At 42.1% G+C, this 130,169-nt stretch overlaps 1 protein-coding gene across 1 annotated transcript; it reads left to right on the forward strand.

Moving 5' to 3' along the window:
* The first annotated feature begins 12,751 nt into the window (after positions 1-12,751).
* LOC144693480 (homer protein homolog 1-like) lies at positions 12,752-99,745 on the forward strand. Its single transcript, XM_078563339.1, has 9 exons — positions 12,752-13,325; positions 48,375-48,531; positions 56,690-56,821; positions 59,370-59,462; positions 62,847-62,989; positions 66,948-67,104; positions 71,532-71,642; positions 76,730-76,810; positions 96,065-99,745. The coding sequence occupies exons 1-9, from the start codon at positions 13,321-13,323 to the stop codon at positions 96,251-96,253; spliced, it is 1,068 nt and encodes a 355-aa protein (XP_078419465.1). The 5' UTR covers positions 12,752-13,320; the 3' UTR covers positions 96,254-99,745.
* The last annotated feature ends 30,424 nt before the right edge of the window (positions 99,746-130,169 follow it).

The following is a 130,169-nucleotide window of genomic DNA, read 5'->3' on the forward strand; positions in this document are numbered from 1 at the left end:
CTGGTATGTCTGAGATGCTCTTTGTACAAATTCCAGTGACCCATGTGGCCATCACATTGTTTGAAACTTTTCCTTCATCCTTGATCAATTCAACCTGTACCCAAATATGGTCTACCGCTGGCACCACCCCTCCCCACCCACACCCCAGCATGGATGCCCATACTTGAGGACCACAGATTAGTGCTCCTCTCATTCAGACCTCCATGTACGTGGATGTGTGCTGCCTGGACTGAGGCCATGAAAGTCAGGTCCATGCAGACACTACTCAGCTGCCCTCCAAAACCCTCAAGACACATTCATCATAGATATAACGTCCACCCACTTATCTGCCATTATTATCCATCTGGATAACTCGAGGCTCCAACCTGACACATTAGGTCCAGTCCCCACCCAGGCCCCCTGGAGCTCCATTTCACTCGCCCACTTCAGCCATCCCTACCTCAGTCAAGAGGAGATGGCTTTCAACTCAAGCTTCCCTGCTGCTCCAGACCTTGCTGGAATGATGCTGCAATGAAACTGAAGAGCTATAGAGGAATGCTGCTGTCCCAGATGTTTGAACCAATGATGAGAATGCACCTGAGGACGGTTCTCCATCCAGTTGACTAATGATTATTAGGGTGCCCCTTTAGTGGGCCCACTAAGCACACCAGTAACTCCATCCATCGCTGAAGACCCTCCTCCCACTTTGAGTCCTGGCTCTCACTGTGGGACTGCATTGCGACATTGCAAGCAAAACAATGGTGCGCATCTCGCATCGGTGAAATGCCAACACCTTAAGTCCTACCCCTGCCGCCCAGTAAGATCCCCCCATCTTCCTTCACCAACACCACATTATCCTTCATCTCCTCACTGTTCTCCTTGCACTTCCCTACGTTACTCTTGACCCGACAGTACTTTATGGGCAGAGTTTTCCTCCTGTTGGGCGGGCGGAGTGGGAGCGCGCACGGGTGGGCGCGGACCCGATCGCCACCTGCAATCGAGTCTGCACCGCCATTTTACGCTGGGCAGGTCAATTAAGGCCTGCCCAGCGTGAATCGCGGCTTCCGAGGACAGCAGGAGTGGGTGGGTGGCAGTGGGTCTGCAATGACTGCCGGGTCCAATGGTGACCCGGGGGCCTGTTTTAAAAAGCTGCTGCAGCCTTTCAAAGGCTGTGAATCATGGCCAGTGGAAGGGGTTCCCAGAGCGTTGCTGCTGGTGAACAGGCCAGGCAGGAGGGTAGGGCAGGGGGGCACTGTGCCCCTCGTTTTTCCAATGATTGCCTTGCTGCCCTCCTCGAGGAGGTGGCAGCACGACGGGAGGTCCTGGTACCCCAGGATGGGAGGAGGAGGCCCCCCCACATGACCAAATGTGCCTGGGAGGAGGTGGCGGAGGTGGTGAGCTCCCACGACATGGTGCAACGCACCTGGATCCAGTGCCACAAGCGCTTCAATGACCTCTTGCGCTCAGGAAGGGTGAGTACTGTGTTGGCATTGGTCACTTAACCCAGCAGGTAGGCTTTCCCCCCTGGTGCCCCCCTGAGCACTGAGTGTAGTGACTGCATTGAATCACTGACAGCATGTGTCCTTCGCTGGGTGGGCCAGCAGATATTGTCCATGCCGAGGTCACCCTGAGAGGGTGGTGACGAGATGGGTTCTGTACCCACAGCGTGTGGTACTCTGAGACCCGCATTACTGTTTTGGGGGCAACCTGGAGGAGCTGCACCTAGGCGCAGTGCTGGAACTCCAGAACATGTCAAACTCAGGGTGATGAGATGCTGGGAGGGGAGCTTCAAGGTGGCGTGACACCGATTGATCTGCTGCCCTCTGCGCTCCACGTGCTTGCGCCTCCTTGTTAGACCATGTGGTGCCACGTGATGTAGGCAGAATTTGGCCGAGGGTGGGGGGGGGATAGGCTTGGTATCTTTGTGTGAGTGTGCGTCAGCTGCGGGGTGAGGAGGCATTGGAGCCTTGCAATGTCCCACTCTAGTTGGAGTGGGCCGTCCACGATGAGTCCAGGTACAATAGCACTAATCAATGCTCTTCTCTCCTTTTCAGGAGAAGAATGCACATAATGCCGCCGAGTGGGTGAGGACTGGCGGAGGGCCGGCCCAGGTGGCGATGCTTACCTGGTTCAAGCAGAAGGCCCGAGATCTGGAGAGACGCCATGCGCCAAGGTCCACTGGTGTCGGTGAGGCTGGGGTGCCACGGGCAGGTATGTTTGCCCGGCAGTGAGGTCACTATTGTTCTCCCAGCAGCCATGGCAGTGCTGAATGTTCAGTGATTGAAGTTTGGAACATGGTTTGACCATTGCTTATGGAAGGATGAGCACATAATGATCCGGGGGACAGGGATGCACATTGACATTATCTCCACGTTAACTAATCAAATGTCCTTGTTCTTCCTTTCAGCATCAGTGGAGCAGGGCCGGGAGGAGGCCTCTCACACCTGAGAGCCCTGAAATCTCCGACTCACCAGTGTCACACCATCTCTAGCACTAGCGCAGATACTAGCATCTCGGTGGGAATTAGATCATCGGCTAGTGTCCCGGGGCACAGCAGTGAGGGTACTTCACAGTAGCTGGAGGAGCTAGCAAAGATAGTGAGTGCCCATGACGCCAGCAGTTGGAGGACTGCAGGGGACCAGGCACATGCTCAGTGGCTTATGATGTGCATCTGGAGTCGTCTGCGACGCAGCAAATGCAGGAAATGCAGCCGGGTGTGCGGGAGCATCTGGGGGAGATACATGAAGCTATATGCTTGGCTTGGTGTCCATGGTAGAGGAGTCTACGCAGACCATCACCAATGCAATGAGCCTCATGGCCGAGCGCCATGCGTCCTCCATGGAGAGAGTGGCGATTCTCATGAAGAGGCTCCTCCAGGAGACCAATCAAGGCTCGGACCAGCAAGCCCTCACATCGGCATTGACCTCAGCTGGTCAGTGCCTGTGTGGGAGATGGTCTGGGCACCAAGTTTCCCAGCTCGGTGCCATCCATCCATGGTGAGCAGGGAGGTCTGAACGACCTCACGTCGGGGCAGCAGCTGCCTGTTGTCTCTGCTGCTCCTCTCAGGGCGCTCCAGATGAGGGTGGCAGCTCCTCTGCCCCTCTCCCATTGACCATTGTATCCGATGAGGGTGTGACGACTGGGGAGCTGCCAGCTGTGGAACTGGCAGCTCCCTCCCAGGCGGGGCCAGCACAGGCTCCACGGGCCAGAGGAAAGCCACCAAGGTCATCGAGGCCAACAGGACAGCAGAGTCAGCAGGCTGTCTCAGATACCACTCCCAGCAAGGGAGCAGCACCAAGATGTAGCACCCGAAAGCGTAAACATAAGGCACCTTAGGCACACCACATGTTTATCACTGGTACTTTTGTGTTGGCCCGCAATGAGGTCTTTATGAGTTGGTGTGATGTTTAACACCTTTGTCATTTGTTTTCTTAAGTTCCTTTTAAAACTTTAAAATTCAGACATGTTCCATTAAACTCAGACATGTCACCATGGCTGAGGGTGCCTCTTTTCTTCTGCGGGTGGATGGTTACCAATAATGTTACGAGAGATTTGTGTGACATTCAGCTTTATTGACAAGGCCCTTAGTTAATGTTCCTATCCAGATAGATTTAGCACTCAGAAATCGAGTATGGAGCCTGCAGCCCAGGCTTGTCCTGGAGGTCCATCTGTGGTGTGCTAGCTGAAGGTTCGTTGCATTAAAGCCTCCCAGGTGTCCCTGTCTCCCTGGAGTATGTCCGGGTCAGTGCCTACCCTCTCAGCGTTCTCCTGTGCGTGCTCATCCTCGGACTCACTGCTGGACTCATCGTGTGCAGCCACAGCCACTGCGTCTACATCTTCTTCGCCCACAGCGTCACCCCTTTCCAGCGCAAGGTTTTGGAGAGCACAGCATGCAACTATCAGCGATACACGATCTGGGGGATACTGGAGGGCACCCCCTGAACGGTCCAGGCATCGGAAGTGCATTTTGAGAAGACTAATGGTTCTCTCCATCACAGCCCTTGTGGAGGTGTGGCTCCTATTGTACCGCTGCTCAGCTTCTGTTCTTGGATGATGGAGAGGCGTCATGAACCACCTTCTGAGGGGATAGCCCTTGTCACCGAGCAGCCATCCATCCAGCCAGGCTGGAGCACTGAAGAGCCCCGGCACCTGGGCGTGTCTGAGGATGTAGGCATCATGGAAGTTGCCTGGGTACCTTGCACAGACTTGGAATCTGCATCCTGTGGTCACATACTATCTGCACCTTCATGGAGTGGAAGCCCTTCCTGTTGATGAAGGCACCAGTCTCACCTGCTGGCGCCTTGATAGCCACATGTGTACAGTCTATAGCACCCTGGATGCAGGGGAAGCCAGCAATCGCCGCGAAGCCTCTGGCTCACTGTGTCTGGCTTGCCTGGTCCCAACGGTAGTGGATGAAGGTTAATGCGCACCTGAACAGAGCGTCTGTAACCTGCTTGACATAAGTGTGGACAGCTGATTGGGAGACACCGCAAAGATCACCCACCGACGCCTGGAACGAGCCAGAGGCATAGAAGTTGAGGGCTTGGACTACCTCTTGGCCCTGCACCTCTTGTGCCTGCGCCTGACCTCCCAAAGGTGGCTCCCCTGGAGGCTGTATGTGCACTCCTGGCCTCTTCCCCCTTCTAGCCCTCCCTTCCTCCTCAGAGGAGGTGCCTCCAGTGGAGAGTTCAACTCCCATTCCCAGGCTAAGAGAAGGCTTCCTGAAATCTGCAGGTCCCAGAACGATTCTTCACTGCAGAGTGCTGACCTGAAGGTTGTGAGTCCAGTCCATGCAGCTGGTATGTGTTTTGAAGTATTTCAGCTCAAACAGGCAAGTATCAGTTACTTTCCAAATTAAATATTTGACAGAGCACACTCACGACCCCAATGAGCCCGCTTATCCCGCCCATGGATGAGGTTTATACAAATGTCTCCTACCCACCTGCCCATTGTGCCCGTGCAACAGCCCGAGATTGCACGGGCTGCAAAAAATCGCCATCAATTGGTGTCTCAAAGGCCTTAAGTGGCCCATTAATTAATGGCAGGCACACATCGGAGATCATTGCACGCCCGTCCACCGAAATATCGCAATGGTGCGCGGTGACACCGGGACGCTCGTCCGACGTCACCGCGCGTCATTTTATGCACGGCGTCTGGGTCCCGCCCCTGCACACCAACAGGAAAATTCTGCCCTATGCTTTTATCTCTGGTCTCCCCCTTGAGCCCTTAACCATCCAAGTGCACATGCTCATTCTGACCCTGACCCCTCCCGTCCTAGAGGCCACCGTTAACCTGACTTTTTACAACTGCCTCCATGAAGTCCTCTGGTGCCTGACCATGATCCTGCCCTTCCATCCTAACAGATGCAACACCCCCACATCATCGTCACCTCCAGTACCCTAATGTTAAACCTGAGGACCCGAACCTCAACATCCACCCTTTAGACACATTCCTCTGCAACCATTACTACCCAGACAGCCCCTCCCCCAACCAAAAGCATGACCAGGGGAAGTGCCAGTAAGTGGGGCTAACTGAGTTTCTCTTGCAGGCTGAATGGCTTCCTTCAGTGCTGTAACAATTCCATGGGCGGAATCATCCCAGATTTGCACTAAGTGCGGTAGCGGGTGTGAAAAAAGTCGTTTTACCCACCGGCCACAATGGTGGGTTTTTTGCGCCGTATTGTCCCATTCCCGGCGCATCCCACCTCTTGATAATGCATGCGCGAGAAACACTTTGGATCGCTGGCGAGGTGGCCTCTGATTTGCCCGCCTTGCAGTCACCTCAGGCCTTTAATGATCCGGACGCCATATTTAAAGGGTGCCCCTGCACAGAGCCAGCACTCTCTAAGGGATCAAAAGATGCTGCAAAATCATGGCTGCCAAAGGGAGGAAACATGCTACCCCCAAATTTAGCGATGCCTCTCTTGGGTGCATACTGGACACAGTGGAGGCCCGCCGTGAGGTCCTCTACCCCTGATCTGGGCGAACACCAGCAAACAAGGTCACCAAGCCAACATGGGAGATGGTGGCAGCGGTAGTCAGCACCAACGCCCTGCAAAAGAGGACAGCCACCCAGTGTGGAAGGAGGATGAATGATCTCCTCCGTTCCGCCAGGGTAAGTCACTCTTCTCATCACCCTCAACTCACACACTCACAAACCCATCACACATCCACAGGGATCTCACTGCCAGTTCAAGGGTCATCACCATTCACTGTCTCACACACACCTTCATCTGCCCTGCAGATTACGTCCTCATCCCATCCATGACATCACTCACCGCCTACACATGCCAAGCATCCTTCTCATCTGTCCTAGCAGGCGTCCTGCTTACACTCCACCTGTCTTCATACAGGACTAGCCGGCACACAACAAGGAGAGTTCGCAGACCGGTGGAGGAATACCCGAAATCAAGGTCCTCACGGACTTTGAAAATCGAATCATCCAACTGGCTGGTGATGATCTGGACCATTCCTGTGCTGACGGTGAGGTCAGTGATGCTCAACCAAGTGAGGACCCAGCAGTGCAACATCCATCAGACAACCATCCTGAGTGTCAGTCCCCCTGTTCCACAATTCCCTGCCATGCACTAATTATCTCTCCTTGCTTCTGCAGGCACATCTGGGAAGCAGCCAAGGGAGTCCATGAGCCAGGTCCTCATCTCAAGCCCTGAAGACACCTCGGAAGAAGAATCTGATGACACCCTAATTAAAGACCCATCACAGCGCTCACCCACATCTTCCACCAGTGCAGAGACACACATCTTGGTGGGGCCTGGTTCTGGTGAGTACATCGCACTGTCTGATCCACAGCAGGCGGCAGCAGGGTCTTCCCAGGTTTCTGGTGCTTGGAGAACTGCTGGAGGCCAGAAATCTGCTGAGTCCGAGTCAGATGAGGAGCCTCTGGACTCGGTCATACCTCACTTGCTGGAGCTGCAAAGGCAAGCTCAAGAACATCAGGAAGGGATATCCGCTGCACTCCTCAGATTGCAAAGCAATGGAGGAGTCCGTCTGTCTTCAGTCTGAGGTGATAGTGCCGGCATACCAACGCACCAAGGTTAACACTGGTACGATGGCAGCTGCCATGGAGACCTTGGTCCAGCACATCGGTCCTGCACTGCTGTGTGGGCTGAACTCCATCGCTGAAGCCATAGTTGGCCTCCAACAGTGTCAACGCGAGAGGGGCGCGGGGCAACTTGATCTTACTCCAGTTTCCCCTTCTCCTCAAGGAGACAGCCAGGGTCCGTTGGGGACCCATGGGGAGGAGGACCATCAACTTGACACTCTGGGGTTATCCACTCAGGTGACTTCTGGAATGTCCGGCCGATCCAAATCCCCTCTTCCTGTGACCCCCGCAGTCCAGCTCCACAGGCCGAGGAGGGTGCGGCTGGCCCACAGCAGGACCCCAAAACCAGGCCGGGGCCCTTCAGGTGTTGGCCCCCTAGTTGCACAGTCTGGGCAAGGGTGTTAATCACTTGTACATAATGTTCACTATTGTAAATAAACTCCCAAGAATGTCTCCTTGCCTATGGCTCCTTGTTCTGATGAGCAGTGTTCGTGTCACTCAGATGTGAAACCTTGGTTCCTGCACAAGATAAAGGAAGGTGTCTCAGTCCAGGGCCTCTTCCCTGTGCAGTGCGTAACCTTCAGACCAAACTGATAGTCCGGCTTCATACTCACTGGACACATTACTGATGCCTGCACATCAATGGTGCTTGTCAATGCCGCCAGAATGTCGTGGGCAGGCATCACAGAGTTCCATCATTCTCTCTGTGTGCTCTCAGCACCTTTCAGGTGGGGTTGGCCCCCCATCTCTTCAGCATCTGAATGGGTCAGGTGCTGAAGGCGGACAAAGGATCAAGTGCATTTAAAGTTTCATGCCTGCGTCTCCGTGATATGACCTTGGTCACAGAGTCCATGTGAGCTGCCCTCAGCCAGACAGGAGTCAGACATTCTCAGAGGCAATATGAAGATCTATGGAGTGTCCTCACTACATGTCACCATCATCCTCCTGGGATCTAGCGACTACTAGGGCCTCCACTGTGTCTCCATCACGTAAGCCTAATCACTGAGGGTATGTGCGCTGCTATCAGACAGACAGAAGTCAAACGTTCACAGAAGCAAGGTGAGGATGTCAGGACTGCATCTTGTCATCATCCTCCATGAATCTTGCGATAATGAGGGCCTCCCAAGCGCGCCTAGTGCGATGGCCTCACGCTGGCATCCTCGCCTTTGAGGACCTCATCATCGCCATTCCCTCGGACATGCACTTCCTCCATCTCCTCATCAGCCAGGTCCTCCCCCCATTGCAGCGCCAGGTTGTGGAGTGTGCAGTAAGCAACAATGATGCGCAACACCCTCGGTGGACTGTATTGCAATGCTCCACCCGACCTGTCGAGGCACCGGAACCTCATTTTCAAAATGCCTATTGTTTGCTCCACCAAAGTCTGGGTCGCAGCATGAGCCTCTTTGTACTGTCTCTCTGCTGCAGTCTGAGGCTGCCACACAGGTGTCATCAGCCACATCCTCTTGTCCCCGAGGAGCTAACCCTGCAGCCTCTCTGGACCCTGGTAGATGTCAGGCATCTGAGACCTACTAAGAAATTAGGATTCTTGGATGCTCCCTGGGAATCGTGTACAGACCTTTAGGATGTGTTTGTGGTGGTCACACACCAGCTGAACATTCAGCGAGTGGAAGTCGTTACGGTTGATGTAGTTGACTGCTTGTTGCCACGGGGATCTAAGCTCCACGTGAGTACAGTTGACGGCACCCTGCACCTGTGGAAAACCTGAGATCTGCACAAATCCCAGCGCTCTTGCTTCCTGGCTTTCCTGATCCCGAGCGAAATACACAAAGTTCTGTGCCTTCACGAAGATGGCATCCATGACCTCCTGGATACATTTGTGTGTGGAGGCTTGTGAGATCCCTCACAGGTCACCTGTGGAGTCCTGGAAGGAGTCACTGGCATAAAAATCGAGCACCACAGTCACTTTCACAGCCACTGGCAGTGGATGCTCTCCATGTCCCTGTGGTGCCAAATCCTGCAGCAGGTGGCATATGTGACCGACCAGTTCCCTCAACATGCGCAGTCTTCGGTGCCACTAGTTCTCAGTTATCTGCAGGAAAGACAAGCGTCATCGAGACCTTAGGTCTTGTGAGGTGCCTACGAGTGACAGCTCGCTGTGGGTCTTCAGCTGTGTGCGCAACAGGCCCTGCCACCCCTTCATCTTGAGGGAGATGCTCCTCCCTTTGCCGAGCCAGGGTCCTCCGCCGCTCTCTTTTTCTTCTTCTCTGCTCCCTGTAAGCCATGAGCCATGCCACTAAATCACCAGGTTCCATTATTCTGATGTTCTCCTCCTGCAGGATCAAAGAGAGAGACACATGGGTTAGCATAGATCACCTAAGAACCTCTCTTGATTAAGTCTGAAGGCCCCTTCCTGCATGCAGGAGAGTGCTGGCCACCACTTGGATGGCCATTGTGTAGTGCGCTCATTGGCTGTCCGAAATCCCACCCCACTCCACTTGACCGATTGGTAGCAGCTTCAGCCATTGGACTGCATGCTGTGCTCTCATCTCAGACGCAGGCATTCTCCTAACCCACTGCAAGGTTGCACTGTTAGCTTGAACCATGGTGGATACTGGTCCAAACTTTATTAAAGACATTGCAAGGGGCTGTGAGTGCCTCCAACAGTGATTGCGCCATGGGCACCTTTCACGAGGGGAATCTACAACTTGCCAATGTGAACTCATAATCCACATGGGGGATGATTCTGGTGAGCAGGGCTTATAATGAGATACTAAAGTATTGAAATTGGTTTCTGATGTGCAGTGGTGGGAAACACGGCCTGTCATTGATGGGTGGAGTGGACAATTGCAAACTGGTTTCACAATAGCATGAAACTGATTTTTGGCCTTCTAGCCATATTGCCTCACCCCCGCCCCGCACGCACCCCACCTCCCCCACCCACCAGACACCCAATGCCATCGAGGCTGGAAAATTCCAGCCAAAGATTTTATTCTCTGAGAAATTCAGTTGGAGATGGTGGTGTAGTGATAACATCACAGAACTAATAACCCAGAGAAAAACAGAATTACCTGGAAAAACTCAGCAGGTCTGGCAGCATCAGTGGAGAAGAAATCAGTTAACATTTCGAGCCTTCATGGCCCTTCGGCAGAACTGAAGCATAGTTAGGAGAGGGGTGAAATATAAGCTGGTTTAAGGTGGGGGGGGGTGGGGGCGGGGGGGGAAGAGAGAAGTTGAGGGTGTGGTGATTGTGGAGATAAGCAAGCAGTGATAGGAGCAGATAATCAAAAGATGTCACAGACAAAAGGATCAAAGAGGTGTTGAAGGTGGTGATATTTGTCTAAGAAAAGTGCTAATTAAGACTGGAAGACAGGACACTCAAAGTACAGCTCTAGTGGGGATGGGGTGGAAAAGACTAACAAGGTTTTAGTTTTAGATTTAAAAATAATGGAAATAGGTGGGGAAAGAAGAATCTATATAAATTGACAGAGACCCAGGCTAATGTCCTGGAGACATGGGTTCAAATCCCACCATGGCAGCTGGTGGAATTTAAGTTCAATTTTTAAAAATCTGGAATTGAAAGCTATTCTCAGTGATGGTGACCATGAAACTATCATCAATTGTTGTAAAAACCCATCTGGTTCACTAATGCCCTTTAGGGAAGGAAATCTGCCATCCTTACCTGGTCTGGCCTACATGTGAGTCCAGGCCCACAGTAATGTGGTTGACACATAACTGCCCTCTGAAATGGTGTGGCAAGCTCTTCAGTTCAAGGGCAATCAGGGATGGGCAACAAATGCTGGCCTTGCCAGCAATGCCCGCATCTCATGAAAGAATAAGGAAAAATAATACTGTGGGCTGGATTTTTGCAGAGTCGAAAGAAAGGCTCTGTGGGCCTTTAAAAATGTCCTGCTCCCATTTCTGACAGATCTATTTTTTGCCAGTAGGGGAAAGGGGGAGAGCGTAATTCACGCAAGAAGGAAACCTGAACTCAGCAGGGCCATTTGAACTTAGTGCTGAGTTGAAACAGATTCCATTTTTGCTGTTGGAAGGACCTTAACACACAGTGTGTGAAACATGAATTGATGGAGTGGACATAAATGCTTCTGAAGGGTGAATAAAGTCTGTATAACTGTCATGATCTGAAGTAACTTAAAAGGAACAGGCTGCAGCTGTTAGTGAGAATTTTAGAAATCCTCTGCTTGGCTGTTTTGTTTGACAGACTATCTGGTGCATTTTAGAAAAAATCATTAGCATCTGTTAGTGCAGTTTCAATTGAGTGTTTTGTTGACATTTCCCCAAAGGCTATTATTATGCCATTATGAATGCTTGGCTGAGTTTCTAAAGCTACAATTATCTCAGCAGAGGTTCTGAGTTCACCATTTCATTGACAGTTTACAGAGACTATTAAAGGATTAGTTGTCTTTCATGGAGTCTGAATAGAAGTGTGTTTGTTTTTATAAGAGATTAACCACTTGAGGAGATTTAAAAGCTTGGATGGATTTTATGAACGGGAGTTTTTTTCACTATTAAGTGTATGAGTGAGAGTTGTACCACATTATTAGAAGTTAATGTTTATCATCTCCACATGGCTCCTGAGATCTGCCCATGGTGGTTACTGTGTTATGGAGGTGACATGGGAGTATGAGGGGAATAGGGGCTGGGTGGGGTACATGCTTTAGCACTGAGATAGCAGGGGGCCATGGGGCTTGCATGGTGGGTGACGGAATGTGAGGGGTGAGGACTAGAGGGCCTAATATCTTCTGAAAGAACTGGGACAAAGTCCCAGAGAACTGAAGCAGGCCTTCTAACCTGACTGCCTCAGCACTCACCCACCCCCTTGGCCGCCTACGTTCTGCTTCGGGTTCAACAGGCCCAACTCCACCCCACACCTGTCCCCCCCCCCCCCCCCACCCAGAATGAAAATTGCATGTATTGGGGCACTTTTTAACCGATTTGAGCTATCTGCCACAGTTGCCAACATCTGGTCCTTGTGTTCAATTATTTGGAAGTTACAAGTTTTTGGACTTGTAAATGTCCGGAAAAGGTGAAGTTGATAAGTCAAGAACCAGTCAGAGAAGAACGTGCTGGATGACGTGATAGAATAGGTAGGTGTAATATCAGGGGGGGGGGAGTTGGTCCATTCAATGTGTGCGGAGATGACAGCATGCAGAGAGAAGGCGCTCTGAATGAGAGAAATAAGAACATTGATCCACAAGATACAACAGCCAGAGTGTGCGTCTGATTGGTTCTGTAGAGGTTAGCAGTAAATTGTTACCAAAGGCGCTGGAGATACATACATTGGAACCAGTATTTTCCGTAATGTTTAAGGGAATTAAAGCTGTACATGCAATCTCTATGAGAGGACAATATAATCGAGCCACCCATTGCATTTCCTAACGCTCTCTATTCACAAATTGCAATCCTGAGCAGATAATTAAAAAAAAAGCGCTTGGCTTATATTTGAAGCTTCATTACCCTTGCCAACGTCCTAACTTCCTGTTGTGCCCGCCTGGGCCACTCAGGCTGCAGTGGTGGGTGGTTCTTCATCCAAACTAGGGCATGTGAAATTACAGGATGCTGTGTGTGTGTGTGTGTGTGTGTGTATAATTAGCAGAAAGTGTGGGGAGCTGTCCTGACGTCATCGTATAATTGCTGTGCTTTGACGTCAGGCCGAACCGGAACGAGGCGGGCGAGTCAGAGGTGGGTGACGGCGCGACGCCGTGACGCGCTGACGTTTATTTAAAGGTCCGGCGCACGGAGGATGGACGGACATAAGTGCTGGAGTGTGTGAGCGAGAGAGAGACAGAGACAGAGAGAGAGAGTGTGTGAACGGAACTGGAGCCGGAGCGTTGCCGACAAAGGGATGGAACGTAGCGGCTGGAACGCCGTGTCTTTGGAATCTTGACCCGGCTTGCTCCGGCACCCTCGCGCTGTCACTCCCTCCCTCCCGCTTCGCTTCTGCAGCCGCTGGGGCCGCGATCGGTGACCGCCCCCCAACCACCCCCCTCCCTCCCACCCCCACCCCTCTCCTCCCCACCTCCCCATTCCCTCCTCCTCCACCACCACCACCTCCAGGCACTCGGACTGCAAAGGGGTCTAGAGGACTTTACGAGGTTAGCCGTGGTGCTCGCAAGCTCTCGCCCCCCTCCCCTTCTCTTTCTCGTCTGGGGCACGAAATTATCCACTCCGATGTCTTTCTGAGCTGGGGCTTCAGAGAGCCTGGGTCTCCTCGGCACCATCTCCATCATTAACGCAATAAAACGAGAAGCGTTCCCAGCAGGCGGAGAATCGGCGTGTCTTCAGCAGGAGGAAAAAAAAATGGGGTGAGACATTCCGCTCCCTACTGCTGTTTAATGTATTGGAGAAGGGGGGGGGGGGGGGGGGTGGTAAAAAGGCACACTTGACACCCACGGTGGGTCGAGTCAGTCCAGGTTCTCCCCTCGTTGAGTTTCAATATCTAATGTTGCTTTCAGGTTGATAGCGGGTCGCTGACGCGGGTATTTCGGGCGACTCTACTGTTGCAATGGACGAGAATCAGTTAGAGAACCCACTCAAAGTGATAGCTGCATTCCCCTGGTTTAGATTCGTACACTTGTAAATATATATTTGGTCATACAGCTTGCTACGAAGTCAGAGGAGGCAACGGCGTGTGTTTAGCGGAGTCAATCCTGCGAAGTCATAGTGTACGTTTAAGATGTGACATTAAAATAATCTGAAGTTTGAAAATTAGCTTGGGTTTGACTTGAAAAACTTTGAAAACACCATTCCGGTAATTTGATAACGCCAGAATTTCAGCCTTAAATTGTGACCATATACAGCAGCCCCTGCATGATGTAAAGATACGGAGCTCTTTAAAACTTGTATGTTCTAAGTCTCGATTCAGTGCGATGAACAGTATATTGAGAATGTTAACGGTTTCTTTAAAATAACGGATAAAGACTTAAAGTTAAAATAGTGTTTAAACCAAACTTAAATATTTCATTAAAATAATTAAATCCCAAATCCTCTTACTTGAGAACCATGTATTCCAGAGCTCTGTGACCCTACATGGCAAAAATCAACTAGACCCCTGTCTTCATAATGCAGTAGCAGCCTGTCAAGCAGATTATGAATGATAGCTATTCAGTACATTGATTTTTTTTCCTTTCTTATATCTCAGAAATTTCAAAAGGAAACATTTTCCAAAAACTTTTTTTTATAATTTTCAGTGAAGTTCGTCTAACATCTGACAGTTCAATGATATTTGGATTTAGTGTGTTGATTCCTTAATCCTTGATAAAACTTTATTGAAAAAAAAGGAACTTGTCACTTGGTATCTGTGGATTCAATTTTAATGTAGGTGAATTATTTCTTGTCATAAAACTAAATTGGACTACTTATTATTTGGTCATAATTTGTGTACGTTAACATTTTTTTGCCTGTTTAGAGCTCAAATTCGGCATTAGTTGTAGGTTGGTAGCTCTGGATTAGGTTTTCTGATTAATTTCTGAAGCTTGAAAGCCAAAATAGAGGAAACATTCGAGATAGGGTGCATGATTTGTGAAATTAAGTGTGCACATGTTTGTATTTCAGATGTTTTAACCTCTGCATTTAAAATTCACATGGTTATTCTGTGGTGTCACTGCACCAGTTAATAACTGCTATTTGTCATAACAAATCACTCTGGCTTAGTAATGTGAAGTGATTTATTTTTCTTAACACTACATGGTTATGACTACTATTAAAAGTTTTTTTGCATGACTTCTACATTAATGATGTGTGGTTTACTGAAGTGAGCAATTGCAACTTATGAAGCTCTTTTCCATTTTGCCATTGAATGGTCTGTCCAAATTATATTTGTACTAGGAATATATGCAGACAGTTTTTAAGTTCTGAGTGGACCTTTACCTGTTTCAAGAAGTTTGTGGCACCACCTTAAGCTTTCTTATTGAGCACTCTACATTTTTAAGCTCACCATCAAAATGGAATATTCTTCAATGTTGATTTTAAGATTTCAGATCTGATGAAGAAATGTTTCACGTCAGTTTTTTTTTGTATCACAATTTATTTTCCTTTCGCTATTTTGTAAAAGAGGTGATCTTTCTAATTTTTTCTGTGGAGCTAAACCAAACATATTTAAGCAGTGAAGGAATGCATTTTGTTGGATTACTGGTCTAATTTTCCCTCTACTTGCTTGATAATTAACCCAACAAGGCTTGTGGCACTACCTACGCAAAGACATGTGGTCACAGCAGGTTAAATGGGTTTAGCTTCACAAATCTTAGCCAGCACATTTATGGATTTACTAAATGGTTGTACGTAACGATGTTACACCCAAAAATGTAACTAGATGTGGAAGTAAGAGACAGTCGTTCAATGTAGATGTGGTGTACTTGGACTTTCAAAAGGCATTCGATAAGATGCCACATCAAAGGTTGCAACACAACATAAGAGCTCATGGCATAAGGGATAACATATTAGCATGGATAGAGGATTGGTTAGTTAACAAGAAGTAGAGCAGGGACAAATGTCATTTTTGGGCTGGAAGGCTATAACTTGTGGAGTGCCACAGGGATTAGTGCTGGGGCCTCAACTATTTACATAATATATTAAAATGAATGAAGGGACCGAATCGATGGTTGCTAAATTTTCTGATGACACCAAGGTGAGTACGAAAGTAAGTTGTTGCAAGGGCGTAGTGTCAATAAAGGGATCTGGATATGTTAAGCGAGTGGACAAAATTTGGCAGATGGAAAATGTGAACTTGTCCACATTGGCAGGAAGGACAGGAAAGCAGTATATGAATTGAATGGAGAGAGACTGCAGAACTCTATGGACAGAGGGATCTGTATGTCCTGGTACATGAATCAGAAAAAGTTGGAATGCAGTTACAGCAAGTCATTAGGAAGGCAAATTCAATGTTGGTGTTTATTGCAAGGAAGATCAAATATAAAAGTAGGGAAATGTTGCTGCAGCTGTACAGCTGTTAGACTGCATCTGGTGTAGTGTGCACAGTTTTGGTCTCCTGATTTAAAGGAGGATATAATTGCATTAGAAGCAATTCAGAGAAGGTTCACTTGACTGATTCCTCAGGTGAGAGGGTGCAGAGGGTTATCTTATGAGGAAATGTTGGACAGGTTGGGTGTCTGGGTTAGAAGAATGAGAAGTGATCTTATTGGAACATATAAGATCCTGAGAGGACTTGACAGGGTGGATGCTGAGAAGATGTTTCCCCTTGTGGGAGAGTCTAGAGCTAGGGGATACAATTTAAAAATTGGGGGTCTCCCATTTAAGACTGAGATATGGAGATTTTTTTTTTCTTCAGATGTTAAGTTTGTGGAATTCTCTTTCCAAGAGAGCAATGCAGGCTGGGTCATTGAATACAATCAAGATTGAGTTAAAGGTTTTTGATCAATAAAGGAGCCAAGGATTGTGGGAAACGGACAGCAAAGTAGACTTGAGGCCACAGTCAGATCAACCATGATTTTATTGAATGGCTGTGCAGGCTCGATGGGTCGAATAGCCTACTTCTCTTCATTCTCGTGTCCTGTGTTCAATATTCACAGTCCCTTAAACTTTAAGGATATAACTGCTGTGTTACTCTGATATGTTTCAAGCAGAGATGCTGCAATTAGTTATTCTTTCTCTCTCATGCCTTCAGTGCTGTGTTACATCTTCTGATCGTCTAAATTGATGTGCATTTTGTTTGTTATCTATGTTGTCCTCTTGGATGCTAACATCTATAAAACCACTACTTTCTGTCAAAATCAATCTGCTCCTCCTGCTGAGGGCTCAATAGCTAAGAACTCCTAGAGAAATATAAAAAATGGCAAATGTAAGTCTGAAATATAAATCGAAAATGCTGGAAATGCATGGCAGGTTTGTCAGCTTAAGAAGAAAGTTAAACACGTTAGGTCTCGCTCCTCACTAAGTGCTGTAAGTTATGTAAGCTTTTTATAGATTTCCTTTTTGTTCAGCTTTTTTAAACTCAATTACTGATCTTGCCGTTTCAGGTCTGAAGTATTAACTTATATTTTCTCTTCAGACACTGGCAGGTGTATTTCCAAGTTTTTCTGTTTTTATTTGTAATGAGATCTCATTTGTAGTCCCACAGTATGCTGTCTAGCTATTAAGTACAAAGGAGTTACAAAACTGCAGTCAAATGAAGTCTAGGTTAATAATCCTAATGGAATAGATATGTACGGAGGCAGCTGCAAGTTTTCTCGTGGAAGGTACAAGATCCAAAGTGCTTGTTGTAATACTTCCTTTTATTTTTTAACAAAAATATCCTTTGTGTAAACTTGTGTCCATAAAATTGGTTAATAAGTCTGCAAGTGTTGACTCCAGAAGTCTGGCTTTTACTAGGAACATAGGAGTTGGGAGCAGAAGTAGGCCATTCGGCCCTTCGAGCTTGCTCTGCCATTGAGCAAGATCATGGCTAAGCTGTGGTTACGACTCCACATTTCTGTCTGCCCCCGATAACCCTGTACTGTCTTGCCTATCAAAAATCTATCCAACTCAGCCTTGAGTAAATTCAATGACCCAGCCTCCACTGCCTCCTGGGGAAGAGAATTCCCCATACTAATAACCCTCTAAGAGAAAAAAAGTTCTCCTCATCTCTGTCTTATATGGTAGACCTCTTACACTCAAACTGTCCCCCTAGTTCTAGTCTTTCCCACAAATGGAAAGATCCTCCCAGTATCTACCCCATCAAGTTCCCTCATGATCCTATGTTTCAATGAGATCACCTCTCGTTCTCAAACTCCAATGGGTAAATGCTATTATAATAATAATATATGAATATACCCTAAAGATGTAATGAACAATGTACATGCTTTACAGTTGAGTTATTTTGCTTGCTGCAGCAGAATTGTTTTTGTCTCATTGCAATAAAGTTATGTAGTGCCTAACTGAAGAATTCATCTCGAGTACATCAACTTGTCTGTTTCTGATCTGTAGAAACTAATCCTTGCCAAACTACTGTCCTTGTGTTTCTGTAGCTTTTTATTTTGTAAATGTTTATTGCTTTAAAGGAAGTTGTTTAAAGCTTTTAAAACTAAAACTTCTTCAAATGTGTTACTTGGATTGATCATAGAATCAACTGTTTTTAGTTGTATTATTATTTATATTATATTGAGGTTTTAAGTAGCATGATAGATGAGGGGGAACCAGTGGATGTGGTGCATTTGGATTTGCAAACAGCCTTCTATAAGGTACCAGACAAGAGGTTTTTGCACCAAATTAGAGCTCATGCGATTTGGGGGAAATATATTGACATGGATAGAAAACAGAGTAGGAATAAATAGGCCATTTGGGTTGACAGACTAACTAGCGGAGTACCACAATGATTAGTTCTTGGGTCTCAGCTATTTACTATCTATATCAAAGACTTGGAGAAGGAGGAGTAAAATGACATAAAAGCAAAATTCTGTAGATGCTGGACTGAAATAAAAACAGAAAATGCTGTAAATACTCAGTAGATCAGGCAAATTAAGGGAGACCAAACACAGATTGGGTGACTGCTTTGCAGAAAACCTCCATCCAGCCCTCAGGCATGACTTTGGGCTTCCAGTCAGTTGTCATTTTAATTCCCCACTTGGTTTCACACTGACCTCTAGGTCCAATGAAGCTCAATGTAGACTTGATGTACCTCAACGTCTGATTAGGCACATTTTTTTTTATTCATTCACGGGATGTGGGCTTCACTGGCTGGGTCAGCATTTATTGCCCATCCTTACTTGCCCTTGAGAAGATGGTGGTGAGCTGCCTCCTTGAACCGCTGCAGTCCATATGGCGTAGCTACACCCAGTGCCGTTAGGAAGGGAGTTCCGGGATTTTGACCCAGCCTCCTGGACTCAACATTTGAGTTCAACAAATTTCAGACCATAATCTCTGCCCCCACTTTGTTTCCTTTTTCTTTGTAGGTTTTGGTTTGCTTTTCCTTTGTTTTTGCATTTGAATGGCAACTGTTCATCATTCTGCCATTCACACATCCTCTGGGCATAACTTTTGTTTCTTTACTTGTCCAATTTAAACACTGTCATTTAATCTCTCCTGTCTCCCACCCTATCATAGTCCTTTTGCTTTTGTTGTTGTTCCCACATTCTCCCCACCCCCATTTCACTTGCTTGAAACCCATGACACTTCTAAGCTTTCCCAGTTCTGATAAAAGGTCATTGACCTGCAACATTCATTCTGTTTCTCTCTCAACAGATGCTCCCTGACTTGCTGAGCGTGCCAGCATTTTCTGTTTTTTACTTGGATGAGGAGGCTGAGTGTAATATGTCCAAGTTTGCTGATACAACATTAGGTGGATAAAGTAAGCTGTGATGAGGCTGCAATGAGGCTTCAAAGAGATATAGACAGGTTTAGTGAGTGGGCAAGAACATTGCGGATGGAATATTATGTGGGGTGGTGTGATGTTTTCTGCTTTGGAAACACAATAGAAAAGCAGAATTCTTTTTAATGGCGAGAAACTGGGAAATATTGGTATTCTAAGAGACCTGGGTGCCTTTGTACATGAATCACAGAAAAGCAACATGCAGATACGGCAAGCAATTAGGAAAGCAAATTGTGCATTCTAAGCCCTTTGTAATAAAGGCTAAAAGTGAAGAAGTCTTAATGGCAATTGTATATGGAGCCCTTCGTGAGTACATACCTGGAGTACTCTTTACACTTTTTATCTCCTTACCTAAAGAAGGATATGGTTACTTTGGAAGGGGTGCAAAAATGTTTATTAGACAGGTCCTGAATAAGGAGATTGCACTCTGAAGAGAGATTTAATAGACTTGGACTATATTCTCTGGAATTCAGAAGGATGAAGGTGATCTCATTGAAATAAACTTCTTAAAGGTCTTGATAAAAGAGATGTTGAAAGGATATTTCCCTCGCCTGGCAAGTCTGGAACTAGGGGGTCATAGGCTCAGAATGAGGGGCCAGCCATTTTGGACTAAGATGAGGAGAAATTTTCTACTGCAGAAGTCTGTGGATACTCTGTTGTTTAACATGTTCAAGACAGGAGGTTCCTTTCAGTCATTTCCTTCATTGCACAGTGCACTGCAACCAACAGTAGGCTTCTTATAAGGGTGCAGTTATTTTCTTTATATCATTTGTATAGCAAATCATTATGATAAAACTTTTTTTAATCAAATATTTAATTTAATACACTTAATGCAGTGCTAGATTGAACATCCCTAACTAAACATCCTTGTAATTGTAATCTAAATGCAACCTTAATCTTCATTTTTTTTCTTAAAACTGCTCTTTCCTTTTTATAATTCCTCACAGCCTTGCTATCTTTAACATAATCTTTATCTAGGACTACTTACTGTATTTTCTAATTTGTTTTATTTTATTGTATAATGTGGGCAGAAAGTATATTTCTTGTCTCACATCTTTTTAATGTGTGCATCTGTCATTACTTAATTCAGAGGGCTTGGTTGGTGCCTGCGTTACTGTAGTGATACTACTGTGGGAATATGAGAAGAAGCTTAAACTTGAAAACTTATCAACATTGTAGCCACCTGAATTGCTGCCCTGCAGCTGAAATTGCACCCACTCACTCTTGCAGTCGAGTCAATAAAATAAATATATTGTAGTGCTTTGGAATGCTGCAACACAGAATAGCTTGACTCCCTTCCTCTTCTCCATCTTTTTATCCCCCCTATGGTTATTTACTTATTTCTATTTCAATATTTTTTTTGGCTTTGCAATTCATGGTGCAGTGGTCTATTTTACTACAACCTGCATTTGGGTAGTTCCTTTAGCATAGTAAAAGTGTCGAAGCAGTTCGCAAGTGCTATTGTCAATGAGTGATTACGAACCACGGAATTGTTTGGATAGCTGTGAGGTGTTTTCAAGGGGTGTCTTAATAGAAGAGGCAGAGGGGTTTAAGGAGGAAACTCTAACCTATATGAGATCTCTGAAGGTGGGGTGGTGAAAAAGGCTTATGGGACACTTGCCTTTATCAATCGAGGCATAGATTACAAAAGTAGGGAGGTTATGTTGGAGTTGTATTGAACCTTGGTGAGGTCACAGCTGGAGTACTGTGTGCAGTTCTGGTCGCCACATTATAGGAAGGATGTGATTGCACTGGAGGGGGTGCAGAGGAGATTCACCAAGATGTTGGCTGGGATGAAACATTTAAGTTATGAAGAGAGGTTGGATAGACTTGGAAGCCCAACGCAAACTGGAGGAACAGCACCTCATCTTCTGACTAGGCACTTTACAGCCTTCCGGGCTGAATATTGAATTCAACAACTTTAGATCTTAAACTCCCCCTCCCCCCATCCCCACCCCGTCTCTCCCCCCTCCCTTTTTTTTCAATAATTTATATAGATTCTTCTTTTCTCACCTATTTCCATTATTTTTAAATCTAAAACTAAAACTTTGTTAGTCTTTCCACCCCACCCCCACTAGAGCTGTACCTTGAGTGTCCTGTCTTCCATTCTTAATTAGCACTTTTCTTAGACAATATCACCACCTTCAACACCTCTTTGATCCTTTTGTCTGTGACATCTTTTGATTATCTGCTCCTATCACTGCTTGCTTATCTCCACAATCACCACACCCTCCACTTCTCTCTCCCCCCCGCCCCCCCCACCTTAAACCAGCTTATATTTCACCTTTCTCCTAACTATGCTTCAGTTCTGCCGAAGGGTCGTGACGACTCGAAATGTTAACTGATTTCTTCTCCCCCGGTGCTGCCAGACCTGCTGAGTTTTTCCAGGTAATTCTGTTTTTGTTTTGGATAGACTTGGGTTGTTTTCGTTGGAGCAGAGAAGACTGAGGGGCGACCTGATCGAGGTGTACAAGATTATGAGGGGCATGGACAGGATGGATCGGGAGCAGCTGTTCCCCTTAGTTGAAGGGTCAGTCACAAGGGGACATAAGTTCAAGGTGAGGGGCAGGAGGTTTAGGGGGGATGTGAGGAAAAACTTTTTTACCCAGAGGGTGGTGATGGTCTGGAATGCGCTGCCTGGGAGGGTGTTGGAGGCAGGTTGCCTCACATCCTTTAAAAAGCACCTGGATGAGCACTTGGCACATTATAATTTTCAAGGCTATGGGCCAAGTGCTGGTAAATGGGATTAGGTAGGTAGGTCAGGTTTTTCACGTGTCGGTGCAGACTCGATGGGCTGAAGGGCCTCTTCTGCACTGTGAGATTCTGTGATTCTGAAATTTTGAACATTTATCTGGATGAAAGCAGTTCATTGTTATCCCGATAAATGAATAACTTATCTGCCACATTTAATTCACTTATTGGGCACTCGTGACTGGTTATATTTGTGGGCAATGTCAAACTACATCACTGCCACCATGCCCCCAACAATCCTCCTCCCCCTGCCCAACTAATAAACTCAAAATAATTTTATCTTGTTTTCCTGTTTAATGCCACCCTCCCCCCTCCACCTCAGTTTGTCCTGTGTTGAGTGGGAGATAAACAGAAATGGTGAGGGTGACCTCACCTGAAAGCACAATGCTATATTCCACATGTATGCAGACAGCACCCAACTCTGTGACCATATCCTCTCTCGACTCCTCCACTACTGTTGATTTATCACACTGTTTTTCTGACATCCAGTATTGGATGAGCAGAAATTTCCTACAAATAAATATTAGGATGATGAAGCCATTGTCTTTGATCTCTGCCACAAGCTGTGTTCTCCAGCTGCTATCTCTACCCTACTTCGTGGCCTTTGTCTGAGACTGAACTGGACTGTTCGCAATCTTGGTTTGATCCTGAGCTGAGTTTCTGGCCCACGTGTGCTGTCTTAAGACCAACTATTTCCACCTCTGTAATATTGCCCATATCCGTCCCTGTTCAAGCTCATTTGTTGAAATCCTCATCCAGGCCTTTATCTCCAGACTCGACTGTTCTGACGCCCTCCTGGCCAACCTCCCACCTTTCACCCTCCATAAACTGGAGCTCATCTGAAACTGTGTAGCCTGTATCCTAACTTGCCTGTATCCTGTCTGCTCATGACCCCTGTATTTATCTCTGCTAAATTTGCCCTCAGTTCGGCAATGCGACAGTTTTAAAATTCTCATTATTGTCTTCAAATCTCTCCATGGTGTCGTCATGCTCTGACTCTGCCTCTTCCAGCTCTATAATCTCCATTGGGAAGTTAAGTAACTGCTGTGGTAGGTTATGCAATGCATAGAATTAGGAGTGAAGAAAGCTTTCAGAAAATGGCTTCCCTCTTTAATGGTCGTTTCTCTGTACATTTAATCAAAAGTGAAAAGAATTTGTTTATTAATATACCTTACAATATAAGTCATTACAGTATCAAAACGTACTCATGCAGATTGTTAACTCATTGCTATAAACTATTTGCTTCCTGGACTTTGTCATTTGGCATATTCTTCATGACCTCTACAAAATTTGAATTAATAACTGTTCTGTGCAAGTTGGTTAGAACAATGCTGATATGTACTCTGCTTTCTAGCTGCTGCATCAGTGTTGTTTCTAGGAAATGCAAGACTTAAGGAAAAACCCAATTAATAACCTTTTTAAAAAATTGATAGTGTGCTAAGTATCTTCATTCATGTTCAACATGACTCACCAGGGCTAGTCGGTTCATTATGGAAAGCCTAAATGAAATTGTTTTGATTTGTTGCATCATGTAAACGGTTCCCACTGCTTGGCAATGTGTGTCTAATTGCATGATGAGTATCTTGAGAGGAGAATGTAGCGGAACTTGATCAAATTTTAATTTTAGAAGCAAGTTGACTAGGGTTACAAAGCTAGAGTGTGGTACCTATCGGGTGGGGATTAACTGTTGAGATCTGATCCCATTGGAAGAACTTGCATTTCTACAGCAGCTTTCATAACCTCTGATCATTCCAAATAGCTTTATAGCCAATTAAATACTTCTGAAGTGTAGTCATTGTTGTAATGTAAGGTAGCACAGCATCCAATTTGTGTACAGCAAGGAGCAAACTGCAAAGCCATAAATAGTCATAATCTATTTTAATGATGTTTACAGTGATAAGTGTTGGTCAGAACCCTGGGAGAACTTCACTGCTCTTCTTCAAAAAGTGCAAAGAGATCTCCTGACGTGGCTGACAGGATCTTAGTTTGACGTCGGAAAGATTTCAACTCCAACAGCATGGCATTCCCCTTAGTACTAGACTGAACTATCAACCTGGTTTGTGTGCACAAGACTTTAGGGTGGGGCTTGAACTTGATTCTTCTGACTTTGCTGCAAGTACGAGCACTGAGCCAGGATTGACACCTTGAGCAGTTTACTTTGTTGAAGATTGTGAGAGAGAACTGGAGTTGAAATTTTCAATGTCCAATATGTGAATTTGCATGAAGCATTTGGTATATTAAGATCTGCAATCAATATGACCCTTGAAAGACGCATTCAACTCATATAAAAGATGTCAAAAGCAGTTTACATCTCTATACACCTCTACATGGGAGCCTTTCCTTGCTGATAGTGAGTGCTTACTCTCTGAGATGCTTTGACAATGTAGTGGAGAGAAAGTAAAGGGGAGATTTAATTTCAGAAGCCGACCTCGTGGTGACTGGTCAAGTTAATCCTGTAAGCTACTGGTTATTTCTGTTTATCTCCCACTCAACACGGGACAAACTGAGTTGTGGGGGGTAGGGGTGGCATTAAACAGGAAAACAAGATAAAATTATTTTGAGTTTATTGGTTGGGCAGGGGGAGGAGGATTGTTGGGGGCACAGTGGCAGAAGGTGTTACAGGTGATGTTTCCAGTGCAATGCTATAATTCTGAAATTTCTCAAGATTTGGTTATGGAAACCTTTTTGGCTGTTAATCTAATATATAGCAGCCCTGATTTAGACTTCACAGCAAGCTGATTTACTGTGTTTCTTTGCTTACTGTTTTTTGGTTTTAAATTCAAATGACTGCCTTCCATCTAGTCTTTCTACCAGTGCAATGAATGCTAAAATTCCACAGTATATCAGTTGATTTGCATTAGTATAGTTTCATTGTCAATCATATTCTTGTAGTACTGAAGTATGCCATTCTGCCATCATGCATGTGCTAGCTCCTTGAAAGAGTTAGCCATTAGTCCCGCTTTCCTGCTTTTTCCCTGAGAGCCCTGCAAATGTTTCTTTTGCTCTTAAATATCCAATTCCATTTTGAAAGTTACTACTGTACTGAATCTGTGTCCACCATCCTTTCAGACAATGCATTTCACAGTTTTTAGACCAGGAAATTATAATTATCTCACCTCTGGTTCTTTTGTTAATTGTCTTAAATCTTATGTCCCGGTTACCAATCCACCTGCGTAAGAATCTTGGAAAATCCCTACATCGTATTTTCTTGTAATTAACAAAAACTAATTTATAAACAATGGCTGTACTTTTCTTTAATTTAATTAATCTTATATTGAACTATTTAGGCCTTCATTGACTTAATGGTGAAAGAGTAAACTTCGGCAGAAAATCTAGCAGAGCATTAAAAACGGGCAGCTTGCTATGCGGGAACTAGGAGGTAAACACTTTAGCAACATCTCAATAGCTCAGATGTGTGTTTGAGCCAAGGCAAAATAACTGGGTGCCTAGGCCACCACATTTCCCTTGGTTTGGCCAGGCACCAGCATTAGAATGTTCACAAGCTGATAGATCTCGGAGTGTGGGAAGCCCAGAGATCTTGAGAATTTGACCTGGCTTGAGCAGCCATATGATCCAATGACCAATTTTGTAATTGGGCTGTTCAAATAATAGTGAGGTAATGATTTGGTTAAATCCCTCCCCATAGGCTTCATTGTGTAAAGAAAGCATAAGAAGAAATCCCCGAGCACAGAGATTGTGGAGGTTTTACAAGCTGCCTTGACTGATGTGACGGTACCTGAGGCATGGCCAGAGAGTAGTTACATGGAGATCATGCTTCCATTCGGGTTGTAGTTTTAATACGATTGCACTTTGATTCTACTGTTCAGACATTGGCAAATGTTAAGTCTTTCTTATAGTGAATAGAATATAACCACAGTCACCAATAAGGGTTATCACTTCAAATCATTTCAGAACTTGTGAATAAAGGGTTAAAAGGTTAATTGATTCAACCTCTCATAAATTTGAATACTTCCTAATTAAATTTTCCCTTAACCTTCTCTGTTCTAATGAGAAATCCCAGTTTCTCTAATCTCCCAGCCTTTCAATGTATGTCTTTTTAGTTCTAAATATACACAACTACACTACCGCCAAGTGATAACTTCACAGAATTGTCACAGAAGTTTTCTGCCATAAACAAACACAATCGTTTTTGTGCAGTTTGTCTAAGATGAATAAAGTGTTCAACAGCTCTTATGAAATATAACTAGAATGAGGCTTAAATTATTCATTGCTTTTTGGTTCACATGTCAGAGTTCCACTATGTGCATTAAAGGTGTCAATACTGTGTCTTCAATATTAAGAAGCATGCTGAAGTTTGAACCACAGTTTATCACAGAATTTTATCAGTGCAGAAAGAGGCCATTCAGCCCATCGTGTCTGCACCAGCTCTCCGAATGAGCATTTCACCAAGTGCCATTCTCCTGCCTTCTCCCTGTAACCCTGTGCATTGTTTCTTTTCAAATAATTATCTGATTTCCTCTTGAATGCCTCAACTGAACCTGCCTCCACCACACTCTCAGCTAGTGCATTCCACGCTCTCACCACGTGATGTGTAAAATATCGCTTTTGCTGCTTTTCCCTGCTTTTCCCAATTATTTTAAATCTGTGCCCCCTCATTCTCGATCCTTTCATGAGTGGGAACAGTTTCCTCCTGTCTATTCTGTCCAGACCCCTCATGATTTTGAATATTTCTTCTATCGAAGCTCCTCTTAGCCTTTTCTCCAAGGAAAAGAGACCCAAATCCTGCAGTCTATCTTCATAACTGATGTTTCTCATCCTTGGAGTCATTCTCGTAAACCTCTTCTGCCATCTCTCCAATGTCCTCACATCCTTCCTAAAATGTGGTGCCCAGAACTGTAGGCAGTACTCCAGCTGAGGTCTAACTAGTGTCTTACACAAGTTCAGCATAACCTTGCTCTTGTACTCTATGTCCCTATTTATAAAACCTAAGATACTATATGCTTTAACTGCTCTCCCAACATGTCCTGCCAACCTTAATGACTTATACACATACACTCGGGGCCCTCTGTTCCTGCACCTCGTTTAGAGTAGCACCCTTTATTTTATACTGTCTCTCCATGTTCTTCCTACAAAAATGTATCACCTCATTTCTCCGCATTGCACTTCACCTGCCACCTATCTGCCCATTCCACCAACTTGTCTATATCTTTTTGAAGTTCTACACTGTCGTCCTCACAGTTTACAATGCTTCCAAATTTTGTATCAACTGCAAATTTTGAAGTTTTCCTAGATTTGCTTCAGTTCCAATCATTTGTAGTTGAGTTCCAATTCCCTAAATCTTTGAGGGGGTCAGTCCTTGCCTTGAAATATTAATAGTTTGGTAATGTCTGGAAAACCTAACAGTTAACCCTATTTTGTAATTCATTATGCATGGGACTATTTTGTACCTCTTGGTTTACAGGTGACATAGCATAATAGTGGATGCTGTTTCTAAAGTTTAAAATATGAAATAAATTTATTACGTTAATGAATAATTGAATAATCTAGTGATATAATTAAATATTTGCAATCGACAGTCTTTTATCTAACTCAAGTAGGCAAAATAAAATTGCAGCTTTACAATGTATGTTTGATGTCTGTGCAAAGCTGAAATCAGTTGACAATGAATTCTTAGTTTGGAGTCCTTTTAGTTCAATCTCTTGTGGGTGCAAGTTCCTGACATACAATAGACAATTTGCAATGAGATTGCAACTCGGATGGTGCAAGTTGGTTGGTTTGGAAGTCTCAGAAATGTGTAATGTTGAAAAGAAAAGGGATTTCATTCCTCTGGAGGTGATATTGAAGCTCAGTGGATCTCGTGAGAATTTATACAAGGTCATTTCATTAAATCAGATCTAACTTTCAGTACTGAATGCAGGAAAAATTCTCAATTTAAAAAAAAAAAAATGTTATGCCTGTAAAGTTTAAAAACAATAAGTAATAACTTGCAGAATCTTTTTAGGTGGTTTTTGGATCAACGAAACTACACTTCAGAGTTCAAATATGTTACGGTTTGTATTCACTTCAGAAGAAGGCTACGAAAGGCTTGCAATTATATAATACCTTGCCATTATTGCTAAGAAGTGCCTAAAACATTTCAAGGATTAGTTACTACTTGGAGAGCAGTGTCTACTGTTATATAGGTCAATACTGCAGCCATTTTGGGCAGAGTAAGAGTTCACAAACGGCAGTAAGATAAATTGGTTGATCTAGCTTTAGAGTTTTCTTACATTACTACAATGACTGCACTTCAAAAAGTGCTTAATTGACTGTAAAGTGCTTTTGAGGTGTTTGGTGGTTGTGAAAAGTGCTATATAAATGCAAGTCCTTTTTATATATTTTTGTTCGTGGTAGTTGAGGAAGAAATATTAGCCAAGACACCAAAAGAGTCTTCTGCAACAGGTGCTATTTCATCTTTAACATCCATTAGGAACTACCAGAACAAGCAAATTGGCCTGAATTAAATATCTCAGTTGAAGATGAGCACTTCCAACAGTGCAGCACTGTTGCACTGGATTATCAGCCTAGATATATCCAATTACTGTCGATTTGCAACCCTTTGGCCACGTGATTCAGAAGTCAAGATGTTACCAACTGTGTCAACGGAACACCAGTTTTCATAAATCGTTTTATAATTGAGTAAAAATCTTGTTGAAATACTTCAGTTTTATAAGGTTTTGAAACACACTGTCTCCCATAGAAAATAGTAGAATTTTTTTTCTTCTGATGCAGAATATTCTTCCCCTTTCTTCCAGAAGGTGCACTTAATAGTTGCTAGTGCAAATCTTAATGCATTACTGCATGCCTGGTCTAAAGCCAAAGCGTCACATTTCAGATTGTTTGATTAATTATATTACAACATTTCCAATGAAAGCAGCTTATTTTGTGGGGACTGAACAGTGACATGTCTGACACATACATGGATTGGAAGCTTCAGTGTATACACTAATAAAACAAACTTTTGAATCTAGAATATTGCAGCACAGGTGGAAATGATCTAAAACAGTGTGAACAATTGTTGGTTGTTTATTTTAATGCTCTACCTAGCGATGTAGTTTGAACTACACTATATTTCCTGCAGAGTTGACTTTGAACAGTAGTAACACATTAAACACAAACTTTTAGGTCACATGAAACATTTTGCACTTAATGCAAATAATTCAGCTTTATCTGATGGTAAATTTATAAAGTTGCACCAATTTAGCTTTGCTGTTGAGCCTCAGTATTTGAGACAGCCAGCAGCATTTTTTTTTGAAGAATAGCTTAACGAAATATTAGTCATGAAAACAGCTTTCACATGTAAATGTTGTAAAATGTCAGAACTGCTGATCTCCTATTGAGCGCCTGCTTTAGAAATGTCAGTCTGGATTTTAGACACAAGCGCATTCTGTTGGAGGAAATGGGGGTTTGCTGTTGTGTGGTTGGTTTGGGCGAGAAGGCCTCGGTCCTGTGAAGCAGGCTTCAAGAGCAGGTATGTGTATTAGGGGAGTAAGAGATCGTGGTGGCGGGGGGTGGGGGAGGATCCTAGTTGCAGTAAGATGGTCAGAGTAGGGGAAGGGGGGGAAGAAGCAGACAAATTCCTGTGGCATTGGAGGTGGGTGGTTTACTGGGTAGCTTGGCCCTTGGAAGAAGCACTTTTTGTTTTTTTTTTCCCCTCCTGACCCACAAGCAATGCTGCAGAGGCATTTACCTCATTGATTGAAACCTCCTTGCCTCCATTTAAGCTGCTGAGTTTCCCAAGGCCTGGGAAACCTGGCTGCCTGTGGTTAAAATGGAATGGCTGTCAAAATGAAGGCACCCAGCCTCATTATGATAGTTAAATTATATAATATCCCCATCCCACCACCTTTTTAAAACTGGCAATAGATGAGTTCAGTTCCGATTCTAGGGCTTTTAATTAAAATTTTAATCTTTGATATGATCCCAACCTACCTATTTTTTGGAGTAGAGATTTAGCACTTGTTGAGGGGAGGACACTAGTAGTAAATAGTTTTCATTGAAAAGAGATACGTTACCGAAGCTTTTCACCTTTTACTCACCAGGACAGACACACAAATGTCAAATTTCAAACGTTCACAACAATTTATACTACAGGAGAAGAGTGCTGATTGCTTGGCAAGTCAACTCTGGCCAAGATGTTGCCATGGAGAAAGCAATGGAACAGCATGCTCCTTCAGTTGTTCACAATAAGCACTTGCAAAACCGAAAACCAAACGTCCACTTTTAAATGTGATTCTGAGATTGGGAGGCACTTGCTGAATAATCCTGAGTGCGCTAACAGTTACACCAAAAAAACAATTTAAGATAATCAGTCAAGCTCATAACGTGACTAATTTATGTTTGCTAGAAGTGACATACATTCACATGCAGGGACCCATTCTCTTCAAGCAAAAGGAATATGTTAACACTTTGCACTGTTTGTGAATTATCCCAGAGCTTGGGGAGCCTATATTTTCTCATTGTTTTCCCTATGGCAATGCCTCGGCCAATCAGAGTCAATTTGCCAACAATCAGCACCTCTGCCTCCTTTAGTATAAGTTGTTGTGATTGTCCCTGGTCCCAGCTTCAATCCTTGGTCTAAGCTGATCTAGCTGAGGTCAGCTTACTGGAAGTGGAGTCTACTGTTGACAGGTAGAGATGGGGAAAAATCAACAAAGGTAACTAGTCCTGATTACTTTCAAACTTATATTCTGAAAATTGGTTACACTAAATGTTAGTGCAAAAATGCAATTATTGCAGTACAGCAAGTTTACAGATGCTCATGTGTTTTTGGAAAAGTAGCATTAAGATAATTTGCAATGGAAAGGAGTATTCTATTAGAGATAGTGAGATGAAAGATCACCTAGATATTGAAAAAATCATTATGAAATGGTTAGTTTAATCTGGAGCAACAGTGTAGTATAATATTGACTTCCATAATGATGGAAGCAAACTAGTACTTTGAATAGAAACTGCTGACATAATTGAAGCTCCAGGATGATAAGTCCATCACTAGTTCTTCTTTGTAGATTCTCTGCACAATTGGTGTTGGTAGACTAGAATATCTAGGAGGCTGCTGGGATACGAGCTTCCCTGTGTGGGGTTTCTGGCAGGTCGAAGACAGGTACCTGTTGTCAAATCAATGAGGAAACCAAAATTTGGAGGGTTGTAGGAAAGTGTTACCTGAAAGCAATGTATGAGCTATAGACTTTTATATGCACTGAGATGGAGTTAGAGACAAATTGCTGCTGCTGTTAAAGCTCTGTTCCTCCAATGACTGACTGTACCTCCAATGAGTAAAATCTGCTTTCTGTGGGATATAATACATCGATGCCCTGATGAGTTGTGCTGCTCAGCAATTGCCTGAGAGATGCTGGTACCTTTTTATATTTATTCATGGGATGTGGGTGTTGCTGGCTAGGCCAGCATTTGTTGCCCATCCCTAATTGCCCTTGAGAAGGTGGTGGTAAGCTGCCTTTCATATCAGCATAGGAAATAGGAGCAGACGTAGGCCATTCGGCCTGTTGAGCTTGTTCAGCCATTCATTAAGATCATAGCTGATCTATTTGTTTCAAATTCCACATTCTTATCTACCACTGATAACTTTGATTCCTTTGCCTAACAAGAATCTAATCTACTTCCGCCTTAAAAAAATATTCAATGACTCTGGCTCCGCCTCCACAGCCTTCGGAGGCAGAGTTCCAAAGTCGCACAACCCTCAGAAATAATTTCTCCTCCTCCTCTGTTCTAAAACGTCAACCCTTAATTTTAAAATGGTGTCCCCTAGTTCTGGACTCACTAACAAGAGAAAACGTCCTTTGCACATCCACCTTGTCAATACCATTCAGGATCTTGTACTTAGCTAAGTCACCCCTCACTCTTCTAAACTCCAGTGGAAACAAGGCCAGTCTGTCTAATCTTTCTTCATAAGGCAACCTGCTCATTCCAGGTATCAATCTAGTAAATCTGCTCCAAGCCACCTCCAATGCATTTACGTTCTTCCTTAAATAAGAGATCAAAACTGCATTCAGTATTTGAGATGCGGCCTTGCCAATGTCCTGTATAAATGAAGCATAACATCCTTACTTTTATGTTCAATTCCTCTCCTAATAAAGGATAGTATTCCATTAGCCTTTTTAATTACTTGCTGTACCTGCATACTAACTTTTTGTGACTCCTGCATGAGAACACCTAGATCCCTCTGTAGCTCAAGTTCTGCAGCTGTTCTCCATTTTTTTTTATTCATTCCAGGGATGTGGGCTTCGCTGGCTGTGCCAGAATTTATTGCCCATCCCTAATTGCCCTTGAGAAGGTGTTGGTGAGCTGCTGCCTTGAACCGCTGAAGTCCATGTGGTGTAGGTACACCCACAGTGCTGTTAGGAAGGGAGTTCCAGGATTTTGACCCAGTGACAGTGAAGGAACGGTGGAGATATATTTCCAAGTCAGGATGGTGAATTACTTGGAGGGGAACTTCCAGGTGGTGGTGTTCCCATTTATCTGCTGCCCTTGTCTTTCTAGGTGGTTGTGGGTTTGGAAGGTGCTGCCTAAGGAGCCTTGGTGAATTCCTGCAGTGCATTTTGTAGATGGTACACAATGCTGCCACTGTGCGTCGGTGGTGGAGGGAGTGAATGTTTGTGGATGTGGTGCCAATCAAGTGGGTTGCTTTGTCCTGGATGGTTTCCAGCTTCGAGTGTTGTTGGAACTGCACTCGTCCAGGCAACTGGAGAGTATTCCATCACACTCGTGACTTGGACAGGCTTTGGGGAATCAGGAGGTGAGTTACTCGCCACAGGATTCCTAACCTCTGACCTGCTCTTGTAGCCACAATATTTATATGGCTAGTCCAGTTCAGTTTCTGGTCAATGGTAACCCCAGGTTGTCAATAGTGGGGGATTCAGTGATGGTAATGCCATTGAATGACAAGGAGTGATGGCTAGATCCTCTCTTGAGGAGATGGTCATTGCCTGACACTTGTGTGGCGCGAATGTTACTTGCAACTTGTCAGCCCAAGCCTTGATATTGTCCAGGCCTTTCTGCATTTGGGCATGGACTGCTTCCGTATCTGAGGAGTTGCGAACGGTACTGAACATTGTGCAATCATCAGCAAATATCTCCACTTCTGACCTTATGATAGAAGGAAGGTCATTGATGAAGCAGCTGAAGATAGTTGGGCTAAGGATATTACTCTGAGGAACTCCTGCAGTGATGTCCTGGAACTAAGCTGATTGACCTCCAAGAACCACAACCATCTTCCTTTGTGCTAGGTATGACTCCAACCAGTGAACAGTTTTCCCACTGAATCCCATTGACTCCAGTTTGGCTCCTTGATGCCAAATCAGTCAAATACTGCCTTGATGTCAAGGGCAGTCACTCTCACTCTTGCCTCTGGAGTTCAGCTCTTTTGTCCATGTTTGAACCAAGGCTGTAATATGGTCAGGAGCTGACTGGCCCTGTTGGGACACAAACTGGGTGTTAGTGAGCAGCTTATTGCTAAGCAAGTGCTGTTTGATAGCACTCTTGATGCACGCGAACTAGGAGCAGCAGTGGGTCACTCGACCCTTCAAGCCTGCTCCGCCATTTAATATGATTGTGACTGATCTGATTGTAATATCCAGCCTACCCCCGATAACTTTTCACCCCTTGTTAATCAAGAATCTATCTACCTCTGCTTTTAAAAATATTCACCCCTTGTTAATCAAGAATCTATCTACCTCTGCCTTTAAAAATATTCACCCCTTGTTAATCAAGAATCTATCTACCTCTGCCTTTAAAAATATTCACCCCTTGTTAATCAAGAATCTATCTACCTCTGCCTTTAAAAATATTCAAAGATCCTGCTTCCATGGCCTTTTGAGGAATAAAGTTCCAAGGACTCATGACCCCCCAGAGAAAAAAATTTCTCCTCATCATTGTCTTAAATGAGCAACCCCTTATTTTTAAACCATGATCCCTAGTTCTAGATTCTCCCATAAGAGGAAACATCCTCTCCACATCTACTCTTAAGATCCCCAGGATCTTAAAGGTTTTGATCAAGTCACCTCTTACTCTTCTAAAATCCAGTGGATACTAACCCCTTCCATCACTTTATGATGATTGAGACTTGACTGATGGGTAGTAATTGGCTGGATTGGATTTGTCCTGCTTTGTGTACGGGATGTACTTGGGCAATTTTCCACATAACCGGGTAGCTGCCAGTGTTGTAGTTGTACTGGAGCAGCTTAGTTTGAGACCTGGCAAGTTCTGGAGCACAGGTCTTTGGTACTATTGCTGGAATATTGCCAGGGCCCATAGCCTTTGCAGAATCCAGTGCCTTCAGCCGTTTCTTGATACCACGTGGAGTGAATCTAATTGGCCGAGGATTGACATCTGTGATGCTGGGGACCTCCGGAGGAGGCCGAGATGGATCATCCACTCAGCACTTCTGGCTGAAGATTGTTGCAAATGCTTCAGCCTTAATTTATGCACTTAAATGACCCCATTCTGAAATGGTCACATGTGGAGCCGCCTCCTCCAGCGAGTTGTTTAATTGTCCACCACCATTCACGACTGAATGTGGCAAGACTGCAGAGCTTGGGTCTGATCCACTGGATGTGGAATCTCTTTTCTGTCTATCGCTTGCAGCTTATGCTGTTTGGCACGTAAGTAGTCCTGTGTTGTAGCTTCACCAGGTTTTCCCCTCATTTTTAGGTATGCCTGGTGCTGCCCCTGGCATGCCCTCCTGCACTCTTCTTTGAACCAGGGTTGATCCCCTGGCTTGGTAGTATTGGTAGAGAGGGATATACCGGCATGAGGTTACAAATTGTGGTTGAGTATAATGCTGCTGCCGATGGCCCACAGCACCTCATGGATGCCCAGCCTTCAGTTGCTAGATCTGTTCGACGCAGGGTATCCTCCAAGTATATGGAGGGTATCCTCGAAGTGATATTCAACATGGAGGAGTACTGATTCATGAGCTGGGGGTGTGTGGTGCTGGTATGTAATAATCAGCAGGAGGTTTCCTTGCCCATGTTTGACCTGATTCCATGAGACTTCATAGGGTCCAGAGTCAACGGGACAACTCCCTCCCTCCTGTATACCACTGTGCCACCACCTCTACTGGGTCTGCCCTGCTGGTGGGACATGGTGATGGTAGTGTCTGTAAGGGTTGATTCAGCGAGTATGACTGTTAGGCTGTTGTTTGACTTGTCTGTGGGACAGCTCTTGCAATTTTGGCACAAGCCCCCAGATATTAGTAAGGAGGACTTTGCAGGATCGACGGGGCTGAGTTTGCTGTTGTCGGTTCTGGTCTCTAGGTCGATGCCAGGTGGTCTACCGCTTTTTGTTCCTTTTAGACTTTCTAGCCAATTGATACAACGGAGTCAACCACATTGCTGTGGGTTTGGAGTCGCATGCAGGCCAGACCAGGTAAGAACAGCAGATTTTGTTCCCTAGAGGGCATTAGTGAACTAGATGGGTCTTTACAACATTCAACAATTATTTCATGGTCATCATTAGACTTTTAATTCTACATTTTTTTTAATTCAAATTCCACCATCTGCCATGGTGGGATTCAAACCCAGGCCCCCAGAGCATTACCCTGGGTGTCTGGATTACTAGTCTAGTCTAGATAATACCACTACGCCACTGCCTCCCTGTTGCCCACCTAATGAGGGCTCTTGTTGATTTGTCCAATAACAAACTAGAACCTGCCTCTTTTGAGAAGGCTGGTGATAGTTTAGCAGTCTTTTTTTCTGAGTCAAAGTGGCACTAAGACCATGTAATGATGGAAATTCAGTAACAAATGAATTTCGATTTTTTTTGTAACTTTTTGACCCATGGAAAATTTCATTAAAAAAAAAAGCAAAATACTGACAAATATTTCTCCTATCACAGAGGGAGTATCTATTTAAGTGGCTGCCCACAGTAGAATCAATTCATTGAGATGGATGGAAAGCATAAGTATGTTATAAAGGTTGAGCATTGCCTAGTTTTGGTTTCTGTACTAAGTACTTCTGTGCAGTGTATCGAATTATATTTAGCAGCATTCATACTCTATCATGGTTTGGCATTTCTGGGAATAGTGGGTACAGTTTCATGATCCACAATGTTTTTGTTCTTAAAGTAAATGCTTCTTAATAAAAATTGTGGGTAACGGGCAACAGTTACGTTTGTGATTATATATTTATATGTATTTTTTAATGTGTAAATTTAATTTTGAGGGGTCAGCCAATATCTCTATCCTGAAACTGGGTTCCTGGCCAGGATATGGATTGTTGATCCTACTGTATACTGGATCCAACCTTGAGCTAGTAGTCAAATCCCACTACTGTGGATACACTCCAGTAGCAATATAAATAAATGCAAGTTTTTTTCTCTAACTTTTTAATATCTGTAGGAATTTACAAAGCAGTTCACAGTTAATGAAGTATAGTCACTTGTTATGTATACAAACCCAGCAGTCAATTTGCACAGAGCAAGGCACCACAAAGAGCAATGAGATAACTGACCTGTTTTTCGTGGTGTTGATTGAGCAGACAAATTGGCTATGTTATATTATGCCCCCTAAACAATGCAGTACTGCACTATGTCAGTCTAGCTTGTGTGTTCAAGGTCATGAATCCAAGATCTATGCTTCCCAGTGAAAACACTGACACTTTGACTTTTAAGTTGCAGTCCTCATTATTGCATGCCACAGTGGCACTCTTGTTCAGTGACCCTCGAGTGAAATTTTAAAAAAGGAAAAGGTAGAGTCACATGCTGCAATACCAGCAACTGTTCAAAGTGGGATTTTCAATAATTGCTTTATAGTACTATGATTCCACCTTCATTCATAAAGATATAGGGAATAGCTTTTCCTGGAAAACCCTAATCAATTGTGCTTTTGCTTTTAAAAATGGAAAATTGGCCAAAGCTTAAATTCACCTTAACGTTTGGCATAGTGGCTGAGTTGGCCAGTGAATTCAAATTTTCATACTGCACCATCTAGTTTTGAGCCATATCAAAAAAGTCTTGAGTTTGATTCAAACATGTTCTGAGTTAGCTGATCTCCCATACATAGTGAAAGGGATTAATACAGTTAGCCTCAGTTCCAGGATTAGGAAAGCAGAAAAACAATCCAATAATTCTTGCTGGACAGTACTGTGTGTGTATTTTGGGTGAAGACCAAATAGAGCTTGCTGTTACTTATTACCCCATGTGCATGATGAGGAATATTAAAGGAGATGGGAAATTTAGCAGGATAGTGGGGTTTCACTAGGGGCTTGTGGTGAAAAGTAGTAACACAGACTTAGTGATCCAACTGGCCTACTCCCATAGTGTAACATTTAATTACTCTTGATTCACGCATGAAGAATGGCAATTTGGGCAAGTTACTGATGGCTGCTAAAGTAAACATCTTCCAAAAAGGCAAGAAAATTCCAGGGTGGTAATGATAATGCAGCTAATATGTCTTGCTGCGGTTTAATTTCCCCAAAATGTTTTGGTTGCATCTCGGCTTTGCTATTTATAGTTTCTTGGAGCAAGTCAACTGCAGCCTCGTTTGAGAAGAGGGGAAGGAGAGGACCAAGTTGACTCAGTTGCTGATGTACCCTTCCTAATAGGTTTAAAGTGGGTTTGATAGAGCCACAGAGAAATCATCAGTCACTGCTCCCCCCCCCCCCCCCCCCCCAACCACACCTCCCACCCCTACTCCTCTCAACCAAGAATGGCATGGGAGATTTCATAGCCGGAGAAGCCAACGCACATTTAGTGATTTCTTAAATACAAATTAAACTGTGTAACTAAGACAAATCTGGAGTAATTAAGGCTTTAACTTGCAGAATGATTTGATTTCAGTCAAATATGGCCTTGAGCACTAATTTATTGCTACTGTGCATATTTTTGGAGATGAAAGTAGATCCTCTCTTTTAATTTTTTTTCAGGTAAAATAAAATACATGAACTTTGCAGCTTGCTTATCCCTAGTGATATTTAGCATTTTGATCATACACTGGAAAGATATAACTAGCACAAGTTAAATAAAGTAATTTGACTTACCTTATAACTCAGGTCCTCCTTTTGGAATTTCCATTAAGTTTTATTTAATGCTGTCATATTCTGCTGAATATGGAATCTCTCATTCTTTCCTGAAAACTTTAACAGATTCAAAAATTATGATGGGCATGGACAGGGTGGATAGGGAGCAGCTGTTTCCCTTAGTTGAAGGGTCAGTCATGAGGGGACATAAGTTCAAGGTGAGGGTCAGGAGGTTTAGGGGGGAATGTGAGGAAAAACTTTTTTACCCAGAGGATAGTGACTATCTGGAATACGCTGCCTGAGAGGGTGGTGGAGGCGGGTTGCCTCACATCCTTTAAAAAGTACCTGCTTGGCACATCATAACATTCAAGGCTATGGGCCAAGTGCTGGTAAATGGGATTAGGTAGGTCAGGTGTTTTTCACATGTCGGTGCAGACCCGATGGGCCGAAGGGCTTCTTCTGCACTGTTTGATTCTGTGGAAAATAACTGCACTAGATGGCAGTCTCAAGTCCCATTTTAACTTGATTGTAAAATAGCTCCTCAACTAATGTTTACATCTAATCTCTTGTAATTCACTCTGGTATTACAAGATCCATTTTGTTTAATATGGCAAATTTAAGTTGGCTTAATTTGTCCTCGCTATTGTAATAAATTCAATTTTGGCCATAATGGGTAAGGAACAAGCTTAACTATAAGGAGATAATTATTTTCCTGAATTTGGGCACCCACAGAACTTTCTCCTCTCTCCATTGAATTGGTCTGAAAAACATAAGGTAGTTCCAGAGTGATTTTAAAAGCATGAACTTAATGAAAATCTGATTATTTCTGAATTTATATACCTAGTGTCCTGATTCTGTATAAAGGTACTGGATTCTTCTAACCTTGTGCAATACAGGGACCGGTTTTTTGCAGATAATCAGTTGGTTCTTTTATTCAGTCCCATTTTGTTAGCAGTTGTCTTGTCAATTTTCTATAATCTTTTGCTGTACATGCAAATGACTCCTGAAGAGCAGGGATTTGTTTTACAATTTTTTACACTCAAAATTGCAGTGCGAAGTAGTTAATGACTAATTCTTGGGCACTGACAATAGTAATCAATGCACAGACTTTAACTGGTTACTTGATGAGAGTGATTGAATAAAATTATTTGCCGTGGCTTTGTTCCCGCCAATGGCCAATTTAAATTGGGAGTTCGATTGAGTGATGTGGGATGTTCAGGTTGTGTGCCAAATAAGCATAACAAGCTCACCATAATTTGCAGCTAATTGTGAACTTTGGTCTTGCATACAGGAAATGAATGGTAGTCTTGTTGCCATCATTGATAATTCAGTGAGAAAGCCAAAATCTAGAAACTTTTAACCTTTCTGGATTAAATTACCCAAAAAGGTGAACCTGCAGTTTACCTTAAAGATTGGCATTAACTTGGTGCCTTTCGTGACCTCAGGATATCCCAATGTCCTTTATAGCCAATTAAGTACTTTGAAGGGTAGACACTCTTGTAATATAGGAAATGAGTTGCATTTTTACTGATGATGGGAAAGGGAATGGCATATGGAAGTTTTGAATGAACCCATTTCAGTTGCCAGTATGATGGAGCAGTAATGCTCTAGGCTCCTTTCTAAGCAGGAACCAAGGGACTTTGCTTACAGCACAACAGTTCATGTTCAGAATATAAATGATGTAATCAGCAGATGGTCTCTTGGAGTTACTGTATGTTTTGCTGAACGGAATGAACATGTATGCTGTTGGAGAATCTAAAGCTGGGGTTGTGGCTCATGTTAGCAAAATTTCAACCCTGTCATGCATCTGTCTAAGTTTCCATGTGGATAGTTCAAAGACAATATGAGTATCAGTCCTCAATTTACATGTGGTAGGAGATATCTAACTCAAAACGAATACCTAACTCTTCAAAAATGCAACCTATTCAGAATTTAATCTCCTGTGAAAAAATTTGTCACTTTTGAGGACTGTTAAAATACTTTTGTACTTGCATTGCATTCAGTTGCAGCTTAAATGTATAATGTATTCTATGAATACATTTCAAGGACTTGTCCTTTTCATTTCATTTCAAACTTTTCATCTAATTATTGTGATTCTTGGCAGATTACTTTCATGGGGCCAAACCTTCCTTTGAGGGGAAAAAAAGACAATGCACGACCCATGCCATTATTAATAAGCAAATTAACAGCAAGCTTGGAGGAAGAGATGCACTGAGTTGCAGATCTCCAGAACTTGCTGATTAATTTGTGCCACTTACCATTTGCTTTAACAAATCTCTCCCGTAGATGCAACTTTGGAGCTTACTGGATTTGCACATCAATTGCCCATTCAACTCTCTGCAGAAATTTGAGGCTCGTAAATAGCTGCAGAAATACCCCTTTAATTCCTTATAATTGTTAATGCAATGCCAATCCATCTCCCCAGCCAAAGAGGGAACAACTTAAACTGGTGTTTCATTCTTGCATGTAGTAAATTGTTCTTGGAGATTTTAAAAATTAAATTAAAAAAAAAATTACTTCTCTTTTCCTCTCAAGCCAATCTTTCTTTCTCTTTCTGTACTTGATTTGACTCCAATTCTTCCTCATTCTCCATCAAAGGTGGTGAAAGGCTATCATGGATAGGCAGGAACATGGAGTTGAGGTTAAAATCAGATCGGCCATGATCTTATAGAATGGCAGAGCTGACTCAAGGGGCTGAGTGGCCTACTCCTAATTCGTATATTCATATTCCAGTTTCTTTATCATTCTTTTTTAAACCTCATTTGTTAAGGAGATTTAACTGGTCCTTTCATTTACTGTCCAAAACTTCATGCTGCCATCAGCTCATACCTGCAGCTAGTTGTGGCACAAAATTACATTCAACCTGAAGTGTGCAGGAAAACGTCTAACAGTGCATGCCATAAGATGCTCTGGTCTGGCAAGATTTAGTCCATTAACTTTCTGCATTTAAGGTCCTATGACGCTTTCTGTTTGTGCAGAAGGTTATTCTCATTTAGATAATTCAGTGCTAATTCTATCCTGTGGGCTATCATTGGAAGGTTGGATAGTCGTTCTGTTGGAGCATTCTTCCTACTGTAACTTTTACTGCACAAAGGACATGTATTTGCATCAATTCTCATTGTTTGAGGATTGCACTTTACTTCGTAAAATGGTAACTGCCGTTGGGGACAAAGTGATTGCAAAAATGCAGGGCCAATAGGAGATGGCATTCAATGGCAAAAATGCTGTATGCATCACCAACGCAAAGGATCCATCAACAGGTAGCTTTTTAAGTTGTTATATAATCAAATTCTCCAACAATTAGATATACAACCATACCTGGGGGTTCATCTTAAAAGCAATCCTAAATGGGGCTTCTGCATTCAGCAGAAAGCAGCTAAATCAAACAGGGTCCTTGGAACTCTGACGAGGGACCTTTGGTATTGCAACAAATTAATCAGTTATAGCTTAACAAACAATTATTCGTCCAATCCTGGAGTATGCAAGTTGTGTGTGGGATCCCTATATGGCATAAGATTATAAATAAGATTGAAGCGACCCAAAGACTTTCTGCACGAATGAATATGGGAAATAGTGTCACATCCTTGATCACGACAGCAAAGGAGAGGAATAAATAGACTGACCATGTTCTATAAAATATGGAATAAAATCAAAGTACTGGAAAAAAAAACTCGGGAGTTAGAAGGGGTGTGGTGTCTGGCAGCATCTGTGGAGAGAGAAACAGTTAACATTTCAAGTCCAATAGGACTTTTCGGAATATATTTCACCACATTTCTACTTGCCTTTAGCTCTGAAGACGAGTCATACAGACTCGAAACGTTAACTGCCTTTTTTTCCACAGATGCTGTCAGACCTGCTGAGTTTTTCCAGCATTTTTTGTTTTTGTTTCAGATTTCCAGCATCCGCAGTGTTTTGCCTTTATGACTCTTCGGAACTTTGGTTCCAAAAGACAGTCGTATTGTACTCAACATTAACTCCATGGATGCTGCCAGACCTGCTGAGTTTTCCAGCACTTTGCTTTGTTTTCCGATCTCCAGCATCTGTAGTCTTTTGCTTCTATAAAATATGGAATGGGCTGGTGGGGATTGACAAACAAGTATCTGCAAGCCTCCAGCAAAGACAAAACATGAGGTAGCCATCCACACAAACTACAGACCATTTGTCTCCAAGACAGTGTATCAACAATCTATCTTCTCAAGGACAATCCCACAATGGAACAAGCTGCCAAAGGAAATAGTCACAGCCCCATCACTTGAAATCTTCAAGACCCGTCTTAAGATTATTTCCATTTATAAGTTTTTATTATCAGGACTACCATTTCAGCAGGTCATACCTGGTTCCACTACCCATATAAATGTTGGCGGAATACCAGATATTAGCCTGTGATGCTGACACAACTAAAGCAGAAAAGAAAGCTTAACATCTTACTAAGATTCTAAAGACATTAAATTGAAGCTTTCATCACCACAGAGCTAAGTATACCATTGATTCTTAACTTTCTCGTGCTAATAAACCGTTTTTGATTTGGTTATATTTCTCTACTCAAATGAAAAAACAAAGCTGGGGACTGAGGAAGCAGCAGGCTTAATGAGCTAAATGGCCTTTACCTTATAATTTGCTGATCATCCTAATCACGCGTGCAACTTAAATTTCCTTGTATCAAAATGCAACTTAAATTCCTGGGTAATAAAGTGCAGAATGTAATTTTTTCAAAGGAATAAGGTTTGAATAGTTCAGGGTCCTATATTGCATTCTATCACAGGATGAGAGCAAAAAATTACTACTCAACTCTCTTAGCCCCACCCCATCTTCCCATCCCAATTAACTATCAATAGTGCTTTGCACTTTGTAATTTGCATTGTAGATATTTAAAATGCTAATCCAAATTTTATTGCCTGGTTTAAGTGTTGCAATTACTGCAATCACCAATTAATATGCAAATTGTATGTAGGAATTCAGTGGCTGCTTGTGCCATTTGCAACTTTACTGAGCCATACTTGCTGCTGTTAATGTAATATTGCAGAGCCTAGGTTAACTCAGGCTTCGCTTTAACTGTCTACTCACCCGTGTCTGTCAACCAAAGCTTTCAATTTGGTTAATCCTGGGACTAGTGACCAAATACTCCGCCTTGCAGCCCTCTAGGTTGTCCTTCCATAGCACAAACATTTGGATACATGTATAAAAACAAAAAGCTAAAAGCTACTGCGGATGCTGGAAATCCAAAACAAAAACAGAATTACCTGGAAAAACTCAGCAGGTCTGGCAGCATCGGCGGAGAAGAAATCAGTTAACGTTTTTTGATTTGGATACATGTGGCTGCCGCCTTGCTCATTTGATTGGACTGTCTTTTATTTTGGTTTTTAAAATGACCTCCTTTTGAAAAGTATATAATAATATTGGGATTTAAGTGTCAAAAGTTGCTGAACCCAAGCTTTGTAATCCTAATTAATTTAGCAGGAGTTATAATTGTTGCTGTTTAATGAATTGTGCTGGAAGAATGAGCAAATTGTGAGATTTCCACGTTCAGTATAAAATAACAAAAGACAATGTAGCCTTAGGCTGCTTCTTCACATTGTATCTAATCAGTGTCAAAAGCCATTCATATCCTTTGAAAAGTGAAGGTATTATCATCAACATAAAAATTGAATCCTTCAATTTTAGGAATCCAGGGTCTCCATTATTTATCATTATAACTCCTTTTGAGTATAGGAAATTAAAATCCTCTTAACATGCACTCCATCCTCCAGCAGAGAGCATATGTTGGATCTCTGGCTGAAGTTGGGGTGGAGGTCTTGAGCAGTGAGGATGGGGTGTAACCTTTACCCCTCTTTTTAAAATTCCTTTCAGAGTGAACTCCAATCATTGCATCAAATAGATAGTAAGAGCCTTCAGGTCTTCAATTAAGGATCCTGCATTTTATAACTTTGTGTATCCCTCCCTTGCACTTTTTTTTGTTTCGACCTTTCTGCTTCCTCTCTGACCTCCAGCACGCCACCTCCCCCTCCCCCCCGCTCCCCCAAATCATGTACTTTCTCATTTGTGCCTTGGCAGTCACTACAGCTGAGTGATTATTAAATAGTAGAAGCAACAACCCTAGCTTTTAACTGGAATATTTTACTTGTAGAGCTACAAAACCTTGATTGAGTTATTGCATCTGTACATTGAAATATTTGTGTTTAATACGGTCCACTTCAAGCTATTAACCAAGCGGTTCAGCTGCACTGTGACTGTAATCTTTCGAATTCCTACTTGCAGAAGTGGAATTGGAAGATGCAGAAAGGAGCAGCTTTATGTAGCTGCTGAAGCGTGGGCATCAAAATAAGCTAATCGATAGATTAGTAGCTTTGTAAACTTATTACATGAAACTGGAATTGCATCTTCTAATTGGAAGAGGATACAGTAAAGTAGGATGTAACTTACCATGTTTCCATGATGTGCTTAAAACCACATATTTAAAGATTTTTCTGGTAAGTGTTTTAAATGAACTGTGCTTGTAAAATGTGATCCCTATCTGGACTTGCTTTTGTGGGCGCTTTCAGAAGCTGATCGCAACAATTCAGTGTAATCATGTTAATTAGTTTAATTGCTCAACATCCAATGTTGGCTGCTTGCTTCCGTTCCTGATGTTTGTTTTGTGAGAGAGCTAATAATTTTGAAAAGTGATTTTTATGCATCCAGAAGAAGCTGAACTTATTTAACTTTTCAAATTCTTGCTCCAAGTTTTATTTTTTAAACACCAGTTGTAATTTCCACAGTGAAATGAATAGATGAAAGAAAGTGGTAGATATATTTTGGAATAGGCAGTGGCTGTGATTGTGATGTCTTCAGGATTTAGTTTAATTTCCTTTTTAATCTGAGGGAAGGTGGAAAGAATCCTGGGTATTCTAAAATCCATTTTGAAAAATGCTGAATCAAGGTTAAATTTTTTTTTTCAATGTTGGATGATGCATTGTATATAATGGTAGGGTGTGATAACATAACTGGAATGTTTTCATATATAGACAAAAATGCTGTTGAGTCACAAATACGAACCCAAGAACTAGGAGCAGAAGTAGGCCATTTGGCCCTTCGATCCTGCTCTGCCATTTGAAAAGATCATGGCTGATCTGATTGTGGCCTCAACTCTACTTTCCTGTCTATTCCTGAACATTTGACTCCCTTGTTAATCAAGAATCTATCTAACTCTGCCTTAAAAATGTTCAATGACCCTGCCTCCATGGCTCTTTGGGGAAGAAAATTCCACAGACCAACGACTCTGAGAGAAAAGAATTCTTGTCCTCTCTGTTTACCCATTATTTTTAAACTGTGTTTCTTAGTTCTAGTCACTCCTATAAAGAGAGAAACCTCCTTTCCACATCTACCCTGTCAACTCTCTCCTCAGGATCTTATGTTTCAATAAGATCACCTCTCATTATTCTTAACTCCAACGGATACAGGCCCAACCTTTCCTCCCCATATAACCCCTTCATCTAAGGTCTCAGTAGAGTGAACCTTCTCTGAACTGCTTCTTGTGCAATTATATGCTTTGTGTAAGGAAATCAAAACTCTAGACAGTAGTCCAGATGTGGTCTCATGGGGAAGATGACGTAGTGGTCATGTGACTGGACTAGTAATCCAGAGACCCAGGCTGATGATCTGGGGACACAAGTTCAGTTATTACTACAGCAGCTGGTAGAATTTAAATAAAATCTGGAATTGAAAGTTAATCTTGAAAATGGTGACCTGAAACTATCATCGATTGTTGTGAAAACCCATCTGGCTCACTAATGCCCTTTAAAGAAGGAAACCTGACCTACATGTGACTCCAGACCCACAGAATTGTGGTTGAGTCTTAACTGCCCTCTGAAATGGCCTAGCAAGCCACTTCATTCAAGGGAAATTAGGAATGGACAATAAATGCTGGCCTTGTCAACGACACCCATATCCCATGAAAGAACAACTTTAAAAATGCCCTGTACAACTGTAGCAAAACCTCCCTACTTTTATACTCTATTCCGCATGCAATAAACGTCAATATTCAATTTGCCTTCCTAAAACTTGCTGTGTCTGCATACAAACTTTTTATGATTCATGTACCAGGACACCAAGATCCATCTGTAATGCAGAGTCTGCAAAATCTCTCCATTTAAACAGTATACTGCTTCTTTATTCTTCCTGACAAAGTGGAAAAGTTCACACTTTCCCACATTTTACTCCACCTGCCAAATTTTTGACCTCTTGCTTAGCCTATCTGTATCCCTTTGCAGACTCCTCATGTCCTCTTCACAACCTACTCTCCGACTTACCTTTGTGTCAGCAGCAAATTTAGCAACCATGCATTTGGTCCCTTCAACCAAGCCATTGATATAGATTGTAAATAGTTGAGGCCCCAGCACTGATCCCTGTGGCACTCCACTAGTCATAGCTTGCCAAAAAAACCCATTTATCCCTACTCTCTTCTTCCTATTAGCTAACCAATCCTTTATCCTGCTAATATGTTACCCCTGACACCATGAGCTCTTATTTTGTGTAGTAACTTTTTTGACGTGGCAACTTAGAAATGCCTTCTGGAAATCCAAGTACACCACATTCACAGGTTCCCCTTTACCCATGTTCTTTGTTATTTCCTCAAAGAACTCTAATAAATCAGTCAAACATGATTCCCTTTCTCACAAAAATATTAACTCTGCCTGATTGCCTTAAGATTTTCTAAGTGCCCTGCTTAATATGACTGATATAAGGCTAACTGCCCAGTAGTTTCTTGCTTTCTGTCTCCCTCCTTTCTTGAATAGAGGAGTTACATTTGGTATTTTCCAATTTGATGGGACCTTTCCAAAGTCTGGGGAATTTTGGAAAATTACAACCAATGCATCTACTATCTCAGCAGCCACCCTAGGTTGCAAGCCATCAGTTCCTGGGGACTTGTCAGCCTTCAGTCCTAATAATTTTCTCAGTTCTTTTTCCCTGGTGATTATAATTGTTTTGAGTTCCTCCCCATCTTTGACCTCTTGATTTACAAGTATTTCTGGGATGTTATTTGTGTCTTCTACAGTAAAAGTGGACAGAAAATATCTGTTCAACGCTTTACCATTTCCTTATCTCCTACTATTAATTCCCCATTCTCACTGTCTTGAGGACCAACGCTTTCTTTAATTACTCTTGTCCTTTTTGAATACTTGTAGGAACTCTAACTATCTGTTATATTCTAGCTAGCTTTCTCATACTCTTAATTTCTCCCTCATTTTTAAAAATTCATTCAAATAATGACATTGGCTTTGCTATCCCAGGAATATCACAGTCATAAAGTTCCAGATGCACTAGTGTGCAGTATTTCCAGTGTGCGGTACTTTGGTATACAATAGATACATTAGTTTGAATATTAATACTACTTTGTTTCATTTCCCTGCGTTGTCACGGCTGACCAGTTGCATATCGCAAGATTTGGTATAATTTATAAAGTATGAAATCAAAATATTAATGGCCATATTAGAACTTAACTTGTGGCATAAGTTTGACAGATGCTGACTGGTGTCTCATTTCAGGTTTCCAGTAATTATAGCTTTTCTACGTTGCTGCCATACATTTGTTACTGTTATATGGCTTTCGGATTAAAGCTTTGACATTTGTATAACAAACTAAGTATAAATGATCTCCTGGACAGTGAACAGATTGGTAGATTTAATTTTCACTTGGCAGTTCAATCCCTAAAATGCCACATTGAGAGCTTTCATCCAACTAAGGTTTAACTGCCAGCCAGTTGCCAGATTTTTGTTGCTTCTAGATGGAAATACAGAAATGTTTTGGCAGTATTTAGCTATGCCTTAACTGAACTATTTCTCCTTCCTTCCTTTGTTCTTCCCTTTATTCCCCCAATACGTTGCCATATTTTTGTAAGGAAAACATGGTGAAAGCAAAGCATCTGTAAGTGTTGATGTTGAGAAACTTTGGCAGACTGTATACAAATACAAGGGAAACTCTTTCAAGTTACCAACAGTCTCAGATTGCAACTCTTTCGAGTACAATCACAGTTCTTGGTTTCCGGGAGTGGGACATGAACCCACAACCCTCTGATTCAAAGGCGAGGGTGCTATGAACTGAGCCACAGCTGACACCTCACAAATACAAGGGAAGGAGAAGGATTGCTATGTGAATCTATATATTTGGTAGTGGAGTCTTCAGATTGCACAGTTAGCATTTCCTAATTGGAAAAAAAACCTTGTGCTAATTAAAGTTTTTCAATTTGTTTGCATCTAATGGAAACTGAAGTGATTTGAACTATTTGACTTCTCCATCCCCAGCATGGTTGTGCACAAGCAGTTTTATGGTCTAATTTCTACTTTCTACCCCCTCAGGGAGCAGCCCATCTTCAGCACGCGAGCCCATGTCTTCCAGATTGATCCTACCACAAAGAAGAACTGGGTTCCCACCAGCAAACATGCTGTGACTGTGTCCTACTTCTATGACAATACACGCAATGTATACAGGATAATCAGCCTTGATGGGTCAAAGGTGAGGACTACATGAAAGTACAATGCATAAAAGGCTGGGTTTTCTATCAGATCTGTTTTGCTATCTCTGACTCCTGTTACGATCTCTGTAGAGACCGATAATTTTACAAGTATTTGAATTCCCAGTGACCGACTTAAAGGAATCACATAACAAGATTTCAAGTTTTCAGACTTTTACTGTAACAAACAAACTAAAAGCAGTCTTGACTAAACATTAATTAGAGGAGACGAATATTTTAAAATACAGAAAAGATATTCCTTGGCAGTGTTTAACACGACCAATAAGCCCACGCTGCATTTACTGTACGACACGCTATCCACAGAATTGCTGCCTTTTCAGGAAACAGTCCAAAGCCACTCCCAGTTTCCAACAGGTTCACTTCTCCCCATTTTGCCACATCATAAAGGGATTGTCACACTTTACAATTTCCATCGGCCTACTAAAATAGGAGACTTTCATGTTACACACGCATGCGCTCACTTTTGACTTTTATGTGTTGGACTGTACTTATTCATGTTAAAATGTATCTGCCACATAATTGCATATCCGTCTACCTCTTCAAATGATCCAAGTATTTCTGAGGATAGTTATTCTCTTTTTTAACTCTTTCCCTACTTTTTATCAAAAGTAAATTTCACATTATAGACCCACTGTACCACATCCTTCATGAATAGAAGCAGAATTCCCCAATCATTTCATGTGAAATTCCACTAGTGACTTTTTTTTCTTCTCCAGTCAATTTTGCATTTATACTACCCTGTGCTCCCAAGCCAGTTCTAAATCCATTTAAACATCTGATTTTTTAGGATATAGAAAAATATTATTTAGCACAGTACCAGGCAGCTGATTGCAACTTGAGCACAAAATCCTAGGTTGACATTCCCATGCAGCACTGAGGGAGTGCTGCATTGTCTGCGGTGGTGTCTATTGGATGCAATATTAAACCAACATCCTGTCTCTCTCTTAGGTGGATGTAAAATATCCCTATTTTGAAGAAGAGTAGGGGAGTTATTCCTGGTACCCTTGCCAATAATTATCTCTCAATCAACATCACAAACAGATTATCTGGTTATCATTACATAGCAGGCTTCCACAAACAGTAATGTGCAAATTGGCTGCCACATTTCCTGCTTTATAGTAGCGACTACATTTCAGTAGCACTTCATTGGCTGTGAAGCACTTTGGGACATCCTGAGGTCACACAAGGAGTTGTATCAATGCAAACCTGCCTTTCTTTAAGGAAGATTGATGCTGTATCTCATACTTCAATTAAAATTGGTTCTTGCATATACAATGAAGAATGGCTAAGTCATGCACAATTTTTTGAATCAACTGGTTCATGAGCTATATGAACAATAAGCTTTTGGAGCAATGACTCTAGACAGTTTTCCCTTAAACAAATTTTGTGTGCTGCTTCTCAGCCCCATTGACAGATTAATCAAGGTATATTCTTGATGCGAGGTGCCTTAACTGAGTGTCTTAATAATACAAGCTGAAATATAAGTTTGCACAGTGTAGTCTTCAGATTACTTTCACCTTTTTGGAATTTATTGTTAATGTTTTACATTTGAGTAAAACAGCAATGATGTACAGAATGACTTCACTAGAACTTTATCGCCATTGTACAGAGTAATGGACACAAGCAGGTAATGTATGGTGTTGGAGGCTCAGCTGGTGAGTGAAGTTCATGGGATATTCACAGGTGTTACTGCTAAAGAAGCTTTTATTCAGTAAAAATGCAGGAATTAGTGCATTTCCCTGTTGCAGAGAGAGTGTTTTTAGGACGAGCAGATTCTGCATGATCACTCTGCACTGTTCTTCCCCATAATTGGCAAAGCTGAGACGTGCAACCCCTGAAGTTGCAGTCTGTGGCTCATCACTTTTGTCCAGTTTAAGCTATGGCTCTGTGCCATTCTGTGGATCCAGAACTGAAACTTTGCACAAGGCCCCTGCAAGGCAAATGTTGCTTCTGCTAATTGTGAAGGAATAATTCAAACAGCTACAGTAGATCAGTATTTTTTAAACTTCTTTGTTGAAGGACCCAGATCATGGACCACCCCCACCCTCCCCACTGTCAGCCATTGAAGTTATAATGCTATATAACATTCATAATATGAAAGTGCTGTATGAAAAGAATAAATAAAGTGAATAATGATTTTAAGGAAACAGGAATTCACTTAACAGATATTCAGTGAGATGGGTGTTCCTGCTTCTCACTGCAGGGAACTGTCCTTCCTGCACACTCCCTGCTAGTTGAGACAGTGAGCCCACTCTGCACTCTACTATCATCTCATGGCTTGCATTTCAAATTATTTCGTGGATGCTATCACCCCCTGGCCAGCAAGACTGTACAGACCCCCCATGGGATGTAAGAATATAAGAAGTGGGAGTAGGCTATCCAGCCTCTCAAGCTTTCTCTGCCATTCAGAAACTCACCAAGACTCCTTAGAACGCACCTTCTAAACCTATGAGCTCTGCCATCAAGGACAGCAGACACATGGAAGCACCACCACCCATAAGTTCCCCTCCAAACCACTCACCATCCTGACTTGGAAATATATCGCCATTCCTTCACTGTCGCTGGGTCAAAATCCTGGAACTGTCCCTAACAGCAGTGTGGATGTACCAACACCACGTGGACTGCAGCAGTTCAAGAAGGCAGCTCATCACTACCATCTTGAGAGCAACTGGAGGCAGTGGCATAGTGGTATTGTCACTGGACTAGTAATCCAGAAACCCAAGGTAATGCTCTGGATTCGAATCTCACCTAATGATGACCATGAAACCATTGTCACTATCTTTACCTGGTCTGGCCTAAATGTGACTCCAGACCCACAGCAATGTGCCCTCTGAACAAGGGCAGTTAGGGATGGTCAATAAATGCTGGCCTGGCCAGTGACGCCCACATCCCATGAATTAATTTTTTTTTAAAAACCACGAGGAAGCATTCTCCCCACCGGGTCAGGGGGGTGGGGGGCGGGGGGGGGGGGGGGGGAGGGGTGCGGGTGGAAGTGCAGGATAGGCGCCCCCAATCAGGGGCGCGTGAAAGAGCACACTCGTCTCCCTGAGGCTAAGTGCTGCCTCAGGGAGATCGGCGCCAAATTTTAAAATGGTAAAGGTGCAAAAACAAAATTTCCCTGACATGTCCCCTCATGGGACATGTCCATCACTTTAAATCATACATTTATTAAATTTTCAAAAACCCTCATGAAACCTCATCCCGCCCGTGGATGAGGTTTAATGCTTTTTCTGAAGCCCACCAGGGCTCCTGGCCTGCCTACCAACCCTAAGGTTGGATGGGCAGGTCCATTAATGAGGTTCTGCTGAAGGGCCATGAGGGCTCGAAACGTTGACTGATTTCTTCTCCACCGATGCTGCCAGACTTGCTGAGTTTTTCCAGGTAATTCTGTTTTTATTTTGTTTTGGATTTCCAGCATCCGCAGTAGCTTTTAGTTTTTTGTTTTTAACATTAATGAGGCTAATGACTTTGTCAATGGCCTCAATAGGCCGTTGACAGGTCGGCGGGCGCACAGCTGATTTGGCCGCGCCCCCGCCAACTTGAAAATTGAAATGACGTGGGTGACGTCGGGAATTCTGCCCGACAACATCCCGCGTAATTTTACGCGTTGGTGAGTGGGCCCCGCCGCCTGCTCGCCAACATAAAGATCCTGCCCATGATCTTTTACCTCCACTTCCCCACCATCACACCTTGCCTTTTGTATTCAAAAACACTCAGCATTGAATATGTTCACTGACCTAAGTATCCGCAGACCTTTTATGGTAGAGAATTCAAAAGGTCTGCAACTTTTTGAATAAGGAAATTTCTCCTCATCTCAGTCCTATTCTGAGACTGTGACCTGTCAGTTCTTGATTCCCCAGTCAGGGAAACATCTTCTGAGCCTGTACCCAGTCAAGCCTCTTAAGAATTTTATACACTCCAATGATAGCACCTCTTTCTCCTAAACTCTAAGGAATATTGTTTACTCAATCCCTCCTCATTGGGCCATCTCTGCATCCCAGAGTCTAGTCTAACCTATGTTTCACTCCGTCTAAGGAAATATATCCTCCTTTTGGTAAGGAGATCAAAACAGTGCACACTACTCCAGGTGTGATCTCACCAAGGCTCTATTTCTATCCCTGGTTTGCTGTAATTAATTTGGGTGCTATGTCTGGGACAAGGGATCTAAGGCGTGCTTTTTCACAAGGATATTACAATCCTGTCTTTTAGTTAGATCTCAGTGTAGAGAGAGTAAACTATGAATACAAAGTTCTCTTGTTTAAATGCTAATACAAGATTGTGCCCACAGTGTGCTTGCTCACAGTGGTAGTCTTTCTCATCAACTTTTTATCTTGCCTGAATTGGTTCAATAAATCTCCTCCGTTTCCCCTTCCAGCACCTGACTGCAGTGCACAGGCATCAAGGATGCAGATAAGAATGAGGTTATGATCTTATTGTAGACAAATTCTGTTAGGATCAGTAAAACTTTCCCTTTATTGGTGCTTATTTTCAAATCTTTCTGGGCTCTGAAATGCACTTCCTACAGCAAACCTTTTGAGAATATTTCAGCTGATCCTTTTTATTGTGTTGATCCAAGATGTAAATATTTTGCTTAAAATGTGAGGTGGGCACTAAGGAACTTGTTTGTGCAAGCATTGTTGCTGTCTCCCTGATCACTACTACACGCGCACACGGCTGAATTTTGCAGCCCACCCACGCGCAGCAAGGAAGGTGAGTTAACAGCACTGCCATCTGTGGCCTGCCCAGCTGCCCCACCATGATTTTATATGTGCTGCAGGAGGCATTGGGTGGGTCATCCCCATGATCCAATTTAGGCCCTTAAGTGGGCAATTAATACTCTGATTTAGACAGGGAAGCCTGGCACTCAACATGCAGCCAGGCAGTTTTAACCCTGTGGGCTGTTGACCAGTTAAGGAGTTTGTGGGGAGGGTGCAGGGTGCCTCTTGCCTGGCTGCTGGTACCAGTTGAAGGCCCCTCACCACAGTTTTGTCTCCCCATATCCATTCTCATTGCCTTCCCCTGTCCTGTCCAACATGCCCCCACCCCAGGCCCCAGTGATATCCAAGACATACCCGAATGTCCTGGTCTGTCGCTGAACACCACCACCTTGTCCTACTTGCAGTACTGGCAGTGGCCACCACTTCTGCTGGCGCTGTCTGCATACAGAACTGCTGGCCTTTGATTGGCAACAGCTAAATGAGGCTGGACTTTCTCCTGGACACAGACACAAGTCCCACCTTGCTAATTAAAGTGCCATTGGCCAAACAATTAAAGTGAGGTGAGCCAGCTATGCGGAGGCAGGCTCTCCCGCCCCACTACCCCCACCCCCCAACATTTACACTCAGCATATAACCTAAGGTATAGTGATGCCCATCTTGAGAGCCTTAGTCCCAATGCACACTGAGCATTGACCTTTTGGGTGATGAGGATAACTACTTTTCCAAGGACCATGTCCATGCAAATTGAATGTCTGGAAATGTTCAGATTTTATGAGAAATGACCAACCTGCACTACTTGTGAATTTTCATTGCCTAACCATACTACTGAATAATAGCCACAATTTTTTTTGTGTTTCTGTGATTGGACTCAAAGTTAATCTGTTTCATAATCAAGGAGCTCATATGTGGAACAAGTACAAAATATCAAGTCTTTTCTTAAGCTTTTTTTAAAATTTGTTCATGGGATGTGGGTATTGCTAGCAAGGCTAATGCTTATTTCCCATCCCTAAAAGACCTTGAGAACATGGTGGTGTACAGCTGCAGTCCATGTGGTGTAACTATACCCACAATGCTGTTGGGTAGGGAATTTGAGGATTTTGACCCACCATGATTAAGAAACACGAATGTGTTTTCAAATCAGGATAGTCCACAACATGTCAGGGCCAAGTGGCACTCTTCCCAGGTTACGTCAAATTAAAGTGTCAGCTGTGACTCATTTGATAGTGCACTCTCCTCTGAGCCAGGAGGTTGAGTTTAAATCTTACTTAAGAGCTCGAGCACAAAGACCCAGACTGACATTCCAGTGCAGCACTGAGGGAGTGCTGCACTGTCAGAGATGTCATCTGAGGCCTCAACTGCTCTCTCGGATGAATGTAGATCTCATGGCATTATTTCAAAAAAGAGCACGAGAGTTAATCCCCAGTCTTCTGACCAATATTTATCCCTCAGCCAACGTCTCAAAACAATACCTGGTCATTATCAAATTGCTTTTTGTAAGAATATGCTGTGTACAATTTGACTTCCATGTTTCCTACATTACAACAGTGACTACACTTCAAAAGTACTTAATCTGGTTTAAAGCACTTTGGTGGTTCATGAAAGGCACCATATAAATGTAAATCTTCAATCCTTTACATTGGCAGCCCCTCTGCTTGATATAGAAAACACATTAAAGATTTGTCCCCTTAAAATCTTTAGGTATTTGAAGAACATTAGAAAAAAATTCTAGTTAACTAACTTGCAACATTAAAAAGGTAAGAATTTATATGTGGAAAGATTAGAGTACTTCAGAATTTCTGAAAAGTGAAACTAAAATTAAGAAAATACGGTGATGGTGAGTGCAAGTAAAATAGATACATTTATATGATGTTGTTCAGCATTAGTTAATTATTTATAATGGTCGAGTAGGTCTTAGGGAATTAAAGAAGTTTGAGGAGAGAATTAAATCTATGGGCTGAATTTTTCCGTCGGCGAGCTGGGGGGTGGGGCCCGCTCGCCAGCGCGAAAATGACGCGGGATGAGGTCGAGCGGAACCTCCAACGTCACCCCGCCCCATTTAAATATTCAGGAAAGCGGGCGGACAGTGCAATCAGCTGTCCGCCCGCTGACCTGTCAATGGCCAATTGAGGCCATTGACAGGGTAGTTAAAACAATTAAAAGGCCCCACCCGTCCAACCTTAAGGTTGGCGGGGAGGCCAAGAGCCCCAGCGGGCTTCTGAAAAAAAACATGAAACCTCATCCACCGGCGGGATGAGGTTTCATGTCGGTTTTAAAAGAGTTTAATAAAGTTTTTGTGCACTTTATTAACATGTCCCATCTCGTGTGACATTGTCACATGAGGGGGACATGTTAATGATTTTTTTATTGTTCAATCTTTAAACTTTGAAAACCTTTCAGTGATCTCCCTGAGGCACCACTTAGCCTCAGGGAGATGTGCACTCTTTTGCACACATGCGTGAAAAAGCGCACACTCGCATTTGGTGAATCCCCCCCTCCCCCACACAGGAAGCGCATAGTGCATTTCCATCAGGCGTCACGCTGGGGGGCCTTAATTGGCCCGCCCACGTAAAATGGCGGCGGGGCCCGTTTTGGCAGCAGCGATCGGCTGCCCGCCCACTGCTGAGTCGGTCGGGCCCGCCCACCCGTCAAGGGCAAAATTTAGCCCTATATGTGGCAGCTTTTTCAGCAGCGGGCTTTTAGCTAATACATGAAAAATCTAACCAGAGTAGCTGATCCGAGTTCCCTGAGTTGTCTGACTATCCAAAGATTAAAAGCATTAAAATTCTCACGGCAAACGTTTCCTGAAGCTGACGATTAAACTTGCTGATCCACGGATGTTTACCTCAAAGTTAAATGACCAGTTTGTTCCTTTTTCAAAAATTGGGATGAAATTTGGTCAACAAGATGCAATCTCCAACAACCTGCTTGTTGACAACTGGAAAATAGTTTCAAGTGCATGGAGATGCAAGTTATTTTGTATTCCTTCATGTGGAAGCTTTGGAGTTTGGATTTTTTTTTTGCAAACGCCATTTTGTGTCTTTCCATAGGAAGTTGTGATTTTCTATTTAGGAAATGTTTCCAACTCTTGTTGATTGAAACTGTTAAGACGAGCATTATGCATTCTTCCACAAACTGATTTTTGGGATTTCCCTTTTTAATGTGGAAAGCAAGTAGCTAACAGAAATAAGGATATATGGACAGTTTGTCACAAGCATCTTTCAGGTGGGGTGTTGAAGAAATAATCAACCCAAGCATCTTTCAATGTCAATTTTGAGCTACCTGTTTGAAGTACAAGTGGTTTGGAATTAAATGGCCTGTCTAACCTTATTGGGGAAGGCTGGGGCCATTGATCTGTTTTGAAGGATTCTAGTTATAGAAGCCAATTAAACGATACAATGAAGTGTGTTTTGTTTTCTTCCAGGCAATAATCAACAGCACAATCACTCCAAACATGACATTCACAAAAACATCTCAGAAGTTTGGACAGTGGCCGGATAGCCGTGCAAACACAGTCTACGGTTTAGGTTTTTCCTCGGAACATCATCTAACAAAAGTGAGTATAACCATGTAATGTGGGACAGCATTTTGGAAAACTTGGCAAAGTAAATATTCATAAACACATCTGGTGGTACTTGCATTGAATTTAACTTGTACAAAATTATGCCTATTTTCTAGATTATGACTAAAATGTTAGAAATGCACAATAACTCCAATACCCTATACAGTAATTCCTTGCTTAACATTGTAATTGCATTTCTGAACTTGGGTTATGACCTGAGAGAGAGAGAGAGAGTGTCCCGCCGGTTTATGGTTGATGCAAAACTTGTTTAAAAAGTTAATTAAGGTGACATCATAATGTAGCATGTTTCCAGAGTATCTGTATAATGATTGGCTGCACTACAGTGTGACAAGATAGCGATTACCAATTCTACCAAAATGTCAATGATATAGTTTGAACAACTGCATAAGCTGCCAGAATTAGTTGGTGGTGTACTTGGACTTCAAAAAGGCATTTGATAAAGTTCCACATAACAGGCTTGTCAGCAAAGTTAAAGCCCATGGAATACAGGGACAGTGGCGGCATGAATGCAAAGTTAGTTGAGGGAGAGAAAACAGAGCAGTGCTGAGTGGTTGCTTTTCACCGTGGGGTTCTTCAAGAGTCAGTATTAGGCTCACTGCTTTTCTTGATGCATATCAGTAATCTAATTCGAGTGTACAGGGCATGATTTCAAAATATATGAATGACATAAAACTTGGAAATATAGGGTAGAATCTTACCTATGGCAGGGGTGGGTGCAGAGCTGATCACCGCCCGCGATCAGCTGTGTACTGCCATTTTACGCAGGCGGGCTTTAATCGTAACACGCCGCCGATAGCACTCAGTGCTACCTGTGCAGGTGGTGGGGGGGGGAGGAGGAAGAGTCGGCGCCTGCGCTCTTTCGCCAACCATAGAACACTACAGCACAGAAAAACAGGCCATTCGGCCCTTCTAGTCTGTGCCGAAATATTATTCCGCTAGTCCCATTGACCTGCACCTAGTCCATAACCCTCCAGACCTCTCCCATCCATGTACCCTGACGCTTTCAACAATTTGTACACATATTCCCCCAGGTTTGCCCTTTTTGCCCTTTTCCCCATCCAACCTCTAACAGAGCTGCCTCAGAGAGATTATGTCGATAATAGTTTTTTTTAAAATGAAGTAAAAAATAATTTAAACATATCCCCTCATGTGACAGTGTCACATGAGCCTGGACATGTTTGTGAAGTTTACTCAATTTATTTATTAATTTTATAAAATCTTCAGGAAACCTCATCCCGCCCGTGGATGAGTTTTCCTGGAAAACGCAAAGGCCGCTTGGGCTCTTCGCCTGCTCGCCAACCTTAAGATTGGACGGGCAGCATTGTTAATAAGGTAAATTGCTTTCTTAATGGCCTTTATAACCCACTGAACGCAATATTGAAATGACGTCGGGACGCATGCCCGAGGTCTACTCACGTCATTTTACGCGTCGGCATGTTGGGCCCGCTCCCGCACACCGGCAATATTCTGCCCATAATGAACTGTGAGGAGGATAGTGATAGACTTGAAGAGGACATTAGCGGGCTGATGGAATAGCTGGGCACATGGAGATGAAATTTAATGCACAGAAGTGCGAAGTGGTACATTTTCGTAGGAAAAACAGAGGGGCATCATAAGACAAAGGGCACAATTCCTCAGTTGAGGGAAAGGGCAGACCTGGGGGCATACGTGCACAAATTGTTGAAGGTGTGAGTGTAGGTTGTGAATGTAGTTCATAAGGCTTACTGGATCCTGAGCTTTATAAATAGGGACATAGAATACAAAAGCAAGGAAGTTATGGTGAACCTTTATAAAACAAGGGTTCAGCCTTGATTAGTGTATTGTATCCAATTCTGGACACTGCACTTCAGGAAGGAAGTGAAGAGGAAGCAGAAGAAATTCATGAGTGGTTCCAGGGATGAGTGACTTCAGTTACGTGGATAGATTGCTCAAAGATGAAGAAACCCAGAGTCTCCAGAGGAGATTTAATAGACATACTCAAAATCTTGAGGGGTCTGGCCAGAATAGATAAGGAGAAACTTCCCATTGGCAGAAAGGTCAAGAACCAGAGGACACCAATTTTAAGGTGAATAGCAATGAACCAAAGTTGACATGAGGAAAATCTCTTTTATGCAGCAAGTGGTTAGAATCTGGAATTCGCTACCAGAGTGTGGTGGAGGCAGATCAATTGTGGCTTTCAAAAGGGAATTGGATAATTATCTGAAGAGAAAATTTGCAGGGATATGTATAATAGGTGCAGAGAGGGACTAAATGAGCTGCTCCTGCAGGAAGCCAACATGGACATAATGGGCTGAACAGCAGCGTCTTGTGCTTTATTGTTCTGTGATTCAATGTGCAAATCTGCCACTTAATAACTCTCCCTTCATATTACAGCTAAATAATTTAAAAGTAGGGCCATTGCTTGGGTTTTTGTACAAAAATTGCCTCTTTGAGCAATCAGCTGTATGTTGTCCATGTGTTATTTGTAGTCTTTCATATTTACAAACTGATTTTTTAAAAAAAAATTTTATTCCCAATATAGTTTGCAGAAAAGTTCCAGGAATTTAAAGATGCAGCACGGATAGCAAAGGAAAAAATGCAGGAAAAAATGGAATTAACCAGTACGCCTTCACAGGTAGGCATTACTAGTATTATGCATTAAATGTCACACAGGTCAGAAACAGGTTTGTGCAATCAGCAAAAAAATAAACGGCTCTGACAATTCAAGGGTAGAGTATTTTACCTTCAAACAGCCCCTTCAAAACTCTAAGTGAAAGAAGAGCAGGTTGTCTGAGCAAACAGGGAAGCATCATGGGGCAGTAAGTACTTAGTGAAAATTAGCATTGACCCATTTTGCAGTAAATAACCTAACCCAAAAAGGTTTTTTAAAACTTGCGCAAACCATTTATCCAAAATTCCTTTAGAAGCATAAAATTTAAACCGAAACTCCAGATCCAGATCACAGGAAGATATAGACAGGATGGTCAAATGGGCAGATAAGTGGCAGATGGAATTTAACCCTGAAAAGTGTGAGGTGATACACTTTGGAAGGAGTAATTTGACAAGGAAGTATTCAATGAACGGCATGACACTAGGAAGTTCCTGAGTAACAAAGGGACCTTGGCGTGTGTGTCCATAGATCTCTGAAGGCGGAGGGATATGTTAGTGGGGTGGTGAAAAAGACATTTGGGACACTTGCCTTTATCAATCGAGGCATAGATTACAAAAGTAGGGAGGTCATGTTGGAGTTGTATAGAACCTTGGTGAGGCCACAGCTGGAGTACTGTGTGCAGTTCTGGTTGCCACATTATAGGAAGGATGTGGTTGCACTGGAGGGGGTGCAGAGGAGATTCAGCAGGATGTTCCCTGGGATGAAACATTTAAGTTATGAAGAGAGGTTGGATAGACTTGGGTTGTTTTCATTGGAGCAGAGAAGACTATGGGGCGACCTGATCGAGGTGTACAAGATTGAGGGGCATGGACAGGATGGATCAGGAGCAGCTGTTCCCCTTAGTTGAAGGGTCAGTCACAAGGGGACATAAGCTCATGGTGGGGGGCAGGAGGTTTAGGGAGGATGTGAGGAAAATCTTTTTTACCCAGAGGGTGGTGACAGTCTGGAATGCGCTGCCTGGGAGGGTGGTGGAGGCGGGTTGCCTCACATCCTTTTAAAAAGTACCTGGATGAGCACTTGGCATGTCATAACATTCAAGGCTATGGGCCAAGTCCTGGTAAGTGGGATTAGCTAGGTAGGTCAGGTGTTTCTCACATGTCAGTGCAGACTCGATGGGCTGAAGGGCCTCTTCTGCACTATGTGATTCTGTGATCCTGTCAATTTAAGAATGATTGATTATTTCATCATCTAGACCTGCAACCAGGTCAGGAAGCATCATTCTTGATTTTGTGAAGGTTTGGCGATGGGCATTTTTTACATATCAAATGCAGAAAATATTTTATGGATCGCTGCATAAGAAATTGTTTGAGATAGCTGAGGCCTATGGTGTAAAAGGGAGAGTGAAGATATAGGTAACAACGGCTGAAAGACAGTTGTGGCAAGAGGATTTTTTTCCGCCTGATCTGTGTTAACGTTGTAATTGGCTGCTGATGGCAAACTCCAGATACCAATCCCTTGGGAAAATCATGGGCATTAAGCAGACTCGAAGAATAAGCAAATCCATTGCAAACATAGTGGAACATGGGAAAATGAGAGATGATGCTTTTGGGCAAAACAAGAATAGAGATATGCCTAACATGGGAAATGTCTCCAGGCAGGGAAGAATCAAAGGGATGGACATGCGTAAATTCATTAACCCTTAAGTGGGTGGACAATTTATATTTTTAAAAAACATTGATAGATGAGATTTTGGTATTTATATTGTGAGAAATTGAATGTAGCAGGAAAGTGGTTGTGATGACACTATACAATTACTGATTATGCCACATTTGGAATAGGAACATAAGAAATAGGAGCTGGAGAAGGCCTTTCCGCCCCTCATTCAATAAGATCAAGGCTGATCTGCCCCAGGCCTCAACTCCTCTTTCGTGCCAGCTCCTCGTATCCCTCAACTCCCTGATATTTCAAAAATCTATCTACCTCCTTTTAAATGCTTTCAGTGATCTAGCCTCCACAACTCTGGGGTAGAGAATTCCAGACATTCACTACCCTCTGAGAGAAGAAATTCCTTCGCATCTCAGTTTTAAATGAGTGTCCCTTTATTCTGTAACTATGTCCCCTAGTTCAAGATTCCCCCACTAGTGGAAGCATCTTCTCAACACCTACCCTGTCAAGCCCCCTCAGAATCTTGGACGTTTCAATATGATCACCCCTCATTCTTCTAAACTCTAATGAATAAAAGCCTAACCTGTTAATAATGGATCTAGCATTTTCCCAACGACAGACGTTGTGCTGGCTGGCCTATAGTTTCCTGCTTTTTGTCTCCCTCCCTTCTTGATCAAAGGCGTCACATTAGCGGTTTTCCAATCCACTGGGACCCTCTCGTAATCCAGTGAGTTCTGGAATATTTCAACCAATGCCTCCACCATCTCTGCAGCCACTTCCTTTAAAATCTGTAGTTTTCAACGACTCATAGGATGGAAATGGATCCCTGGAGTGTGCAATGCAGATTTACTTGATTAAAATTAAGACTGAAGGGCCTGGAAAATTTAAGAATTCTTGAGCAACTGGGGCTATATTATTTTGTACTGAGAAATTTGAATGAGTGTTGATCAAAATGATAAAGGAACAAACAAAGGAAACATTATTTATTTTTGATAAGTGAAAAGATGAGGCCAGCTTCTCAAAAGCTGTGGATACATAAAGAGGAGATTAGAAGAAGCTTTTTTGTGCAAGAGCTGTTCAAATACAGAAGGTTTTACCACATGTGCTGCTCAATGTTAATTCGATATTCATTTAGGCATTGGATAATTAATATTAAAGAGAAAATAATAAAACATGCAGACAACGGGGATGAAAAACTCTGTTTCTATAACTCAGAAGCGAGATATCTAAAATTCCTAATGCAATCCCTGTAAGTATGAGGACTAATGCATTCAATAAATTATTTTCAAGGTGAGAACTATTTCTGCAAAATGGGGAAATGTTTAATTTGCCTTTATAATCTGGATAGGTCATCTACTTACCCTAAATTGCAGGGCTGTGCTATTCAGAGGTCATCTGATACTGTGATTTGTGTTGTAGCTAGAACTATCCATACTTTAAATTTGAATAAGACCCAAAACCATCCTTGGAGCAAAACTTATTTTTGGTGGGGGGGGTGGTTGTGGAGATGGGAAGTGCTGGGGGAGGAGTGTGGAATAGGGCAAATGGTGACTATGAATCCAGTTCCAGAGGTGAAATACTGACCCATTGTGGAACCTACAATTCCAGTTGCATTTCTACTGACTGGAACGAAATTGAAATTGAATTGAATGGAATTTGAAAGCTTTATGTTTAATGATTTACTGTTCATAACCAAAGGAATGACTCTTTCAGAATGAAAGATTTGAGATTTTTGCTTCACAGGAGTCTGCAGGAGGTGACCTGCAGTCACCTCTGACACCAGAGAGTATCAATGGGACAGATGATGAAAGGTCTATTCAGGATGTGGCACAAGATTCTGATGCACGAGCTGAAATTAACCAGAGTTCTCTACCTTTTACTCACAGGTAGGCATATGAAATGTGAAGTTTTTGTTAGTCCCGTGGTGATTACTGTTTTATTCTGCTTCCACATTGGTGTTGCCTTTTAATTAAAATCGCCTACTGCTTTAAACTACACAATTTTTCTTTTGCTGGAGTTTTAAGTTTTATACTGGGCCTCCAGGACAATGTTTTAAATGAAGAAACCAGAGCAAAGATCTGTAATAGAGAGACCATTACCAAGGTTGAAATGATTTTTTTTAAACAAAAATCAGATTTTTTTTAAAAGAAAAATAACACATCAGAAAATAATGTTTTAAAGGTCTGATGATTGCAGGGGAAAGGGAGACTGAGGAACATAAGGAGTTTAAGTTGAGGAAGTACAGCATGTGAAGTCTTGATTTTAATCATGTCGGGTAATGTATTTAGAGAGGAATAAGAGGAAAGCTGAAAGAGAACTGACTCTATCTGCCCAATATCATGAGAGAAGAGAGACAGTTATATGGTTGAGCTGCCTGTTTGGATGCTGAGATTTTCATTTGGCCTGTTCTAAAGTATGAAAAATTTTCAGAAGAGGCTTTTCAAATATGGGAGCAGTAAGTCTTAGATTGACCGAGAACTTTCAACTTCTTTATAAAGCTTGAGAAACGAGTACTAGGTGAGCAAAGCAATCTGGAGGCAATTTTAGTTATAGAAACGGTGTGACTTCTATTTGAGATTAGCAAGGATGGTGGAGTCGAGGATGTTTGTCAGAGGAGCTGGGTAGAGTCAGGGATAAGTTGGTAGTTGTGGTCTTTGAAATATGAAATATCTCCGCGCTTTCAATTTTGCTTCAGCCTGTGTAATGAGATCACAAACTTCTTGAATTATCGAACCCTGGAAGTTTAAGAACCAGTAATTAGAACTTGTCTTTATGGTTGTCATAGCAACTGATCTATTTAAAGATGGCCCCTTACTGCCTTGAGTTAACTTTTTTTTAACTTTCCACTATAGCTTATTAGTATAGATGGTCATATCCAACTTTGGGCAAAGCTCTTTTTTTCTTAGTTGATTGAAATAAAGCATCTAGTGTGGTCGATCAATGTGTCAGGAGGAAGCTCTTAATTTTGATTTCCAAATATCTGTCTTAATTAGTTCATATCGTACCCTAGACCACGTATATCGCATCTGTCGATGAAGTGTATGTTTGGCTCAGACAACCAATATCTGTTTAGCCAAGTATGTGGATTTGCTCAAATATTAGATATCCTCTACACTGGAAAAGCAGGGAATCATGAACCAGCTATTGCCACCAAACCAAAATATGCCTGGAAATGTTTTCGAATCCTAGAATGGTACAGCACAGGAGGAGGCTGTTTGGCCTATGTGTCCGTGTCAGTTTTCGAAAAAGCTACCCAATTATGCCACCTCTACTCTCTTCCATAGCCCAGCACTTTTGTTCCTTTTCAAGTACCTATCCAATTGCCTATTGTAGAGTTTTTCTTTAATCTGTTTCCACTACCCTTTCAAAGGCAGTGCATTCCAGATCATAACATGCCTTTAAAATAAAATAGTCACATTTCTTCTACTTCTTTCACCTTAAAATCTGTGCCCTCTAGCTATTGAACCTTTTGCCATTGGCAGCAGTTTCTCCTCCCTTTATCAAAACCCTTCAAGATTTTGAACTTGAAGGAGAATAAGCATAGATCTCCTAGTGTTAGTGAAGCCATTTTGCTTCCATGCAAAGGCCACTTTAAACAGCTAAAAGATATTGTAGCAAATATAAGAGCAGAGAAGCACAAAACCTACCTCTGAAGATGAATCATACGGACTTGAAACGTTGGCTCTGTTTCTCACTCCACAGATGCTGTCAAACCTGCTGAGTTTTTCTAGCATTTGCTGTTTTTATTTCACAAAATCTACCATTGGTTTTATATCCTTCTGTGCAATCTTAAAAACCCCTCACTGGAGCTTCAAACTTGGTGTTGTGTTGCCTCCATTATCTTATAGTGTGTGCTTGGAACTTATCTGAATGATTTGGCTCCACAAAGTAGTGGTGGACAGAGCGTGCCAATGCCATCGTGTTTGTGTGTATAACCCTGGACTAACCTTCAATATAACTTAAGGCTGTTGTCACCGATTGACTCTAACATCAATTTGGTGAAGGTTTACAAATAGGAAGTTAAACCATGTCTTGTCAATGGTGGGTCATAATATTCTGATGCTGCCAAAACATATTCTGGTGGAGAAGTGCAATTTCTTTTCCTCATATATATCCTCTGAATTCACATTTCTCTCAATTAACATCACAGTTTTGGTGTCTGTGCCAAAATTGACTAAGGAAGTCCCCACTTGTTTCACGGTCATTCATTCGTTCAGTTCTAATTTTTTAAGACTCTTTTTTTGCTCCTTGACCCTTTTGGTTGTGCTACACTCCCCCAATTCTGAATGGGGCCACAGCATGTCAGAAATGTGCTTCGTAAATTGGAATATATCCATGAGCAATGACGAAGGTAATCCTGTATATTTGTTCAAGCATTTGTACGTTGAAGTTGAAAAATGCAACAGATCTGCCTCCCCCATGGACTCTTGGAGAGCTGTTTTTGAGTCCGATTGGGACCTGTTTCTGCAGTCACACTGTCACTTTTTGAATAGTGAAGCATTGCTATGGATAAGGAGTAATTTAAGAATTTAACTCCGTACATCACCAAAAATCTGAGTGCCTCCCTTCCCCCCCTTTGTCCCCTATATCCTTTGTAACATGCTGTAGAACTGACTAACAATATAGGAAGGTGGAGAAGATCCACAAATGCTCTTCACCAGGTAGTGAGCGGCTATAAAAATACCCAGGACAATTTTAGGAAACAAAGCATAAAAGGGTTACGGTGGAGGTGGTTGACTTCTTCTGCAGTTGACGTGTATGATCATAAAATAATTGAAAAGATTTTTTTTTAAAGTTTCACACTTGGAAATGGTATTATCAAACCAATATTGTGTTCAAGTTTATTTAATAAAATGCGTCCAAAATCGTACTAGTTTTATTTTCAAGCCTATGTGGTGACTCCTAGTCAGGAAAAGTCCACACTCATTATTCAATAATTGTGTAGCTTTTTTCTTGTAACTGACCTACTTAGTTCTAGATTTTATTTTAAATCAGCATTGAATTCAGGTCACAGATGGGCAGATTGCAGGAGTTGGTCTTTCTGACCTGACCCAATTGAAATGCTAATAACGATGGTGAATTTGCAAGCTCATCGTTATTGTGACAAGACGTTTATGCACCTCCTTTGTAATGTGCTGTAGAGCTGATAAATGATATAGAAAGATGCAGAAGATCCACAAATACTCTTCACTCTTTAGAATATCCATTACAACTTGCATTTAAATAGTCTCCTCAATACAGACACATTCCAAACACGTAAGAGGGAAAATAGACGACATGTAGAGTTAACCAAGAGCGGAGTTTTAAGGGTAACTTAAGCGATGTAAAAGGGTATAGGGAGGGATCTCCAGAAAGTAGAGGCTAAGCAACTGAAGGTACAGCCAGAAGGAAGGAATGCACAAGGCCAGAATGCGAAGAATGGAGAGTTTAGGTATAATGACTACTGTAGCCAGAATGCCCAGAAGCCAACATGTTCAAGAATGTCAGAAAGGCTCATAAAGGTGCCAGTCCAGCAGTACTTTGCAAAGGGTGAGTTTTTGTGAGGGGAGGATTTGAAGGGGAGAGCAGCGCAGAGGAAACAATTTACAATATTGGGTAGCATGGCAGCCAGGAAGGAACGTTGGGGTGTCAGCATGTGATGGTCCCTTCAGGAAAGATTATGGGATGGGGGTGGGGGGCGGTGATGGGGAAACTGGAAATAAGTGAACGTGTTCCAACATCAGATTTGCCATTTGCTACAGATATCTCAATGTAAAATGTAAATAGATTGAATTTTTTTTTAAGAAGCCAGTGACAAAATCTACACAATGCTTAATAGTAACAAATTGTCTTATTTTTATACAGTACTACAATAGGAAAGCATTGGGAGTCTGAATTGGCAACCTTAAAAACCAACAATGCTAAACTTACAGCAGCACTACTGGAGTCTACTGCCAATGTTAAACAGTGGAAACAGCAGCTCACTGCTTATCAGGACGAAGCAGAGCGACTACACAAACGCGTATGTATTGATGTACTGCATATGATTTCTGCCCACCAGTTGAATAGCACGCATTAACAGTTATGGCAGGTTATAGTCTAATTATTTGAAACATTCTATATACTGACTTAATCTTATTTATGTCTAGAAATGTAACTGGAATATTTCATTGAATTTCAGTTTGTTTCAAAGTGGCCTTGTATTTTGATTTAAGATTTGAGGTCTAGTTCTAAATTTTTCAGGATGAGTAAAGACTCCATGGTCTGACTGTACAGCCAATCGGTAATTGAGTGAGACTAATAGTTATTTCTCAATTAGATATACAAATCCTCCCAGTGTTAGGATTAATTGACAGAACTGCAGTTTGCACTCTGGAAAAGTAACTTTCAGTAGCAGTTGCTATCTTCAATGTCTCAGATTTTGTACATAGCTGCACCTCTTTTAGAATAGTCCTCAGGGCAGATTTCGTTATCCTTAAGGGATCTGACTAAAGTTGATAGCTCCTGACTTTACCTGAAGATATTATATAAAAAAAACTTAGGTAGGAAATAAACATTTCCCTAGTTCAGTGTTGCATGCTGCATTTCGAAGGTTTTTCCGTTCCTGTTTGAGGGACTGTACAGTATGATTGTTCAATGTGCAACCAATTAAAATTGCTGCTTTAATAGACGACATTGGCTAAGTTATAAAGATTGGTAGACCATAAAGAATAATTGCAGACCCTCATTGGCCTTCACTGTTTTTAGGGTAAATTATGGAATCTAGGTGATGAGTAAATAGTTAGATTTCAGGTCAGGGTGACATTATTGGGCACTTTCATGTCACTTGAAACAGAGTCTGAAAGCCTTGTGACCATTTTAAAAAATAATTAATGGATAGTTGATGGGAATTTACTGCATTAAGATGGTATGGCAGTGTAAATCTTCATGTGCCTGTTGCACACAAATCTGTTTCATTGATAATAAAGTCCGTGCCCTTGATTTTTTTTTAACAGCAATTGGCGTTATGACAGGAGCTACATGTAAAGTGGTGTTTTACATTGATGCTCCAGCAAAGGAAAATGCAGGTCTGGCTTCCCTGCCAGTACTGCTTAAATTGCCAGTCCACAGTATTGCTGTCAGGAGGTCAGTTGCCTTCATACAACGAGGAGGAAGATAGTTTAGCTCCAAGGTTGTTCTAGTAGTTTCTAGCCGTCAATTCTGACAGACCAGATTGCACATTTATCTGCTTGTGTTATTGTTAACATGTGGGCTGGGGTGATAAGCTCATCCTCAAAAGCACAGAACTGTCCACTGGAAATTATAAACTAAGAAGTGGGGGTCATAACTTAGGCAAATTATTTCTAAACACTTGTCTAAGTTGAAGCTTCACTTTAGTGCAATGTGCACATATTTTTCAGAACGTTGAGAAGTAAGAAATGATTTGCAAGATAGGAAAGGGGCTAACTGCTTAACTATTGAATAATGCTACTGTAATATCCTTAAAATTGTTAAGTTTTCAGTCAAAATATCTTTTCTTGGGCCAGACTTATGTGCCCTATTTTACTTGTAGCTCCTGTGCTTGCCCCCCTGCAAAGTGCAGCTGTGGACAAAATATTTTGTGCTCGTGCTGAATTAATCATTTTTGCTAATAATCAAAAAAACTTTTTACAAAAGTATACAAGAATCATTATTGGACTTGCATTTAGAATGGAATGTTAAGGTAACATTCACCATTCAGCAGAAACTGAACTAGGCTGGGAATTCTGCAGGGAGTAACTCACCACCTGACTCTCCAAAGCCTGTCCTCCATCTACAAGGCACAAGTCAGGAGTGTGATGGAATAGTCTCCACTTGCCTGGATGAGTGCAGCTCCATGAACACCTACAACCCAAGGCAAAGCAGTCCGATTGGTTGGCACTCCATCTGCCCTCGACATTCACTCCCACCACAACTGATGCACCGTGGCAGCAGTGTGTACCATCGACAAGATGCACTGCAGTAACTTGCAAAGGCTCCTGTGACAGCACCTTCCAAACCCACAGTCTGTACCACCTAGAAGGACAAGGGCAGCAGATACATGGGAACACCACCATCTTGACTTGGAAACATATCGCCGTTCCTTCTGTCACTGGAACTCCCTGACAGCACTCTGGGTGTACCTACACCACATGGACTGCAGCGGTTCAAGGCGACGGCTCTCCACCACATTCTTGGGGGCAATTATGGATGTACAATTTATAAATGCTGGCATAGCCAGCAACTCCCACACCCCGTGAAAGAATATCTAAGTGTTGACGGGAAGAGAGCTTGTTTCTAGTTTGAAATGCAGAAACAGGACTTAATGTTAGTTATTATAAATATACATGATCAAAAGGCTTTAATAGAATTAAAGAATAATAGAATGTTTTAATAGAATTAAATGTAAGAATTGTGCAAACTTATGACCAGGTCAGGAGCAAGAATTGTGGGAGAATGTGGAACTTAATACACCTTGACCATTGTAGTATCTGAGTAGTACACATGTGTTGTATAGTGCCTGGAGGATTATTTGTCGTCTTCATGAACAAATCTTGTTGTGAATAGCTCAAATTCCTTCTGGTGTAAAAAATCTGGAATGATTACTTCACGCCATAAACTGAACGGACTGCTGCTCAGCTTTGCTAAGCATATTGGTGAAGTGTTTGAGCAGAAATTGTTTCCTGCTGTAGAGCAGGAATTTAAAATTCGATACTTTGTTTACGTGCCATCAGCTAATTCCAGAAAGTATAGCTGGCACATGTATCAAATTGCATGGCTAATGTCATTAGGACGAGTTTTATTTGTTGATCCGAGTTAACTATTTACTGGAGACTACCAAGGAAACAAGAAGTAAAAGGGTCTGGTTTTCAGTTTGGTGAGTCTGCCCCCTTGTGTTTAAACATCTTTTCCGGTGTAATGAATAGGAAATCATTTCGCAGTTTTTGGTCTTTTTATATTCACACAATCTGATATTTAACTGGAAATTGTTTCTTTATTTAATCTATACTCCATAAATAGGGCAGAATATTGAAGAGAACGGAGTTGAGCTGGAGCGTTTGTACATGCTTACTTGAATTTCTTTAATATGTTTTAGTAGTTAGGAATGCTTAGAGTATTGAACAATTAGTAAGATTTAGCATCTCTTCACGACCGCACCCCACCATGAACAAAATAGTTCTAACAATAGCAAGATCTTCATAGTTATATTTTTAAGTTACATTTGTATAGTTAATTACCATATTTATGGTGGTGAATTCAATTATTATTTTGATCAGAATTGTACGTACTGATTACATTCCATTAGAATGTACACAATTACTGCCATTCAGAGCTGTATTCGGTTTCAGCAGTGTGTTTAATACAAATCATCCTCTGGTATAGTTCCAATGTGCTACTAAAAATATAACTGAGTGCAGGAATGATAATGAGGGAGGAAGACCAGAAACTTGAAACAAAAACAAGGTTCAGGAACTGCCCTGCATTCAGTCGATACCTAAAAAGAAAGACTGTTTTTAACATTTTGGATGTGTAACCTTTTTAACGTACTGAAATAAAGTTAACACACCCAAAATGTCAAAACCTGCCTTTTCCTCTTTTACAGATGTTGGTGATCTGCTATGTATTTCCAGCATTTTGCCAGCATAAGGAATAGAGGGTGTGCACCCAAATGCTAAACCGGTTTGTGAAATGTAGTTTGTTGCTTTTTTTTTTGTCTAGAGTGAGGGAACAATACACATGTTCTAATGCGTTGAATAATAGTAAACTGGAGTGGCAAATGGCAGAGGAAATCCGTTATGTTGAAAAGAGAGAACAATTATTAAACTCACTCAATGATTTGAGAAGAGGACAATCAAGTTATCTGGCTAATGAAAAATGTGCATAAACCGGCTCCCTTCCTTTTTAACTCATTTCCCTTTGTTCTCCTTATCACAAACCCAGATGCAGAAGCCCCTAAGCTAAGTTTTCTACATGCTTTAAAAATGGTTAAGTGGGTTACTTTGTGTAGTAATGGTAGCAGTAAAATATAATTTTTTAAAGCCTGCACTGATTCTGTTTTCCTTATATAGAGTCCTAGAAACCCAGCACATGGTGATTTATTAGAATTTTGGTCCAAACTGTTTAAATTCCATATATGAGAACACGAGTCACAAGATTTGCCCTTTGAGCCTGCTACACAATTAGATAAGATCATGGCTGATCTGAGTGTGGCCTCAACTCCACTTTCCTGTCTGCCCCCTGTAACCACTTGTCTATCAAAAATCTATCTAACCCTGCCTTGAATATATTCAATGACCCAGCTTCCACTCCTCTCCGTGGAAGAGAATTCCATAAACTGATGACCATTTGAGAGGAAAAAATTATTTTTTTATTTTGTTTTACATTTAGGAATAACTGTCTTTAATATATCAGTGAAAAATATGTTTTCTCATTTTGATTTTCTGCATTCAGGTTTCTGAACTTGAATGTCTGAGTGGGCAGGCAAATGTGCTTAAGACACACAAAACTGAACTGAACAGGACAATAGAAGAACTAGAGGCACAGATGAAGGACAAAGAGGAGGTAAGGGCAAAATATATCTTCCTCCAACCTTCCTCTATTGACATTGGTTGGAACACTAGAAACATGTGCATGATTATAAATTAAATTCAAAAAATTCAAACAAAAAAAAAGTTGGTGTCCTTGATCAGATAAATGTATAATCACATGGTGTCCTATCATGTTGAATAAATGGCTTAATAAGTGGCAACACTGCTTGGAGCATTTTACAAACAGTGAAAATGTAAAACAAAATACTTGATGCATACCTAAGGAGATCTAAAATGACTTTCAGCAAATATATAATTCAAATCTGCATACATTACCTACATGTTGTTGAAAGTTGTAGTGCAATTCATTGTCAGAATAGCTCAAAGCATTTCATAAATGCTGTGTACATTACTATTCTATTAAATTTGATGGGCCCCAGATTCACACTAAATGTGATAGCAGGCGGGAGAAAGAATGTCTTATCCACCCGCCGCAATGGCAGCTTTTCACACTGTTTCATCCCAATCCCGCCTCATTAAGCATACATTCCCAGGAAACAAGTTGTTTCGATGGCATTTGCCTGCCACGCTGTCACCTCGCCGCTTCCTCACGCCAGGCGCCATATTTAAAGTGCAGCCACGCACACACCTCTCCGTGCTCCCAGCCCAGGACTGTTGCACAGAAGACATGGCCCTGAAAGGCAAGAAGACTGCAGCCTCCCCAATTCAGTGACACATCCCTGGAACACCTTTTGGACACTGGAGGCTCACCGTGATGTCCTCTGGCTGCAGGAGGTCCAGCAATCTCTCTACTCCAGCTTGGTAGGTGATGGCAGTGGTGATCAGTGCCAATGCTGCACAGAAGAGGTTAGCCATCCAATGCATATAGAGGATGAATGATCTCATCTGTGCTGTCAGGGTAAGGTAACCATCTCATCACTCTAAACTCTCACACTCATAAGCTCATCACACATTCACTGGCATCTCACCCACTGCCAGCTCAAGGAACGACATCACTCACGCCCTCTGATCTCCATCTGGCCTCATTTCTGGAGACTGCCTCCTCAGCCCTCACTACCTTGAGGACACTTGCACAAATCAACAGGTGCCCCCACACACACCCTGGGAGATCCCCTTCCCCAGTACAGCCCTCATCCTGCAGCTTCTTCCCTTTCCTGAGGCCACTTCCCCATCCTTCCCCAAGCAAGCCCTAGCCCTGCAGCCGTTGAAAAGCCAACCCCACCTTATGGCTGGTCTGGTAGGTACAGACCTGCCCATGAGCCCCCCCTAACAGTGATGTTGTGCTACCTGCGAAGCCTGGCACTGATGAACGTGAGTGCTGCCCAAAGCAAGGTAGGTAAACAAACCTCAAAATCCCAAGCGAACTGCAGTTTGCCAGGTACACATCGCTTATGTGCAGCTGTGAAACATGTCGGTGTGCAATCACACCACGTGCTCGGATGATCCAGGGTGGGGGGATGATTCCAGCCAACTGGGTTTATAATAATATGTATCTGTATTACAATGAAGTTCCCAATGACCGACAAACACGCCCACCGCCAACGGCACAGAACATTCCACCCCAAGTATGTTAGCGATAACTGAACACAATAAAATCTGAATTGAGAAAATGACAAATGTTCTTCTGTTGTGTTCTTTGACTTTTCTTTGATTCAGTAAATTACTTGAAGGAATACGTAGAAATTACAACATGGAAACAGACTATTTGCCCCACCCAGTTCCACGTCAGTGTTTATGCTACACCAGCAAATAGTACAAATCACATTTAAACCGCAAAGTTCCCCTATCCCTGAAGTCCCCTTGCCTTTATCCACCTGACTATTCTAAAGCCTCAATTTCCTTCCCATAATAAGGATCCCAATACTATAATGTTTAATATGGTCTCACTAAGATCTCATGACTTTTAGAATTCTAGATTTTATTTCAAAGCATAGAACTTATCAGTCCAAAATTGCCAAGGGTGATATTGGCAGTGCATGCCATAAATTAGACCATTGTACTCCCTGATCCTCCAATGGCCAATTGACACAATTTACTGGAAAACTGATTAGGCTGCACTGAGCCTAGTGTTGAGTCAGAAGCAGCACATATACACAAGGTACCACAATGGACAACAAATGGAACAATGGGTTATTGAATGCTTCCATAAAAGTGACTGTTCATTAAATATTTGGAGTTAAAAACAGATAAAGATATTGAAGGCTGTTGGCTTTTGGCTTAGTAAATAAATGTTTGGACAGCCAGATATTCTCCTTGACAGGTTTAATATTGTTTGAGTTTGTGTGCTAAGCATGGTTTGCAACCGGTAATGATACACAGTTGGGGAGTGCAGAGTTAAGGGACAGCTTGTATATATGGGTCCAGATTTATATATTTATAAAATGCAGCCCTGTTTTTTTTTTTGTTTTGGGATTCTAGGATCAAGACAACATTATGCACTCAGGAAATTTAAAGTTTAATGATAAAACTATTGTACATCTATATTTGAGTATAGCTGAAAAAAGAGACCTGCTGTCGAAGCTTTTCGCCTTGCATTTATCAGGACAGATGCAAGAATACCAAATCTCAAAGGGAACAGCAATATATACTGCATGAGAAGAGGGTACTGATTGGTTGCCAAGTGGACTCTGATTGGTAGAGGCAGGGAGAATACCATGGAGAATGCACCAGAGAACAGTTAACTGCGAAGCTTTTGTTTAAATACAAATCAGGCAAGCCAACTCTGGTCAAGGCATTACCCATGGGGAATGAACCAGGGAATGGCTGTCCCCTAAGTTTTTGTTTAGTTGAGAAAGGTGAAATGCATGGACGTTATTTTTGTTTGCAAAGGACAGAGGCCTGTGTGTGAATATATGAAGCTTCTAGAATGTGTCAGTGAGCCACACTGCGAGCCCAACTGAATCTTAAATTGGCTGTTATTGTAATTAGCACAATTGGGATTGGACAACACTGGCTAAATAATCACAGGATCACATCTAATGTTGAGTTTTACAAGCATGGGCTGGTTGGGTGCAGTCAGTGGTTTGCCTGTTGTGAACAGCCGAAGGGTCATGCTAATGATATGATCCGCGAGTCTTTGGGATGTATGATGTACTTGCGTGGCATCACACCTGCACAGAAATTCATATGCCATATTGTTCATTTGTGTGGTAGGCAGAATGTCTTTTTAGCTTGACTGCAACATCCTGTTAGTGGAGAGTACCACAGAGTTTTTACTGTTGTAGCAGGGTGAAACTGCTAGCTTGCTCACATATTTGAGACCCCTTGCCCTTCCAAGGTAATCTGCGGTAGCCTGGACACTTTTCAGGACCAAAGTTGGCGGTGACCTTGTATGTCTTTATCTGCTGAAATTTATGATCAAGATACCAATATGCTAAATAGTTATCTTTGATATTGGCAACCTGCTGAACAATTGAAAACATTTACTGATTCTGAGCCCTCCAGCATAATCCTGTAATCCATGCGTGCCATTCTGTAGCAGCCTTAATCAACATAGCATTAATTTGGCAGATTTGTGGTCACCATTGATTTTGATTGATGGAGGGTGGTAGGTAGAGTTGCTTTAACTGTTTTTGTAAGTGTCTGTATGGAATGGTGCAAAAATGCCAGGGAATTATGGCATAGTGTAAGTAATACCTCATAATTGCCTGGAATTTCTGCATCATAAATTGCATACACTGGTGCAAGTTTTCAGTAAATTCTGGCTTTATTAAAATTATAGCTTTATTCACCTGAGGCACAGGAGTCTATAATGTTCTGTGAACTTGTAGTTCCATAAACCTCTGCTCTTTCACAGTGCCAAGCCTGCTTCCATTCAGAGTTTTATTGCTGTTTTCCCAAAATGCATCACCTAATGACATCGAATTCCATCTGCTGCTCCTTAAACATTTCCTCCATCTTATCTATAACTAATTAATTACAATTCCCTTTAAAGAATTAACTTCACCTGTAAAGGATGAGGGGTCTCGCGTTGCCAGCAAAGCTCTTTGTTCAGTATATTTTTGAAATACCTTATTGCTCTTTTGATGCTTTTGAAATTGTTTTCTCCTACATTCTCTTTGCTTGCCTTATTCCTTATTTTCTGATATCTACTTTTAATTTTTTTTCAAATAAGTATATATAGAATGTTCAGATTTTTAGAATCTTGTCACATTCTACATTGCACTCGTTGATGAAAGTGCACTAATTGCTGCATTTACTTTGTACTCATTTGAGTAATGTTGTTTACATGTATTCTGTGTAATCTAATGTTCATTTACTTGCATATCCCATTGATCAGGTGTGAAATCTGTTCTAATAGCTTAATTTCTTACAACCACTTAACTTACATTTTATATTTACAGAAGTAACAATTCTGCTCTAAAGCAAGCACTCCATGGGATTAGGGAAGGAAATAATTTTGTATTTAAATAACACATTAAGCATCTTGCAAGTCCCATAGCCCTATATGTTACAGTAATTTACTTTGAAGTACGCTCGCTGACATATAAATGAACATGCCAGCCATTTTGCACACAGCAAGGTCTTGGTGAATCTAATTTTGGTGCTCATTAAGGGAACAATGTGGGCACGGCACTGAAAGGACAGTTTCCCGCTCGTTGAAGAACATGGCCTCTTAATTACATCTGAGCCATGCAAACAGAAGTGTAGGGCCTTAGTTGACTTTGAAGAATGGCATTACAACACTTCCTGAATACAGAGCCATTGTGTAGACCAAGATTGCATCCAAGTCTAGGAATAGGACTGGAACAAAACAGCATTGTAATTCAGAAGTATGAGTGCTAGCAACCAAATAAAAAATGGGTTAAATACCATTTGCATGCAAGATCTGGGTGCGTACTCCAAAAACTATAACAAAAGGATAGTATAGTTTGCCAAAATTATTTGGTGAAAGTTTCTGCTTATTAAATTTTGCTTCAAGTTAATTCCTCCCATTACCAGTCTAATTTTAGAATATTTGACTCTTGCAAGCAGTAAGAAATACAGTTCTTTGCAGAGAAAATTGAATCTTCAGAAAATGATTAATAGTGCAGGCACCAGCATGTTGACTTGGCTTAACCGTTTTTTAATATGATCACTGATGCTAACATCCCTTTTTAGGAAATTGAGCGACTGAAGAAGGACATTGAAGGCGCTAAGGAGCTGGAAGCACAGAGGGACACACTGTCACAGCAATTACAGGTAGGTGTTACGGTTGATCCCCCACCATTCAGATTTCTTGGTCATTCGTGTGTTACTTCCCTATAGATCCTGACTTCTGCCATCTACTGCATTACACCACTTTTAGTCAGAAGTGTGCACAATCCAGATTATAAATTTTTCTATTGCTCAATATAAATTTCTAAACAATCAATAGTGCCTTCTGTTTACCATGTAATAACATTCCAAGATGATTGTGCTTCCTTTATCAAGGAAGACTGAGGTTGTAGGGAAGAATGGGGGGACAAAAAAACTTGATTCTGCATTGCATCTCCTGTCAATGGAGACACTGATGTAGAGGATGTATGTCATTAACTAAATGGCAAATATTGATCTTCAGTATTCCACCACATGTGACTGTGGGCTGAAGCCTTTTTCCAAAAATCACCATTCTTTGGTAGTGCTTGTGAAATGCAAACATTGCTCGGAGAGTTTTATAATGCACTAAATAATTTCAAAGGGGCAGAACTGGCACTTCCAGTTGCCTACAATTTAATTTTTTTGTGATATGCAAGATGGCCTGGATTTGCAAAGTGAAGCACATGAGCAGCAGTTGGCAGAATCAGCAGCTAGTGTGCAGTCATCGCATTCGTCTATTTATAATCCACTACTGGTAGCCTTTTGACCCATATCTTTTTTGTGTGTTTTAAATTAATCAGCTCTGAATCCTAAGGGGTACGAGTATTGACTATGACACGGTATGCCCTACTGTGTTCTTAACATTAGTGAAACCATTTTGGAACACTGACAGCATAATTTTACCCTTGTTATTCATGAATAGGTGCTATCTATAATCGTTCTTGGGAGTGGATAAGGGTCTTCCTTGTGCAAGGTATAGGTGCTCTGTGGTGAAATGACTATAGATAGGGGATAGTTCTTTTATGGCAGAGCATGTACTACAACTTGGAATTCAGTGGATAAAGTTGTCAGTTTGAGGAAGTCAGATGAAGCTAAACTTCAGTTTCCAGAAGCCCTTCCAAAATTCTTGCAAAAAAAAGTCTTGTGAATACAGAAAAGCCAATGACATTTCTGTTAAATGAGGCAGCAGCCTCTTAAACTCAAGATCGTAAATTCATAGCACCAAAACCTTAGGAGCATTCAGGCCCATCTTAAAAGTTCAGGAACTTTTTTTAATCCAAGATAGCTTTTGACCAACTTTTTGACTCTGGGACATACCGTGTGCTGACCTTATTTATTTCTTGCTCTTTCAGAGTAATGTCAGTTTCTCCAATTTTAAGTTGTGAATGCTTATTATAATTGAACAATTTTTCTCTCTCCCTTTTTTTTTTTGCTCAGTGCCAGCTAGTAATAGTTTTCTTGAAATGCAGTTCCATTAAAGGAATGTCAGTGTTCTTGTGGATGTTTGGTTATAGTAGCTTCCACTTTCTGTCCATTCTTTAAAGAATGCTTTTGTTTCTAAAGTAGGCCAGTATCCTTATTGCAATTAAATAGCTTTCTAGATCTTTGTTCTTCCAGTTGCTGATACCAGCTCTGTATACTTATAGTTAGGGAAGGCATTCTTGACGAAATGCAAGCAAATCTTGAGCTCTACAGCACCTATGCCACTTGAGAAAGGCTGTCTACTCAAGCTTGCCAAGCTACTTCAGACAACATGTAGACTGATCAATCTACCACAAATTATGTAATAAAAAATGTCTGAGGAAAAGATTTCATAAGCCCTCATATTGGAAGAAAGGTTTGAAGGGTCACTGCTTTTATTGCCAAGCATCCTTCACCCTGCTTATATCACTAACCCAAAATGGTGCTAATTTAAAGCCCTTTCTTTCAAGAAAGAGTAATAAAGGTAGATTCTGCTATGTGTTGTCTGAAATTGTTGTGTGTTTTCCATTTCTTTTCTTACCCTGTATTCAGGACCAAACTAGAACAATATAGCAAATACAAAGTATGCACATTTTCTGGTTTCCTAAATGCATTCTATATAGAGCAAATAGAGCCATATAGTAACTATTAATGTTAGTTTCATGGGTTTCATTTTTATTCTTGTAATTTTTAATATTCTTCTATATTTATAACTTTGAAACCTAGTTTGTATTGTAACTCATTAAGCTGTTAAGATTGCGCTTGGATAACTCAAACTTCAAGAAACCTTGGTCCAGGTCTGTATTCAGAATGCGTGCCCAAAGCTACATGAGAGCTAACTTTTGGTCTTAAGTATAGAAGCTATTTGCTTTGAAAGATCACAGACTAGCAAATTTGCCTGGAAGTATGAAGGAAGATTTGAAGTTTGGTTATCTTAAGTTCTGACTCTGGCTAATTTATATAAGTGGAATTATTTAAAAGTTGTGCAAGGCTGTTATCAATGAACTTGAAAACAAAACAACAATGAGATCCAGGAAACCATAGCTCCATATTCTAAGATTTATTCAGACTGTCCTGCTGTGCTGTTTGAATCATCTCTTGAATCTAGAACTAGGTTTCTCCATTCTGTAATGGATGAGATATTTTGCATGAAGTAAATGGGCACTCCACATGCTGGGTGTTTCAAGTGGTTTTGAAGTTGCTTAAGTGCTAATACTGGAGCCTTTGCTAATTGTTGAGCCTAAAGTTGCTTGAAGGTTGGGACTAAAAATGTTCAAAGTAGAGAATGGAAACAGTTGTTGATATGGACTTCAATTCTGCTAAATGAGAGTTCAAAATTGGTAACAGAAGAGTGGATAGCAAGTTATCTGAATTCCAATTGTATTCGGCAATAACAACTGTATAGTGTGCAAGAAATTGGTGTACTTTTTTCTGAACTTCAGTGATAGAACTTACTAAAACACTCCTGCTAAAAAAGAAAAGCATACCAAAGGTATGCAAAGCCTTTCCAGCATCAATGTTACTACAACAACCAGATAATTGCAAGTTCCAAAGAGACTTGCGTGCAGCTGCAGTGCAAAATAGAGTTGCAAAAACAAGAGTTTCTAACAGGATGTGTAGTTATTGCTGGAGAAAATGCTACAAGCCAATGACGATGCAGCAGCCCATACTTTTTTTTGATGAGAGAAACTTAAAGACTCGCGTGGATACGGAATGGCAACACCATGACTGACACCACATACTTTGCTTCTACATGAAATATGAAGTTTGTGATTTGTTTAGCACATTACACACGGTAGCCTTATGTTCATGTTGCTGAACGGACAAAGTTAAATTTGGTTTGAAACAAAGAAGAAATTCACTTTTGGCCAACTGTACAACTATCTACTGGCAACAGGCAAAATGATTGTACCCTTCTGCTAGCCTCTGGTTCCTGTGGTAGACTGCAATGGCTGGCTTTCTGAGATTCTTGCTACAGTGGATAATGATGTTTACCTTTGCTGTTATCACCAAGACCAAGCATCTAGGAACAAATGGACTGGGCAGTAAAGATATTAAACCTAAATTGATTGGCTTGGGAACCAAGGCAGACTGAACCTTGTAATGTTTTTAAGGAGCCTTTTATATTTTAAAAAAAGTGTAAAATTGCAACCTTCAAGTACTTTTGCAAGTCTTAATGGTAAATACTTGATGTATGTTTTAAATGCATAATGTAATCTAGTCCATAATGAGAACAGTTAAGCTGTTGTTGAACAAAATGAACATGTTTAACTAGATTTTGTTTTCTAAAATGTTGCTATATTAATTGAGAATGATTTCAAAAAGTAGATTTTAAAAAAGCAGTTAGTTTTCTGCAAGGCTTATGGCTGGCCTGACCTTTTCAGCTGAGTGTTCGCCTTTGTTCCTAACTTGAGAGAAATTAAAGCAGTTGATTTTTGACAAAGAATAAAGGAGGTTTTGAACAGCGATTTTTGAAAGGAAGCTTGAAGGCTTTTCCTTAGGATGACCTGAGTTCAAAACAAAACTAATATGGTCCTTGGATTTGAATGTAGTGTATGCGGAAGAAAAGCATCCCTCTTCAGTGGGAGAGTCTTTAGAATGTAAAGCCAATGACTTGAGCCTCAACCAGTTAACGGTTTTTTTAAAAACATGAGGGACGTGAACTTCTCATTTCTGGAGAGATTATCTTGCTGCACTGTCTCAATAAACATTTACAAATCTGTAGTGTGGTCTGAAGTTTTTTTCTTGCTGTTTGCATTAGGTGCAAGTGCATAATACTGTGAAGTCTTCAGGAGGGTTTAATTTTTTTTTAAATACATTGGAGAGAATAGCAGCATTAAGTTGACTATGGATAGCTATTTTATTCTTCATCATTTGGAGAAATCTCCTACTCTGGAAGAGCAATTGGTCTATTTATATTGTACGATATGGAGTTAGGTGGGCCCCCTTACATGCACACTGCTGTTCTAAGCACTGTACCCAGGTGATCCAATACACCCTGTCATAGGAACAAGAACATATACCCCTATCTTTGGCAATGAGGAAAACAGTTTGGTGGTATGCTTCCTTGGAAATTATGTATGAGTATATGGAAAATCTCAAGGTAACTCTGCCTGTAGATAAGTCAAATTGCTTGCTTTTAAAAGTGTAATTTGGAATAAAGAGTGATGGACAAGCCTAGTATTATTTCACTCTATTGACTTGTAGCCAGTAGAATTTATGCTGCTCCTGATCGACATAATCTGTAGACACATACATCAGGGCACTAAGCTCTACCACTCACTTTTTTGATCAACTTTTGTGCTGTCAGACTTTGCCATCCAGTATTAATCGGGCCATAACTTCTTAGACTTGAATGTTGGGAAGACTGATGCAATTATCTCCATCTTCGGCAGGGATCCCATTGCCCGCCCCAGGCTTAACCAGTCAGTTCACAACCTCAGAGTCCTGCTCAACTCTGAGCTGACTTCTTGTCTCCATACAGAGACAGCCTGCTCGCAGTTTGATAGCATTAACACCTCTTTCCCCCAGTTTAACCATTCTGCTGGTGAAACCCTCATTTATATCATAAAAAATTACATCAAAAATACAGCACAGGAACAGGCTGTTCAACCAACTAGTCCATGTTTGCGTTTATATTGCACATAAATCTCCTTCTGTTCCTTTTATCTCAGCTTATCAGCATATCTTTCTATTCCCTTTTCTCATGATATTTTTCTAGTTCCCTTTTGAAAGTATTTAAGCTATTTGCCTCAATCACATCCGGAAGTAGCAAGTTCCACACAAATCACTGAGTAAATGTAATTTCTCCTCATTCTGGTTCCATCTTTATAATCTGCACTTTCTCCAGTGTTTCTATGTCCTTTTTTATATATAGTACTGAAACTCAGAAGTGAACACTATAATCGAGGTGCAACTGAAACCAGGCTCCTATACAAGCTTAGCATAATTCTATAAACATCCCTCTGTAAGCTTCAGGCTCAACTTCAACGTTTCCTTTGCTAATCCCCTATCCTCCTCCAACAACCTACACCTTGTCCAAACCTCAGCTGCTTGAATCCCACCCCAAACCGAGCCCTGATTGCCTGTTATCCTTGTTTTCACTTGAGATGTTGGTGGGCCAGAAATCAAATTTGCAATTCTTGTCCTTTTCAGATGTTTCCAAAGCCTTTTTCTTCATAGCTCTAACTTCCTTTTACAGCTATACAACTTCTCTCCCCCACCATCTTTGTTCCTCTGACCCTAGCCTCTTCTCTCTTTTCCCTCCACCCTGTTTGCTGCACCATTTGCAGTTATGCCTTCAACCTAGGTCACAACACTTGGAATTTCCTTACTCTCGTGTCAATCTGTCCATCACGCTCTTCCCTTAAGTTCTTTAATTCTCACCTCGAGGGCAATTAGGCCTAGCCAGTGAATCCCACATCCCTTGAATGAATAAAAAAACCCTTGTTGATCAAGCCTTTGGTAATTCCCTCTTTGGCTTGGAATCTTTTTTCCCAAAACTTGAAATGTACTAACTTTTTTTTATAAAGAGCTGTATAATTGTTGGCTGTAAATCCACTTCAACTGGTGAAAGCTTACACCCATGTGTAAAGCTCCAGTTCTGTTGATATAGTTCAAGTATTTTGACAATGAGAACATCCCAAATCTTTTATTCTGCTTCAGTTCATAAATATACAAGAGGTTGCACTGATCTGCAAAGCACTTTTTAAAACTGCTTGACTGCACTGGAGCTACACTCCATATGGTGTCAAGACAAAGAGGACAAGACCAGCTCTGTGCGTGGCACTCACCATGATCAATGCTCGTGGTAAATCTGACTGGTTCTGACCAAACCTTTTGAGTTATAGGATACAATTGTAAACTGTAGTCCATGTTGGGTAATTGGTGGATAGGTGGATGTGCTATTCTTAGCCCATTGTTCCTTTCATTGGAGCCAACCATTTTTATGGTTGGACCTTTGGCACACTGTATTTGTTCAGAAAGCATACACAGGCAGCTCATCCCTGTGGGTTGGGGAATGGGAGAGGGGTGTGAAAGGAGGGAAGCAGAGGTGAACCCAGTGGTTTCCCCATGAAATTGAGCCAGAGCTGGGTGCTGAGTTGTTGGATGAGGCTGGGGCACTGAACAGCCTGCAGTGGCCCTGAAGATTTGTATGGAGTATGAGACTTAAGATTACTACTGCTGGCCAGACAAAAATGGCACAATTTTTGGGGCCATTTTTTGATTGGCCTTTCATCAGTCCCTTTTTAAAGGATCATTGGTTAAAATGCTAAAGATCTGATCCCAATAGGCAAACTGTATACATAGACAACTTCACACATTGGTACACAAAACTAGTGCCCATGTCCTACAATAATTCTTAAATATTTTAATAAGATCCCCACCTGTCTTTAGGCAAGAGCACTAGCTGTCCATTTTGAGGTCTTTTTAAAAAAAAAAAAGAGCTGTATAATTGTTGGCTATAATCTTAAATCTGGAAATCTTACCAGGCAGCTGGTTTTTTCTCCCGGTAGTCCCGTTTTCCAGCCTCAGTGGAGCAGACAGCAGTTCAAATTTGTCTCACTGTCACTGTAGCATTACTATAGTGACAGCAGTAATGTCAGTATAAATGCAGCCTGATTGGGCCATGCTGGGTAACTTGGTACAGGCTAGCTCCTTTGCAGAACATCTCTGTGACAATGGTGAAAGATCAGTTTTCTTTTCCAATCCACTGAATGTTCAATGATGGAAAATATTTATGATAGTCAAGCATTTATGTTTTTGTTTTGGCAATAGTTAAAAATCCATTGCAGATTTAACACTAGTATTGCTGGTCACCTATTTTAGTAATCCTTTATCCTACACCTATAACTGGTCAAAGGTCAACTTTAGGGAGGGTTTAAATGTGTTATGATTATGAAGGTAATTTGTGGCTAAACAGTAATGTTAGGTTTTCCTTATTAGTTGATGCTTTCTTCACTTGAAGATTGGGGTTACATTCCCAATGATTAAAACTCTTGCTTTAACAGAGCTTTAACATTTCTGATGGGACATTCAAACACAGGTTAAAACTAAACTGCCAGCTCTTAAAGTGATATTTATATTTTTTAAGAGTTATGCCTGAGGACAAGAGCAGTCAGCCTGGCATCTTTTATTGGTACAGTTTGAATTTAGGCTTTTGGAGACCACATAATTGAGTCAATTCCAGGCCTTATCCTTCTAAATTTGGTGCACTCATGTTGGTGGTAACTTTTTCTATGGCCGCACAAAACTTACACAAGAGCAAATCAATATATGTGAACCCAGAAATGATAGACTAATTGGCCTGGCATGCATAGTGAAAGTGGAGGGTTACTTGCGTTTTGCAGGATGACAATCATGCACAGAGAATGTAGAGGCCACAAGCAATATTCTACTTGGACTTCAAGGCACGAGATTGTGCTTCACAGTATTACTGATTTTCTTTTGACCAAGTAACTTAAATTGCTAGATTAGGGTAATATAATTTAGGCGACAATCCTAATTCCACAGAAGGCATTTATAGGTTCATGAAATTGTTGACAAATTAATTTGAAAGACAATCAAAAAGTTCTGGAAGTGCAATAAATTTGTCAGAGGAAGGTCGAACTTCTACTGCTTCAACTGAGAATTGAGCCTAAGGAAAGATTTCCACTTCCCAATGTTGACTCCTCTTGAGTTACTTTAATTTTGTTTTAACTTGATTTACACTTGTTTTAACAATGTTTATCACGAGGGAGCTGTAAACAGGGTTCTGCCTGGAATCTCCTTTTGAGCCCTCTGCTGTTAATGCTGATAAATATTACAGAAGAGAGTAGTGCCAGTTAAATAAAATTTGTTGAATTATGTTGGTGTAGAGAGATGGTATTTAAAATAAAAACATGGTGAAGTGTTAACACGAGAGGTGGCAGAAAAAGATTTAGACTTGATTGTTCGTTGAACGTGTTCAGCTAATCTAAGTAGCTATCAGCCAGACCAGGGTTTGTATCTTAAAGTTAAAATCTACATACTTTACTCCGTGTACACTACACTCAAAAAGTCATCAGTCTGTTGGAGCAGGGTCACAGGAGAATAATGGGGTGATTCCACAATGATGATGTTGAGAGGGTCCCTTAATGCAAGTTTTTTTTAAAATCCAGATATATGGTTAAGGCTAGGTCTAGAAATAATGAGGCTAAATAATTTGCTCTCATTATGACTTAAATAGACAATTTTGGCTGAGCAGGATTGAAGATATCCCTAAGCAGTGAAGTCCAAAGTGATCTTCCATAGTGTTGCTGAACTGCTAAGAAGTCAGCAATGAAGAAGTAACATCGAATACATTTGCTTTTATTTTAAAACTTTTTCATCATTTAATATCTATCTGCACCAAAAGTGACTGATATTCACTTATACTTCCTCATTTATTTTCCAAAATAAGTTTATTGTCCAATGAGGAAGAAGAGATTTTATTCAGTGCATTTGTTGTTTTATGATCGTTTGAAATTTGGTATTCTTGCATTTGTCCTGATGAGTGCAAGAATAAAAGCTTTGGCAGCATGTCTCTCTCTTCAGCAATATACAGTAGAATGTAGGTTGTCCAAACAAGACTTTTGAAAAATTAATAATTGAAGTGGCTAGCCCTCCTAAAGGATATAATTTTGTTATGCTGCGCATTGACCTCTCTGCAGGATTCAAGTTTCAATGTACCATATTTTGAATTATAAAATTGTTTCTTTGAATTTGAATTTAATTATTGAAAAGTAGGAGTTGACACTCCTTCTTCTGGGGCTCATGTCTCAACATCACCAAAGCACATCTCAACTTGGATGTTCAAGTAGTTTTAATGAATTCTTCCTGTGAACACCTATCAGAGACAATTCTGATGTATTTTGAAAGAATTAAAGAATTAAATCTCATTTTGTCAGATTTGGACAAGGAAATAAATTTTCCTCTTCATTTGGGTGATATTCTGACAGAGCAGATCACCTGCCCATTACAGAACTTGCCTGATTTTCATTCCATTAATTTCAGTGGAATGAGAGTTAGATGGTTTCTGTAATGGACAGGTACCCTGCTCTGCCAGATTATCGCTTGTTTCTGAAGTCTAAACCTACCCCAAGGTCTCAAAATATCTGGAGGCCACTTGTTCCTGTGGGTCAGTCTTGATGAGCTAAAGGAATTGCAAGTTAAACTTCAGGAATAACATCATGCTTACTCAGCTTGGAGAATAAATTGCCATTTACTGCAGTATTTTTAAATTATGAAGCTAAGTAGGATAAACTGTCAAGGCTTTATGGGGCAGTACACTACCAAGTAATGAAATTAATCGAGAATTAATGACTAGATGATGTGAAGCTTGGGCCCATAAAGCCCTAGAACTGTAGGAAAAAGGAAAGACTTGGACTCTATATAAAGGTGAGAATTATTGAAGAAAATAAACTTTTCCTCATAAGATGTCACACATGGTAACAATGTTAGGCAGTGGAGGCAAAGTGATTTCCAGTTAAATTTGGAGGAAATAAAGCCACAAGTCTCAGATTGAAGATTATGAACAGAGCTATCAAACATAAGTGGCAGTAGTTGTTCGTTAGACTTATGAGAAAATTGAAATGCTATCTAAAGGACCACAATACTCACTGCTCCGCTGATCAAGGTGTGAATTCAGCCATTACATAACCAATAGGACTGGAGCTTGTGCTCAAGGAACCTGAATATTGAAGACAGTAAAAGAATAGGTTGAATTGACTGACATGCATATGAAGATGGAACTGTGGGGTAAGAAAGATTAGAACCTTGGGGTACTTTGGAATTAATAGGAAAAGTTGGGCCAACTTTAATTAGGGATTGGGAGCGGTAATGGGATAAGGAAAGAAACAAAAGATCAATCAAGAGGAGCTATAAATGCAATAACTGAGTCATTACCTAAAACTGGAAAAAATGGGAGCACCAATTATGATCTGAAATTGTTGGATTCCATTTTGTTTATGATAGGTTGTAAAGTGCCTAATTGAAAGATGAAGTGCTGTTCCTTGAGCCTCCCTGAACTTCACGTAGTGTAGAAGGTCAGAATGGGAGTGAGGCAGAGAATTAAAATGGCAAGTGACCAGAAGTTCAGGGTCATACTTTTAGACTGAACATATGTCTTCAGCAAAGTGATTGCCCAATCTGCATTTGATCTCCCCTCTGTAGAGGAGACAGCCTCATGAGCAGCAAAAACATTATATGGAATTTGAAAGCACAAGTAGATTGCTATTTCAGGTGGCAGAAATATTTGAGGCCCTGATGGTGGGAAGGGAGTAGGTGGAAGGGCCAGTGTTCCACCTTCTAGCATTGGAATGTGCCTAGGAAAGAGGTATTGGGGGTCCAGTTGGAACGCTGAAAGGGGAGGGGAAGATATGATTGGTGGAATCATATTGGAGGTGGTAGAAAAGATAGATAATCTGTTCAGTGCAGAGGCTAGTGGATGGAGGATTAGGATCAAGATGGAGCAAAATCCTTTGAGGAAAAGATATACCAGAAGTCGGTGTGGAAAGTGGCACTGTTAGAATGATGAACAGAGAAACCAGGAGAATGAAATGAAGTCCGTACTGGAAGAGGGATGGGAGGAAGTGCAATCAAGATGGTTGTGGGACACAGCAGGCTTATAGTAAGTATTTGTTGACAGCCAATCCCCAGAGATAGAGATGTTGAGTGAAAACTATCAATGTGGCAGAAGGCAAAGGAGTCATGAATGTAGGCCTAATGAAAATAGTTCTGGGTGTGTGTGATGCCACGCCTTGCCCAAGGCTCTAGAGATGTCCAAGGCAATAATAAATAACTTTCCAAAGTTCTCAAAAGCACAAGTGCATAATGGGAAGTCACTGCTAGAATGAGCGAGCCAAAAAGCATCTGGTGTTCAAGGATAAGCCCAATTTTTTAAGGTCATTGCCAATTTGAGAGCTTTTATAATTTTATATAAAGCCCCAATGCAAAACTATATCTAGTGTGGTTTATGATGGGAATGAACTTTCTTGAGGGAAGGATGAACAAGATCAAATGTCTTAAGGGAAAGAGGATAGAATGGGACTAAGAGATTGGAGCAACTGCAAAAGATTGAATAATTCAGAATAATAGATTGAGGTTTAGGTTTGTTTTTGTTGTTTATACATGCATTTAAATGGACAGGTTTGTAAACTGGCAGTCAGGCTTTTTGTAGCATGTTTAATGTTACCAATTGTGATCAAATATATTCCTGAAGGTTTCATCACATGACTTGCCGCTATGCTCTTGCCATTAGCCGGCCAACACAGCCATCCTTGTGATGCACTGCCTTCTTACATCCATTGGAAAACAAAAAGGCTCATTACCAATTAGGTTATGCTTGACTGTCATCCAAGCAGCCACCCCACCACCCCCCTCCCCACCATTTTCAACATTTTTATATTTGGTAAAGAAAAATGTTCAAAGAAAATGGGGAAAACAATATTTTTCTAATGCCCCTATGATTTTCCTCCAGGGTCTGATCTTCAATTCCTGGAGACTCCAGGCCAATCCTGGAGGGTTGGCAACCCTAACCATGTTCCCTATGTGCTCACAAATGCTGCTATTTTGGGTTTTTTTTTCTTTTGTAGCTTTGTTTTCAGGCAAGAGGGGTCAGGGCAGTTGGGGTGAATTTAAATGTGAAATTCACAGCCTCCACTCCAAATCCTGGACAATGGTATACCTGCCAGTAAAACCAAGTGGGGTTTGGATCTGAGCTGCACGGAGTCTGAAATTGAAGGAGAACTCTTAGGCAGCTCAGTGCATCAGCACATTTTTCTTAGAAGAGTTTCCAACCTGTCGTTCAATTAGTTGAAACTTTTACTGCCTTATTGCCCACAGGATGCAGAGTATACAGGCTAAAAATTATTCTCTTGGATCTTTCCGTAGAGCATTGTCTTAGGTGGCCGTGCTTCATTAGCTAGGCTGTTGCCAATAGATCTCAAGTTCAGCTTCTTGGCCTCTGCTCTTTCCCATTTGTTACAAGGGACATAACCCTTCGTCTCTCACTCTGCAGTTCATGGCTGTAGTAAGATGATCACCCATGCTCTGTTCGACTGTGCTAACTATTGCATAACAATCCTCATTGACCTCTGCAGCCAATATGATAGGGTGGAGACTTGCAACAGTGGTCAGTTTCCCCCACAGCTCACACATCATTAACTGTAGTCATATTGGCATCAGAATGCCACTAAACCAACCACAGCTTTCATAAATAGTGTGATCACAGAGAGGATCCTGCAAATTCATGCAAGATATACATTCAAATTTAACAGTGCATTTATGTAGACACACTACCATTTCACCTCACCTTAAACACACATGTCTGAGCCTAGCAGAAATATGGCAAGATAATTGCTGGATGATAAGGGATACCCATCAACATGTGACATCCCACCACAGTTGCTCCATTCCTGTGCAGCGTTAGTATAATTGAAGCTGTCAACCCACGTAGAGGATAATTGAGCATAGCATAGGGATGCTGAAACAATTGGTCAGGAAATTTGCCATGTGGGGGGTTCCCTACAAAATGCCTCAGAATGTATCATACTAGTAGTTTCGAGCTGCATACTTCAAAGCCTTGCTCTACAGAGGGGCCTACATTTGGAGGGTTCAAAGCAACAGCATTCAGCATCAGACAAGAAAGCAGCAGATGATGAGTCCCTTCAATGCCTTACAGCAAGAGATGTGAAGGATCCGCTCATTTCACAGTGATTCCAGTGACCTGAGAACTTGCACAAAGCCCTGCTGCCTAACAATCTTGTTACATCTTTCACCACTCCCTTAATCCTATGTTGAAGAAATGCTTGTATTTACAAAGCATTTTATACAACCACTGGATGCCTCAAAGTGCTTTACAGCCAATGAAGTACTTTTGAAGTGTAGTCACTGTTATAGGAAACCTGGCAGCCAGTCTATGCGCAGCAAGCTTCCACAATCGGCCATGTGATAATGGCCAGATAATTTGTTCTTGTGACGTTGATTGAGGAATAAGGTGGACAAGGAGACCAGGGATGACTCACAGCTTCTACCACCTAGAAAGACAAGGGCACAAGATACATGGGAACTCCACTACCTGCAAATTCCCCTTCAAGCTAGATACCATCCTGACTTGGAAATATATCACTCTTCCCTCAAAGTCGCTGGGTCAAAATTCTAGATCTCCCTCCCAAACAGCACTGTGGGTGTACCTACACCACATGGACTGCAGCAGTTCAGGAAGGCAGCTCCCCACCACCACCTTGAGGGTAATTAAAGATGGGCAACAAATGCTGGCCATGTCAACGATGCCCACATCCCATGAAGGAATATAAAAATCTCCCCGTTCTCTACTTCCAAATGGTGTCTTGGGATCTTTTAATGTCCAACTGAGAGGATAGACAAGGCCTCAGTTTAACATCTCATTTGAAACGTGGTACCTCTGACAGTGCAGCACTCCTTCAATACTGCACCGGAGTGTCACCCTTGATTTTTGTGCTCAAGTACTCGAGTGGGAACTCTAAACCTTGTGTGTTCAGAGGCGAGAATGCTACCAACTAAGCCACATTAAAAGATATTAAAATTATTCAGACTTCTTTATCAACAGCATTTTGAGAATGCAGTTATACAACCTGCCATGAAACCACAGTGTAGACCAGAGCGTCAAATATAAAAAAAGTGTTTAGTTTAATGTTGAACATGGCATTGAATTCATTTCTCATCCAAGTACTTTTCTTCAAAGGAATTTTCCTAACTCCAATACGAGATGTACCTGTAGTGGACTGAGAAAATGCTGTTATTTCAAAAGTGAGGACCCTTCAAATACTTGTGGCTATAAACTGCTGCACCTCAGCTGCTGCTAGGTCAGTCTGGCCCAGCTGACTGTGGTACTTACAGGCATTGGTGAAGAAGCAGGTGTGCTGACATTCTGAGAGCGTGCAACAGGCACTGTTCGCACGGCACCACTGCCAGTGGCCTTGCCAGTGAGCGTCACTGGCAAGGCCAGCAATTGTTGCCCATCCCTAATCACCCTTGAACTGAGAGGCTTACTAGGCCATTTCAGAGGGGGAGCTAAGAGTCAACCACATTGCTGTGGGTCTGGAGTCACATGTAGGCCAGACCTGGTAAGGATAGCAGATTTCCTTCCCTAAAGGACATTAGTGAACTAAATGTGTATTTACAACAATCGTTAGTTATCATGGTCACCTGAGACTAGTTTTCAATTCCAGATTTATTAATTGAATTTAAATTCTACCAGCTGCCTTGCATTAGCCTGGGCCTCTGGATTACCAGTTCTGTGACATTACCACCACGCCACCATCACCCCTGTGATGAGTTGGGAGGCATTGCAACATGCCGTTATGAGAGGTCATGATGGACTTGTCATTTCAAAGAAGCCAGGGAGGGCCGGTTAGTCGCACGTCACCACCGGGTCAGCAGCTTCCATCCTGAGCCACCATGGCGCCTCTCTGAGTGGTGGTGACTGTCCCAGCCGAGCCTCTGGGTCAGGCTCCCTGCCCTGCAATCCTGCTCCCGAATCTCGGACCTTGCTCTCTCTCCCCGCAGCCTCTTGTGATGGTGATAGTGGCTGGCCTCAGAGTGCAGGGCGGAGTGGGGGGTGGGGGAGCGTTCAGAGTGCACATGACACAAAGCAAAAAATGCAAATTGGTAAAACAGGCCCTAAAGAACAAACGGCGTTAAAGTGAAACGGTGTTAAAGTGGGGCAACTTGAAGCAAAGTGGAAAGGTGAAGTTATCCACTTTGGTATGAAAAACAGAAATTCAGAGTATTTCTTAAATGGTGAGAGATTGATGTCCAAAAGGACCCGGGTGTCCTTGCTGATAACTCACTGAAAGCTAGCATGCAGATGTAGCAAGCAACTAGGAAGGTCAACAGTATATTGGCCTTTATTGCAAAAGGATTTGAGGAATAAAGATGCCTTGCTGCAATTCTATAGAACCTTGGTGAGACCGTACCTGGAGTATGGCATGTAGTTTTGATCATCTTACCTAAGGAGGGATATACTTGCCATAGAGGGAGTGCAATGAAGGTTAAGGCTTATTCCTGGGATGGAAGGATTGTCCCACGAGGAGAGATTGAGGAGACTGGGTCTACATTCGCTAAAGTTTAGAAGAATAGCAGATGATCTCAGTGAAACATACAAAATTCTTAGAGGGCCTGACAGGGTAGATGCAGGAAGCTTGTTTCCCCTGGCTGGAGACGGGGGGGGGTGGGGGGGGGGGGGAGTGCCTAGAACCAGGGGACACAGTCTCAGAATAAGGGGTGGGCCATTTAGGGCTGAGATGACGAGGGTGATGAATCTTTGGAATTCTCTACCCCAGAGGGCTGTGGACGCTTGGTCATTGAGTTTGTTCAAGTCAGAGATCGATAGATTTCTCAATATTAAAGATATCAAGGGATACGGGGGGTAGTGCAGGAAAGTGGCATTGAGGTAGAATATCAGCCATGATCAAGTTGAATGATGCAACAGACACGAGGAGCCATGTGGCCTACTCCTGCTCCTATTTCCTGTGTTCCTATATACCTCAAAAAGCTGTGCTCTACTATCAGCTATCATTAAGTAAAATTAAGATTTGTCATCTTTTGATACAGCATGTACCCTCTGCTCTGGTTCCAGTGCCCATTGCATTAGATGCCAGATTTTTTTCTCATTGGGTAGAGCTTGCATCTGTCATCGCAATTATCCATCCATTATGGGTTGGGCAATGACGTTTGAAGTTGATCTAACTGGTAGAAGGTGAAGAAATAACTGCATTTTAAGCAGAATTAATCCTGCCTGAACGGCTTCAGCAAGGTCCATTAAGAACGTCATAGAACTCAAGAAGTGGCTAAGTATAGTGTTCACTAAGTTAGAGGAACTTGGTAAAAGAAATACAGAAACTTATGTCAGAAAGTGAAAAAATGGAAACAGAGTGCTGACTGACTATGTACTGAAATCTTAAGTCAATGAAGATGAGAATAGAAATTTGCTATTAGCATTCCATGAAGTAAAATAGAAAGGGTACTGTGCACATCTTTAACACTATGACTAGCTAAATATCAATGCAGCAATTACCTACGGCAGTCAGGAAAGATGACAGAAGTTGCTAATTATAGAGGATAAAGTAAGAACAGCTGTCAGAAGGTACATTGTACAGCTTTCCTGCTGGATTCCCAAAGGGAAAACAGTCACAGAGCAAAGCAGGAAACTTAAAACAATATATAGAACAATAAAAGTATGCATGACCCACAAGCTGAAACTTATGATTATAAATAAAGCAGACATAATGTAGAATGAAAATTAAAGGGCAATTATGTGCATTTGTCATAATGTGTTTCTTGAACTCATCAAATGTCTATTCGGCTTGGTAGAGGAACATGGTTAAGTCCAAGGGAAATCGTAATGCAATAAATATTTGGCTTGTTGTTGGTGGAAAAATACTTGAAAAAGAATTGCAAAAACCTGGCTGGCATTTTCATTGGCTTCTGGCACCAAGATTAATATTAGCTGCTCTATGCCTGCCAGCAGCATTCAACTTCTTTGGAATCTTTGCAAGTAAGCAGAGGATGCTGTAAGATGTGAGAAATTTAACACATTGGTTTTAACTACTGCTGAAGCTTACCTGGTTTGCCTACTTTCCTCGGGCATCTTGAAGCATATTTTGATCCAAACAATTGGGAATGGAAGAATTAACAATTTGAAATTTGTTCTCAGTAGAGGTGTTGAGAGAGCTGCTGAGAATTAGAATGGGGTGTCATCAACATATTTGTGGATCTGGTGCCTTCAAATTTTTCAAGTTGATTTCTGTGGACAAGACGGAGAGTAGCAGAGGCAACTTCATATTGGTGTCAGTATATGGAGGACGAAGTATAGGGATGACAGGAGGGCAATGAAATATGAAGAGAGAATTCAAGGTGAATAGATTAAAAATTGAAATTTTTCAAGTATCAGGAATTGCTCAGTGCAAAGGGAGGAAAAGAGAAAGGATATGTTGGGGAGCAACTGGATGAGGGTTGTAGACAAAGATTTTAAAGGTGGTACAAGAGGGCTAAGTGAAGGTAAGATACTCATAGGAAGAGAAGGTATCAGAGGAGCAGGAGGAGAAACCAAGATGTGATTTGGTGACAAGGGCCATGCTGTTACTGTAGCAATTTGGGTAGGGCAGGTATGAAAAGTACAGCCTGATGGGGAAACTTCAGTAGGCTGTCTCCATCCATAAACCAAGTTTCAGACAAAGCCATATGCCCATCCAGTTATCTACAGTAAGGTCAAAAGGGTGGGGTGGGGCAATTGAAGCTTGTAAGGAGGCAGCAATAAGAGCTTTGATGGCCCCTCAAAAAATGCCAAAAGTGGCAGAGGGTAACTATGGGTTTATCCAATGAGGTTTCAGTCATAGCCAGCAACAGTGAGTAGGAAAGCAAAAGAGATTAGGGTAGGATAAGACGAAGTAAAAGACCCAAGAGAGGGAAAAAATAAAGTAATATGACTCATTGACAAGAAGAAAAGGAGACAAGAGACAAGGGCTAGAGAGGAGGCAAGAAAGCCTGGTGCAGCAGTCAAAATACACAAATAGACACAGTAAATTCTAATTTCATAAGCATGGCAGAAAATAGGAGGAACATTAAGACAGCATTTGAATAAATCTAGGCCAGTTGATATCTTGTCTTTTACCACAGGACAACATAACTCATATAGCAATATTTGTTCGTAATGTAATGTGCTTCTTTGTTCTGAATTGGCAGGCTAGATGGAGCTAAGCTGATAGTACTCCATGGGTCAATGCCAAGATCTATTCTAATTCTATAAGTAAGACAATCATGTAGACATATCTTCACATTTTTACAAAAATTGTCTGCACTGACCTTATTAATTTTAAGAATATTTCAACATTGAGAGAAATCCTTTTTGGATCATAGTTAACCCAATCCATTTTGATACTACTGTAGTGTACCTTCCCCCCACCTCTGAGTTAGTAGATGCAAGACTCAGACCCTGCTCCAGACAGCTCTGACAATTGGAGACTTGAGCTCTGGCTCCAAATTCTAGGTTGATATCCATGAAACCCCACCCAAATTGCTAAAGGGGATAGACAAAGTAGACGTGGAGTGGATGTTTCCCCTTCTGGGGCATTCTAGAACAAGAGGCCATAGTTTTAGGCTAAGGGGTGGTAGATTTAAATCAGAGATGAGGAGGAATTACTTTTTCAAAGGGTCGTGAATCTGTGGAATTCACTACCTCAGAGTGCAGTGGATGCCAGGTGCTGAATAAATTTAAGGAGGAGATAGACAGATTTTTAATTAGTAATGGGTTGAAAGGTTATGGGGAGAGGGTGGGAAATTGGAGTTGAGGCCAAAATGAGATCAGCCATGATCGTAATGAATGGCTGGGCAGGCTCGAGGAGCTGAATTGCCTACTCCTGCTCCTAGTTCTTATGTTCTTATGAAGCACATTGGTTGGGTTTGTGAGGAACCCCACCCCATTGACTGGTTAGGAGATCCTTAAAACCTTTTTACCACATAAAAGTTAACCAACCAATCAGCTAGCATAATCTGGCTATGGAGGCTACCAGTCTGAAAGTTGGCAATGGCAATACATTCTAATCAGTATATGTCAAAAACATCATACTTAAATATATGCAGCTCATGTATGAATGAAGGTATTATGTGACTTTACTTCTCACCTACCTAATTTGGATACTTAGCAATTGACCTCAATTTCTCTTTATACTGTAATAATAAATCATTTCACATGTAGTAAAAGGAACGTAAAAAGTGCCACTTTCATTTGGATTGAGCAGTTCAAAGATCTTCGCCACACAGTTCTCGGCCTTCAGCTGATTTGATTTTTGGTTGTCTGTTTTCAGTTATTAATATTTAGGGTATAAACCCTCCATGGAATACTTCAATTGAACTCTTCTTCATCTTTTCTTCCTATAGGAAGTAGAAAGCCGCAATCGAGACCTGGTGGAACAGTTGGCAGACTTTGAGCAACGTCTAGAGAAGAGCCAGAATGAGCAAGGGGTCTTCCGCAATAACTTAAAAACACTTCTAGAAATTCTAGATGGGAAAATTTTTGAACTAACAGAATTACGAGATAACTTGGCAAAATTAATAGAAGGTAGCTAAAACGAGAACCTCTGCATCAGCATTGTCATCCAAATACAGTACATGTAAAGGCCAGGTTGAAATGTATCTTTCTTCACAGTGGAAGGGATACTGTTGGCTCCCTGTTGCACTATATCGGCAAAAGATATGCTTTGCGCTCTTTATTTAGTGTTTTATATCCATTACTTAAGGAGAAGCAAGCGCATAAAGCCTAACTGTAAATGGACATTTCCCCATATTATTTCTTCTCTTTGTTTGCTATAGTCAAGAATTTTGTACATTTAGTTTTTAAAATTCCCATTATTTCACTGCATCAAAATGTACTCTAGGCAACTTGGAAAGATTTATGATATGACAAATGAAGCCTTTTAATTGCAAACAAATGGATTTTACTGAATCAAAGAGACAGTATCCCTTTATACAGTTATGTAAAAGCTGTTAATGGTAACATCCACATACTGTTTGCATCTCAACCAAGTTTCATTCATTTTTGCTGTCAAATTATTATAACAGTGAAAAATGATGCACTGATAGATGCATTTATTTATGGGCTCCAAAGAAATTCTTTATAAGAATGATTTTTCAATTTATTAAGAACACTAAATAGTTCTTTAGGAAGGCTTAGAAATGTTTGAGTATGGTGTACAGTTTGATTCTGAGATATACTCTGTGCAGGTTGATAAAAGGGATGATGTCTCTTTAAATTTAATAAAAGTATAAGTTTAATATAACTGCTACCTTGTTATTTACAAAACATATATATTATGGTTTTCCAAAGTAGTGCTGTTGCACTCACCATACGCACATCCAGAAGTAAATTTATGAAAATCCAAAACAATAATATTGGGCAGACATCAGTTTGTAAGATGTGTACTATACAGCAATAATTGAATACCACTAAAATTTTAAATATGTATAATTTATTGAAATGTTTTATTCAGAGTATCATTTTTATTGTGCATTTAAGTAATTTATAAGTGTGTAAACAGACCTAAGTAATGGTTAATTGGTTATTTTCCATGGCATAATTGAACAGTGCATTTTGGTTAAGGTTTATGAAGCTGCTTGTATCTTGGAGAATAACTTGCATTTTTAAAATGGGACTCTTTCGGCGTGGGTGCTTTAAAGCTCTGTGAATTTTCACTCTCTGAAGACTCCTACAAATAGTTGACTTCAGAAATAGAAACAGAGACAGGTTATAAGTGAAAAATCCATTTACTGTACATGCTATAAAAGATGTGAACAGTGGCTTACAATGTACCTTATAAATCTAAAATAATACGGTAATCTTGGAGTGTTACACATTTAAATGTTTATCAAACTCTCTGAGAATATATACCTGTCATTCTATCACAACCTACAAGCTACTGGAAGTACTGACTAATGTTGCAATAATTGACAGACTAGTTAAGACTACACTGGCATGGTTTATTTAAGACATGCCTCCGTTGCAAACTGTCTGTAACAGAAAAAGGAACCAAGACAATGACTATATGATGATTGAGTTGAGGAACCTCAGAACTAAGCTGGTGAACAGAAGCAAAAATGTAACCTTCAAAATGTGAACTTGCTGCTAGAATCGCAGTCTAGAATAGACCTTGATCGAGCCTGCTGATGAGATATATATGACTTAATTAACAAATTAATGTTTATTTAAGAAATGTTTGAAGGGCAATTATACAGACTTCCTAACACTGCAGTCAAACAATGTAAGACGTAATTTCTGAGAATCAGTTTTTTCTCAGTCCCAATTGTTCAGTAAAGAAGTAACTTTGGTTAGAACAGAAATGAGCATTTGGCACTTATTGGAGCTTGATTATTGCTAGAGGAGCACTAATTCTATGTGAAAAAATAACTTCACTACAGTTGAATCTCCTACAACAAGAGTAAAGAACTTGGGAAATGAGCATCATGATTTTTTTTTGGATATAAAGAGCCCCTACAACAGATTCATGAAAGTCCTCACTTCTGGATTTAACAAAAAACAACTGTTGGAACAATGCCAGCTTCTGGTCTACATACTAATGTGAACCTTGTACCCTGATTAGCAAAATTATTATTGCTTTCTATACAACTGGTCATATGTCGGCTTGCCCTCAAATGGGATAACAGAATGTTCATCTGCCCCCTAATGACTTTTTGGATATTTGTGTCATCTCTCATTCACTCAATCTGGGGGTCAGATCTGATTTTCATGTTTTTAAACTTTATTGTTACACTGGGATCAGGAAATATAATAGAGCCTTGACCCAATACTGCATGCTAGTGAAACAGAGGCTACTCTGTGTTTATAGTTACTATAACTAGAGTGTGTTTATAGTGCAGCTAGATTGCACTAAATAGTTTTGTGTAGCAAGTTGAATGAGGTTTGATAAAGGGAAAGGAAACTGCAGCTTTATGTTCTGTACTTTGTTAGGACATTATATTGCTTGATAAATGAACGCAAGCAATACTGCATTAATTAGCATAACTGAACATAGATGAACTGTTTCAATTGGTTTTCAGAAGGTTATGCCACTGGAGTTTCTGAGGTATTTTGAGATGTTAACTATGTAATATTTTTAATTCTGCAAAGTCTATTTTCTTCTCTAATTTGTTGATTCCTGAAGAAAAGAAATGTGCTCAGTGGTGGCTGAAATTGAGGGCTATTTAAAGGCTGTGTGTATCTTTGCTGACCTGTCTGATCTAAATTAAACTGCACATGTATTTCTTTTCTCCTCTTTTATGTAAGTGTTTTGAGAACACTCATCAAAACAGTGGCATTAATACTACAGACACGCTTGCGCTTTTATGGAACCACAAAAATCAATTTGTACCATCAAAGGCAACTTCCTGGAGATACATTGTAGGCATGTTGTTTTGAAGGATGGAGAAGTTAAAGTATTTTAAGATACAAGAATAATCTTTGATTTGGAATTGTGTCGTAGGTTGAAGTGTCCTATTAATCACTTTACCAAATGTAGCAACGGTCGCATGTTGAAGCTTGGAGTTAAATGGTATTATGCTTGGACAATTCTGTACAATGTTGGATTTGAACCAGAATAAGACGATAGGGATTAGAAGCATTCGGTTATTGACTTTTATCATCAGCTTCAGGAACCCTGTTGTAACACAGAACAGGTGCATTTGAATGCTCTAGTTGACAAGTGAGCACAAATCTAATACAGTGTATGGTACAGAGCTCTCCTGTTCTGAGCATGTACAGTATGGTGGGTCAACGCTCTAGGTTATTCTGTTGTTATGCCACTATTTAGGTGTAACTATTATTTCTCAAAAATATGGCTGTTCGACAGCTGTGCCAAAATTGACAAACCCAGTAATCTTTTTACAGAAACTGTCAGTGATTCTTTTTTATATGTGAATGTCTTTCCAAATATGGAGTCATTGATTTATTGCAATACTGTAATATTCTTATGGTGTGTCTTAAGGTGGATTTTATGATTTTAGAATCCATGTAAGCCCTTGTGCCAAAATAACTTGTTTGTACTGTATTAAAAACTGCAACACTGCAGACTTCTTATTGCTGTTGGTTAATTTATATTAAAACATAATATTTTCAGTTTAAAATGAAGATGAATAATCTAACACAACAAAGCACAATGAATATTTCTGTATTGTTGAGCACCTCCGAAGGCACTTAGAGGTCAAGTAACTTGGTGAGGCTTCTCAATTTAAAAAAAACAGTAATTATCAGGGCCATGAGTTGCATTCTGTAATTCCTGTAAAATTTGGTACAATTGATAAATATCCTGTGTATTTGTCTGCAATCGGTAACATTAATAATATAAAAATGGCCTTCCATTTTAGCGTAGTATGCATTTTTCTAATCGCTTATCAGCATCAGTATTGGAATTTAAAGGAAAATCCTTTTGCAGTGCCACTTCCCTGAAGGTTTATCATGTTGACCCAATGAGTGGTTAACTCTGTACAGAGTGAGAAGCTCTCGAGTTCCATCTCCAGTCATCACCTTGGCTGCACTAGCTCTGCAAAAGATATTAGTTTATAATATAATGAATTAAATATTTAGAAATTTGCATGTGCTTACTGTTGACTTCCATTATAATTCCTTCTTTCTACATTCATAATGGGATCTGCCAATGTAAACCTGTCACGCTTTCACTGCAACACTTCCACTTGGAAGGCGTAATGTCACCGCTAATGAGAGGGTATAATTACCTTGTGACAAGTTACAATAGGCCATTTTGAATGATAGAACAGTAGCAAGATTGCTAATGTAGGCAAAAAAAGCAGATAGTTTGCACATGGTAAGGTCCCACAAACAGTACTGAGATAAATTATCACATAACTGTCTGGTTTTATTGGTTGAAGAAGATGTTAACCAGCTAGCTTCTACTGTTATGTGAGATCAATGACAGTAGGATAATATGCTCATAATTAAAATTTCACTGATTCAGCTTAATGCTTCAAATAAAACAAAGTATTTAAAACAAACAAGCTTAGTTGAAAAAACAATTTCTCTTGCGTTTACATTTCTTGAACTCCCTCTTCCTAGTTGAATCCAAATTTCTGTTGCAAATATGTGGGTTTATTACTTTTTTTCATTTCAAATCGCAAACCAAAATACCCTTCTAAATAATACTGAGCATACCCTACTCATGCCTTGTTCACATGCAACTGTACATTAAGTGGGTAAAGTTATGCTATTGATTGATATGGATGTTTTCCTTTTTTGAATGCTAAAGCCTGTGGAGTGGGACTGAACTTATGATCTCCTGACTCAAGAGGTGTTACGACCAAGCCAAGGTTGACAAGCTGTAAATATATGGCTTTGGCTCACAGCAAAATGCTAAACCTGTTATTGTGTAGAATCAGTAAAATGATTAAATGTTGGCAGACTAATAATGAAAGATATTTGCTCAGTAATTTATAATTCTAAAATAATTTGTAGGATTAAAAGACGGTGCTAGTCAACCTAGACCACATAGACCACATTTTCAGTGTGCAACGTAAGTGATAATGTGGTATTCTATTAATGATTTCATTTGTTTCCGCTAAATTTTAGAAATATTTAGACATTTTGAATAATCAGAAGAAACTGTCACATTTTGTTGTTGAGATCATAACAACCATGGAAGTATACATTTGTATGAGAAGACAGCATTATATCTTTTGCTCCCTATGAACTTAAGTGCATCCAAAACTCCATTGCTATGTTCTAATTTGCATCAAATCCCATCACCCTTCTGCTCATGGACCACATTGGCTCCCAGTTGAGCTACCGAGGTTCTAAGCTCGGGAATTCCCTCCTTAAACCTGTCTTTCTCGCTCTTCCTTCAAAACTCTTCTTAAAACCTACCTCCTTGACCAAGCATTGGGACATGTGTCCTACTATCTCCTTACATGGCTTGGTGTCAAATTTATTTGATAATGCTCTTGTGAAGCGCCTTAAGACATCTTACTATATTGAAGGTACCATATCAATGCAAATTGTAGTTGTACACCTGATTTTTAAATTTGGTTTATTTTAAAAAATAACATTTAGCATAACCAGAGCCTGCAGTTAATGCCAGCCTGGATTGCATAACAGGGGAGGACATTTTCTACCATTTGAAGAACATGTCAGCAAACTTAGCCGGTGCTTTTAATGTCATTTTCCAATTATGATACAATATTTTTCATTGTGCTGAAAAGTGCAGGATACACTTGCCTTCAAAAATTTAATTGATAGGCCTACAAAGTGAAAACAATGTAAAACATCTAGCAATATGTAGTGTGCCAACTGAAACAATCCACACAACCCATGATATTGAATATTTGCAACGACATTGCCATTATGTTCCCTTATAAACATGTTTAAGATATTCTATTTCACTGGTTATAATTTACTGTTTCTTTACAGATATGCATGATTTATTGCTAAATGTGAGCACCATTTCAAAACACAGAATAATGTATAACCCAAACTGCATGGTGTTTCTTGGAATGTATAAAACAGAATAAGAATTAGTCGTTTGGTAGTACAGAACTTGAGTATTGCTAAAAAAAAGATATGTTGTTGAACTTTTTTGTCTTGCACTCATCAGGACAATTTGCAAGAATACCAAATATAAAGGGAGCAACAATGTATACTGAATGGGAAGAGAGTGCTGATTGGTAGAGACGTTACCATTGGAGAATACGCCAGTTAACGGATGACTGACAGTAAAACCGCCAAACTTCATTTAAATTCAAACCAGGCAGGTTGACTCTGGTCAAGGCATTACCCCGAGGAATGAACCAGAGAATAGCTGTCACCTATTTTGTTTAGTTGAAAAAGGTGCAATGTGTGTACATGTTCTTTCTGTCTGCAAAGCACAGAGCCCTGTGTATTAATATATGTAGCTCCCAGCACATGTAAGTGAGCCACACTGAGAGCCCGACTGATAAATCTTAAATAGGTTGTCAGTGTAATTCTCAACGCACTCAGGATTGTTTAGCAAATGTTGTCCAATCGCAGTATCACATCTAATGTAGGACACCATGTTTTGAGTTTTGCAAGCACGGGCTAGTTGGATACAGTCATCAGTACCTTGCCTGTTGTGAACAGCCGAAGAGACATGCTGTTTGATACGATCCGCTTGTCTTTGGGGCATATGGCCTACATATTTAGCATCACACTAGCACTGAACTTCATGTACCACATTACTCATTTATGTGATAGGCAGAATGTCTTTTTGGCTTGACGCAACACCCTGCTCGCCACTAACATTGATAATGAGCTCTATCACTTCTCAACCCCTTTACTCCTCCTGTGATATCAGGCTACTTGTCTAACGTCCAGTTCTGGATGAACCATAACTCCCTCCAGATAAACATTGGGAAGACCAAAAAGATGTCATTTTCAGCATCTGCCATAAACTCTGTAACCTTACCACCAACAACATCCTTCTCTCTGGCCTCTGCCTCAGGCTGAACCAGACTATTTGCTAATTCAGCAGTCTCTTTGACCCCAAGCTGACTTCTGGCTCTAAATCCTCTCCATCACATGCTCTATCTCAGTTCTCACGTCTGTTTCCATCTCTAAGTTAGCCCATCTGCCATTGTAACTCCCCCACCGCCCCCCCAAACCCTTTTCCTCTGACTGGCCTCAGGGTCCTGTACCCAGGGTCCTGTACTCTAGCCCCACCATTAGCACATGTGATTCCTTTCCTAAATCTTTCAGTATTTCCTCCCTTAAAATCCACCTCTTTAACCAAATTTTATTTCACCCCCTCATAATCTTTCCTTCTTCAGTTCAGCATCCTTTTTACCTCAAGTTTCTATGTCATGGTGTTGGCTATTGTTCTAAGTTAAAAACACTACATTAATGCAAATTGTTGGAATCAATATTCAAGCAGGTGAGTATAAGAAGTTGTCAGGATGCAGACAAACATTGATACAATGTAAGATCCATTTTCTGCACCTTTTGTTTACACCCCAACGTACGAAGACCGATGAAGCAGTTCTTGTTGAGTTTCTTTTACCAAGGTTTGAGTACTTTTGTGGAATAGAGCTGCAGCTGGGGCTAGGAAAAATGTTTCAACAGGAAGCTTGTAACATCAACTGAACTTGTGAAGTTGTCATTCAGTGCAATTCACTGAGGTGCCTGTATCATGTTCTTAAAATGCTCTGTGCATGTTTTCAAAATGTGATTTCTAAACATTGTTTTTGCTGTTTATCTGCAATTTGATTTTGATTACCAAGTTCCTTCAATGTTTTTACAAATTGTAGGCTTAAGAATTTAGGTTTGTATCCTGATGTCATTCTAATGAGGTTTTTCAATTCCAGAATATCCTGTTGAAGTAATTAGCTCAATTTCTGCCTTTCTTGCCCCTCCCCCCAAATTAGTATAGTAGGAACTATTTTGTACTGTAGCTTCAGAGAACTTGAATTCTCATTTTAAAATGCTGACATTTAATTTTACATAAATCTGAATTTGCAAACCTTACGTCAAGGTCATACTTAATCTGCCATAAAACTTCCTGATGAAAAGCCATTGATTTGAAACATTTGTTTCTCTCCGCAGCTGCTGCCTAGCCTGCTGAGCATTTCCAGCATTTTCTGTTTTTATTTCAGATTTCCAGCATCTGCAGTATTTTGCTTTACTATCTTTTTGTAAGATTTTGTTTAGAAAGAGCCTCTTGTACTGTGATGACATTACTAAAATTAGTGCTGCAGCTGTACATCCCAGTATGGCTGCCAAGTGTCCAAATATTTGAAATTATCCTAAGATATATCTGAACTGATTTAATTTAGTTCTTCAGTTTTAAACGGGATCTAATCCATTGCTATCAGATACGTATTCATCCTTATGCAAACCATGACGGCCTTGTTTCACTGTTGGAAATTTGCCCATGTCAGGAGACCTAAGCCCCACTCCGGAGACTTGAGCACAGTCTATGCTACGACTTCACAAATGCTGTGACATTTGCCTAAATTAAGGAGAGATTACATTTAAAAATTATTTCAATAGCCGCGAGGCGTTTTGAGATGTCAGATTCTGAAGGTTATACAATTTCAGGTGTTTCCTTCTTTAATTTGTAAAAACAAAAAATTCTAAACTACTCAGTATGTTTGCTATTTACTGGAGATTGCAGATACGTCCATTTGAAAAGACATGATTGAATGAAATAATGGGTTTCAAGATTTCACTTGGGAGATACCAATAACCTGCAATCCAAATCGCCAGTGTTCTCAAGGTTACCAAAGATTATTGATGACACGGAGTGACCGTAAAACCAGCTGATCCCCTGCGAATGATTGTCCAATGAAGACGATCAGGCAGGAAATTTATGCAGCTTTAGATTTCATCAACACTGGTGAGTACTAGAAATGGAAAAATATAGTATCTGTATTCGAATAGAATACTGTTCAAGGCATTAAGGGCACAATGGTTATTTTTTATGAATTTAAAGTTGATTGTGTTGCTTTATAGTTAACAAAATATAAAGAAATTACCAACATATTAAATGGCATTGATGTGTAACCTTGCTGCCATTGATGCAATCTCTTGACGCTATCCATATTTAAAATGTGACATTAATAATTATCTTGTCTTCGCTCATCTAGAATTGTTAGTTTCAATAAATATGAAGCTATAACATTTTACTAAATACTTAACTATTTAACAGATATTTTTCAAAATTTTGACTTAAGTTTGCTGTGCTTGTATATGAATTCCTGTCCCAAACGCAATTAATCTTAGAAAATATATTTTATGATCTCAATTAGTCATTATTATTGTTTTACTATTTAGTCAATGATTCTTGATTTAGATTAACTAAACAATAGAAGATGGAAACCAGCAAAGGAGCAAGGAGCAGAACAGCGTAGAACATATGAATATATACGTAGAACAAAATAATGAAAGAGGGGAAAAACAGGCAAGGATTAATATGTGGAAATATTTAAATTGAGAAATAAGGGAAACCATGACAAAATGGATAGAATCGCAGAATAAAGAATGTGAACCAACAGTGACAAAGGTAGCCTAAAGAGTTAAGGTCCTGAAATTCCAGCAAGGATTCTCCTAGTCTCCTGCCAGAGTTACAGTGAGACAACCTCCACAGAATTCCGCAGACCTAAGGACTTACTTGGAAGGTGTTAGTCTAAGTGAGCTAGAGGAACAAAGGGATCTCAGAGTGCAAATGTTTCAATCACTAAACGTTATACCATAGGTTGCAAGGCCATAAATAAAAAATGAACCAAGCACTAGGTTTTATTCTGAGAGGGATAAATAGTAAATAAATAATAAATAGGAACTTTTCTGTGGTTCTATGGACAGAATTAAAAAGTAGAGAAGTTACACTAAACCTGCACTGAACCTTGATTAAACAATGCCTAGAGAACTGCATGCACCATATAAAAGTTTGACAGGCTAGGAATCCTTTCTCTTGAAAAACAAAGGCTGAGGAACGTAGGAAATAAGAGCAGAAAGCCATTCGGACCAGTGATCCTGCTCCACCACTCAACTAGATCATGCCTGATCCTCTACCTCAATGCTATTTTCCCACATTATCCTCATATCCCTTGATGTCTTTTCTTAAATTCTGTCAATCTCAAAGTCTTGAATATACTCAATGACTGAGCATCCACAGCCCTCTATGGTAGAGAATTTAAAAGATTCACCATCCTCTGAGTGAAAAAAAATTCTTCCTTATCTCCATTCTAAATGGGCCTATCCCTTATCCTGAGACTGTGTCCTCTGGTTCTAGACCCCAGCCAGGGGAGACATCCTTCTTGCATCTACCCTGTTGCGCCCTGTATGAATTCTGTATGTTTCAATGAGATCATCTCTCATTTCTCTAAGCTCTAGAGAAAACAAGCCCAGTGTCCTCAATCTCTCCTCATTGAACAATTTTGCTATCCTAGGAATCAGTCTGGTGAACCTTCATTGCACTCCCTCTATGGCAAGTATATCCTTCCTTAGGTAAGGAGACCAAAACTGTACACAACTGTACACAATACTCCAGGTGCAATCTCACCAAGGCCCTATACAATTGCCGCAAGACATCTTTACTCCTGTACCCAAATCCTCTTCTAACAAAGGCCAACATGCCATTTCCCCCCCAATCCCATGTGCTCTAAGTTTGTTTACTAACCTCTTGTGTGGGACCTTATCAAAAGCTTTCTGAAAATCTAAATATACCACATCCATTGATTCCCCCTTATCCTACTAGTTACATCCTCAAACATCTCCAGGTTTGTCAAACATGATTTCCCTTTCATAAATCCATGCTGACTCTGCCCAATTTTACCACTTTCTCAGTGTCTAGTAATCACATCCTTTATAATAGATTCTACCATTTTCCTAGTTCTGATGTCAGGCTAACAGGTCTGTAGTTCCCTGTTTTCTTTCTCTCCTCCTTTCTTAAATAGTGGAGTTACATTTGCCACCTTCCAATCTGCAGGAACTGCTCCAGAATCTATAGAATTTTGAAAGATGACTACCAATGCACCCACTAACACTACAACCACCTCCTTTAACACTTTGGGATGCAGATCATAAGGTCCAGGGGATTTACCAACTTTCAGGGGTGACCTAATAGAGGTCTTATAAAATTATGAAAGATTTTGATGCAATGAACACAGAGAGAATGTTTCTTCTTCTGGAGAAGAGCATAACTAGAGGCCATAAATACAAGCTAGTCACCAAGAAATCCATTAGGAGTTCCAGAAAAAACTTCTTTTCCCAAACAGTGGTGAGAGTGTTGAACTTGCTACCACAGGGAGTGGTTGAAGTGAATAGTGTAGATGTATTTGTTTGACAAGCATATGAGAGAGAAGGGAATAGAGGATTACAAATATATACTCAGATGAGGAAGGATTGGAAGAAGCTAAAGTGGAGCATAAATACCAGCATGGATTGTTTGGGCCAAATGGCCTCTTGCTGCATCGTACATCCTACGTAATCCTATGATAGTAATAAGTGTTGCTACACTTGGTTTGGTTTTCAAAATATGTGATAAGTAAAGGAACATGATGCATTGAAAAGGGAGGCAATATTTTTATTGTGAGCACATATTTCCCCAAAGGTGCACTGGTGCAATACAACCTAGCAAAGGTCCATTCTAAGACATCATTGTTTACACTATTCCAATAGTTTTAGACTTTGCAGTTGATAATTAAAATGGAATCTGTAGAAGACTAAAATTCAGTGCTGGGCTATCTAGAGGACACTTCAGAAAGTTTAATCTGTGCATTGTTTTGTATTTCAATCTAGGACACTGTTGAACATTTGCTACTGAAGTTTAAGGGTTACCTTAATTTAATTCCTATTTATCGGTATAAGTGTTATATTAAGTTAGTCCATCTACAAAAGTGACCACTTTAAAAGCCATTAATGCTTTCAATGCAATTGCCACATAAGACGTAGGAGAAGTAGGCCATTTAGCCCATCGAGTCTGCTCCACCATTCAATGAGATCATGGCTGATCTGATAATCCTCAACTCCACTTTCCTGCCTTTTCCCCATAACCCTTGATTCCCTTACTGATTAAAAATCTGTCTATCTCAGCTTTGAATACACTTAACAGCCTCTACAGCCCTCTGTGGTAAAGAAATTCACAGATTCACTACCCTCTGACAGAAGAAATTCCTCCTCATCTCTGTTTTAAATGGGCACCCCCCTTACACTCAGATTATGCCCTCTGGCCCTAGACTCTCCCACAAGGGGAATCAACCTCTCAGCATCTACCCTGTCAAGCCCCCTAAGAATCTTACATGTTTCAATAAGGTCACCTCTCATTCTTCTAAACTCCAATGAATACAGGCCCAACCTATTTAACCTCCCCTCATAAGAAAATCCCTCCATACCTGGGATCAACCTAGTGAACATTCTCTGGGCCGCCTCCAATGCCAGTATATCTTTCCTTAGATAAGGGGACCAAAACTGTTCACAGTATTCTAGGTGTAGTCTAACTAGTGCTTTGTATAGTTTTAGCAAGACTTCCCTATTTTTATACTCCATCCCTTTGAAATAAAGGCCAACATTCCATTTGCCTTCCCTATTACCTGCTGAACTTGTATGTTAGCTTTTTGTGATTCATGCATGAGGATTCCCAAATCCCTCTGTGCTGTAGCTTTCTGCAGTCTTTCTCCATTTAAATAATATTCAGCTCCTCTATTCTTCCTGCCAAAATGCAGAACCTCACATTTTCCCACATTATATTCCATCTGCCAAGGTTTTTGCCCACTAACTTAACCTGTCTATATCCCTCTGTAGACTCTTTGTGTCATCCTCACCACTTGCCTTCCCACCTGTTTTTGTGTCATCCGCAAACTTGGTGATAGTACACTCACTTTCCTCATCTAAGTCATTAATATATATTGTAAATAATTGTGGCCCCAGCACTGATCCATGTGGCACTCCACTAGTTACAGGTTGCCATCCTGAAAATGCCCCCCTTATCCCAATTCTGTCTTCTATTAGTTAGCCAATCCTCTATCCATGCTAATATACTACCCCCAACACCATGGGCTCTTATCTTATTAAGTAGCCTTATGTGCAGTACCTTATCAAATGCCTTTTGGAAATCCAAATATACTACATCTACTGATTCCCCTTTGCCTATCCTGCTTGGTACCTCCCTAAAGAATTCTTAAAAAATTGTTAGGCATGATTTCCCCTTCATGAAGTAGGGGATGAAGCCATGCTGACTCTGCTTGATTATATTATGTACTTCTAAATGCTCTGCTATTACATCCTTTATAATAGACTCCAACATTTTCCCAATGATGAATGTTAAGCTAACTGGCCTATAGTTACCTGTTTTTTGTCTCCCTTTTTGAATAAGGGTGTTACATTGGCAGTTTTCCAATCTTCTGGGACTTTTCCAGAATCTAAGGATTCTTGGAAGATTACTACCAGTGCATCCACTATCTCTGCAGCTACTACCTTTAATATCCTAGGATACAACCCATCGGGTCCAGGGGACTTATTGGCCTTTAACCCCATTAGTTTCTGTTGCACTTTTTCTCTAGTGATAGTTATTTTATTCATTTCCTCCACCCCTTTTGTCCCTTGATTATTTAGTATTTTTGGAATGCTATTAGTGTCTTTTACCATGAAGACTGATGCAAATTATTTATTCAACTCCTCTGCTATTTCCTGGTGCCCCATTATTATTTCCCCAGCCTCATTCTCTAAGGGGCTATGTTCACTTTTGCTTCTCTCTTCCTTTTCATATATTTAAAGAAGCTCATACTGTCTGTTTTTTATATTATTTGCTAGTTTACCCTCAAAGTTTATTTTCTCCCTCTTTTTTTGGTCATCTTTTGTTGGTTTTTAAAATTTTCCCAATCCTTTGGCTTACCACTATTCTTTGCCACGTTGTGTGTTTTTTCTGTCAATTTGATACTATCCTTAACTTCCTTGGTTAACCATGGTTGGTTTATCCCCATCCTAGAATCCTTCTTTCTTGCTGGGATATATCTTTGTTGTGGGTTTTCCCTGAACTGTGAACTGTTTTCCCAAACGTCTGCCATTGTTCATCAACCATCTTTTCTGCTAAACTCCTTTCCCAGTCCACTCCAGCCAACTCTGCCCTCATTCCTTTGTAATTACCCTTATTTAAGTTTAGCACAGTTGTTTCTGACCCAAGGTTCTCACTCTGAATGCTAAATTCTACCATGTTATGGTCACTGTTTCCTTCGGGATCTTTTACTCTGAGACCATTTATTAAAACTGCCTCATTACACATTAGCAGATCCAAAATAGCCTGATCCCTGGTTGGATTCACAACATATTGTTCTAAGAAACTGTCCTGAATATACATATATGAATTCTTGCTCGTGGCTACCTCTGCCAATTCGATTTTCCCAATCTATATGAAGATTAAAGTCATCCATGATTAATGTACTGCCTTTTTTGCATGCCCTCATTATCTCCTGATTTATTCTCAATCCTACAGTATAGCTACTGTTAGGGGGCCTATAGACTACCCCCAGCAGTGTCTTCATCCCCTTATTATTTCTTACCTCCACCCATATGGGTTCTACATCTTCAGATGCAAGATCATTTCTTGCTATTGTATTTATTCCATCTCGTACTAACAAAGCTACCCCACCACCCTTTCCTTCCTGCCTGTGCTTTTGAAAAGTCACATACCCCTGGATATTTAGTTCCCAGCTTTGATCTCCTTGTAACCATGTCTCCGTAATGGCTATAAGATCATACCCATTAACCTCTATTTGTGCTGTTAAGTCATTTATTTTGTGCCAAATACTAAATGCATTTAATTAAAAAGCCATGAATTTTGCCTTTTTACCATTTTTTCCCCTTTTGACCCTATTTGCTGCTGTTTTTTCATGTGTGTACACTCTGTCCCTTCCTGTCACACTCTGGGTTTCGTTACCTGAATAGCTGCCCTGCAATGCTGCCATTGCTTTTGCTTTGTCACATACTAGAGATTTTGTTTTATGACAAATAGTAACATCTATAGGCACATGAATTTTTACACAAATATTCAGTCACAGGCAATTGTGATATTTTCATTTATATACTTAATCCAATAAAACTTTTCTCTAAGCGCTTCACACAAATTACTTTTTGAAACAATGTCTGCTATATCGACAAATTCAACACATTTCAGTGCCAGCAATATCCCACAAATAGCAATGAAATGAATTCTATAGTCTATTTTTTAAAAGCAACCCCTTCGGTATTCATTAAAACAGGAACGCTGTCTTGTTAAGCAGAAAAATCCTTGATCCTTAAATTCAAATGGACTCTTCACTGTTCACTAGAATAGCTAGAAAGGTAATTTTAAGCTCATCCAACAAATGCTACTTCCACCAAGGTAGCATTCCCTTAGTAGAATCAGCTTAAACTATGAGCTCAAATTAAAAGCACTGGTTCATCTATCTCTGAACCTACAATCTGTTGAAAGGGTGTAATTCAGATAATTAGTGGGTCAGGAGTATAATATTGTCTACCTGATTTTTTTCAGCTAGGCAACTTTGCACATTACTTCTTTAGTTGGCAGCTATGTGTAGTATTGGAACATGGTAATTGTTACAATCCCAACTGTTGTTAATACTGGACAAGTCAGGTCCCAGAGTGAAACCTGGTTTGATAGATCCTAACTTTCTTTTTGAAACCGTGGAAGAAAGTTACTGAACAAATTCACAGGAATCTGCTGCTTAACTTTTAACTGGTTTAATAAATGTTTTATTCCTTAAGAAAAATTAACTATATTGCACTAGACAAAAAGGTTAGAAAAATCTCAATACAAACACAAAAAAAAGATTCAAGTATTCACTATTCCATTACCCCAGTTATATCTTTACAGGCACATACAAATTCAGAAATATAGAACAATTTGCCACATCTATCTTATACTCTAATATTCAGGGTAAGTATGCAGTACATGTGAACCAACTCATGAACTGTGGACAGACACACTACAATCCAAAGTAAATGACAGATGCAACCAAAGCAGATTCAATGTATTTCTCAACAACTGACCCAGATGTTTGTCACACCATGAGCCAAATGGTCTCACTGAAACTCTGTCTTTCTCACAAGGGTTTCCAATCTCCACATTTGAAGAACTCGCCTTGGAATTTTCTCCATAAGTCTCTCTCACTCCGACAGCTTCAACAAGATTCCACCACCGGGGTTTCAATCTCGCCTTCTGAGATCCCTTTCCTCTGGATATCCGAGTACACTCACACTTCACCTTCCAAGCACACTTTCAGATCTCCAGCCATGCCAAGCAGAACACCGCTGCTCCAAAAGGGTACCTTTGCCCTTATGGCACAGCACGGCACAGCACGGAATCATCAACCTTTGGCTGCCCTCTCGGATCTCCAGGGCTTCTCTCAAGCCCACTTTGCTTCAAGTCTGCTCCCCAGAGCTCTTTCTTTAACTTGAAGCCCTTTTCTCTGTTCCTGTCATTTATCGTGACTTAATGAGATCTATCCCCAATCCCTGTCTTTGTCCGTACTGGGGACTTCTGGGACCTCTTTCTGTCCCACTCATTGGTTTGGGACCTCCCTCTTGGTTGGGACCTTCTCCATGTTCCCCTCCCTGTGTCCTACTCCCTGGAACAAAAACACCTCTCGAATGGCGCTCTGGTTCAGGTCACCTGACCTCCAGTTTCACAGCGTTTCACTTCCTTTCATTCTGCAAAGAAGACTAACTGCGCACGAACAGCCATCTCCCAGCTGGCACGTGTGCAGGAGGTGTGAGGCCTGATGGGAACTGGAGTTCCTGACCTTCGAACTTCTGATCTCTGACTTTGAAGGTAAGTATCGGAGTTTCCTAACACAATTAATCTGAACAACTAAGGGATAGGTTGCCAATATAAACATTAAAGATAAAGAGGAATGCTGGAAATTTAAAGTAAAAATGCATTCTGTCAGAAAAGGGATTAAAACATAAATGGAAGGAAGAACACCATGTAAAGAAGCATCCCCAAGGCACTTCAAAATTAGGCCTAACTAAGGCTGAGCTTGGAAAGGAGAGATTAGGAAAAGTAACTGAAAGCTTGGTTAAAGATAACTTGGTTAAAGACATGAGTCAAGGAACATTTTAAAAGTAGGGATGGAGAGCTTCAAAAAGGGAGCTCCAGAGAAGAGGGTGAAGTGGTCGAAGAATCTGTCACCAATGGGCTGATGAGGGCCCTATACAGATGGTCAGAGTCTGGGGAGCAGAGCTTTTTGTAAGACAATTAGGACTGAAGCATACCGAAATAAAATGGGGAAAGACCATGGAGGGCTTCATAAGACAGGGATTTTGAATTTTAGTGTTGAGGGGTGGGGAATTAGAGGTCAGTGATGATGAAGGTGGAGTGCTGGATTTAGTGCAGGAAAGTGTATTTGGAGATTATGGAGGGAGGTGGATGGGAGTTGAGTTAAACATTTTGGGTGTGAAATTCACTTACATAGCACTGTGAAGATCTAACTAATCATCTACTTGTGAAAAGCCGCTGGCTGCTTTCTGCATGGCTCACATGGTATAACCGAACGGGAGTGGAGTGTTACACACAGGCGTGGCCCCTGCATGTGTCCGAAGATGTTAAAAGTGCATTATCATGATATCATTGATGCAAATGGGCTGATGTAACACCAGGAAACCAAGATTGATCAATAATAGTGCAGGCAATACCTTTCTTATTCACTCCTGAAACAACAAGCTTAATGAGTGAACTGAAACCCTTGTACCTTTTCTCTTACTTTCTGTAATCATAATGTTTTCTGGAGAAGAAGATATGTGTTTTCGCTCTTGGAGTACATACATAGTCAATTAAAAAATCCAGCAGCAAACTTTTGTGGGCTTAAACAAAGAAGATTATTTATTCACACATTCAGTCCAAATGCTAAGTCAATCACTCAGCGGCACACACACACACACACACACACATATACACTTGAGAAAAAATGCAGTTAGAAAGAATAGTGTGCTTTTATAGGTTGTAAACAAACAAATAGTTCGCAGTTCACATGTCTGGCTCATTGTAGCAGAACAGTTGTTGCAGGCCCTGTAAAGAAAGGAGTCTTCTCCACTCTTTAATTGTTGTTTAGATGAGTTCAAATAGCTGAAGTTGGATATCAGGATTATTGCAGGATTTCATCAAAGATATGAGTGTTCAGCAGGTCACAAAGCTAGGCACTGGTGATTTTCGTATCAGGTCCTTCAATTTCTTTACAGGTGGACTTGGATTTAGGATTCAGGCTGTGAGACTTTTTAGATTTTTCAGCCTCCTGTTCTTAAAGGCCAAGATGGCACTGCCTTTTCTGGAGCTGCTGGGGCTTGTGGTGATGCTGCAGACTGCCCAGGTCTTTCTGGGTCTTCAGATAAAAACTCATTATTTCCACCCAGTTTCATTCACTGGTCCACCCCGAGTGGTTTAAAGCTGAAAGCCATTGCTATACAATGGAGATAATAGATGAATTCTTCACACTCACTCAGGATAAATTGGTTTCTGCCTACCTCTCATTGTTAAGACTGCAACTCAGAGACATGGAGTCTGGACTTGTGTTTTGGGTAAATCCCAAAACAATAGTAAATGTAAGTTCCACAGATAGTATTCGTCTTGGTATGCCCATTCCAGGGGGAGGCCCTTACCCTGGGTGATTCAATTAGGAACTTTCCGGAAGCTGCAGGTAGCCTTTGTTGAAGGCCACACCTTGGAAGCCATCTTAGCCACTTTATGCATGTCCATTATAAAAACATAAAGGACAGTTCCAGAAGCTTCCATATGAACACAGTCCATGTTTGAAGTTATGAATGGGACATGCCTTCACTGAGCCTAACGGATGCAAGATGGGCCTTGTTCTGGACCAATCAACAAGTTGCAGCTAAGGTGTTTTTGAATTACCATAAACTTTGCCTGAGTGCAGGTGATTTGCTGGAAGAGTCTGGAGGTTTTCGCTGACCACAGGAAGGAAGGAGATAACATTGCCTTTCGGAGGTCACCGGTAACGGTTGTTGGCTTAGTACAAAGAGGAGAAGAGTCAATTCTCTCTTAACTCTAAATTCGCTTTATTCACATCGTTAGATCATCTACATATAGCTTATATGTGTGGTTAAATCTAGACATGCAGCTTACAGCAGATTATACAGTTTTATACCCAAAACTAGGATCTAAACGCACACCCACTAGGTTTCTCTGACACTCCCTGAGTGGTCACAGAATATAAAAGCTAATACCCGAAAAGGACAGCTGACACTGGCCAGGCATTCCGTTCTCTCTCTCTTGCGTCTCTACGTTGCTGACGTAGGTTCTTCCGCTTCTGCGATGGTTGGTCTCAGGAGTTCTCGCTGCCTCCACGCCTGAAATTCTCCATTCTTATACTGAATCTTATTTCTTCAAGCTGTGCTGTCTCTCTCCTGTTGGTTTAGGCTTGCTTGCCTAATCTGTGACATCTTCTCATTGGCTCTGTCCCAAGGACTTAGATAGCATTAGCTCATTACTCCTTTTCTAAATAAGGACTTGTGTCTTTTCCCATTCCCTTTGTTTTCCAAGAAACTCAGCTACTTCAAAACCAGTTCCAGCCAGCCCAGGCCAGTGACTGGACTCAGGTTACTTCAGGTCAAAATATTGCTTTTGCCTGTGTCAGCAGTTCGGCTGCAGCCCCTGACACAGTTGTTGCAATGCCACTGGAGGAGAAAGTGGAGAGAAGGAGAAAGGAGGGTTCTACATAGAAGGTCCTACCCACATAGAATGGTACCCTCTAAAGATCCTATTTTTCAATGAGCCTGGAGCAGTGCCCCAGGAGGCTTGCTTCACTAAGGAGTTAGTGACAGAGTTGTGCCACTGCTTTTCTGACAACCTGGAGCCTTAAAACGAGGGTGAGGACAGCCCTTCCTGTGGCTGTGAAGGTTACTGTCACCCTTGCACTCTACACTGTGATCCTTCTAGGCAAGGTACCATAGGCCGTACAAACATGGCTCTGCAGATCTCTCAAGTCAATGGGGAGTGATACAAGAAGGGGAAGGGCTACCATGTGCAGTTGATCTTGGTGAACGCCTGCAATTCTGGCAGCACCCACTGTGCTTTTATTCTTCCAATACCTATTGTCCACATATGGCCAGCTCCTGCCATCCCATCAACCAAGGTCAGAGGATCTTCAGTGAAAGTCATGCTCAACATCGTGAAACAAGTCATCGGTTGCCTGAAGCAAGGTTTTTGCTGCTTAGATCACTGGGGAAGACTACACATCTGAGAGGGTCTCCAGGTTTGTGGTGGTGTGCTGTGCCCTCCACAAACTCAACATTCTAAGGGCCCAGTTATACCTCCTCGCTTCCAGAGGTCACTTTGGGAAGAAGAGGAAGGGAGGAGATCACATCCATCACATGCAACTGGATAGAATGAGGGGATGAGGGGGGTTGTATTGAGGCTTCATTTCAGTTGAAATTAATGTAGGCATTCCAACATGAGTGAGGTAAGGGGTGGGGGAGGGGGGGGGCACGGGGAGGGGTGGTGTGGGTGGAGGAAAACAAGAGGTCCAAGGAAACTGCAGATGGAATGACCATTTCAAGGATGAAGAGGAGGATTGAGTAGAGAAGGTGCAAAAGGCAGCAAGTTATCGATTCTTGATCTCTTTAACAGTACAGGGTGCCACTGGCTATGTGGTTCTGTACTCATCTGTCGACCATCTCCTCCACGACACTGTAGAAGTAAATGTGTCCTTGTCCTCTGCTGGTCTTTTGAGTCTCCCTTATGTTGTTGGCCACCTTTTCCTACTAGAGATAGGGTAAAATGTTTGACTTTGTGTCAGTGTGGTTGGGTGAGGTACCTGCTTTGGCTGAATAGCTGTAGGTTTGGGGAAGTGTGCAGAGGTATGTGTGCAGCTGCCATGATTGGAAGTTGTGTGCAGGTCAGGTGTAATATAAGGATATTGTGGTGAGTCCTGAGTGTCAGGCTGTTGGATGAGCGATGAAGGTGTGGGTGCATTGAGCAGTACGAAAGGCGGGTGTGAGTTCTGATGTGCAGATGCATTTACCTTGATTCACTGGGTAGAATTTCCCCCCCCATCGGTGGGGGGTTGGGGGGGGTGGGGTTGTGTGGGGGGTGGGCACGGACCCAATCAGTGCCACCATTTTACATGGGCCGGCCAATTAAGGCCCACCCAGCGTGACACGCACCCGGAAGCGCTGAGCACTCCCTGTGCGGGGTGAGGGGCGGGATTCCCTGATTCTGGGAGCGTGCTGTTTCACGCACATGCGCCAAAGAGCGCAGAAATCTCCCTGAGGCACAGGGGTGCCTCGGGGAGATTAGTTTTAAGCTTAAACAGTTCAATAAAGTGTTGAAAAAATTTTTATGACATGTCCCCTCATGTGAAACCGTCACATGAGCTGGGACATGTGCATTAATTTCAATAAAAATTTTTGGGAAAATTTAAAGTCATTCCTGAAACCTCATCCTGCCCGTGGATGAGGTTTCATGAAAAATGCGAAGGCTGCCTGGGCTCTTCGCCTGCCTGCCAACCTTAATTATTTTAATTGTTAACTAAATGGCTTTAGTAGGCCTATGACAGTTCAGTCGGCTGCGCGCTGGCCGAACTGAAAATCTAAATGGTGCGCGGTGACGTCGGGACGCACGCCCTATGTCACCCCGTGTCATTTTACTCCTCGGTGAATGGGCCCCGCCCCCGCTCGCCGAGCCAAAGATTCTCCCCATTGTGTCTGGAGGTGACCAGAACGAGTCTAGGCTTTCCAGTGATGGGGTGAAGGTCAAAGTAAATAGACTTTTTGACAGATAGGATATGGAGTTTAAAGCTTAGATTGTGATTGAACAAGACACCAAAATTTGGATTGGTCTGGTTGTTGCTAAGAAGCAGGTGGAATCAGTAGCAAGGGAGCAGAGTTTGCGGGGGAGGTGGCTCAGTACCAGTGCCTTCTCTCTTCCTGATTTTGAACTGAAGAAAGGTCTGACTCATCCAAGATTCAACGTTGAACAAGAAGTCTGACAGTGTGAGCTTTTTGGTTGAAGGATCCTTTCCCAAATTGATTAGTAAACCTCCGTTCCCATCTAAATTATAATACCATCTGATATTCGTTATATGAAAATGCTGTATGTATAGAATGTTTCAATAATGCTTTTAAGAAAACAGGCACTTGCAAATGTATACTTACAGATACATTGATCTTCATGGCTCCTGCATGCATGCACCCGTCTACATGTGAAAGCCAGCTTACTCTGCACCACACATGTGGCAGGCGTGTTCTAGTCCTGTCTCCCGCCAATCCTGTCTCCGGCTGCCCATGCCACAGTTAAGTCTTGTACGGTATGGGCACTTACAGGAGTGCTCAGAACCCAATTTGAGAACCACTGGCTTAGAAATGCTGGCAAGGTTATCATCGTTGTCATCATCATCAAGATGGACACTAAATATTTCTTCCATGTCTCTGCCATTTCCTCATTCCCCACAGTAATTTCTCCTATCTCTGCCTCTAAGAGACCAAGGTTTACTTTAGCTACTTCCCTACTTTTTATATAGTTTTAAAGCTCTTATAATGTTTTTATATTCTTAGTTAGTTTACTCTCATTTTCTGTTTTATCCCTTTTTATCAGGAGCCCTTTGCTCGTTTCTGAAACACTCCAATCCTCAGACATACAATAAGCCTCTTTGTTTTTTTTTGTTCATTCATGGGATGTAGGCATCACTGGCTAGGCCAGTATTTATTGCCCACCCCTAATTGCCCTTGAGGAAGGTGGTGGTGAGCTGCTGCCTTGAACTGTTGCAGTCCATGTAGTCTGGGTACACCCACAGTGCTGTTAGGGCCAGAGTGCCAGGATTTTGACCCAGTGACAGTGAAGGAATGGTGATATATTTCCAAGTCAGGATGATGAGTGTCTTGGAGGGGAACTTCCAGGTGATCGTGTTCCTATGTGTCTGCTGCCCTTGTCCTTCTAAATGGTAATGGTTGTGGGTTTGGAAGGTGCTGTTTAAGGAGTCCTGGTGAGTTTCTGAATAGCAGAGAAAGCTTGAGGCTGGATAACCTACTCCCACCTCTTATATTCTTATTTCCCCCAGAGGGCTATAGAGTCTTGCTGGCCAGGGGGTGGTGGCGTCCATGAAATAAACCATTTATCTCTATTTATGCTACTAGTCCATCTTATTGTGGCTTGCTTCACACATTCAGGTAAAGGGCATTTAATTTTATTTTCTTGCTACTATTCACTGATGCATTATCATTAAACTCTCTGTTCCTTCTTCTCCTACTCTACTTATCTTTACCCACATCACTTTACTGTTCAATTGTGTTGACTTTTCTTTTTAGATTTCTGATTCTCCCTTCACCAGAACCCTCCCCCTCTTGTTAGTTTAAAGGCCTAACCATGGCCCTAACTATTTGGTTCACCAGGACATTGATCCCAGCCCAGTTTACGTGAAGCCAATCCAAACAGAGTATGTCCCTCTTTCCTCAGTACTGATGCCAGTGCCCCATGAATCCAAACCCCTTCTTTCCACAGCAGCACTTTCCTGTTCTTAAATAGTGGGGTTACATTTAGTCCACTGGAACTGTTCTAGAATCCAGGTAATTTTGGAAAATCATAACCAGTGCATCCATTATCAGTGCAGCTACCTCTTTGGATGTAGGGATCAGATCATAGGTATTTGTTGGGTTTTAGTCTCAAGTTTTTCCAATACTTTTTCTCTACTGTTATCAACTAACTTGCGGTTCCTCAACCTTATGAGTCCCTTGGTTACCCCTTATTTGTGTAATGTAACATGTGTCTTCTACTGTGAAGGAAGACACAAAATATTTCTCCAATGTCTCTGCCCTGCATTTCCTCATTGTCCCTGATAATGTTTCCCATCTCTGCCTCTAAGGGGCAGCTACCCTCCTTTTTTTAGATGTTTGTACAAGATCTTTACAACCTGTTTTAATATTTGTGACTAGTTCACTCCCATATTTTAATATTTCCCTTTTTTATATTTTTGGTTACATATTATTATTGCATTTGTGCTTGTTTCTAAAGCTTGTCCAATCCTCAGGCTTACCACCATTTTCTGTAACATTATAAACCTCTTCTATTAATCTAATATTATCCTTAATTTCCCCAGTAAGATAGGATGTATCTTTCTTGCTGATCTTTTGTTTTTTAATGGAATGTATGTGGGTTGAACATTTTGAACTGTTTCTTTAAAATATTCCCACTGTTTATTTACTGTCATATCCTTCAGTCAATTTTAGCCAGCTTTCTCCTCATATCTATGTATTTGGCTAAATATTCTTGTTTGGGACTAGAGTGTCAGTCTCAAATCTAATAGGGAATTCAATTGTATTATAATCCCTTTTCCCCAGTGGATCTTTTATTATGACTTTATTCATTAATCCTGCCCCATTACACAATACTAGATGGTGAAATAGCTTTATCCCTAGTTGATCCAACAATGTATTGTTGCTGGAAGCTTGTTGCAAAAGCATTCTACAAACTTACCTTCCAGACTACCTTTGACAATTTGTTTTTTCCAGTCTATATGGAGATTAACGTTCTCCATGTTTATTACAATTCTTTGTTGCAAGCTCCAATTATTTCTTTCCTAATACTCTGTCCAATGGTATCTGCCCTTGATGGTTCGGGAGGGCCTACAAACTACTCCAACTACTCCCATCAGTTTTTTCTGACCCGTGGTATTCCTAATCTCCACCCATACTCATTCTCCTTTCTGGGAAGTTTCCAGGTAAGGGTTTGCACGGCAATTGCCCAGAAGTGCACACTTCCTGTGGACAATTGCGCTGCACTGCACTGGGAACCATTTGAAAATGTGGTTTAAATCACAAACAGGATTATACCAATAATTACTCAGAAAAGGTTAGAAGAATTAAAACCTTTTCTAACTTCTGAGTAACTATTGTAAAAACCCAAACCGACCCCACAGGAGTCCCACTGCAACCCACCCCGACCTCCGACGCCCCCAACCTCTGCCAACCCCATTCCCACCCCCCCGACCTCTGATACCCCAAAATCCCCCGATCTTCCACCCCCATGACCTTTGACACACCCCACTCCCCACCCCCGACACTCCTCACCCTCGACACTCCTCACCCTCCCGACACTCCGCACCCCCCCTGACACACCCCACCCCCGATCTCCGACACTCCCCACCCCCAACACACCCCACCCCCGACACACCCGACACTCCCCAACCCCCGACGCTCCCCACCCCCCGACCTCCGACGCTCCCCACCCACCGACCTCCGACGCTCCCCACCCTCCGACGCTCCCCACCCCCCTGACCTCCTCCACCCCCGACACTCCCCACCCCCCCCCGACATCCGACATTTCCCACCCCGACACTCCCCACCCCCTACCTCAGACACTCCCCACCTCCGACCTCCCACACTTCCCACCCCCAAAGCTCCCCAGCCCGACCTCTGACACTCCCCACCTCCCGACACTCCCCACCCCACCTCCGACACCTCCTGAACTCGACACCTCCATCCCCTGACCTCCAACATGTCCGACACCCACAACCCTCCCAATACCCCTCACACCCAACACTCCGATTCTGCCACAACCCAACCTCTTACACCACTGGACCTCAGACTACACCCCCTTCCCAAGGACTTCTAACCCCCCCAACCACCTCCCTGGACCTTCGACTGACCCCCAACTTTGACCTTGGACCCTCCCTTCCCCCCCCCCCCCCCCCCCCCCCCCCACCAAATCCCCACAGAGTTCTGACTTCCACCACCCCCCATGCCATTCCCAGACCTCGGTGCTGTAAAAAAAATGGGCGTGGCTTCCTTGAATCTGCTGGAGCTACACTTCGCTGGGGCCTGCTAGGAGCCTTTTGATGCAGGCCCCAAGCAGCTCCAGTGAATGGAAGTGTCAATGTAATTTTCAGGACCAGGTAGGTAGGCATTCATTTCTTCTAATTCCAATTAGGGCCAGCAGTTTTCTGCTTGATTAGCACCCTATCCACCACCTTCAACATTCACTATTTCCATCACTAGCACACTGTGGCAGCAAAGTGTACCATCCACAAGATGCACTGCACTCGTTCATCAAAGTTCCTTTGATAGCATCTTCCAAACCCATGACCTGCAAGTTCCCTTCCAAGCCCCACACCATCCTGACTTGGAACTATATTGTTGCTCCTTCACTATCACTGGATCAAAATCCTGGAACTCCCTTCCTAACAGCACCATGAATGTACCTACATCACATGGACTGCAGCAGTTCAAGAAGGCAGCTCACCATCACCTTCAAGGGAAATTAGGGATGGGCACTAAATGCTCAAATAATTTGATAACTATTCCTCATTTCCTTCTCAGCTGGGTCATACGAACATCTTGAAAATGATGGTCCCTATTTGATGGAAGATGTACCGACTCTAGAAAAAGTTGAGGGGAGAGTCACTAGGTTTAACTCAAAGAGTTAAAATCAGTGTTAATTTTAAAATTTTAAAACTCTTTGCTACCAAAGAACAAGTCATAAAGTGCAGAAATTGGGGAAATTTGATTCATGTATTTAAAATGATCAATGGACTATACTGTGTTAAAGTAGATAGGTTATAAAGACTTAGGGGACCTGCATGCAAGGGGAGAATTTTCCCCATATCGGGCGGGGAGTGTGGGTATGGGTGTGGGTGCGGGCACTGGCAATCGGGACCGCTCCACCATTTTGTGCGGGCGGGCCAATTAAGGCCCACCCACCGTGTTTGGCGGCTCCCAGGGATGGCGGGAGTGGGCGGGTGCAGGCGGAAAGGCAATCGCTGCAGGGTCCAATGGCGGCCTGTTTAAAGGCCAAGCTGCAGCTGCACCAAGGCTACTGTACATGGCCAGAGGCTGGGGGCAAGGCAAATCTAAAACAGCCATGCAGGAGTGAGCTTGCACACGAGCAGGGGACAGATCTTATCCTGAGTGAGACACAGCCAGAGTGAGTGTGGGTATTGGCAATTTGGTGCACAGTGGGAATTTGGTGCAAAGGGGAAGAGGTGCTCTTTGCATTTTTTCTTTGCTATCCAACTTCTTAAATCTTCAGAAGTGGTCTTGCCCTGCTGCAGCAGTAGAGGCTACAAGGGAAGGGAATGACTGGTAAGTAGGTAAGGTTGGGTAAGTATTTACGACTTTTATCGCTTATGGTTTAAGGTCTTTTTGTGGTTTATAGTTTGTATGTTCTGTAGTAACAAGGATCAGGAAAGAAGGGCCCTAGAGTAATTGATTTAAAAGGTTTAATTTAAAGGGATAAGTCATGGCAGGAGAGCTCAAAGCCATGGGGTGCTCCTCGTGCTCCATGTGGGAAGCCGGGAACGTTTCCAGTGCCCAGGACCAGCATGTGTGCAGGAGGTGTGTCCAGCTGCAGCTCCTGGAAGCTCGGGTTTCAGAGCTGGAACAGCAGCTGGGGACACTGTGGAGCATCCGCGAGTCTGAGAGCATCGTGGATAGCACGTTTAGAGAGTTGGTCACACCACAGTGGAAGGGACTTGAGGAAGGAAGGGAATGGGTGACCACCAGGCAGTCCAAGAGAAACAGGCAGGTAGCTCAGGGGTCCCCTGTGGTCCCGCTCACAAATCAGTATTTCATTTTGGAGGCTGATGAGGGTGCTCGTTCCTCCAGGGAGTGCAGACAGAGCCAAGCTTCTGGCACCACAAGCAGCCTGTCTGTACAGGAGAGGAGGAAGAGAGGAAGAGCAATAGTAATAGGGGATTCTATAGTCAGGAGAACAGATAGGCTCTACTGTGGACGTCAACATGACTCCAGGATTGTGTGTTGGTAAGGGTGCCAGGGTCCAGGGATGTCACTGAACGGCTGCAGGGCATCCTGAAAGGGGAGGGTGATAAGGCAGAGGTCATGGTACATGTTGGTACCAATGACATAGATAGAGGGATGAGGTTGCATCAAGAATTCAGGGAGTTAGGCAGTAGACTAAAAAGCAAGATCTCTCTGGTCGTAATCTCTGGATTACTCCCAGTGCCACATGCTAGCAAGTTCAGAAATAGGAGAGTAGTGCGGATGAATACGTGGCTTAAGAGTTGGTGCAGGAGGGAGAGTTTTAGATTCCTGGATCACTGGGAGCGTTTCTGGGGAAGGTGGGACCTGTACAAGTGGGACAGTCTACATCTGAACCAGAGCGGGACTAACATCCTTGCGGGTGGGTTTGCTAGTGCTGTTGGGAGGAGTTTAAACTAATTTGGCAGGGGGAGGGGACACAGAACGTTAGCAGAATAGGGACACATCATAATACAGTAAAACAATCAAGTCAGGAGGAGTACAGCTGCATTAAGTTTCAAGGGAGTAAGGCAAGGCTGGATGGCCTCTACTTTAATGCCAGGAGTATTACAGGTAAAACGGATAAGTTAAGGGTGAAGATTGACACGTGGAATTGTGATGTAGTAGCCATCACAGAGACATGTTTGACGCAGGGGCAGTATTGGCAGCTCAACGTTCTAGGATTTAGAATCTTCAGGCAAGACAGGGAAGGGGGTAAAAGAGGAGGAGGCATTGTATTATTAGTTAAGGAGTCAGTTACTGCAGTAAGGAGAGATGATATCTTGGAGGGGGCATCGAATGAAACTTTGTGGGTAGAGCTTAGGAATAAAAAAGGGGCAGCCACATTGTTAGGTGTTTATTATAGACCCCCAGATAGTCAGTGGGAAATTGAGGAGCAAATATGTGCACAATTTGCAGGGGTGTGTAAAACCAATAACAATAGGGTAATTATATTAGGTGATTTCAACTTTCCCAACATTAATTGGGATAGACATAGTGTTAAGGGCTTGGATGGAGTGGATTTGCTGAAATGTGTACAAGAGAACTTTTTAGGTCAATATGTAGAGGGTCCAACAAGGGATGGCGCAGTGCTGGACCTAATTCTGGTGAATGAAGCCGGACAGGTGGCTGAGGTGGTGGTGGGGGAGTATTTTAGTGATAGTGACCACAACATGGAACAGATTAAGATTGTATTGGACGAAGAAATAGACAAGTTGCAAAAAAATGTTTTGGATTGGGAGAGAGCAGACTTTAGTAAAATAAGGCAGGATCTGGCCAAGGTAGACTGGGGACAGCTACATATGGGGAAATCTACAGAGGAGCAGTGGGAGGTGTTCAAAAAGGAAATGGGGAGGGTACAGGCTCAACATGTTCCCTCTAGGGTGATAGGAAGGAGTAACAACCCGAGAGAACCATGGATGACCAGAGTTCAGGATACGTTGAGAAGGAAAAGAGAGGCTTTTAGCGGGTACAAGGGAAGCAAATCAGCAGAGGCATTAGTGGAGGACAGAAAGTCCAGGGTGGAGCTTAAGAGAGCAAGTAGGAGAGCAAAGAGGGGATATGAGAAAGCTCTGGCTGGTAAAAGTAGGGAAACTCCCAAGATATTCTATATCAATGGGAAGAGGATAACCAGGGAAAGAGTAGGACTTATTGGGGACCAAGGGGGCAATCTATGGGTGAAGCCAGAGGACATTGGTAGAGTGTTGAATGAATACTTCACATCCATCTTCACCCAAGAGAATAAGGATGAAGGTTTGGAACTCAGGGAGAGAGACTTGAGGTTCTTGAGCAAATTGATATAGGGAGTGACAAGGTATTGGAGGTGTTGACAGGCTTAAAAGTGGACAAATCTCCAGGTCTGGATGATTTGTGTCCCAGACTGCTGAGGGAGGCAAGGGAGGAGATCACAGGGGCTCTGACCCCAAATTTTTAATTATCCTCGGGCCACGGGGGAGGTGCCAGAGGACTGCAGAACAGCTAATGTGGTTCCGCTATTTAAGAAGGGTTGTAGAGATAAGCCAGGGAACTACAGACCAGTGAGTCTCACGTCAGTGGTAGGGAAACTATTGGAGAAAATTCTGAAGGAGAGAATCTATCTCCACTTGGAGAGGCAAGCTTTGATCAGGGATAGTCAGCATGGCTTTTTCAGACGGGGGTCATGCCTAACAACCTTGATTAAATTTTTTGAGGAGGTGACCAGGTGTGTAGATAAGGGTAGTGCAGTTGATGTAGTTTATATGGATTTCAGCAAAGCCTTTGACAAGGTCCCACATGGGAGACATATAAAAAAGGCAAATGCACATGGGATACAGGGTAATTTGATAAGGTGGATTCAAAATTGGCTTAGTTGTAGGATACAGAGGGTGATGACAGAAGGATGCTTTAGTGACTGGAAGCCAATGTCCAGTGGTGTACCACAGGGATCTGTGCTGGGTCCCCTATTATTCGTCATTTATATAAATGACATAGATGACTATGTGGGGGGTAGGATTAGTAAGTTTGCGGATGACAAAAAGATTGGCCGGGTGGTTAACAGTGAGGTTGAGTGTTTTGGGCTACAGGAAGATATAGATGGGATGGTCAAACGGGCAGATAAGTGGCAGATGGAATTTAACCCTGAAAAGTGTGAGGTGATACACTTTGGAAGGAGTAATTTGACAAGGAAGTATTCAATGAACGGCATGACACGAGGAAGTTCTGAGGAACAAAGGGACCTTAGCGTGTGTGTCCATAGATCTCTGAAGGCAGAGGGGCATATTAGTGGGGTGGTGAAAAAGGCATATGGGACACTTGCCTTTATCAATCCAGGCATAGATTACAGAAGTAGGGAGGTCATGTTGGAGTTGTATAGAATCTTAGTGAGGCCACAGTTGGAGTACTGTGCGCAGTTCTGGTCACCACATTATAGGAAGGATGTGAATGCACTGGAGGGGTGCAGAGGAGATTCACCAGGATGTTGCCTGGGATGAAACATTTAAGTTATGAAGAGAGGTTGGATAGACTTGGCTTGTTTTTGTTAGAGCAGAGAAGACTGAGGGATGACCTGATCGAGGTGTACAAGATTGAAGGCCATAGACAAGGCATGTGTCCTTAGCTGAGCGGCCCATCAGAGATTACCTATGCGTTTGTCAGCATGAGAGGGTCGAGGTGAGATGGTTCTGCACCCGCTGCAGTGACACCCGCATGACTGGAGGAGCTACACCCAGGCGCACTGGATTGAACTCCACGACATGTGGAAGTCAGGGTGATGACATGGTGTGAGGGGGGTCTTTAAGGTCCTGTGGCACATATGGATGTGCTGCCCTCAGCCCTCTGCGCTCATTGTGCCTCCTTGGTACAACTGTGTGTTCCCAACTGTGATGAAGGCAGCATGTGGGCAGGGGGAGTGGGTGAAAAGACACACCAGGCATATTAGCGTGAGTGCCAGCCACCAGCGGGGGAAGGATGCACTGCAGCCCTGCAATGGCCAACTGGGCTTGGGGTGGGCCAGCCGTGAGGAGATTGACGGTACAAGTATCACTTATCAATGCAATTTTTTCATTTGCAGAATTCTCATAACAGCGCCGAGTGGCTGAGGACTGGCGGTGGGCCAGGCCAGATATTGATGCTCAGCCACTGTGAGCAGGAGGCCCTCGACCTGGAGAGGCAGCACGCGCCCAGGTCTACTGGAGCCGAAGAGGTTGATGTTCCATGGACAGGTATGTATGGCCAGCATTCACGTCACCAGTAGTCTCCCAACATCAATGGCAGTGCTGATTGTTCAGTGAGTGATGTTACCAACATGGCTTGACCAGTGCGTGTAGAATGATGAACGCATGATGATCCGGGGGACAGGCATGTTCATTGACATTGCCCACAGGCTAATTGATCGAATTTCCTTACTCTTCCTTTCAGCATCATCGGTGCCCGGCCAGGACCCGGAGCAGCAAGGCCCCCTCTGACACCTGAGGGGCATGAAGTTGCACCATTAGAAGCGTCACACCATCTCTGCCAGGCAGGCACCAGCGCAGATACTGGCACCTCTGTGGGCATCATAGCTTTGGCTAGTGTCCCTTGTCACAGTGGTGAGAGCACTTCACAGTTGCTGGCAGAGACAGAGAGTGCCCATGGCGCCTGTAGTCGGAGCACTGAAGGGATCCAGGCATATGCTCAGTCGGTGGCAGGTGATGAGCCTCTGGAGTTCTGGGCGATGCAGCCAAGTGCTGACATGCGGCCAGGTGTTCTGGAACATCTGGTGGAGATACATGAGGCTCTGCTTGGCTTGGTGTCAGTGGTGGAGGAATCTACGCAGCCCATGGCCGATGCATTGAGCATCCTGACTGAGCGCCAAGCTTCCTCCATTGCGAGATTGGCGACTCTCATGGAGAGGCAGCTCCAGGAACAGGATCAGGGGTTCCTGGGGTTGCTCTCGGAACTGCATGCCCTCGCAGGGGCATTGACCTCGTCTGGTCAGTGCCCGTGTGGGCGGCGGTTTGGCCACCTGCTATCCCACCTCACTGCCCATCCATCTATGGTGAGCAGGGAGAGCCAAATGGACCTCACATCGGCAGAGCAGTTGACTGTCATCTCTGCGGGCACCTCTCAGGGCGCTGCTGATGAGGGCAGCAGCTCCTCCACCCCTCTGCCAGTGACCGAGGCACCTAATGAGGCTGAGATGACTGGGGAGATGCCAGCAGTGGAGCTGGCAGCTCCCTCCCAGGCGGGTCCATCACATGCTTGACGGGCCAGAGGACGTCCGCCAAGGTCATCGAGGCCAACAGGACATCAGAGAGAGCAGGCTGTCTCAGGTGCCACTGCCAGCGACGGAGCACCACAAAGACGTAGCACCCGCAAATGAAAGATGAAGGCACTTTAGGCACATCCCGGGTTCATCACTGGCTGTTTTCTGTTGCCCCCTGCACCCCCCCCTCCTCCCATCCCAAGAGTTAATTAGAACTGTGAGAAGTCCAACACATTTTATTTCTGTAATTTGATGAGATTTTGGTGGTAATATTAAATTAATGCTGTCTCAAATGGCTGTGGGTTCCTCTTTATTTGGAATGGTGCATGGATTCCTGAGATTTGATGAATGATTTGTGTGTCTTTTAGATTTATTGACGGCGCCCATCGCCAATCCTCCTATCTAGACAGATTAGGTCTCCAGGATGGAGGATACATGCCAGGCTTGTGTTGCACATCCATAGGTGCTGTGCTAGCTAAAGGTTCCTTGGATTAGAGCGTCCTGGGTATCCCTGCCTCCCTGGAGCATGCCTGAGTCAGCCTGTGCCCCCTCATCATTTCCCTGTGCGTTCTCATCCTCGGACTCACTGATAGACTCATCGTGCTCAGCCCCAGCCACTCGGTCTACATCTTCTTCGTCCACAGCGTCCCCCCTTTGCAGTGCCAGGTTGTGGAGAGCGCAGCATGCAACCACTATAAGCAACACTCGATCTGGGGGGTATTGGACTGCGCCCCCGGAATGGTCCAGGCATCTGAAGCACATTTTGAGAAGACTGATGGCTCTCTCCACCACAGCCCTTGTGGAGGCGTGACTTCTATTATACTGCTGCTCAGCTTCTGTTCTTGGATGGCAGAGAGGCGTTATGAGCCACCTTCTGAGGGGATAGCCCTTGTCACCCAGCAGCCACCCATCCAGCCGGGCTGGAGCACTGAAGAGCCCCGGCACCTGGGAGTGCCTGAGGATGTAGGTGGGAGCTGCCTGGGTACCTTGCGCATACTTGCAGGATCAGCATCCTGTGATCACTCACTATCTGCACATTCATGGAGTGGAATCCCTTCCTGTTGATGAAGACACTGGGCTCACCTGCTGGCCACATGTGTGCAGTCTGTCAGCAATGGCCACAAAGCCTCTGGCTCGCTGTGTATGGCTAGCCTCGTCCCAGCGGTAGTGAAGCTCAGTGCACAGCTGAACAGAGCATTTGTCGCCTGCTTGACACAAGTGTGGACAGCCGATTGGGAGACACCGCAGAGATCACCCACTGAGCCCTGGAAAGAGCTGGAGGCATAGAAGTTGAGGTCAGCTGTGACCTTTAGAGAGATGGGCATGGGGTGTCCACCCACACAGTTAGCTGATATCTCTGGACCAATCATCTGACAGATAGTGTTGACTGTCTCCCTTGATAGATGGAGCCTCCTTCAGCACTGCGCCTCAGACATACTGAGGTAGGTGGTTCACGCTCTGTATACCCTGGTAGCAGGATAGTGGCGTCCTCTGCAGTGCCTTGGACTACCTCTTGGCCCTGCACCCCTTGTGCCTGCGCCTGTCCTCCCAAAGGTGGCTCC

The sequence above is a fragment of the Cetorhinus maximus genome, chromosome 2, assembly GCF_964194155.1.
Source record: "Cetorhinus maximus chromosome 2, sCetMax3.hap1.1, whole genome shotgun sequence".
Taxonomy (NCBI): Eukaryota; Metazoa; Chordata; class Chondrichthyes; order Lamniformes; family Cetorhinidae; genus Cetorhinus; species Cetorhinus maximus.

Excerpts from the sequence above, each read along its gene's own strand:
- LOC144693480 (XM_078563339.1), top strand. Across the intron at positions 59,463-62,846 it reads TAACCAGTACGCCTTCACAG|GAGTCTGCAGGAGGTGACCT; the intron begins GTAGGCATTACT and ends TTTGCTTCACAG. Across the intron at positions 67,105-71,531 it reads CAGAGCGACTACACAAACGC|GTTTCTGAACTTGAATGTCT; the intron begins GTATGTATTGAT and ends TTCTGCATTCAG.